Source organism: Chiloscyllium punctatum, chromosome 11, assembly GCF_047496795.1.
Source record: "Chiloscyllium punctatum isolate Juve2018m chromosome 11, sChiPun1.3, whole genome shotgun sequence".
In the NCBI taxonomy this organism is placed as follows: domain Eukaryota; kingdom Metazoa; phylum Chordata; class Chondrichthyes; order Orectolobiformes; family Hemiscylliidae; genus Chiloscyllium; species Chiloscyllium punctatum.
Genome location: NC_092749.1, coordinates 102,987,338 through 103,131,516, shown reverse-complemented (window position 1 = coordinate 103,131,516; position 144,179 = coordinate 102,987,338).

Here is a 144,179-nt window from a genome sequence, read left to right as displayed (position 1 = left end):
TTGTTGAGTCAAAGGGCCTGTTTCCACACTAATCTACATCCACTGTACTTCCATTTCTATGTTACATGGCACATAAGATTACAAGAAACTCAATTTGACTTGTTTCTTCTTAGTATTGCCTTGAAGTAATCGACTGAAATAGCAACACATCAGTGTTAACAAATGAAACCATTTTCACTGGGTTGATAAACCATCTGATCTAGTAGCAGTGTCTCACAAATCAGAACAGCCCCTGCTTTAATTAAAGGTCTGTTTGGAAAATGGCGGTGAGGTGGAGAAATTCAGTCAAGGTTTCTACCCTAATATGAAACAAATGGTTGTGGACGCTGGTGATCTGGAACTAAAACAGAACTTGCTACAGAAACTCGGCAACATCTGTGGAGAGAAAACAGAGTTAATGTTTCAGGTCTGTTTACTCAGCATCCAAATATTATAGTGTGTCTTTTTAAATTCTTTCATAGGATATGTGTGGCACAGTGGCTCAGTGGTGAGCACTGCTGCCTCACAGCACCAGGGACCCAGGTTTGATTCCATTCTTGGGAGACTGTCAGTGTGGCGTTTGCACATTCTCCCCGTGTATGCGTGGGTTTCCTCTGGATGCTCTAGTTTCCTCCCACAGTCCAAAGATATGCAGGTTCGGTGAATTGGCCATGCTAACTTGTCCATAGCTTTCAGGGATGGGTAGGGGAATGGGTCTGGGTAGGACACCCTTCAGAGGGTCGGTGTGGACTTAGCCTGTTTCCACACTGTAGGGATTCTATGATCTTAAGATCTGCATTAATTGCCCATCCCTACTCGTCCTCATGGAGGTGGTGGTAAACCAACAGACGATGTTCCTTAGTGTTGGTAGAGAGAGTTCTAGCATTTTATTCCAGCGATGGTGAAGAAATGGTGATATAATCCCAAACCAGGATGGCTTGTAACTTGCAGGAGAACCTGGAGATACTGGTGTTCTCATGGATCTGCTGGCCTGATCCTTACAGATGGTAAAGTGAAAGAGGTTGTCATTTGAGGCTTGGTAAGTTGCTGCAATGTGTTTTCTAGATAATACACCCTGCTGCCATTGTGCATCAACTAAGGTACTGTATTAGGAACCTGCTGGAACCTTACAAAGCATATCTGAGCATGAGTCAGTACTTTTGAGAGGAGTGGATTATTTTTTAATAATGTAGATAACTTGAAATTAGTAATAAATGGGCACGATTGTACCATTCAAGGGGTCAACATGTTGACCTGAAATTCCTCACGCTGCTATCTCAGAAACTAAAGGCTTTTATGAATACAGCACCTTACGCAACCTCAGAACATTGTAAATCAATTTTCATGAGTAAGTGATTTTGAGGTGTAGTCATGTTTATAATGCAGGAAATGGGGCAGCCAATTTGAAGAGGCCAGGTTCCCAAATGAGCAATGTGATAAAGGCCGGATAATATGTCTTTTTTTGTAAAGTGGTATTGGTTTTGGTGCAAACTTTGATCAGCACAGTGGGAAGAAAACATCTTTCACCTCCTTCTTTAATGACTGACCCCTAGGGAGGACAAAACCTCGGATTAATACCCAATGTAAAAGACAGCCCCTCTGTTGCTGCAGCACACCCTCAGCACTTCCTTTCAATGTTGCTCTGGACTGTTGTGCACTAGTTTCTGGTGTTAGGTCTGGACTCGTAACATTTGGATTCAAGACAACTCATTTCAAAGGAATGGTTTAATGGATGTCACCATCAAAGAAATGGTGATAGATTTAGGACAGATATCAAGGGTAGTTTCTTTACTTAGAGAGTAGTAGGGGCGTGGAACGGTCCACCTGCAACTGTGGTAGACTCGCCGACATTAAGGACATTTAAATAAGGATTGGACATACATATGGATAATAATGGAACAGTGCAGGTTAGATGGGCAACAGATCACTTTCACAGTTCGGTGCAACATCGAGGGCTGAAGGGCCTGTACTGCGCTGTAACGTTCTATGTTCGATGTACTTGCACTAAGGACACAATAGAGGTACTTTCGGACTTGAATTGTCCACTCAGTAGTGTAAGTCCAAGGTCAGAAATGTATGTATATGTTTGCTTGAATTACACCTTTGTTTCAATGTCATTGCTTTGAAAAAAAAACTGTATTTGCGCAGCAAAGGTCTTCCGCCCATAGTATAATCTGCCATGCAAATAACTTTATCTGCAAATAACAGGTGGCAGACTCTTTGTTAGGGTCATACTAACCTTCATATTTACACTGGAGAGAAGTGGGTAATTTAAAAATATAAGTAAGCCAAGTTACAATATGGAATGTTCAAAGGCACACTGTGTAAAGCAGAGTTAAATCTTAGTGCATGTGAAACAGGATATCCACATCCTGCTCCTAGGCCTGCTGTCACTGGGCTAGTTCTGAATATAAGACATGTTTCAATGGGAGAAGTTTACTCATTCAGAAGAGCTTTCAGAAATGATTAATTTCAGGGTTAGGTCAGATTGTGTGTTAATATGTTGTACTTTCATCTCTGGGACCTGGTTTATCCACTTAGTCAAGTGAGAGATGCGACAACTGTGTGACTGGATGACCATAAAATGACTCAGGGAAATCTTCATACTATTCCCGACAGCACAAAACCCTCCTTTATCCCACATACATTGGCACTAAATTGGAATTCTTACCTCACTGCATCCCGATTGTGTTCTTGGAACAGATTAATCAGATTCACTGCTCAGAGATCTGTTTGATGAGACAAGTTTATTTTTTATTCAGTTGGGGATGTGGGCATTGCTGACTGGGCCAACATTTATTGCCCATCCCTAGTTACCGTTGAGATGGTGGTGCTGAGCTGCCTTCTTGAACTGTTGCAGTCCATTTGAGTATAGGTAGACTCAAAGAGCTGTTCTGAAGGAAATTCCAGGATATTGAGTCAGAGACACAAAAGAAATGGCAATTTATTTCCAAGTCAGGATGGTGAGTGACTTGGAGAGAAATTTGCAGTTGGTGGTGGCTCCCATGTATTGACTGCCCTTATCCTTCTAGACGGACGTGGTCATGGGTTTGGAAGGTGCTGTCTAACAAGCCTTGGTGAATCTCTGCAGTGCACTATGTAGATGATACACACTGCTGTTCCTACACATTCATGGTGGAGTAAGTGAATGTTTGAAGATGTGGTGCCAATCAAATGGGCTACTTTGTGCTGAATGGTGCCAAACCTCTTGAATATTGTTGGAGCTGCACAGATCCAGAGAAGTGGAGAGTATTCCATCACACACCTGACCTGTGCCTTGTAGATGGTGACAGGCTTTGGAGCGTTAGGAGGTGAATAATGTACTTCAGGATACCTAGACTCTTACTTGATCTTGTAGCCAGTATTTATATGGCTTGTCCAGTTTATTTTCTGGTCAATGGTTAGCCCAAGATGTTAACTGTGGGAATTCAGCTATGGTTAAATCATCTGATGTCAAGGAGTGATGCTTAGGTTCCCTCTTGTCGGAGATGGTCATTGCCTGGCACTTGTGTGGTGTGCAAGTTACTTGCCATTTGTCAGTCCAAGCCTGGGTATTGTTGTGAAAACAGTGCCAAAACAGACTTAGCACAGACTCAACAATCACCTGTGCAGGAAATGGAAAACTCAAGGTTCGTTCAGTAAAGGGATGCTGCGTTGGGCCTTAGGTTGTAGTTGGGACAGAGCAGAATGAGTAGTAGCATTCCATTCAGTCTGAATTAGGTGGACTCATTGTGGGCAACAGCTGAAGAAATAGAAGAAAGCATCTATTTCCTTTCTAGCATCGAACTCCCATAACTTCACCCACACATGCACAACAAATAAAACAAATGCAGAATTCTAGATCTCCAAAGCTGTTTTTCATTGTTAAACTCTGAGCACCAACTGAAATAAATTACAAGTTATGAAAAACATCGATGAAAAAGTGAAGGATGATAAAATAAAGTGATGGATTTGTCAGGTTTCTCTTCCATCATTGTTGACCATCGATAGTTACTGACTCAGTTCAGGACTTAAGATGCCTCAAATAACTTTCTTATGAGCTGAGAGAGTGAATTTTACCTCTTAAGAGTCAAACAACCTTAAATATTGAAAAAATAACATGACTAAATCACCAAATACTGAATCATGTGATGGTTGGCTATCCAATGCTTTAACAAAAGGAACCAATTATTGCAAAGCAAAATCATGGAAACATCTTTATTAGAGTAGCTGTTAGCTTTTTAGGACTGCCCACACATTTTTTTAAATAGAATCCCCACAGTGTGGAAACAGACCATTCAGCCCAACAAATCCATACCAACCCTCTGAAGAGCATCCCACCCAGACACATCCCCCTATTGTATCCCTGTAACCCCATCGTTAATGCTCCTTACCAACACATCTCTGAACACTACGGGCATGTTGTGTGAGGTGATTTTACCCTACACTTTTCCTAGCTCCTTTATTGTTCTCTTAATTATAGAGGATAGAAACAACAAGTGCAATATTACTAAACCATGTAGACACAAGGTTCCCAGTTGAATATCTACCTTGTACTGACGTAACATTGGAATTCTACATTAATTATGGGCTACTGGTTTGGGGAAGAGAGAAAGTTAATGAAGGTTTTAGTTCTTGGCTGCCATCTGGTTGTTTTTATTGAGATGCCTGTGTATGGGGCCATTGGGTTCAAGTAAAGCCAGACCCAGATATGATGTATTTCATGATTGATTTACTGCTGAGGCTCCAGACTTTGACAATACACACTTCCCAAGACCAAATCATAGAAACATTACAGCACAGGAAAGGCCATTCAGCCCATCATGTCTGCTCCATCTGGCCAAACTAACCGCCCATTCTTATTCAATGTACCAACAGTTGGGCCTTGCAGCTGCAGGTCTCCATACAGGCTCCTTCTAAATGAACTCAGGATTAGCACCTTAAAGACCAAATCAAGCTGCCATCATCCCCTGGGTGAAAATATGGCAGACCCCTCCTGGGTCTCTGGATTAGCAGTCCAGTGGTAATACCACTTGGCCATTGCCTCCCCATCCTTCACTCTGAGAAACCCTCCATTTAGAGTTTTCCACCTCTCAGCACACCTCCTCAAAGCCACCTCCAAACACATCTCTTGAGCCACACTTTCAGTCTTTAAATTTTTGAACTCTTTAACAGGCTCAGCACCTGTCCTTAAGCTCTTCTGCAAAGCGCCTGAGGTGCATCTCTGCTCAACATTGCCATAGAAATGCAAAGTTAAAAATCACGCAACACCAGGTTATAGTCCAACAGGGTTATTTGGAAGCACTAGCTTTCGGAGCGCTGCTCCTTCATCAGGTGGTTGTGGAATATGACCATATGACTCAGAATTTATAGCAAAAGGGTTACAGTGTCATGCAGCTGTAATGATATATTGAATAAATTTGGCTTATTTTTAATATATCACTTGTTTAATTGTATCATTACAGCCCTATGACACTGAAACCCTTTGCTATAAATTCTGTGTTTTATAGTCCTGTTCCACAAAGACCTGATGAAGAGGCAGTACCTCGAAGGCTAGTGCTTCCAAGTAAACCCGTTGGACTCTAACCTGGTGTTGTGTGATTTTTAAATTTGTCCACCCCAGTCAAACAACGGCATCTCCAAATCATTGAAACACAAGGTTGTTGTTGTCCTTTTGAAAAGATAAGGAGAAACAGAATGCAGGAGGGAGCAAGATTATTTTTCTTTGTGGAGTGTCAGGTCTAACAGAAGAGAGTATAGAGGCACAGTAACCCGATTAATACTCATATCATGGGGCGGAGTGGGTCAGGTTGCCAAGGAGAGAAAGGGACGGGTTAGAATGAGATTTTCAATCAGGTGTAGTTCTTATATCCTGGTCAGGACTGATGGTGAGGGAGGGAAATCACAGGAAGTAATGCCAAGGGTAGGCTGGTACAGTCTAGAATGGTAATTTTTATTGATGGGAGAATAAGCACCTGGCATAAACCACAGCTGGCAATAATATTGATGGCTGAGAATATTAGAAAGGGCGGGGAACGGAGTAAACAAAGAATCAATTAGATCATAAGGAGAGTGACTGGAAAATGTGCCCAACACAATTGGTTAAGGGAACAGCATTATGCAGCTGGAACCATACTAAATGGCAAAATGCAATAAAGCTCCAAGGACAAATGATTGCCAGCCAAGTTCAAAAGGCTGATTGATTTAAATGAGTGCAATGAAAACTGTATTATTGTAATGCAATTATTCTAATGGTGGCATTGCTATGGCTGGTCCCCTGGGTAACTTCAAAGCGACAACAACCTGCAGTTGCAGTGCACTGAGGTGTTGACAGAAACTATTTACCATCGCACCAAAAATCCATTGTTTTCCCTGGAACATTTGCATCATAGCTCCAGTGAGATTATGACAGAACAGCCACACCTTGGGTTTGCTGCCCTGATTTCCTGGATCCCAGATTTGTCTGGGTATTTCCTGATGGTCTCATTGGGAAATGGATGCTTGGGACAAATGACGCTCTGAGTTCTTCTGGCCCTGGCCTCTCTGTAAATGGGCAGGTCGTGAGGAGTTTACTAGGCCCATTACCGTATTGTGATATTGGCTCATTGGAGGGTGCCCACTCGGGGCCTGGGCTCTAAGGATGAGCTGAGTTTTCTTTCCTTCCAAGGCATTCTGGCTGCCTTACTAACCAGGCCAAGGAACCACATCCCTCCCCTTGTTACCCACCGATCCCTAAGGCCTGCCAAACAAAGCCACATCTGAGAGCCAATCCCTGAATAGATGGGCATCCCAGTGTTGTTTCTCATGGCATGTGTGGTCTCCTGCTCTGGCAAGTCTTTCAGGAGTAATACAAAGTATTTGCTTTGGGTATAGCCAAGCATTAATACTGGATTGTTTCACACCTTCACAATGTTGCACATGCCCTACTAGACCTAAGACCAGAAGTCATAGGAGTGGAATTAGGCCATTTGGCCCATCAAGTTGGCTCCACCATTTGATCATGGCTTATATGTTTCTCCAGCCTTCGACCCGTAACCATGGATCCTCTTACTAATTAATGATCAACCTATTTCTGTCTTAAATACACTCAATGACTTGGTCTCCACGGCTTTCTGTGGCAATAAGTTCCACAGATTCACCAAACCTCTGACTGAAGAAGTTCCTCCTCATCTCAGTTCGAAAGTGTCATTCCTTCACTCTGAGGCTGTTCCCTCTCTTCCCTCTGTCTCCTTCTAGTGGAAAATCTTCTCTACATCCACATAAATTGGATCAGGCATTGGCCATTCAGCTTCTCGAGTCAGCTCTGCCATTTGATGCGATCTTAGCTCATTCGATGATCCTCAACAGCACTTTCCTCCTTTTCCCCATAACGTTAACTGACTAAACCTCTACCCATCTCAGCCTTAAATATGCTTAATGATCCACTTTCAACAGCCCTCTATGGTAAAGAATTCAACAGATTCACAACCCTCTGAGAGAAGAAATTCCTCCTCTGTTAATAAATGTGTGATGCCTTATTCTGAGATTATGCCCTCTGTTCGTAGACTCTCCCCCAACAGGAAAGAATCTTTTTGCATCTAACCTGTCTAGTCCTCAAAGAATTTGTATGCATCCATAAGGTTGCCTCTCATTCTTTATTATTCCAATGATTCAACTCAATCTATTCAATAAGACAGTCCCTCTACATGTCAGATCAGGCTAGTGAAGCTTCTCTGGACTGTCTCCAATGGCAGTACATCTTTCCCTTGGTATGGGCTCCAAAATTGTTTGCGGTTTTCTAGCTGTGGTCTTATTAGTGCCTTAAACAGTTTAGCAAAACCTACCTATCTTTATATTCCATGATCTTGCAAACACTTTCCCTATTATCATCTGAACTCAGATGTTAGGTTTTTGGGTTTCATGGATGATGACTCCAAAGTCTCTCTCTGTGTTGCAGCTTTCTGCAGTCTTTCTCCATTTAAATAATGTCCAGCTCCTCTAATCCTCTTGCCAAAATGCATAACTTCACATTTCCACACCTTATATTAAATCTGCCAAGTTTTTGTCCACTTACTTACTTAATCTGTACCTTTCCCTCTATAAATCATTTGTATCATCCTCACATCTTGCCTTCCCACCTATTTTTGTCATTCGCAAATGTGGCCAAAGGTAAGTAGGCATCGGTCACTTGCCTCAGTTTTTGACAACTAATGGAACTAATTGTGGCCCCAGCACTGATCATTATGACATACATTAGTCACAGGTTGCCAGTCTAAAACTGTCCTCTTATCCCAACTCTCCATCTTATATTAGTTAGCCAATCCTCCATCCATGCTGACCTCCAAAATCATGAGTTCTTATCTTCTTAAGTATCCTAATGTGTGCTACCTTATCAAACTTCTTCTGAAAATCCAAACATATTACATATGCTGTTGCCATTTTATCTATTCTCCTCTTCAAAGAATTGTAATAACCTTTTCAGGTAGAATTTTCCCTCTATGAAACCATAATGACTCTGTTTGACCATGTCACACGTTTCTGAATGTTCTCTTTTTACACCCTTTATAACAGACTCAACCATTTGTACAACAAAGAGACCTAGGGGTTCAGGTACATAGTTCTTTAAAGTTCTTTAAAGTTTGCATCATGTATAGATAAGACGGTTAAGAAGGCATTTAGCATGCTTGCATTCATTGCTCAGACCTTTGAATACAGGAGTTGGGATGTTATAGAGGACATGGGGCCTCTGCTGGAGTACTGTGCCCAATTCTGGTCAACCTGTTCTAGGAAAGATATTATTAAACTGGAGAGGGTTCAGAAGAGATTTATCAGGATGTTTCTGAGAATGGAGGGTGTGAGAAACCGGATAACTTTTTTCACTGGAGTGTAGAAAGTTGAGAGGTGACTTTGTAGAGGTTTATAAAATAGTGAAGAGTATAGATAAGGTGCCTTTTTCTTAGGGTGGAGAATTTCAAGTCTAGGGGGTATATTTTTAAGGTGAAAGGAGAAAGATTTTAAAAAGACATGAGAGGCAATTTTTTTTTACACAGAGAGTGGTTTGTGTGTGGAATGCACTGTCAGAGGAAGTGGGGGATGCAGCTACAGTTACAACATTTAAAAAAACTGGTTGGACAAAAGGGTCTGATTCCGTGCTGTATGACTCAATGACTCTATTTTCACAATAACAGACATTAAGCTTATTAATCACCTTCTCTTTCTAAATAAAGGTGTTTCGCTGGCAATCCTCTGGGACCTTTCCAGGATCAAAGAATTTCTGAATGTTTACCACCAACACATCTATCATCTCTGTAAATACTACCCGCAATATCTCACAATGCATTCTATCAGGTCCAAGAAACGTAATGATCTTTATCTCCTTTAGGTTCCCTTGCATTTTTTATGTAACGATAGCTGCTGTATTTTTTTCCGGTCCATTCACCATTTGAATATTTAGTAATTTTGGGATACTTATAGTGTATTCTGCAATGAAGACAGATACAATGTATTTATTTGACTCCTCTGCCATTTAGTGGTTCCCCATTTTGATGGCCCCAGTCTGATTCTCTAAGGAGCCCAACGGTCATTTTGGGTTCTCTCCTTTTTATATATTTAAAGAAGCTCTTGCCATCTGTTTTGATATTACTTGCAAGTTTACACTCAAAGTTTACTTTCTCCTTTTTTTTTATTTTTTGTTGGTTTTTAAACTTTACCAATCCCTAAGCTTACCACTAACCATTGCCACATTGTATCTTTTTTGTTTCAATCTGATACTAGCCTTAACATCCCTGGTTAACCGTGATTGGCTTATCCTCTTCCCAGTATCCTTCTTCCTCACTAAAATATGCGTTCATCATGGCCATGAACTATAATCTTAAATGTCTGCCATTGATCTTTGCTGCTAAATTCCTTCCCCAGTCCACTCCAGTCCATTCTGCTCTCATTCTTTTTTTTTAATTATAGGTAGAGTCCTCACAGCTAATATCTAGAAATGCTCAATGAATGTCACATTTGACAAATTGTCACATTTTTTTCTTTCTCTGGACCCATGGTGAGGAGTCACTGATAAAACTACACAGTGACATCAACAAGTTTCATCCCACCATCAAACTCACCATGGACTACTTTCAACTATCTGTCTCATTCTTGGACACGTGCGTCTCCATCAAGGACGGACACCTCAGCACCACACTCTACCGCAAACCCACAGACAACCTCACAACGCTACACTTCTCCAGCTTCCACCCAAAACATATTCAAACAGCCATTCCCTATGGACAAGCCCTACGCATACACCGGATCTGCTCAGATGGGGAGGAACGTGACGGACACTTGGAAGTACTCAAGGATGCCCTTACAAGAATGGGGTACGATGCTCAACTCATCGACCGCCAGTTCCGACGTGCAACAGCAAGGAACCGTAATGACCTCCTCAGGAGCCAGACACATGCTGCAACTGACAGGGTACCCTTCATTGTTCAGTACTTCCGAGGGGCTGAAAAATTACGCTATGTTCTTCGTGACCTGCAACACATTATCAATGAGGATGAGCACCTTACCAAGACCTTCCCCACACCTCCAGTACTTGCCTTTAAACAACCACCAAACCTCAAACAGATCATTGTTCGTAGCAAACTGCCCGGCTCTCAGGACAACTCCATACAACCCTGTCATGGTGGATGCTGCAAGACGTGTCAGATTGTGGACATAGATATTACTATTACGCGTGGGGACACCTCCCACCTTGTACATGGCAGGTACTCATGTGACTCAGCCAACGTTGTCTATCTTATACATTGCAGGCAAGGATGCCCGGAGACATGGTACATTGGGGAAACCGAGCAAAGGCTACGACAACGGATGAATGGGCACCGCACAACAATCAACAGGCAGGAGGGTTCCCTCCCAGTTGGGGAACACTTCAGCGGTCCAGGACATTCAGCCTCGGACCTTCGGGTGACCATCCTCCAAGGTGGGCTTTGGGACAGGCAGCAGAGGAAAGTGGCTGAGCAGAGGCTGATAGCTAAGTTCGGTACCCATAGGGAGGGCCTCAACCGGGACCTTGGGTTCATGTCACATTACAGGTGATCACCATTGCACTACACACACACACACACACACACACACACAGATATTCCTACACACACACACCACACACTCGCACATACACACGGACACAGGTACACACAGACGCGCACACAGACACCCACACACACCCTTATAGACACACACACTCCCACACATGCACCCCCTCACAGACTTAAGACACTCTGCACTCACTACACACACACACACACACTTTCTCACACTCACAACCCCCACCTCAGACAGACACACACACAGACAAAGACCCACATGCACACATATATTTTGTGTGGTGAATTTGTATTTGCAGAGTTACATTGCACTTTGCTCAAAAACTGCATACACTCATGTAGAACTCTGAGCTCAAAAACTGCATGAATTTATGTAAAACTCTGTTACCTCACTTTTTAGATTAGAATCAATCTAAACATCAGGTCATAGACAGAGAACACAGGGGGCTAACACCTTCAACATATTACTGGATTAGTGGTGCTGGAAGAGCACAGCTGTTCAGGCAGCATCCAACGAGCAGCGAAATCAACGTTTCGGGCAAAAGCCCTTCATCAGGAATAAAGGCAGTGAGCCTGAAGCGTGGAGAGATAAGCTAGAGGAGGGTGGGGGTGGGGAGAGAGTAGCATAGAGTACAATGGGTGAGTGGGGGAGGAGATGAAGGTGATAGGTCAAGGAGGAGAGGGTGGAGTGGATAGGTGGAAAAGAAGATAGGCAGGTCGGACAAGTCAAGGAGACAGTAACTGAGCTGGAAGTTTGAAACTAGGATGAGGTGGGGGAAGGGGAAATGAGGAAGCTGTTGAAGTCCACATTGATGCCCTGGGGTTGAAGTATTCCGAGGCGGAAGATGAGGCGTTCTTCCTCCAGGCGTCTGGTGGTGAGGGAGCGGCGGTGAAGGAGGCCCAGGACCTCCATGTCCTCGGCAGAGTGGGAGGGGGAGTTGAAATGTTGGGCCACGGGGCGGTTTGGTTGATTGGTGCGGGTGTCTCGGAGATGTTCCCTAAAGCGCTCTGCTAGGAGGCGCCCAGTCTCCCCAATGTAGAGGAGACCACATCGGGAGCAACGGATACAATAAATGATATTGGTGGATGTGCAGGTGATACTTTGATGGATGTGAAAGGCTCCTTTAGGGCCTTGGATAGAGGTGAGGGAGGAGGTGTGGGCACAGGTTTTACAGTTCCTGCGGTGGCAGGGGAAAGTGCCAGAATGGGAGGGTGAGTCATAGGGGGGTGTGGACCTGACCAGGTAATCACGGAGGGAACGGTCTTTGCGGAAGGCGGAAAGGGGTGGGGAGGGAAATATATCCCTGGTGGTGGGGTCTTTTTGGAGGTGGCGGAAATGTCGGTGGATGATTTGGTTGATGCGAAGGTTTGTAGGGTGGAAGGTGAGCACCAGGGGCGTTCTGTCCTTGTTACGGTTGGAGGGGTGGGGTCTGAGGGCGGAGGTGCGGGATGTGGACGAAATGCGTTGGAGGGCATTTTTAACCACGTGGGAAGGGAAATTGCGGTCTCTAAAGAAGGAGGCCATCTGGTGTGTCCTATGGTGGAACTGGTCCTCCTGGGAGCAGATACGGCGGAGGCGGAGAAATTGGGAATACGGGATGGCATTTTTGCAAGAGATAGGGTGGGAAGAGGTGTAATCCAGGTAGCTATGGGAGTCGGTGGGTTTGTAAAAAATGTCAATGTCAAGTCAGTCGTCACTAATGGAGATGGAGAGGTCCAGGAAGGGGAGCGAGGTGTCAGAGATAGTCCAGGTAAATTTAAGGTCAGGGTGGAATGTGTTGGTGAAGTTGATGAATTGCTCAACCTCCTCGCGAGAGCACGAGGTGGCGCCAATGCAGTCATCAATGTAGCGGAGGAAGAGGTGGGGAGTGGTGCCGGTGTAATTACGGAAGATCAACTGTTCTACATAGCCAACAAAGAGACAGGCATAGCTGGGGCCCATACGTGTGCCCATGGCTACGCCTTTGGTCTGGAGGAAGTGGGAGGATTCAAAGGAGAAATTGTTAAGGGTGAGGACCAGTTCGGCCAAACGAATGAGAGTGTCAGTGGAAGGGTACTGTTGGGGACATCTGGAGAGGAAAAAACGGAGGGCTTGGAGGCCCTGGTCATGGCGAATGGAGGTGTAGAGGGATTGGATATCCATGGTGAAGATGAGGCGTTGGGGGCCGGGGAAACGGAAGTCTTGGAGGAGGTGGAGGGCGTGGGTGGTGTCTCGAACGTATGTGGGGAGTTCCTGGACTAGGGGGGATAGGACAGTGTCAAGGTAGGTAGAGATGAGTTCAGTGGGGCAGGAGCATGCTGAGACAATGGGTCGGCCAGGGTGGTCAGGCTTGTGGATCTTGGGAAGGAGGTAGAAACGGGCAGTGCGGGGTTCCTGGACTATGAGGTTGGAAGCTGTGGGTGGGAGATCTCCTGAGGTGATGAGGTTCTGTTTGGTTTGGGAGATGATGGTTTGGTGATGGGGGGTGGGGTCATGGTCGAGGGAGCAGTAGGAAGAGGTGTCCTCGAGTTGGCGTTTGGCTTCAGCGGTGTAGAGGTCAGTGCGCCAGACTACCACTGCGCCCCCTTTATCCGCTGGCTTGATGGTGAGGTTGGGATTGGAGCAGAGGGATTGGAGGGCTGCGCGTTGTGAGGGTGAGAGGTTGGAGTGGGGGAGGGGGGACGACAGGTTGAGGCGGTTAATGTCCCGGCGGCAGTTGGAAATGAAGAGGTCGAGGGCAGCTAATAGGCCAGCGCGGGGTGTCCAGGTGTCTAGCTATCACCATTGTTAACAGCTAACCCGAGAATGCAATTTTAAAAAAAAAGGGTTTTGTGATTTACACATGAAAGAAGTGAAACTATCGCTGTATTCTAATAGATGAAAGGCTTAACAGACAATCAATTTTTCAATGTATAATTTCAGTTACATCACACTGCAAATTTTTGCTATAAATTCTGTGTTACGATCGAGCTCTCCACTATCACCTGATGAAGGAGCGTTGCTCCGAAAGCTAGTGTACTTCCAACTAAACCTGTTGGACTATAACCTGGTGTTGTGTGATTTTTAACATTTGATAAAACTCACAACATATAAGTAGTTGTGTTATTTCAGGTACGAAACCCTAATTCTGAGCTGCATCATTGTATATGATATATATTTTACCTCCCTCTCAGTTGATTTGGACTAAATGCCCAGAGTGCAGATACTTGAATTAATGTCTTGACATTTTCTAATCCTTAACCAAAATGTTTCCTCTTTTTCTTAGTTGCTTATGTGATTATTTCTGTCATCTTACAGTTCTTGTCCTTGATTGTGGTATATTGCAGCAGGAGTTTTTTATTTTATATTGTCAGATCATTAGTCATCTCATAGGGGACATAGTTACAGAGCTTCAATACTTGATCTCAAGGCAAGGCATCTTCTAAGGCATCAGTAAGACACCTTTCCTTTCTCTCATTCCAGCCATCTTATAGGCTTGTATCTGACATTGCTCACTTATTGCTGATTTATTTTGTTGTAAACCCTTGTCCACTGGGACACTGCCCAATGGCATTAGCAACTAATGAACAAGGGCCAGTTTCATTCCATGGAATAACATTCCAGGACATTCAGCCTCGGACCTTTGGGTGACCATCCTCCAAGGTGGACTTCGGGACAGGCAGCAGAGGAAAGTGGCCGAGCAGAGGCTGATAGCTAAGTTCGGTACCCATAGGGAGGGCCTCAACCGGGACCTTGGGTTCATGTCACATTACAGGTGATCACCATTGCACTACTTTTATGCAGCAACTTAGATTCTGAACTTAGGTCCCAGAGATGAAAGGCAAGGATCTAACCAATCATGTATCTCAATTAGTGAAGGAAATTCTCTTCATTCCCAGACTGGCTAAGATTACAATGAAGGAGTCTCCTTCTCAATTTTACCGCTTGGCTGAGGTGTGGTTAAACAAACACCAGTGTCTCTCTCTCTCTCTCTTTCTCATGCGAAGGCAGCCCTATGCTTTTGTGGCACAGTGGTAGTGTCCTTACCTCTAAGCCAGGAGACCTGAGTTCAAGACCCTCCTGCTTCAGATGTGTGAAATAACACCCTGGTCAGGTCAATTAGAAAATAGCTGGGGAAGTGAAATAGGTTGAATTTGATGAACTGTTTCCCACAACTTTTAGATTTGGTCATGACCCAACCAATGGCCTATTTTTCAGGGAAAAAGGAATGGTGACCATAACATAAAAGAACAGTATCACTAAGGGAAAACACAGTGAATGCTTGAAATAGAAAATACCAGAAATGCCCAGTAGGTCAGGAAGCATTGAGTGGCTCAGTGGTTAGCACTGCTGCCTCACAGTACAAGGAGCCCGGGTTCAACTCCAGCTTCAGCCAACTGTATACTGTATACAGAACCCATGTTCTGCATGGGCTTCCTCTGGGTGCTCTATTTTACTCCCACAGTCTAAAGATGAACAGCTCAAGTGGATTGGCTGTGCTAAATTGCTAATAGTGTCCAGGGATATGCAGTCTAGGTGGACTGGCCAAGGGAAATACAGGCATAGGGTAGGAGAGGTGAGATGCTCTTTGGAGAGTTGCCGTGGACCTGATGGGCTGAATGGCTTGCTTCCACACTGTAGGGATTCTATGATAATCAACAGCTGGTCATGCACTGGAGATGGAGGTGGGTTTGATTGAGCCATTCAGAAAGGTAGGAGCTGATTATTCAAATAGAAACAATATTCAGGCTTCTGTGCTATGATTCTATAGTCCTCTATGGCAACTTTTTAAACATTGTTGTTTTATCCATTTGTACATACCCACCCAGCGATTGATACATTAATCTCTTTACATTAGTGAATGCTCTTTAGATTTAGAAGCAGATTTTTCAATTATAAAATCATAGATTGCTTACAGAACAGAAAGAGGCCATTTGGCCCATCATGTCTGTGCTAGCTCTTTGCAAGAGCAATTCAACAAGTCCACTCCCCTCTCTTTCTACATAAACATGCAAATTGATTGCCATTCAGAGACTGATACAATTGAGAGCTATGACTGAATCTGCCTTCACCACTTGCTGCATAAAAGAAGCTTTTCTTTATGTTGCTATTGGTAAGAAACACTTTTGTTTTTGATGTGTAATAATGTATTGCTAATCGAAAATATGAATGCACTGTGTACCGTGGGATGTCAGAGCATGCAATTGGGCTGAGTCTCTGGCTGGTGAGCTAAGAAAAATATTTAGCTCTATTAATCACCACATGATGAGTTAGACATGGATTTTAGCCTTCAAATCTCTCAGATTGAACAGAGAATGGAGGCAATTTACATTTTTAGCAATTGTACACACCATTATCGGTAGCATGGTGGCTTAGTAGTTAGCGCTGCTGCCTCACTGCCCCAGGGACCTGGGTTCAATTCCATCCTTTGGTGACTGTGTTGAGTTTGCACATTCTCACCATGTCTGTGTAGGTTAGGTGGATTAGTCATGCTAAATTGCCCATAGAGTCCAGGGATGTGCAGGTTAGGTGGATTAGCCGTGGGAAATATGGGGTTATGGGGCGTGGGTCTGGATGAAATGCTCTTTGGAGATTTGGTGTGGACTTGATGGGCTGAATGGCCTCCTTCTACACTGTAGGAATTCTATGATAATCAAGAGCCTGGAATGCGTTTCTCGGAAATGAGATGGAGGCAGGTTTGACTGAGGGCTTTAAAAAGGTAGGAGCTGATTATTCAAATAGAAAGCATTTTCAGGATAATGGGAAAAAGGCAGGAGAATGGCACTAAATCATAATGCTCATGTTGCAGGCACAATAGGACCAATGGCCTCTTTCTGTGCTGTAACAGTTCTGTGAATCTGTTCTCAATTTTTGCCTGATCCAATGTTGTCCATTTTGCCAGATTGATCATGACCTCTGAGCCACTTAGGCACAGATGCCTCCTGCTGGCTGGTTACCTGGTATATTGATTGCAACCAAACTATGGGCTCAAATGATATGGTCAAGCAGTTCATGAAAGTGCAAACTGGATGTTGAAATCACCTCAAAACACATCCCCATGAAGCGAAAGTAAAACAAAGGGGAACTTGCAAGAGCACTGCATCCAATCGTTTGCTCAAGTAATTGTCGCATGGGATAGCATGACTGACAAAATGGAATGGAAAGAAAAGCAACAAATATTCCAAGGAGAAAAACTAACTTGTAAAGTCAGTGCATTCATTATTGTTGGAATCTGCGCATAAAACAGGCCTCCTACCATCTCCAAGCTAGTATTACAAGTGCCAATTTGCAGAGCATGGACAATTCAAGGGATTTATCATTGCATGATTGTTGCACATGGTCTAATCCGAGATCCTGTCTTCTCCCTGAGGTGGACATTCAAAATTCCATGGCATATTATGAAGGAAAACAGCTGGAGTTCCCCCAGTGTCCAAGCCAATGTTTAACATCAACCAACATGACTAATCAATTATAGACAATAGACAATAGACAATAGATGCAGGAGTAGGCCATTCAGCCCTTCGAGCCTGCACCGCCATTCAATATGATCATGGCTGATCATTCCCAATCAGTATCCTGTACCAGCCTTATCTCCATAACCCTTGACTCCACTATCTTTAAGAGCTCTATCCAATTCTTTCTTAAATTAATCCAGAGACTGGGCCTCCACTGCCCTCTGGGGCAGAGCATTCCACACAGCCACCACTCTCTGGGTGAAGTAGTTTCTCCTCATCTCTGTCCTAAATGGTCTACCCCGTATTTTTAAGTTGTGTCCTCTGGTTCGGCACTCCCCCATCAGCGGAAATATGTTTCCTCCTGCCAGAGTGTCCAATCCTTTCATAATCCTATACATTTCAATCAGATCCCCTCTCAGTCTTCTAAACTCAAGGGTATACAAGCCCAGTCGCTTCAGTTTTTCCGTGTAAGGCAATCCTGCCATTCCAGGAATTGACCTCGTGAACCTACGCTGCACTCCCTCAATAGCCAGAATGTCTTTCCTCAAATTTGGAGACCAGAACTGTACACAGTACTCCAAATGTGGTCTCACCAGGGCCCTGTACAGCTGCAGAAGCACCTCTTTGCTTCTATACTCAATTCCTCTTGTTATGAAGGCCAGCATGCTATTAGCCTTCTTCACGACCTGCTGTACCTGCATGCTTGCCTTCATTGACTGGTGGACAAGAACACCCAGATCTCTCTGAACAGCCCCTTTACCTAATTTGATACCATTGAGGTAGTAATCTGCCTTCCTGTTCTTGCCACCAAAGTGGATAACCAGACATTTATCCACATTAAACTGCATCTACCATGCATCTGCCCACTCACCTAACTTGTCCAGGTCACCCTGTAATCTCCTAACATCCTCATCACATTTCACCCTACCACCCAGCTTTGTAAAATTAGGGCGCACGGTATTGGAGGCAAAGTACTAGATTGGATAGAGAATTGACTATCCAATCTAGTACTTTGCCCCCAATACCGTGCGCCCTAATTTTACTCACTAACCTCTTATGTGGGACTTTATCAAAAGCTTTCTGAAAGTCCAGGTACACTACATCCACTGGATCTCCCTCATCCATCTTCCGAGTTACATCCTCAAAAAATTCAAGAAGATTAGTCAAGCATGATTTCCCCTTCATAAATCCATGCTGACTCTGTCCTATCCTGTTACTATTATCCAGATGTGCCGTAATTTCATCCTTTATAATAGACTCCAGCATCTTTCCCACCACTGAGGTCAGACTAACTGGTCTATAATTTCCTGCTTTCTCCCGCCCACCCTTCTTAAAAAGTGGCACAACATTAGCCGCCCTCCAATCCTCAGGAACTGACCCCGATTCTATTGAACTCTGGAAAATAATCACCAGCGCATCCACGATTTCCCGAGCCACCTCCTTCAGTACCCTGGGATGCAGGCCATCAGGTCCCGGAGACTTATCAACCTTCAGACCTAACAGTCTCTCCAACACCAAATCCTGGCAAATATAAATTCCCTTAAGTTCAGGTCCTTCAGCCACTGTTACCTCAGGGAGATTGCTTGTGTCTTCCCCAGTGAACACAGATCTGAAGTACCCATTTAATTCCTCTGCCATTTCTTTGTTCCCAGTAATATATTCCCCTGTTTCTGTCTTCAAGGGCCCAATTTTTGTCCTAACCATTTTTTTGCCTTGGACATACCTGAAAAAGCTTTTACTATCCTCCTTTATATTCTTGGCCAGTTTACCTTCGTACCTCATTTTTTCTCTGCGTATTTCCTTCTTACTAATCCTCTGTTGTTCTTTAAAAGCTTCCCAGTCCTCAGTTTTCCCACTTATCTTCGCTAAGTTATACTTTTTCTCTTTTAACTTTATATATTTCTTTACTTCCCTCGTCAGCCACGGCCGCCCATGTATCCTCCTGGGATCTTTCTTCCTTTTAGGAATGAACTGATCCTGCAACTTCTGCATTATACACAGAAATATCCGCCATTGTTCCTCCACGGTCTTCCCTGTTAAGGTATTGCACCATTGAACTTTGGCCAGTTGCTCCCTCATAGCTCCATATTTCCCTTTAGTCAACTGAAATATTGTCACTTCCGATTGTATCCACTCCCTCTCAAATTGCAGATTGAAGCTTATTGTATTATGGTCACTACTTCCCAATGGCTCCTTCACTTCGAGGTCACTGATCAATTCTGGTTCGTTACACAATACCAGATCCAGAATCGCCTTATCCCTGGTCGGCTCCAGCACCAGCTGCTCTAAAAATCCATCTCTGAGGCTCTCCACAAAGTCTCTTTCTTGAGGCCCGATACCATCCTGATTCTCCCAGTCTACCTGCATGTTAAAATCCCCCATAACAACTGTAGTAACATCTTTGCGACAAGCCAATTTCAGCTCCTGATTCAACTTACATCCGACATCCAGACTACTGTTTGGGGGCCTGTAGATGACTCCCATGAGGGTCTTTTTACCCTTTGTGTTTTGAAGCTCTATCCACACTGACTCTACATCCCCTGACTCTAGGTCCCCCCGCGCAAAGGACTGAATATCCTCCCTTACCAACAAGGCCACCCCACCCCCTCTGCCCGTCAGTCTGTCCTTACGATAGCACGTGTAGCCTTGAATATTCATTTCCCAGGCCCTGTCCACATGAAGCCACGTCTCAGTTATCCCCACAATATCGTATCTGCCAATTTCCAAAAGAGCCTCAAGCTCATCCACCTTGTGTCTAATGCTTCGTGCATTCATATATAGAATTTTTAATTTGTTACTGCTCTCACCCTTCCCCTCAACCCTTATTTCACTCAACTTTACAGCATGATGCCTTTTCCAGTTTTCTGCCTCCTTGATACAGTTGTCTTTCTTGACTTCTCTTGTTCTAACTACCCCTTCAATTTCCTTATTAAACATCCAGCTTGTCCCCTCCCCCCCGCTACTTAGTTTAAATGTAGCGGTGTTGCAGCAGAAAACCTGCCTGCCAGAATGCTGATCCCTGATCTATTAAGGTGCAAGCCGTCTCTCTTGTAGAATTTATGGTTACCATAAAATATACCCCAGTGATCCAAGAACTTGAAACCTTGCTTCCTGCACCAGTTCCCCAACCACACGTTCAAGTCCATTATCTCCCTGTTTCTGGCCACACTAGCCCGAGGAACTGGAAGCAAACTGGAGATAACCACCTTGGACGTCCTGCTTTTTAGCCTTCTTCCTAGTTCTGCGAAGTCTCGCTGTAGTATGTTCCTCCTCTTCTTCCCGACATCATTTGTGCCGACGTGTACCACCACCTCGGGCTCTTCACCCTCATCCATGAGGATGTCCTGCACTCTGTCCGCGATGTCTTTCACTCTAGCACCATTGCCAAAGTGCTATTTGTGGGAGTCAAAAAGTGTGGCGCTTGAAAACCACAGCAGGTCAGGCAGCATCCGAGGAGCAGGAGAGTCGATGTTTCAGGCACAAACTCTTCATCAAGGATGGGATCTTGCTGTTCTTGTGTAAATTGGAGACTGCAAAGAATTCAAGAAGATTTGTAGCTCGGGTTGTGGATGAGGTGGCTGACTTGCTCGCTGAGCTGGTAAGTTTCTCTGCAGATGTTTTGTCAACATGCTAGGTAACATCATCAGAACATCAACACTGGTGAAATGTTGATGTTCTGTCCCACTTGCTATTTGTGTGTCTGAGTTTGCTGGGGTTGGTGGTGTCATTTCTGGTTTTGTTGCTGGTTCTGTTTCTTAGTGGTTGGTATTTGGGACAATGTTTCCATCCTTGGACAAGCCAGACAGAGACATGCATGAGAGCTCCTGGAAGCCTGGCACTCAAGTTGGAACTCCATGAACAAACATGTAGAGCTGGACCCACATATACCAACACTGATGATGTTACCTAGAATGGTGGTGAAATGTCTGCAAGCAAGCTTACCAGCTCAGCGGGCAAGTCGACAACCTCATAGTGACTGCACGTCAAAAGATTTTGGCTGAAAAAGGTATTGCATGTCTTGAGACCACAAGAGGTAGCTTGCAACTTTAAGTCTTGTGTTTTACACATCATTGCAACTTGAGACATGTGACTGCCTCTGGCGCTCCCTTGTCCTGTTTTGCTTGTTCGCTCCACCACCTGCATTATAAATGGGAGGTGCAGTGTATTCATATTAACAAAAAGAAACTTTCATGTTGCAAAAGAATTGCACAATAAGTTTAAAAGGTCTGCAATGTATTCTGAATGAGTGTGAAGGCCTACACTGTAGGTAGATTGTGTGCTCAGTCCTGGTGTGGCACGGCCTTCTGTTCTGCATCAATACATATATTAGATATCACAGAATCATCAGTGAAGAAAGTGAGACTATCTGTGAGAGATTGATTTGGTCACTTATTGATTTTTTACAATACTGGTTGACCTGTCAAATTTCCTTCCATTTTCAGATGTTTGGCTAGTGATTGGGAGATAGAACAAAATTTGAAGCTGAGTGAAAAGAGATAAGGTTAGCTTCATGGATTTGAGCTAGACTTTAGATATTTGAACATATGCTCCAGGCATGCGGGAGGGAGTGCTTCACTTTCACAGAGTGCTATCTTGAAGGTATAACAACAAGCCAAGGTGCTATCTATTCTTCAGATGGACGCGACCCATAGCATTACTTGAAGGAGAGCAAGGAAACTTTCTGAGTGTCCTGGTCAACATCCATCCCTCAGTTAACACCCTCAAAACAGATAATCTAACTCAACACTGAGTGTGTATTGGCTGCAATGTCTCACTCTGTCGCAATAGCAACAAAAGTAAAACATTCTGGATTTCGGAAATAAAAATCAAAATGCAGGAATATCTTGCACACTGTGCAACAGAGTCATTCTGAAGAAACATCATCAATCTGAAACTTTAGTCTTGTTAGACTCTCCACAGGTATTGCCTGATTCTGTGAGTATTTCCAACATTTGCAGTTTTTGTTTCAAAAGGGGTTAATTGAAGAGCTTTGGGTCACCATTAGATTGTCAAGCGTGCTATATCAGGACATCAATGCAACTTCTTCCTTCATTACACAAATGTACAAATATGGTTTCCCTGCACTATAATGATCAAAATCATTATTTTAAAAGATGGCAATTGAGTCCTTCAATGATCATAGTTAACCTGCAATTAAAACTCATTCCAGATTGCATGTTTTCATGTCAAATGACACACTGATTGACTTTTCATTCAATTGTACTCAAAGCAATATCAAAATCTACTGGTCAAGTTACAACGGGAAACCATACATGCGGAGAATTGGAAATAAAAATATCAAAATGCTGGACATTTGCGACCAGTTCTGAGGAAGGATCACTGGACCAGAAACATTAACTCTGATTTCTCTTTACAGATGCTGCCAGACCTGATGAGCTTTTCCAGCAACATCTGTTTTCGTTGTCAGCATCAGTGTTTGCTATAGGATCCACACACTGCTAGGTTACCTGTTTATATGAATGCTCCTCACTTATCAGTGAAGGCACCGTAGTACCCACTCCCTTATAGAAACAGACAACTCATGGCGAGTTGGGTCACCATTCCTGAAGTGAAGGTCAAGGTTGGAAGATGCGACCTTCATAATAACCTCAGCTGGTGCAGGAATTGAACCCATACTGTTGGCATCACTCTGCAGTGTAAACCAACCATCCACCCAACTGGACTAATGAACATCCAGCCTGGATGAGTAGAGCTCTCAACACAATGAAGAAACTCAGCTCTGTGTTGGGAAGAGCAGCCCACTTGATTGGAACCTCATCGGCCAGCTTAAACTGCCTTCAATTCAACCACTGTCCAGCTCACATTCGTCTCAGTGTGTACCACCAGTAGGAAGCGCTGTAGCAGATTCCCAAGTGTCTTTGACAACACCTTCCAAACCTGTGACCTCTGCCACCTAGACGAGGCCATCAGGCCCAGAGAAATACCTCACATGCTGTCTGCCCTCCAGGCATCCCACCAGACTGCCTGAGAAAGATATCGTCATTCACTTGCTGTCATTGAGTTAAAAATCTCCAATTCCCTCCTTAACAGCATAAGTCCAAAGTGCTGGCCCTCTTGCTGGGATATTTGTACCATCGATAGTCACAGGTGAGGTGCCGAAAGACTGGAGGTTGGCAAACGTGGTGCCTCTCTTTAAGAAGGGTAGAAAGGACAAGCCTGGGAACTATAGACCAGTGAGCCTGACATTGGGCAAGTTGTTGGAGGGAATCCTAAGGGATAGGATGTACATGTATTTGGAAAGGCAAGGACTGATTAGGGATTGTCAACATGGCTTTGTGCATGGGAAATCACGTCTCACAAACTTAATTGAGTTTTTTGAAGAAGTAACAAAGAGGATTGATGAGGGCAGAGTAGCAGATGTGATCTATATGGACTTCAATAAGGTGTTTGACAAGGTTCCCCAGGGGAGATTGGTTAGCAAGGTGAGATCTCATGGAATACAGGGAGAACTAGCCATTTGGATATAGAGCTGGCTCAAAGTAGAAGACAGAGGGTGGTGGTGGAGGGTTGTTTTCCAGACTGGAGGCCTGTGACCAGTGGAGTGCCACAGGATTGCTGCTGGGTCCACTACTTTTTGTCAATTACATAAATGATTTGGATGTGAACATAGAAGGTGCAGTTAGTAAGTTTGCAGATGACACTAAAACTGGAGGTGTCGTGGACAGAGAAGGAGGTTACCTCAGATTACAACAGGATCTTGATCAGATGGGCCAATGGGCCGTAAAGTGCCAGATGGAGTTTAATTCAGATAAGTGCAAGGTTCTGCATTTTGGGAAAGCAAATCTTAGCAGGACTTATACACTTAACGGTAAGGTCCTAGGGAGTGTTGCTGAACAGAGACCTTGGAGTGCAAGTTCATAGCTCCTTGAGAGTGGAGTCGCAGGTAGATAGAATAGTGAAGAAGGCATTTGATATGCTTTTCTTTATTTGTCAGAGTATTGAGTACAGGAGTTGGGAGGTCATGTTGCGGCTGTACAGGACATTGGTTAGACCACTGTTGGAATATTGTATGCAATTCTGGTCTCCTTCCTATCGGAAAGATGTTGTGAAACCTGAAAGGGTTCAGAAAAGATTTACAAGAATCTTGCCAGGGTTAGAGGATTTGAGCTACAGGGAGAGGTTGAACAGGCTGGGGCTGTTTTCCCTGGAGCGTCAGAGGCTGAGGGATGACCTTATAGATGTTTACAAAATTATGAGGGGCATGGATAAGATAAATAGACAAAGTCTTCTCCCTGGGGTCGGGGAGTCCAGAACGAGTAAGAATAGTTTTATGGTGAGAGGGAAAAGATATAAAAGAGACCTAAGGGGCAACTTTTTCACACCCAGGGTGGTACGTGTATGGAATGAGCTGCCAGAGGAAGTAGTGGAGGCTGGTACAATTGGTTATATGAATAGGAAGGGTTTGGAGGGATATGGGCCGGGTGCTGGCAGGTGGGACTAGATTGGATTGGGATATCTGGTTGGCATGGACAGGTTGGACTGAAGGGTCTGTTTCTGTGCTGTACAGCTCTCTGACTCTATGTGCTAGTTCGGTGGATTGGTCATGCTAAATCACTCAGAGTGTCCAGGCTTGTGCAGGCTACGTGGATTAGCCATTGGAAATGTGGGGTTATGAGCAGAGGGTGGGGGGCTGGGTCTGGGTGGGATGCCCCTCAGAGGGTCAGTGTAGACCTGATGGGCCAAATGGCTTCTTTCTGCACTGTAAGGATTCTACAAAATCAGAGAGACTGCAGCAATGAAGAAGGTAGTTTCTTCCCAGTATTCTCAAAGGCATTTAAGGAGGGGCCAAAAATGTTGCCCTTGCTGGTGAAGCTCACACTTATGAACAAATGGTGAAAAGAAAGAAGATACTTCCAGAAATTTCTGCCTCCATAGCTGCTGTTTTTGCTTCTGTCTTCAGGCATCACTTTCTCTTAGTCTCTGTAACATTACTGTGAAGCCTCTTCCAAGGATGCCCACCTTGAACTTCTTGAAGAAGTTCTCCTTCTCCCTCCACAAGGATCTCAGTGTGTGTGTCTCTCTCACTGCATCCCCCAAGCCACCTCTGCCTCCCACCTGCATCCACCTATCACCTCCCCACCTACCCTTCCCCAGCCCCATTTTTGCCATTTACCATTTTTATTATTCCCCTATTATTCCCTATTTATCCCTTCTTTATCTCTCAGCCCCCTTCCCACCCCCTCCCCCATTACTGATGAAGGGCTTATGCCCAAAATGTCGACTCTCCTGCTCCTCGGATGCTGCCTGACTGGCTGTGCTTTTCCAGTGCCATACTTTTTGACTCTGACTCTCCAGCATCTGCAGTCCTTACTTGCTCCTGCTTCCACATAAAGCCAGGTAGCCTTCCCCTGGAGTTCATGTCTTCAAGTCCATTCAATACATATCAGTTAGTGTGTCATAAGTTCAACTGAACAATAATGGGCCATCATCACAATCCAGAGTGAAAGAGAGGTCGGCTTTTTCTGTTCACTTCTTCATTATGCCTCGATTTTTCCCAGTATGACAATGCCCAATTTAGCCTTTCAAGAAACATGTGTAAGCTTATTCAAATGAGACAAGCTGCAACTTCAAAGCTGAAAGGACAATCAACTTATATCTCTGAAACAAAACAAAAAGGATTCTTTGATATAAGTTGTTCAAAGCCACAATGCTAAAGTCTTAACAGTCAGACAAACCACAAGGGCATGAAATAAAATCTTAACAATACCTATTGATTCATTACTTGAAGCTATTCAGGTTCGCTGCTCATTTCGGGTTCCCCAATTGCTTTATCTGCCTTTTTTTTAACAGCAAGTCGCTTGTAAAGGCACATGACTTTTCGAATGTGTATATATATCTGATATTTGACATGCTTCCTTCAATCTGGTAGACAGTCAAAAGGTGCGTGTCCCTTAAAAAAGGGCAGGCAGGTATAGATCCCATCTCACATTGCCCAGGCTCGTGTTTTCTGCCTATCTGTCAGCTGCCTTAATCCTCGCTCAATTATCCTGCTCAATTCCAAAGGAAAGTTTGCCTCATAGTGAGTGAGTCAATCTATCTGGGGTTTAGGACAAATACAGCGATGGGGAGAATGCATGGTAGTTTTTTAAAGCTAAGGTAGATTTCTTTTAACAATAAAGGAGTTAAAGGACACAGTGAGAGGGTGGCTAAGTGGAGCTGAGTCCACAAAAAGATCAGTCATGATCTTATTGAATGGTGGAGCAGGCTCAAAGGTCCAAAAGGCCTACTCCTGCCCTCAGTTCTTATGCTTGTATGTTCTCTGTACGGTTAAATCAAGGACAAGGTAACTTTTTCGAAGTGACAGCATCGTCACAAATGTCATCCCCTTGAGTAGTCACTGCTGACAGCCATGAAAGGCTGTGGCAGGGTAGGAGGGTCTTCCTAATGTAATCCTGAAAGTTCTGAATGAAGTGGCTTTATGCAAAAACACAGGGCAAGACCCAGCGATGCTGTGTGTCCAAATAGGCACAAAGTCTATGAGCGCTGAGGAAGCAAGACAAAAGCTCTGAGATACCCCATGTGTAGGAGATGGCTGTCTGTCCCTATGCACAAATCAAACTGCCAACAGCATTCCAATGTAAGGTACTGGTGAGCTGCAACTTGAAGTATTGAAGTGGTCAACCATACTATCAGTGAATACAGGATGTGCCATGACGATATGGCAGGACTGGTGCCTTTGCCAATGCCAATCACTGCAGATGGAGGGTGCAGGCATTCACTGCCCATGAAGGTTCTATGGAATGCTGGGAAAGCAGGATGCCAGGAGAAACCACTGGCAAACTACATCTTCCAGATACAGACGCTGATTTCCAAGTCAGGAATCGACGCCATCTTGTTTCTTTCTGCTACCCAGGAAAATACCAACCTGTACAGAAGTAAGGGGAGAATAGACAATATGGAGGTACTATTGCAAGTAAATAGTCCCATTACTGTTCCCTAGCATATATTTCATCTTGTACTTTGACTTTAACTTTCCAACGTTGAGAATCACACCTTTTTCTTCTCACTCAATTACTTCAACCTTTCCGCCATTACCCATATCATTCAGAGGCTGGGAAAATTCTACCCTGTATATACTTTAGGTATTCTGATTTCCTTTTACTGAATTAAGAGTCTCTCCATTTATTTTTAATGCTTCTGGTAGAAGTATGCCCTAAAATTATTCCTGAATTAAAATTGTCATTCGTTGGACATTTTACATGACACTGAACTCACTGTTACTGAATCAATAATCGATAAACTTAGCTCCTGACTCATTCCCAACAAATAATTCCTGCAATCTTTTGCAAACTGATAATTTCAAAAGAATAGATTCAGGAAAAACAAGGCTACTTTAAATGCTTGCAAGTTTTAAAGAGGCTACTGAGGTATTGGGTGTTTAATATGTCAATGGATTAATTTAAAAAATCAACAGATACAGATTCAAATCTCATCATGGCATTTGCTGAAATTTGAAATCAATAAACATCTGCAATAACAAAAAAGCTAGGCTAATGATGATTATGGATGATTTGGAGATGCCGGTGTTGGACTGGGGTGTACAAAGTTAAAAATCACACAACACCAGGTTCTAGTCCAACAGGTTTAATTGGAAGCACACTAGCTTTTGGAGCGTCGCTCCTTCATCAGGTGGTAGTCGAGCCATTGTCATAAAAATGCATCTGGTCCATTAATATACTGTAGGGGTGGAAATCTGTCACAGACCACATGTGACACCAGACTCATAGCAATGCACTCGATTCTTAACAGCACTCTGGGAAATTTGGAATAGACAATAAATGCAGCAACACCCAAATCCCAAAACCCAATTCACATATCGATCTGCTTCAGGCATTAAAGGCTGCACCATTAGATTTCACACTGTGCTGGATCTCATCATCACCGGCCTGCTGTGAGATAACTCCCAAATTATTGGAAGTGCTCCATGTTTTTCAGATATTCACCCAATTCTTTATCAATGGAGCTGGGAGTGTGTGCTTGCAAATGGAAGACTGATTTGTTGAAGTTGAGGTGGTCTTAATCTTTGATTGGAGTTGACTGAAATTGAATTGCTCACTGTCCATTCAAGAAGTAAGCAGCTCTCCAGCAGGGAACTTGTTTCTAGTCTGACAGAGCAAAAGGTAGAAAAACAGAGTTGGGGCAATCACACAACCTTTATCATCTCCTGTACTAACCTCAATGCACTGTGTGATGGATCCATTGCGAAGATCCCAAATATCATTGAACCACAGAATCCATACAGTGTGGAAGCAGACTATTCAGCCTATCTAGGAGAAAGTGAGGACTGCAGATGCTGGAGATCAGAGCTGAAAATGTGTTGCTGGAAAAGCACAGCAGGTCAGGCAGTATCCAAGGAGCAGGAGAATCAACGTTTTGGGCAAGAGCCCTTCTTCAGGAAAGGCTGAAGAAGGGCTCATGCCCGAAACGTCGATTCTCCTGCTCCTTGGATGCTGCCTGACCTGTTGCGCCTTTCCAGCAACACATTTTCAGCTCTATTCAGCCTATCTAGCCCACGTTGACACTCAGAAGAGCACCCCACCCAGATCTACCCCATCCCTGTATTCCCCATGGCTAACTACCTAGCTTGCACACTCCTGGACACTATGGAGGTATTTCCCATAGCCAAGCCACCTAACCTGCACATCTTTGGACTGTAGGAAGAGCACCAGGAGGAAACATGAGGCAAGTGAAGTGATAACAGATTTTGGAGGACATCTATTAGCAGATGCTTCATGATTTATTGAGTCAAGACCGTTATAAAGTCGTAAAATATTATGTGGAAGGGTTGAAATTGTTTGCAACATGTTTTTTGCAGTTGGTGAACTATGAAAATCACGTTGTGCCTTTTGATGACCTAATCCCACATTGAGATTTAAGGACTAGCTGTTCAGAACAGGTGATGAGTCAGTTCAGAAGTGTTATTTCCTAGAAGGTAGGGCAGGGAGGTCACTCTGTAATTTTCACAGTCGGATTTGTCTCCTACCTTGACGATTGACAGAATCTTGAAGCCACTTAGGACTTTCTTGTCATTCCAGATCGGATAAAGATCACACAACACCAGGTAATAGTCCAACAGGTTTATGTGGAAGCACTAGCTTTCAGAGTGTTGCTCCTTCATCCTTCATCGGTTACCTGCTGTTGTGTGCTTTTTAACTTTGTCCACCCCAGTCCAACACCGGCTCCTCCGTGTCATTCCAGATCTCAGGATGAAGAAGAAGAACTGGGATATCAGTTCCTTTTCTGCACTCATTTAGAGGATGAGAATGTGACTGGTTATGGCATCATTTATAGCCCATGTCAAGAACTTTGTTGGAGTTATGTATAGACCAGACCAGGTGAGGATGGCACATTTCCTTCGCTGAGGGAGAGTAGTGAGCCAGTTGGGTCTTTCTGACAATTGCCATCAGTGGATTCTTAATTCCAAATAACCTTTATTGAATTCAAATTCCACCATTTGCCCATGACAGGATTCAAAACCGGGTCCCCAGAGCACTGTCTGAGTTTCTGGATAAACAGCTTGGCAATAATACCATGAGGCCATCTCCTCCCCTTTCCTCCATGCATTAAATATTTCAATGGAAGCTCTGTCACCTCCTTCTGCTTTGTATGATGGCTTCCATTAGCTCCCTAACTATTGGTGGACTTTTTATCTCAGCTCCGGGTGTTGTGGGGTGGAGTTGAAAACACTCTCATCCTCAATGGATTCTTGACCTTTAAAAAAAAATCTTCAAAAGGATCATTCCAAAAAATATTGACTCCTGCCCTTTCCTCAGTTAGATGGGCCAGAAATGAACTGCATGGCTGTGAAGAAACCACTGCTCTCTTTTGCATCAGTGAGATGTTGAATTCCCTTTGCCCATCTTCTGTTGTTGCATCATAGCTGCTCCCTTGTGCCACTGCCTTTGCTCTTGGTTAGCCACTTTTCTTGGCTCTGAGCTTGGGTCATTCCACCAGGCAGATAAAGTCCTCCACCTCCGATTAATCTACTCATTCATATCGCGATCATTTTCAGTGTCCTGAAGGATGAATTCTCAACCAGTGAATGAAGGAAGCATCAGTGCAGAAATAAACTTGTGTCAACAGCAAAGAAGCAAAAAGGAACTCAAAGGAAGAGAACAAAATCAACTTATTGCATCCAATGGGCAAGACTGGTGCTATTGAACTGATCCTTCCCGATCCTTCTTCCACCCTGAATATCCACATCTTGTCTGACTTTGTGTGTCTGTCTGTTGGTGAAGGGATTTAAGATTTAAGGACTTTAAATTTGAAAAGGGATAAAGGTTACATTACAGAGTTGTAAGCTGGCAATTCATGTTATCTAATTAAACACAGATTAAAGACAATTTGTTTGTAGGAAACAGTTATTTTCCTGTTAAGTCTTGAAACCCAGTGAGTTTTTTCTTTTAGCTGGAGGTCATCAGTCAGGTAAGTTGGGCACTTTGGATAGTTTGACTAAATTACACGACACAATATCAATTGAGATGTAAGAAGAAGAAAGGAACATCAGGCTTTCTGAATGCTGGAACATCTTCCTCATTAATATCTGGGAACCCATGCCAAATTGAGACAGCTGCACCACAAACTGGTGTAGCATCAGTCTGACAATGTCATTTGTGTAAAATTAAACTTAGAAAGTTGTATCTTTAAGTCAATGTCACCATCTCTGGGTATGTCCTGGACCATGGGCACTGCAGTGGTATTCAGCCCAGAGGGAGTTTTCCTTCGACATGCTCGACATTGTCTCTGAACCTCATGAAGTCTCAGCATCAGGTCAAACATGGACAAGGAAGCCTCCTGCTGATTATCAGCTACAGCTCGATTTCATCTGATGAATCAGTGCTCCTGTGTGTGGAAAACCACTTGACAGAAGTACTTGAAGGTAGCAAGGTCACATGCCTGCGTGCGCACATTTGGGTGAATGAGTGATGTTGGGAGCAGGGAAAATTTGTGTAGGAACTTCAAAGTTCATCATCTTATTAACACCCCTACTGACTGAGCCCTGAAGTTTTGTAGAGGTCAGCAGCAGATTGTTACTTGCCCTCACTCTCACGAACATACTCGTCATGGATGCATGACAATGTAGGTGGAAGTGATCAGCAGTGTCCTTCTGGAGCTGAAATCTAGTTTCTCTACTATTCTCCCTAACAGCACTAATGGGTGCACTTGTTCAACAAGGTGTCTCACCATCACCTTCTCAAAGAAATGTTGGTTTAATCAGTGACACCCACATCCTCGGAATGAATGAGAAAGTAATCAAGTCGGGTAGATTAGTGACATGGAATCTTTTGACTCAATTCCAATACTTTTGCAGGATCATAGCCCTGATGTGGTGCAGAAGGAATGATTCATTAAATGAGTTTAATGACCTCGTACCAATCTTCTGTTTTTTGCATATTGCTTATGTCTCGATAACCATCCAAAGGCCCTCTTGTGAATGCGACAATGAACCTGCCTCCAGGCACTGCATTTCATAATGTAATCACTTGCTGAGTGAAAATGTTTTACGTCACTTCACCCTTGCAGAATACTTCAAATCTATATCCTTTCCCTTTACGAATGGGGACAGTTGCTCTCTATCTACCTCCCTCCCATCAACCCTCCTATCATTTTGAAAAACCTCTATCCAATCTCCTCTCAGCCTTCATCTCTCCAACAAGGACAGTCCCCCCCCCCCCCCCATCTTCAACCTGTCCTCATAATTCAAGTTCCTCCTTCCTAGAACTTTTCTTGTAAACCTCTCGTGCCTTTGTCCAATGTGTTCACATGCCTCCTGTAATGTAGGTCCGAGAACAGTACACAATACTCCAGCTGAGGTGTAACAAGTCTCTTATCCAAATTGGACATCTGCTTCCTGCTCTTGTACACATACTAATAAAGCTGAGATTGGTGTTAACCTTTTTTTTTAAACATAGAAAAGTACAAAGAAGTTCTTAGATCTATAAAATTAGCCCTGTTTTTATTGGTTAGGACATCTTAATCAGGTGAGTCAGTGATGGTCAGACGTATTGAGAAATGGAGGACAGTGGTCCCCAGATTACCCTGTGAAGTTTGGTGATAGACTGAGATATCATGCCTGCAATGTGCTCTCAGCAAACTTTCAGGTGCGATGAGACAGGCAAAGTGAACTCAGATTGCAAGTGGACAGAACACACAATGATAAGCCAACAGGCAATTGGCATTTCATTGATAGCTGTTTCTTTCCTGACTGTAAAGTGGGGGTGGGGTGCGGTGTGATCCTGAAGATCTTGTATCCATGGGAACTGCTGCTGAAGGTCAGCTCTGATGTGCAATTTGTGACTCAAGTCTCTAAATATAGTAACGCACACAGTCTGCAAAACACAATGCAGGTAATGATCCTACATATTTCATCTACCAGGGTGTGTCCATTGCCCGAACTCTCCAACACAACTTGAATTTGAATGACACCTTTGATGTGCTAGCCTGCAGCACTTCATGGGACAGTAATCATAAATATTTGAACATAGGAACAAGAGTAGACAATCCTTGAGACTGCTCCACCATTTAATATGATCATGACTCAGCCTCCACCTCTCTTGTCCACTTCTTTTTCAACCTTTCAATCTATCTGGCACCATTATTTGACTGCAATTAGAAAGACAATCAGGGCAGGTGACTAGGTGGTCAGAAAGGGTATCTTGAAAAAAGTAAGAGGCAGAGGTTGGGACATGAAAGATAGAAAATTCCAGATCTCGGGCTTTGACACCTGAAAGCTGGGCAGTCAATTGGGGGGGTGAAGAAAGATGGGGAAGAGGGGTGGGATGGAAACCAGAAGCTTAGGTTGGAGAACCCAACTTCTCAGGAGAGGTATGTGGCTGGAGGAAGTTACAGAAATATGGAAGGGAGAGAGTCATGGGAGGATTTGAATGGACAGATGAATTATTAAAAATTGAGGCACAAGTGAGTTGCAAACCTATCTAGGTCAGTGCAAATGTCTTATGTTAAATCCCAGAGGATGGAACACAGCTGAGCTGAAATTTGAAATAGGAGATTAACACCTTCAGTAAAATTCAACAAACATCTTTTAAATAATGAATCAAGCCTGGATCCAAATATTGGACAATGTGACTAGATGGAATACTTCAGTGGTTTCAGTGCTATAAAATGTAGACAAATTCTCACCTTAATTTTAACAAGAGGGATTTAATTCCAAAAGTTCACTTGTGGTGTCATGCAAGATAATGATCAATAGATTGTGGAAGGTCTGCATTAATCTACAGAGAATCACGTACAGCGTGAAAGAAAATCTAAACAATAAAGGATACAACATGAAGAGGATAGATACAGGCTTAAAAGCTGGTGATTTATGTCTCCACAATACTGTGAATGCCTTGTGAGTGAATCAGCATTCAAATGAAAAAGGCAGATTATGATTGCGAGTGGAATTTTATTTTATTAAGTTAAAAATTGTACAACACCAGGTTATAGTCCAACAGGTTTATTTGGAAGCACTAGTTTTCATAGCGCTGCCCCTTCATCAGATAGCTGTGGAGCAGGACCATAAGACACAGAATTTATAGCTAACTATTTTATTAGTTCATGGGATGTGGGCGTTGCTGGTTTAACCAACATTTATTGCCTGTCCCGAGTTGCTCTTGAGAAGGTGCTGGTGAGCTGCCATCTTGAATGGTGCAGTCCATGTGATATAATGCTGCTTCGGAAAGGAACTCCAGGACTTTGATCCAACAACACTGAAAGAATTGCAATATCTTTCCAAGTCAGGATGGCAAATGGCTTGGAGGGAACTTGCAGGGGTGGTGTTCCCATGTATCAACCGCTCCTGTCCTTCTACATGGATATACTCCTGGGTTATGGAAGGTGCTATCTAAGGATCCTTGGTGAATTTTGACAGATGGTACACACTACTGCTACTGAGCGCCAGTGGTGAATGGAATGAATGTTTTTGGATGCAATGCCAATCAAGCAGTATGCTTTGTCCTGGATGCTCTCAAGTTTCTTGAGTGTTGTTCGAACTGCACTCATCTATCTATGTTTGTGACTGCCTGTCTGGGGGTTATTTTTACATTTGCTCCTCCGGGTCTCACTAACTGCCTGACTTGGCGCTCTCATCTCACTCAATGGTGACATTCACAGTGAGTTTGAGCTCTCTTCTTAGCCTTTAGAAAAAAAGTTAGATTGCTATCCCAGTGCAGTGCTGAGGGAGTGCTGCATTGTCAGAGGTGTTCTCCTTTAGACAAAGTTAAAAAATCACACAACAGGTTATAATCCAACAGGTTCATTTGGAAGCACTAGCTTTCAGAGTGCTGCTCCTTCAATCAGGCAGCACTCCAAAAGCTAGTGCTTCCAAATAAACCTGTTGGACTAGAACCTGGTGTTGTGTAATTTTTAGCTTTGTCCACCCCAGTCCAACACCGGCTCTGCCATATCATGGCTCCTTTAGACAAGGTATTAATTTGAGGCCCACCTGTAATATGTTCAGAGTGAAAGAGTCCACACACTCATTTGAAGCAGGGCAGAATTAAAATTGTGGTTAATATTGATCCTGGTCAACATTTATTCCTCAACCAGCATCTCTGGATAATTATCTGGCCATTATCAACATTGCTGTAAGGGTGCACTGTGTGGAAATTGACTGCCACCTTTCCTACATTACAGCAGTGATTACACCTCAATAAGTGCTTCAAGAAACACTTTGCAACTTCCCGAGGCTGGAAAAGACACTGCACGAAAGCACGTCCTTTCCTAATATGCCTCCCACACTGATGCTTAAAAGATTATACATTACAATTCAGTCCAAAGCTTCTGGGTAAATAATGAAACTGACTGAAGTAAAATGTGATGCAATAAAAATATAAGATAATGCCAAAGCAGTTGGATTGGCAGAGCGGACACTTTTGAAAGCAGCTGCTGGGAACACTCCAGCTATTCAGCACCTGCCAGTGACTCGGAACCATTCTCTCCTCAGCGTGCAATTAGCAGCTGCAAGTCAGGTGAACTGGCAACAAAGAGGTAAGTCACTCTAAAATAAATAAAAAAATAAGGTTTGACAAAAGCTTGGCCACATGTTTGTAATAGTTTCAAAAGAGCTTTCTTCTGGCAGACAGTAAAACAAGCAATAAAAGTGCCGTAAAATTTTATAGATGGGACCTCACACTATCAGATAATTCACAACATGCAGCACGCCATGTGCAGTGTGGTGCCCTCATGATCAGAGCGCCGGAATTACCAATGACGGGTTCAAATCCCCACAGTGAAATCTTGCTGCCGTTCTGTGTCATTCTGACCACCCCCCCCACCCTACTTAAGGTGCTCCTTAACACCTGCATCTTTGACTAAGCTTTTGAGTCACTGTTTCCCAGTATCTCCTAAAGTGTCTTGGCATCAAATGACATTTCTCATGAATGCTCACTGTGCATTTGCAAGAAGTTGCTGCTGAGTGGAGAGTTGGCACCAGATGTGAAAACACATGCCACCGAGGCTGCTACACGGTCATCAAAATCCAACTGGTTCACTCGTAACCCTTGAATACTTTCAAATAAAGGTGCAATATGTACTCACAGAGTCATAGAGATGTACACCATGGAAACAGACCCTTCAGTCCAACCTGTCCATGCTGACCAGATATCTCAAAGCAATCTAGTCTCACCTGCCAGCACCCAGCCCATATCCCTTCAAACCCTTCCTATTCATATATCCATCCAAATGCCTTTTAAATGTTGCAATTGTACTAGCCTCCAACACTTCCTCTGGCAGCTCATTCCATACACGTACCACACTCTGCGGGAAATTGTTGCCCCTTAGGTCTCTTGTATATCTTTCCCCTCTCACCCTAAACCTATGCTCTCTAGTTCTGGACTCCCCCGCCCCAGGGAAAAGACTTTGTCTATTTATCCCTATCCATGCCCCTCATGAGTTTATAAACCTCTATAAGGTCACCCCTCGGTCTCCGATGCTCCAGGGAAAACAGCCCCAGCCTATTCAACCTCTCCCTATAGCTCAAATCCTCTAACCCTGGCAACATCCTTGTAAATCTTTTCTGAACCTTTTCAAGTTTCACAACATCCTTCTGATAGGAAGCAGACCAGAATTGCACGCAATATTCCAACAGTGGCCTAACCAATGTCGTGTACAGCTGTAACATGACCTCCCAACTCCTGTACTCAATACTCTGACCAATAAAGGAAAGCATACCAAATGCCTTCTTCACTATCCTGTCTACTGGTGAGTCTACTTTCAAGGAGCTATGAACCTGCACTCCAAGGTCTCTTTGCTCAACAACACTCCCTTGGACCTTACTATTAATTGTATAAGTCCTGCTAAGATTTGTTTTCCCAAAAGGCAGCACCTCGCATTTCATTCAAACTAAGATGTGACTTCAGCCCTGTTCTGTATGGCTGATTCTTAATACCTTCAGGATCACTAATCAGAGAGATCGCTGCTCTACAGATGAACAAATGAACTGTTGACTCTACGAGCACATAGATCTTTTTCATTTTCATCCTTAGCTTTCCAATTGTTTTTCCATGCTTCTATCGTAAATTCTATCAGTTGTATATAATTTAATCTGCCAATGTTCTGGCAATTTTCACAAATAGCTCAAGCTAGTCTGTAAATTCTGGATGACCTTCTTCAATGACAATACCCTTCTGAGTTTGGTTTCATCAACAAATTAGACCCATTTGTGGTGGATTTCTGAATCAAAGTGACAGAGGTGATTTAGCCTGAGCATTAATACCACCAATGTCACCTCCTCAGGCACCTCAGTTGAAGGGCTGAATTATACAGAGTTCCCTGATCTCTGCCATGTGGCAGCTAAAGGCAAAATTACTCTACCAAATGTCATCAATTAATGGCCATCTGACTACTTGCAGACTCTAAATGGGCCTATAGGTTCAAGTTGCAGGAAAGTCAGAGGCTGGCAGCTCTTGGTAGTGCCAAGGGGAGTGCTGGCCACAGCAGGTACTGCAGTTGGACGAAGAGGTGGTGAAGTATGGTTTATTGGAACTTCGGAAGTATTTGGGCTGGGCCAGAAGTACGGAGGGGATGGGGGCAGGATTTGAGAGGCCATAGAAGTGGGGGAGGGCAATGTGCATCTATTACTCTTCAGGGGAACCCTCCTATGGACTTGGGGTGAAATAGCAGAAGGGTACTCTCACCCCGACCTACAAACAGCCCTTGTAGGGTCACCTGTTGAGTTGACCCTTCAGTGTGAGTCTTTTCTATCGTCTGTGAAATGCCAGCAGTGGTGGGAGAGGCCTCTTAAGTGAGTGTTAATTGTCCACCTAAAGAGCCTCAATTGGTGTGCTGGTAGATGCCATCGCTGAAGCTGGTACGATTGTAATGGTGGTGGGTGTGGGTGGTGGGCACCGAGATTAAATCGGTCTTTTTAGCCAATGAATGCCCTGGAATTGTCTTTCAGTGACCCCAGAACTGTACTGTTCAATAACCATTTAAAAACTTTGCAATAAGCCCTGCCCCATCAGAGCAGAATAGAAAGTTGACATCTAACTACTCTACAGCCTTGAATATTATAATTTTCAATTTTCACAGAATGCTAACTTTCAGCTCAAAGATTGCTGTGTTGAAGTTGTTCCTTTAACAAGGTTTGGTTGTTCTTGGATATTTTCAGAGAGGTTCCAAATGACACGGGTTCTGAAAAGTCTGAATTTAGATGGGTTTTAGGGCCAATATGTTGACAAATAACAGATATTGCCTCAGGCAGATGGCTTTCAAGTTTTAAAACAAACCCCTGTGGCTTGTTCTCACAGCTCAGTTTTTTCTTTGGTTTGGGTTTTACTGCAGCAGTGTGTGTGTAGAAAGGCTGTTGGACTCTTTCTCTCTCTCTGATGTCTCTCCTGTAAGAACTTGTTTAATTTTTCCTGTTGTGCCAAGGGGTGTTTATGGGGACTGTTGCAAGTATTTTGGAACAGCATCAGTAAGTTGAGATAGCCTGTTGGGAGTTTGGATAGGATACGTGATTCGGTATTCTGTTTTCGGTTCTGTGTTTTATTCAGTAATCTTGTAAATAATTCTGTTTTGTTTAAAACTAAGTGGTTTAACCAGCTGATTCTCTCCTGGAATACCCACTGTAGACCTGCTTAAATCAGATAGCTAGGGTCTGGGCTACCTTCTCGAAATGTTTTGAGAGGGTCTGGCCTGATCCATAACAGGTTGACAGTTCTTTGCTGGATTTGTTTTGTCATTCCAAATTGGAATTAGTGTTGTTGGACTCAAAGGCAGCGAATGGTAGGTCCTAGTGTCTTTCATTCTGGGTGATGAATTCGGTTGGTTTAAACAGTGCTTGGGACAGCAGTGGCTCTTTCAGTCACCAGGAGTTTTCTGGAGGTGGTAGAAGTGACAGTACGGATTTACAAAAGGTGGTTAAGACCAAACTGCAGGAATTCACAGGACAAGCTGGAGTTGGAGCTGCCTCCTTCCATGAGGAAAGAAGAGATCATTACAGCAATAGATCTGCTGGAAACACCATTAGACCCACTCTCTCTAGGTTCTATACATACAGCCAAAGAGGCTATCACTCTGGGACAGTGCACACATCCTAGGACAGGTGAAACAAAGAGGTGCATGAGGATTCCTGGAGGCCTGGCATTTCTAACCAGAACTCCATCAATAAACACACCGACTTAGACCCCATCTACCTTTCCCTTAAAAAAAAAACTGGAAGTGACGCCACCTACCTTAAGAAACCAAGACCTATAAATTGAGAGGTGGGACATATCACTAGCACCTCACTGGAGACTCTCACTGATGATGTTACCTAGTATGGTGACGAAACATCTGCAAACAAACCTTCACGCTCAGCGAGCTAACTTACATACTAAATGATATAGCTGATTCACCAGTAGGAGTGCTGTCTACTGTGGTTGAAAAGTCAATTGAAATTCAGGCAACTGAAATAAAGCAGGACACACATCCTGGAATCTTTCCTGACTGCGTGGTAATGAGGTCACAAAGTCACCACATGAAACAGGAGAGATAAAAAGTACAGATAAGAAAGTTGAAATGGAATTAGCAGAGACCCTGTTTGATCAGATGGTTGACACAAAGCAGGAGCAGATAGATGACAAATTTATCTTGAGCTCAGATAAATTAACTGAATTACAGCAGAAAGATGCGATTTTAAAGCAATTATATCAAAAGGCATATTCAGGAAAGGAATCCAAATGTATCCCTGTATGTTATTACCTTAAAAATGATGTCTTAATGAGGAAATGGAGACCATCACCACATTCAGGCAGGTGAGAAATAGGCAGAAGTTCATCAAATTGTATTGTCAGTGGGGTATAGAAAGGAGTTGTGGTGGACAGCACTTCAACTACCACTGTGGGGTGATTTAGGATTGAGGAAAACACAAGCTAAAATACAAAAATATTTTTACTGGCCTGGACTACACAAAGATGTAATTGAATTTTGCCAGACATGTCATACACGTCAGGTAATTGGAAAATCGCAGGTGGTAATAAAACCTGCATCTTTAATACCTATTCAAGCATTTGAGGAAACGTTTGCAAGAGTCTTAATTGATTGCATAAGTCCTCTACCTCAAACAAAAAGTGAGAATCAGTATTTGTTAACAATAATGGATGTATCAACTAGATTTCAGAGGCTGTCCCATTTTGCAATATTACAGCTAAAAAAAGATTTGAGAGGAATTGCTCAAATTTTTCACTAGATACAGGCTACCAATAGAGATGTATTGAGATCAAGGGGCAAAGTTGACATCAAATTTATTTAAGGAAGTTATGGACAGCTCAGGAATAAAACAATTCAAATCAACAGCGTACCATCCAGAGTCACAGGGAGTGCTAGAAAGGTGGCATCAGACATTAAAGAACATGTTGAGGGCTTATAGTCAAAAATATCCAGATGATTAGGATAAGGGAATTTCATTTTGCCTTTTGCAATCAGTGATGTACCAAATGAATCAACCAAATTCAGTCAATTTGAATTAGGTTTGGGGCGTGAGGTGAGAAGATTGATTAAGGAGAAATTGGTAAGTCAGAATTCAGAGATCACATGTTTGGACTCTGTGTCAAATTTTAGGGAACGATTAAATAGAGCTTAATCATTGGCTAGACAGTTGGCTAGACAGCACTTAAAAGTATCACAGCATAAAGTGAAACAGGAAGCAGACAAGAAATCAAAAATTTGCAATTTTGCTATTAGGATTAAGGTATTAGTGTTACTTCCAGTGATAGGTGGATCTTTAAAAGCAAGGTTTAGTAGACCTTATCAAGTTGAAAGGAAATGGAGTGAGGTGAACTACTTGATATGGACTCCGGACAGAAAATAATCTCGCAGAGCGTGTCATGTGCAAAAGGTATTTTGACAGGGAAGGAAAGCAAGAGGAGAATGCGTTATGAATTACAACACAGAAAGAAGAACCAAGTTCAGAGGATTCTGAATTAGACACTTCTCAAATTAAATTGGACAATGAGTAAGTTGTCAAAATTGGGGTTAATTATTGCGTTACCTTCCTGAGGAAAATCGAAATGACTTGAAAGAATTATTACCATCACATGGGGAGATATGTGGAAATAAGCTGGGAAGTACTAACCTAATTAGGTATGACGTAGATATAGGAGGTGCTGTTCCAATTAAGCAACATCTTTATAGGCATAACCCTCTAAAGTTTTAACAGGTTCAAAAGGAAATTGAACACATGTTCCAAGACGACATAATCAAAGTGAGTTACAGTGACAGGATCGCCCCCATAGTAATGGTGCCAAAGCCAGATGGTACCCAATGGTAATGTGTGGACTATTGCAAAGTCAATCCAGTTACAAAGACTGATGCATATCCGATTCGGTGGTTGGAAGACTTTGTTGAAAAGATGGGACGAACAACTTATATTTTTAAGTTGGACTTGCTCAGAGGAGGTTAAAGTGAGTACACAACACTTTTAATGTGTTTCTGATGAAGGGCTTTTGCCCGAAATGTCAATTTTCCTGTTCTCGGATGCTGCCTGACCTGCTGTGCTTTTCCAGCACCATTCTCTTGCTCAGAGGATGCTGGCAGATACCTTTGTCTGTAAGAGCAAAGGCAATTTCAGCTTTCTTAACGCCAAATGGACTGCATCAGTTTAAAGTCATGCCATTTGGCATGAAAAACACGCCAACCACATTTTAGAGACTAACCAATGCTGTCATTGCCAGATTACCCAACAGTGTCATATATGTCGATGACCTGGTGATTGCTAGTCACACATTGAAGGAACAGTTGTAACATTTATCAGGCTTGTTTGATCGACTTTGGAAGGCAGGCTTGGTGATAAAGCTGGTTAAAGGTGAAGTTGCCAAAGCCTGTTTCACCTTCCTGGGTCATGTTATTGGACATGGACAAATGGCCCCAACAGGATGCAAAAACAGGCAACTGGGGAGTTTCCCATACCAATTGAAAAAAGAGCAGCACTGCGATTCCTGGGATTGAGTGGATTTTATCAAAAATTTGTGTCAAATTTTGGCAGTGTGGTTGTTCTACTTATTGAATTGCTAAAGAAAGGCAAGAAATTTCAGTGGACAGTCAGAAGGCATTTGACAGCCTGAAAGCTGTGTTAGCACTGCCCCAGTATTCGCCACCCGTAACTATGCAAAGCCATTCAAGGTTGCGATCAATGCAAGTGATGTGGGTGTCAGTGCTGTGCTCTTGCAAGGAGACAACAAGATAGATAGAAAGACTTATCGGGTGTTTCTCCAGGAAGTTGAACATTCATCAGCAGAAATATTCGATGGTTGAGAAGGAGATTTTGAGCTTGGTGTTGGTGTTTATTTCAGTGTTTATGTTACCAGTAACGCATGAGAGGTAATCATATACATTGGTCATAAATTTCTCCACAGATTTCAATGGGTTAAGGATAAAAATGCCAGACTGTTTAGATGAAGCTTGTTACAGCCATTCAATTTGAAAATTGTGCATGCGGCAGGACGAGTAAACGTGATTGCCGACGCGTTATAGAACTCGAATGCGAAACAGAGGCGTTCGGTGGCAAGAGGACAACAGACCGAAACTGAAACGTAGTGGTGCATGTTTGCATGTATATATATATATATATATATATATAGAGTACTAATCAATTTTTAATGTGGTTTCAAAATGAAGCCATCTTTGGATATTGATGGTTCATTTTTTTCTAAGAGGGAGGTGCGTCGAAGCTGTTCCTTTAAGAAGGTTTGGCTGTCCTTAGTTTTTTTCCAGAGAGGTTGTAAATGATATAGCTAACAGATATTGCCTGAGGCAGAAGGCTTTCAAGTTTAAAAAAAACTCAGAGTGAAAAGGGAGTGGCCTGTTTTCGCAGCTCAGTTTTTCTTTTGTTTGGATTTTATTGCAGCCGCGTGTGTGTGTGTGTGTGTATGTGTGTGTGTGCATGCGCGCGCGTGTGTGTGTGTGTGGTGGTGGGGGGGGGGGGCATTGGAAAAAGGCTGCTGGACTCTCTCTCCCCCTCTGACTTGTTTCCTTTAAGAACTTGTTTGATTTTTCCTGTTGTGCCAAGCACAGTGGGGAAAGACCACTGTCTAAGGAAAGACCATTACCTCAGTTCGACTATTGTCTGAGGTCATTCTGCTGAAGTAAAACAGGGGTCTATTCAGTTATTGGACCCTCCTGTGCATCAATTACATGTAAATACAATATTACAGAAATAAGAGAGGCCTTTGTTTTGCTTGTTGAATAGAGTCAAACTCTAAAGTTTGTTTTTCTTCATGTATTACTGTGCAAAGCCAAACTGCATTTGTGACCATGTTTAAATATAAAGATATTCTGGCAAATAAGGTATAATTTTGAAATAAAAAATATTTTAGATGCTTCCACCTCACTTGCCCTCAACATTTGCTGTCCCTCCATCAGAGGATGACATGTACTCAGGGTCACCAGGTTCTACTGTAACCTTCATGTGATGTTTGGTCAACATGCAGGACCATATCCCATGATAGCATGGGATCTGGGAAACAGGTTTTACTCCTTTTCCTTCTCATCTCATCTCTGTCCACACTCAGAACATGAAGTTGTCTCCTTTCAGAGCAAGTGATAGCAAGCTCCTCTCAGTCACGAACGTCAATGCTGTACGGCTTCAACTCCTTGAAGATTTTTCTTTGTCCTCCAAGATCATGGGTGTTTTGAGGGTCGGCAACTTACCTCCGAAGAAGGTTCCCTGGCGCATGGGTGCAGCATCCGGTCCCCAGCTGCATGGGTGCAGCATCCAGTCCAAAGTTGGTTCTTGGGGAGTTTTGCCTGACCGTTCATGAAGCTGCTTTGAGCAGGACAAGAGCATTTGTTTGATTGGATTCAATGGGAAGCCTAAAAAAGAGGCAGAGCATCTCAAATGTCCTTCTGTGTGTGCCATGTTGGGGTGTCAGTGGAGTTCAGGAGTACAGAGACAAAGACAGAGACAATCACCTCTCGGTATACTTGGGTTTTTACTCTCAGACTGAGATCTTGGATGTGAAGGCTGAACTGAAAATGGTCCAAATATTTCCTTATGCAGCTTGTCATCAAATATTGTTTGATAACCCGACTGAGAATCTCCTCAAATTATTTTATTATGTTAAAGGACACTTTTATCTACTGCATACCTTTTGAGTTGGAATGTCTTATTTCGTAAATACAAGGTTAAAAATCACACAACACCAGGTTATTGTCCAACCGATTTAATTGGAAGCACTAGCTTTCGGAGCGCTGCTCCTTCATCAGGTGGTTGTCAGCGCTCCAAAAGCTAGCGCTTCCAAATAAACCTGTTGGACTACAACCTGGTGTTGTGTGATTTTTAAACTTTGTACACCCCAGTCCAACACCGGCATCTCCAAATCATAAATACAAACAGGCTTTTATTGTAATCTTGTAAAAATGACTCAATTTCTCTCTCCATGGGTGCTGCGTGATCTGCTGAATATTCCCAGCATTTTAGTGTTATACCTTACAGTTAGAAGGTGGTATACCTTTAAGAGACACGCACATGACATCACCCCATATCATAGACCTGTGGGTCTTAAAATCTCAGTCAACAACTGTGGCCACTTGAAGTGAGATATGCATGTTGGTGTTTAAAACCAGACAGCTTAGTCTTAGCCTGGATATTGAAATGCCTGTGACATTTTTGATTCGCTTATGGAATGGAGGAGGCACTGGCTGGGACAGCATTCATTGCCAGTCCTATGTTACAGGAGACAACATAAGGACTTGCCCCATCAAGAACAAATACTCTGCTGAAGGCAAAACTCCCGCGCCACAGTGACAGGTCAATTTCCAATTCCTTGCACCCATCAACTTCAGAATCCGAGTCACCATTTACACTGGTGTCATCGATTCGCTGATCAAATGTTTGACCTGGTTCAAATTTGTTTTAAATCTGTCTGGCAAATAAAAAAAATGGAGAGAAACAGGAAAGAGGCTCCAGATGTTATTGTGGATGCATCAAATTCCAGAACCGACTCGAGAGGGTGACGTTTAGAGTGTTTAACCCAGAGAGAGACCTGCGACAGGAGTGAGCTGCCTGAAAAGCAGAGCACATCTTTCAAAGCGGTGCTTTAGCAAGACGGGCGCCTTGAAAGGAATGCGTGTTTGCTCTGAAAGGCAGCCACACTCACTCAGGGTTCTTAACAAAGCAGCCGTGGGGCCACTAAATCGGAATGAGGCTGTGACCGAGTGACTGCTGCATTTTGCGTTGTCGGGTGGGTGGGGTGGGGAGGCGAGGTATCTGCAGTCTGCAGGGTTGACATATCTGCACGCTGTTAGAAAGCATATCAACGGGCTTGTTTTCTTGAAAAGAGAATGAGGCAAGTCTGTGTTTGTGCAAATGCCTGGTTCGCTTTCCAGTCCGAAATGAAGCAAGACCTTTGAACACCTTTAACTCATTGCCCAGCGTCGACATTAGTGTATCCAAATGGGGAACACTGACTGGTCTCTCCTGTCTGACACTGACACAAAGAAAGGGTCAAAGTCTTAGACAGTCTCATCAATTTTATCAGTCCTCTACATCTCTACAAATGGTAGATGGATTAAAATGCTCAAACTATAAAACCTTTTCTTAAAAAAAGATTTTGCGATTTACATCTGAAAGAACTGAAACCAACATGATTTTGAGATGCTGGTGTTGGACTGCGGTGTACAAAGTTAAAAAAAATCACAACACCAGGTCATAGTCCAACAGGTTTAATTGGAAGCACACTAGCTTTCAAAGCGCTGCTCCTTAATCAGGTGATAGCTAGGAAACAATTTTTAGGCACAGAATTTATAGCAAAAATTTAGTGTAACTGAAATTATACATTGAAAAATACCTTGATTATCTGTTGAGTCTTTCATCTGTTTGAATACCATGATAGTTTCACTTCTTTCATATGTAAATCACAAAAACCTTTTTTAAAAAAGGTTGCATTCTCAGGTTAGCTGTAACAATGGGTGTCAGCTAGACAATATGTTGAAGGTGTTTGCATCACAGCATAGACAGAGAACACATGGGGCTAAGGTTGATTCTAATCTAAAAACGGAGATAACAGAGCTTTACATGAACTCATGCAGTTTTTGAGCAGACTACAATGTAACTCTGCAAGTACAAATTCACCCCACAAAATATATGTGTGCATGTGGGTCTTTGTCTGTCTGTGCGTGTCTGTCTGGGTTGGGGGTTGTGAGTGGAAGAGAGTGTATATGTGTGTGGAGGGAGTGTAGAGTGTCTTAAGTTTGAGGGGATGCATGTGAGAGTGTATGAGAGTGTCTGGGGTGGGGGTTGTGAGTGTCTGTGAGAGAGTGTATGTGTGTGCAGGAGTGTAGAGTGGTCTAAGTCTCTGAGACGATGCCTGTGTGAGTGTGGGAGTGTGTGTGTCTGTAAGAGTGTGTGTCCGTGTGTGTGTGTGTATAGGAGTGTGCGTGTGCGCGCGCACGTGTAGTGCAATGGGGTAAACTGTAATGTGACATGACCCCAAGGTCCCGGTTGAGGCCCTCCCTATGGGTACCGAACTTAGCTATCAGCCTCTGCTCGGCCACTTTTCTCTGCTGCTTGTCCCAAAGTCCACCTTGGAGGATGGTCACCCGAAGGTCCGAGGCAGACTGTCCTGGACCGCTGAAGTGTTCCCCAACTGGGAGGGAACACTCCTGTCTGTTGATTGTTGTGCGGTGCCCATTCATCTGTTGTTGTAGCCTTTGCTCGGTTTTCCCAATGTACTATACCTCCGGGCATCCTTGCCTGCAACGTATAAGATAGACAATGTTGGCTGAGTCACATGAGTACCTGCCATGTACGTGGTGGTCATTCTAAAAGATGAGACTTAACAAACAATGCAGGTCTTTTTCTATATAGAATTTCAGTTACATCACGCTGTAAACCTTTGCTATGAACTCTGTCTTACAATCTTATACTTGACAACCACCTGATGAAGGAGCAGTGCTCTGAAAGCTAGTGCTTCCAATTAAAAACTTGTTGGACTATAACCTGGTGTTGTGTGATTTTTAACTTTGTACACCCCAGTCTAACACCAGCATCTCCAAATCTATAAATCCTGTTTGTCATAAGTAGGGGACTACCATTGCCCACTCAGTCCAGACTTGCCTTATTTCAGGGGACTTCTACACTGGGTGACAATATCAAAGTTAACCAGATAGGCTAGGAGTTCAACAATCTCAATTTGCATTTATGTAGCACCTTTGAAATGGTAAAACATCCCAAGGCACTTAATACTGAGCCACAGAGGGGATAGCTAACCCATAATCAGGGTAAAGATGTAGGTTTTAAAGAGTTTTGAGGAGGGAAGCCAGGAGGACGGTTTGAGGGAGGGAATTCCAGGTTTCAGTTCCTAGTTTGCCAACAGTGGAACAATGGAGGCTTATAAAATGGAGTAATGCTGAGATTTGAGTGTTGCAGGCTGGATGAGGTTACAGAGACAGGGAGGGGTGAGCCTCAGAACATTGTAAATTTCTGATCCACTTTTTTCAAACAATCGAGTCATTGCTTGGACTGGGAGTCACTCAGCGAACGCAGTAGAACATTGCGTCAAATGGGGTTTGAATTTGCAAATGGGGTTAACCACCTTAACCATCTGCTGATAAAGGGTATCAGGAGCTGCTACATTGATGCTGTTTCCCAGGGTGTGGTGTTAATTTATAAATAGGATATTAATCATTCCCATGAATCAAACAATCTAAGCTTAAATGCAAGGATGTGTGGCTCACATGGACTTAAAGCTGTCACAATATCCCATTGAATGATAACCTAGATTTAAATATTTAAAAAAAAGAGTAAGCCAAATGATTAATTCGGAGTGTCATTACTTCAAGAGCTCTCACAGGCTAGATCTTCTACTTTGGTTAAACTAGCAGACAGTGATGGCAGACATGATAGGCATCTCACTGTCAATATTTATTTTTTGTTTACTGTTCACCCTCTCTTTTTATTCCTTGGTCTCATTTGAAGTACTGAAGCCACAAAACACAATCCAAATATTTGAAGTTACTGAACATCAATATTTGACTATTTTCTTTTATAATCCCCTCAGAGATACTGGCATTGAATAGTAAATTTGCACAATAATTTACACTATGCTGTGAATTACATTGGTAACAAACAGTTCAATTGATTTGTCTTCTTGTTTATATATGTTTAGGTGGGATACCATTTTAATACAAGGGAAACCTCCAAGTACTGGTAATGTGAGCCTGCAAGTGTCAATTTAAACTTTCCGACAAGATTATATCACAGCCCTGTTGCGAATCTTAAAGGGATTTATCTGCACATAGACATCCAACCCATCTCTTTTCATTTCCTTGTTATACATTAAAAAAGTACTATCTTTAGTTAGAAACCACAACACCAGGTTATAGTCCAACAGGTTTAATTCGAAGCACTAGATTTCGGAGCAACGCTCCTTCATCAAGTGATTGTCGGCGCTCCCAAATCTAGTGTGCTTCCAATTAAACTTGTTGGACTATAACCTGGTGTTGTGTGATTTTTAAACTTTGTACACCCCAGTCCAACACCGGCATCTCCAAATCATATCTTTAGTTAGGAATTCTTCATAGGCTCCAGAGGCATTTGGTTAGCTCAGTTGCCGAGATGACTGGTCTCTAATGTAGAGTGATGACACCAACTGCATGGGTTCAACCCCCACACCAGCTGTGGTTACAATGAGGACCCTCCTTCTTAACCTTCCCCTCCCCCCCCCCCCCCCCACCCCTCCCCCCCCCCCCCACCCCTCCCCCCCCCCCCCCCCCCCCCCCCCTTGCCTAATGCATGGCAATCCTTGGGTTAAACTCACCACCAGCCATTATAGAGAGAGGACTATGGTAATTTAGGCTAAAGATTTTGAAGTGGGGAGGTGGGGGGGGGAAAAAAAGAGGGGTGAGAGAGAGAGAGTTCAGAGATGTGGGACAAAGATTATTATATAAAGAGTGGTAAGAGTCTGGAACGTGCTGCTAGGGGTGTTTAAAGAACGTTTAGATAAGCACATGAATATGAAAGGTATGGAGGGATATAGAAGGAAGAAGGGATTAGTTTCATTTGGTGTCAATGTTCAGCACAACATTGTGGGCCGAAGGGCCTGTTCCTGTTCTCTGGGCTTGAGAGATAAGACAGTGCCCCTAGAAAGTGGCTTATAATGTTTTGTAGGAATGGAAGAGCTAAGCCAGACCCCAACAAAATTACCAGCCAGAGCAATTAGTAAGAACATCAAGTACCACTTATTTATTTCCCAGGAAGCAATCACTTCACTGTTTCTAAGTATATCCCTCACAAAATTCTTTCGGCATCCCTTCACTAGCTACATGCACAGTCCCATTCTCACATTTAACCACACTGCTCATGTCTTTCCACTGAATCCTGGGAAAAACAAAGTGTGAACCCACCTTGAAGATGGAGATTTATACTGAATGATCTTTCTGCTAACTTCCACATCATTCAGACCACTTTGTAGCAAATGCTAAAAAAAAGTCACCTTTAAATTTTACAGCCAACTCTCCGAGCAACTGTTTGTCAACACAAAACAAAATGAGTAACATTTGAATACATTGGAATAGAGTAGAAACACATATGCACAGATTGGAGACTGACACACTCAGGGAACATGACCATAGCTAAAAATGATAGCTCCAAGAAAAATCATCTCATTCATTAAAGGATAGATGGAGTTATTTATGTTAGATTATGCTTTCATTGCAACCATTAATACTTCTGCTGCTACTAATAGGGAGCTGTTGGGATGGTGTCCTAAAGCTGCATTACAGATTTAAGTACCAACAGATGAATATTAACTATCCACCATTTTACTATTACTAGTGACCAAGTGCACAAGAGAGAAGGGTCACACAGAGTGACTAGTGTTAAATGCCCAGATTGTTGATCAAAAAACAGCCTGACAGAAAAGAAAGGCTGATCTTAAAAAGTACATTTAAAATGCTTGGCTCATGAGCAACAGGCCAATGGTTGTGATGCCTTTGGAGGAAAGGCTGGCAGTGTGTAGATGTGCAGGAGCACTGTTTCCCATAACAGACTATAACCAAAGTGACACCATATGGTTCCAGGCCACTGTTGTGTAAAGCTGTCTTAATATTGCTTACTGACGATATACGATGTAGAATAAAGAACAATACAGCACAGGAACAGCCCTTATGGAAGAAATAAAGCTTAACCTGTTTGGTCTAACTCAGAAAGCTGTCGGGAGGTTCTGCTTGAGCTACTCTTATTCATGAAGCCAGGCACCAGCTTTCAAATGTATAACTTCAGCTGTGTTGAAGATGCATCTTTCCTTAACATTTCTTAGCTCTGTTCAGTGTAAAAGATCTAACCATGCAATTTGACCAAGCAGACAGTTCTTCTTGGAAATTCCTCCTTCAAACAACAGGTGAGCAGTTGATTCACCTCATTATTTGCTGAATGCCTGGTTAAAACAAAGGACTGCAGATGCTGGAAACCAGATTCTGGATTAGTGGTGCTGGAAAAGCATAGCAGTTCAGGCAGCATCCGAGGAGCAGTAAAAATCGACGTTTCAGGCATTCAGGCTTTTGCCCGGTTGGCCATACAGAATGATGCCAACAGCACAGGTTCAATTCCCACAGCGACAGTAAGTGCCCCCTGTCCGAAAGTAGGGTGGTAATCTTCAGGTTAAAATTACCACCAATTGTCTCTTCTCTTTCTATAATGAGAGAGCAGCCCTTGGATTTGCAAGACATTGGTGAGACTAAAGCGTTGCGGTCCTAAGCCTACATAATGTTGCATTTCAGGGAGTTACTTAAATCACCACTGAACTCATTGTCTGGTCATCGATAAATAATATTTTGGGGTACAATCTGGTTCCTTAATGAGGCAGTAGAGTTAAAGATGCGTCTGTATTCTTTCATGCAATATACAGACAAAAGGAATTGGATTCCAAATATATGTTTCAGGTAGCTTATATCGTCAGTATTTTCCTAAGTCCTGTGTCTGTTTTGAACTTGGACAATATCCAAAACGAATTGAGACAAGCTGCCCACTAAAGAACATGCTTCAGTGCAAGAAAAAACTTCAACTGACATATGCATTGTTATAATCAATGATTTTCTGGTATTGAAATGTCATTGCAGATCTAGAGACTGGAGCAAATGCTCACTGCAATGCATCCCCTCTGCAATTTATAGTAGTCAAGGACAGTAGAACATTGGTGGAGAAGGTGAAGACATTTGGAGGTTGCTGAAAGGAGGTAAAGCTTTGATGAGTCAAGACTTCAGAAAGGTCTTCAACAGAGACCCAAATTAACGGAGGTTATGGCTGACTGGGAGCACGAGATACAGTCAGCTCTCTGATTAAGCGATGGTTCTGTTCTCATGCCATCCGAGTTCTAAGAAAATCGTGCAATGGCTGCATCATTTAAACTAATGGGGCCAGAATCGCATTATAGCCAACACAGGTAAGGAAAGTTCATCTTCCACAAACGACGGTCTAAATTCTTCAGTTGCATTAAAGCCAATTTGCATTGAAGAAACACGCATTTGTAGCAGAACAAACTGTACTGGGCCAGATTCAACAGTATTATCGCCATCTACCCCTGCACCATGTAGAATCTGTCCTTTGCCAATGACACTGACTCCCCGTGAGAGAAGAGGAGAAAGCTCACAAACATGTTTCGCCAAATAGTCTTGGTACATATTGTGGCAGCCCTGAACCAGTCTTGAAGCTGAATTCTCCATTAAGAATCCCGATAAATTGTTCATTTTCTATCTTTGCCTTTCCCTGCAGAAAGGCAGGAATCATGGGAGACGTAGATATGCTCTGCTGCCTGGCAGCCATCCTCATCCCAGCTATTAACATGATATCCTGATGTGGAGAAAGTGAGGACTGCAGACGCTGGAGGTCAGAGCTGAAAAATGTGTTGCTGGAAAAGCGCAGCAGGTCAGGCAGCATTCAAGGAGCAGGAGAATTGATGTTTCGGGCTTATGCTCCTTGAATGCTGCCTGACCTGCTGCGCTTTTCCAGCAACACATTTTTTCAGCTATGATATCCTGATGTCACATGCAGGAAGCTATACCTCTACTACAAAGGCTCAGCATGTTTCGGGAATGAAAGCCTTTGTGGTTCTCGTAAATGTAGGCCTCACATCTGGGGCCTGCATTAATAGAGGGCTGTAGGTCATAACACTCTGGAGCAAAATAATTCTGCAAGCAGTTGTTCCTGTCTGATTCATCTGTCCGAGTCATACAATCAGAGTTACACAGCTTTAAAACAGACGTTTCGGTCCAACTCGTTCATGCTGACCAGATATCCTCAACTAATCTAGGCACATTTTCCAGCACTTGGCCCCATATCCCTCTAAACCTTTCCTATTCATATACCCATTCAGGTGCCTTCTAAATGTTAGAATTGTACCAACCTACACCACTTCCTCTGGCAGCTCATTCCATACACACTACACCCTCAAGTCCCTTTTAAATCTTTTTCCTCTCACTTTAAACCTGTTCCATCTACTTTTGGATTCTCCAATCCTAAGAAAAAAGACCACCAACCCTATCCTTTTCTGTTATTAGCTTGAAGACTTTGATCAGATAACTCCCTAACCTTCTAAATCTTAGGAAAAAACTGATGTGCTTGAGTTAGGAGGTATAAGCTTGGAATCTTTCACTCTAAATAAATAGGAGACGGAATAAAGATTGGCTCCAGCATCACTCTTCACCAAGGTGGCTTTCTGTCATACAGTAGCAGATTGCTAAGTAGTAACACAATGTTTGAATACTCAATTTAATCTTCAGCAGCTTTACTATAACAATTTGATTAGATTACTTACAGTGTGGAAACAGGCCCTTTGGCCCAACAAGATCATACTGACCCTCCGAAGAGCAACCCACCCAGACCCATTCCTCTACATTTGCCCCTTCACCCAACACTACGGGCAATTTAGCATGGCCAATTCACCTAACCTGCACATTTTTGGACTGTGGGAGGAAATCAGAGCACACCCACGCAGACACGGGGAGGATGTGCAAACTCCACACAGTTGCCTGAGGCGGGAATTGAACCTGGGTCTCTGGCGCGGTGAGGCAGCAGTGCTAACCACTGTGCCACCCAAATCCCATCATGCCTTGCTAGGATAGCTTACCTGAACCCAGTGCACGGTGGCATTTAGAACAGGAAGTTGGAAACTGGGAAATAGTGTACAGTACCTTCATTATCTCCCGGCTCAATGACTTTTACATCTCTGTCACCAAGAATATGCAAAGTTAGAAGTCACACGATCCCAGGTTATAGTCCAACAGTTTACTTGGAAGTACAAGCTTTCAGAGTGCTTCTCCTTTGTCAGGTAGCCAGCTAGCAAGCTGACAAAGGAGCAGCGCTCCAAAAGCTAGTGCTTCCAAATAAACCCATTTGACAATAACCTGGTGTCATGTGATTTTTAAACTTTGCCCACCCCAGTCCAACATTGGCACCTCCACACCAAGAGTGGACATTAGTTTTGCAAAGTCCCGTCGGTTTGGCTGGAATACCTGAGCCTGTGATTTGTGACAATAAGCTGGTGATTTTATGGTCCCATGCCCATACAGTTCCAAATGAAGGAGATTTCTGAGTTCACCCGAATCAAGGACTTCGTTTGACCCATTGAATTTAGTGAATAAACTGAGATTGGGTCAGAGAGGTAACAGATCACAGGACTATACAACAACACTGTCGTGGTGGAAGGCTAACTTTCAAAGCTGGATAACCCAACTTGTGTTAACAAATCTACTTAAACCTTTTGATTGAAAATAAATCTTCCTAAGTAGAGGCAATTCTGAACTGTGATAGCTTCATGTAAATATCACGAATGACTCGTGCATTTACACATTGGAAGGAAATGCATTAAGGACTAAATAAATATAGTTTGGAAAATAATTTCCTGTTGCCTCCCACAACTCCATTAATGAGCGGATGGATAAAAATAGTCAAGACAGCACATCATTCCACAATATTAATTTACTTAATTGTGTTTGAGCTTCCACATTTCTCACAGCTGGGCCCTAATTTTCATGATTCATAGTGTATGTAGCCATTCAGGTAAGATGGATATGTTCACTTCGGAAGCAGAATATTTAATCAACTTGTTCAAAACGTTTCCACAGGAGCAAGTTTTGTAGCAACAGGCAGGACCGTCAGATACTTGAAGGGAACTAGCAAGTAATTCTTCCTGTCAATCCAGAAAATGTTGCCAAACATGGTTTAATTACAAGTTGAAAGCTGCTCTAGAGTTAAATGTGAACGTCACAGGTTCACTTACCTGGAGCATCACATCCTTGAGACAACGAAATTAACGCATGGACTTTCATAAACAGACTGAAATATAACCAGATCCTATCGGGAATTGCCCACAGGCATCGAAGCAGTAGTCAGGATCTGGGAAGAAAATAAATCAGAAGATAGAGAAGGCATCTAACAAAAGCACGATTACAATAAACGAGGGTCTTCAATATACAGATGGGGAAAAGGTTGGTCCTAATCTCAAAAGAAGGAATCCATGGAATGTCTACAAGATGGTTTTTCTGAGTGGCTCGCAATATATCTCACTGGGGAACAGGCAATTCTGGATTTGGTGATGTGTAATGAGGTAGATTCGATTAGGGAGTTTAAGGGGAAGGAACCCCAAGGGGACAGTGACCATAATATTAACCCTGCAGTTTGAGTGGGAGACGCTGGAATCAGATGTGATGGTATTACATTTGAGTAAAGGTAATGACAAAGACATGAGGGAGAAGCTGGCCAGAGTTGATTGGAAGGAGAGCCTCATAGAACAATAGAATATAGTGTGGAAGCAGGCCATTTGACCCATCAAGTCCATACTGACCCTCCCAAGGGCACACCACCTAAACCCACTGCCCCTTCCTATCCTTGTAACCCTGCATTTCCCATGGCTAATCCACCTAGCTTACACACCCCTGGATACTATTGGCAATTTAGCATGGCCAATCCACCTAGTCTGCACATCATTATGGGAGGAAACCAGAGCACCCAGAGGAAACTCAAGCAGACACTGGACAAATGTGCAAACTCCACACAGACAGTCGCCCGAGGCTGGAATCAAACCCGGGTCCCTGGCGCTGTGAGGCTGCAGTGCTACCCACTGAGCAGGTGCAGCAGAAATTCATCCTAAACAAGAAGAAACATATTCAGGGGAAGCTAAGGCAATCATGGTTGACAAGAGAAGTCAAGGACAGCATTAACACAAAAGAAAATGCATATCATGTGGTGAAGGTTAGTGGGAAGCCTTTAAAAACCAGCAGAGGATAACTAAAAAGCAATAACAAGGAAACAGATGAAATACAAGAGTAAGCTAGCTAGTAATATCAAAGAAGATTGCAAGAGGTTTTAGGAAAAAAAAATGGAGTTCAAGAGAGAGGCAAGAGTGGATGTTGCACAGCTGGAAAATGGGGCTAGAGAAGTAGTAATGGGGAACAAAGAAATGGCAGAGGAACTGAATAGGAACTTTATATCAGTCTTCACATTAGAAAACACCAGTAGCATACCAGAACTTCAAGAGAATCAGGAAGCACAGGTGAGTCTAGTGGCCATCACCAAGGTGGTGATACTGGGGAAGCTGAAGGGTCTGAAGGTGGATCAATCACCCAGTCCAGATGGATTGCACCCTCGAGTTCTGAAGTAGATTGTAGAGACATTGGTGGTGATCATTCAGGACTCATTGGAGTCAGGCAGGGTCCCAGTGGACCAGAAAACAGCTAATATAACATTCCAGTTTAAGGAGGGAGGGAGACAGAAGACAGGAAACTGTAGGCTAGTTAGCCTGACGTTGGTCATTGCTAAGATTTTAAAGTCCGTTATTAAGGATGAGATTGCAGAGTACTTGGAAGTGCATGGAAAAATAGGGCTGAGTCAGCATGACCTTGTTAAAGGGGTGTCACGACTGACAAACCTGATAGAATTCTGAGGAGGTAATGAGCAAGTTAGACAAAAGAGAACCAGTGGATGTGATCAATATAGATTCTCAGAGGACCTTTGACAAGGAGAAGAGCCCATGGTGTTGGGGAAAGGTGCTGGCATGGATAGAGGATTGGCTGACTCGTAGAAGGCAGAGTGTGGAGATAAAGGCATCTTTGTCAGAATGGCAGCTGGAGACTAGTGGAGTTCTGCACGGGTCTGTGTTGGAAACACACGATCCACATTACACAATGGTCTGGAGAAAGGAACTGAGGGCATTATTGACATTGTTGAGTGCAGATGACACACAGATAGGTGGAGACAGTATTGAAGTAGTGGGAGGCTTCAGATGACAGGCTAAGGGAGCAGGCAAAGAAATGCAGAAATTTAGCAAAGTGTGGATACGCACTTTGGTTGGAAGAATAGAGACATACTGTGGAATGTTTTCTAAATGGGGAAAGATTTCAGAAACCTGAAGCATAAAGGGACTTGGGAGTCACAGTTCAGGATTCTCTTTCAATTAATATGCAGGTCAGTTGGCAGTTAGGAAGGCAAATACTATGTTGCAATTCACTTTAAGGGGGCGAGAATACAAGAGCACATAGGTATTACTGAGGTTGTAAAAAGCTCTGGTCGGACTGCATTTGGAATATTACGTGCAGTTTTGGGCTCTTTATCTAAGGAAGGATGTGCTGGCATTGAAGGAGGTCCAAAGAACATTTACAAGAATGATCCCAGGTATGATGGGCTTGTCATAAAAGCGGTTGAAGACTCTAGGGGTCTTTAGATGATGGAATTTAGATGATTGAGGAGGGATCTGACTGAAACTTGGAATCCTGAGAGGCCTGAAGAGAATGGACCTACTGAAGATATTTCCATAAGTAGGAGAGACTAGGTCCTGAAAGCATTGCATCAGAGTGAAACAACAACCCTTCAGAACTGAGATGAGGAGGACTTTCTTTGACCAGAAAAAGGTGGTGTATCTGTGGAACTCATTGCTGCAGAAGGCTGTGGAGGCCAAGTCATTGAGTGTCATTAAATCAGAGGTAGAAAGGTTCCTCTTAGTGAGGGGATCAATGGCTACTGAGAGAAGGCAGGAGAATGGAATTGAGCAACAGACCAGTCACGATTGAATGGCGGAGCAGAGTTGATGGGTTAATTCTGCTCCTATGTCTTTTTATCTGATGTTTTCTTGAATGTCACAATTGAACCTGCTTTCACCACACTTCCAGGTAGGGCACTTCACACTAAGTACTCACTGTCTGAAAATGCCCTTTTCTCTCAAATCACATTTGCTTTTTTTGCAACACATTAAACTGGTGTCCCCTAGTTCTTGATCTTTTCTGGAGTGGGAACAGTTTCTTCTCATCTATTCCATCCAGACCTGTCATGACTTTGAAAACCTCAATCTCCTCTTAGTTTTCTGCTCTCCAATGAAAACAGTTTCTACTTTGCCAGAGTATCCTCACAACTGATATCTCTCATCCCTAGAAACAACATTTAACACCCTAATGCGTTTACATCCTTCCTAAAGGATGGTGTCCAGAACTGAAAGTAAAGGATGTTACCAATTCAGCTTAACGAACAAGAAAATGGACTTGCTACCAAGGAATTGACATCAGAAACTGTAAACAGTTTGAATCAGTCTTGATCCTGGATCTCAGTGTTGGAATATGGACACAGCTTGCAGGAGATTTACATTGTTTTAAACTTCCATACTTTGTGAAAAAGAGATTTTAGATGTTTAAGTCTAATGCTCAATGACTAAGTGGATCACTGAAATAAATTAAATAAAATTTTCACTTTTAGCTGAACTCTTAGCTGAACAGTTTTTTTCCCACAAAGTTAACTTTTCTTAAATCATTTACATACTGCCCAAACTGTGCAGAAAACCACAATTAAATAATTTGATGCTATATTGCACAAAATGATTCATAGTTTTGCACCTTCAAACAAGATAAACCCTACATAATACAATAAGCTTCAATCTGCAATTTGAGAGGGAGTGGGTACAATCGGAAGTGACAATATTTCAGTTGAATAAAGGGAAATATGGAGCTATGAGGGAGCAACTGGCCAAAGTTCAATGGTGCAATACCTTAACAGGGAAGACCGTGGAGGAACAATGGCAGATATTTCTGTGTATAATGCAGAAGTTGCAGGATCAGTTCATTCCTAAAAGGAAGAAAGATCCCAGGAGGAGACATGGGCGGCCGTGGCTGACGAGGGAAGTAAAGAAACATGTAAAGTTAAAAGAGAAAATAAGTGGGAAAACTGAGGACTGGGAAGCTTTTAAAGAACAACAGAGGATTAAGAAGGAAATACGCAGAGAAAAAAATGAGGTACGAAGGTAAACTGACCAAGAATATAAAGGAGGATAGTAAAAGCTTTTTTAGGTATGTCCAAGGCAAAAAAATGGTTAGGACAAAAATTGGGCCCTTGAAGACAGAAACAGGGGAATATATTACTGGGAACAAAGAAATGGCAGAGGAATTAAATGGGTACTTCAGATCTGTGTTCACTGGGGAAGACACAAGCAATCTCCCTGAGGTAACAGCGGCTGAAGGACCTGAACTTAAGGGAATTTATATTTGCCAGGATTTGGTGTTGGAGAGACTGTTAGGTCTGAAGGTTGATAAGTCTCCGGGACCTGATGGCCTGCATCCCAGGGTACTGAAGGAGGTGCTCGGGAAATCGTGGATGCGCTGGTGATTATTTTCCAGAGTTCAATAGAATCGGGGTCGGTTCCTGAGGATTGGAGGGCGGCTAATGTTGTGCCACTTTTTAAGAAGGGTGGGCGGGAGAAAGCAGGAAATTATAGACCAGTTAGTCTGACCTCAGTGGTGGGAAAGATGCTGGAGTCTATTATAAAGGATGAAATTACGGCACATCTGGACAATAGTAACAGGATAGGACAGAGTCAGCATGGATTTATGAAGGGGAAATCATGCTTGACTAATCTTCTTGAATTTTTTGAGGATGTAACTCGGAAGATGGACGAGGGAGATCCAGTGGATGTAGTGTACCTGGACTTTCAGAAAGCTTTTGATAAAGTCCCACACAAGAGGTTAGTGAGTAAAATTAGGGCGCACGGTATTGGGGGCAAAGTACTAGATTGGATAGAGAATTGGTTGGCTAATAGGAAACAAAGGGTAGTGATTAACGGCTCCATTTCGGAATGGCAGGCAGTGACCAGTGGGGTACCGCAGGGATCCGTGCTGGGACCGCAGCTTTTTACAATATATGTTAATGATATAGAAGATGGTATCAGCAATAACATTAGCAAATTTGCTGATGATACAAAGCTGGGATGGAAGGGTGAAATGTGATGAGGATGTTAGGAGATTACAGGGTGACCTGGACAAGTTAGGTGAGTGGGCAGATGCATGGCAGATGCAGTTTAATGTGGATAAATGTATGGTTATCCACTTTGGTGGCAAGAACAGGAAGGCAGATTACTACCTCAATGGTATCAAATTAGGTAAAGGGGCTGTTCAGAGAGATCTGGGTGTTCTTGTCCACCAGTCAATGAAGGCAAGCATGCAGGTACAGCAGGTCGTGAAGAAGGCTAATAGCATGCTGGCCTTCATAAAAAGAGGAATTGAGTATAGAAGCAAAGAGGTGCTTCTGAAGCTGTACAGGGCCCTGGTGAGACCACACCTGGAGTACTGTGTACAGTTCTGGTCTCCAAATTTGAGGAAAGACATTCTGGCTATTGAGGGAGTGCAGCGTTGGTTCACGAGGTCAATTCCTGGAATGGCAGGATTGCCTTACACGGAAAGACTGAAGCGACTGGGCTTGTATACCCTTGAGTTTAGAAGACTGAGAGGGGATCTGATTGAAACGTATAGGATTATGAAAGGACTGGACACTCTGGCAGGAGGAAACATATTTCCGCTGATGGGTGAGTGCCGAACCAGAGGACACAACTTAAAAATACGGGGTAGACCATTTAGGACAGAGATGAGGAGAAACTACTTCACCCAGAGAGTGGTGGCTGTGTGGAATGCTCTGCCCCAGAGGGCAGTGGAGGCCCAGTCTCTGGATTCATTTAAGAAAGAATTGGATAGAGCTCTTAAAGATAGTGGAGTCAAGGGTTATGGAGATAAGGCTGGAACAGGATACTGATTGGGAATGATCAGCCATGATCATATTGAATGGCGGTGCAGGCTCGAAGGGCTGAATGGCCTACTCCTGCATCAATTGTCTATTGTCTATATTCCTTGGTGGTCAGTATAATGGAGAAAGTGAGCACTGCAGATGCTGGAGGACAGAGTCGAGAGTTGGAGCTGGAAAAGCACAGGTCAGGCAGCATCAGAGGAGCGGGAGAGTTGATGTTTCGGGCATAAGCCCTTCTTCAGGGCCCTTTATCCTGATAAAGGGCTTATGCCCGAAACGTCGATTCTGCTGCTCCTTGGATGCTGCCTGACCTGTTGTGTTGCTCAGTGTAATGGCTGAGTCACCCTATCCCCATTGAGCAATCAAATTTGAATAAAAGTTAACCTTCTGCACTTGCAGCAGCATTTTATTTGGATGGAATGTATTGCTCCCACCTTTCCTAGAACAATCCCGTCATTTTAAATGAATGTCCATTACTTCTTTTTCCATTCCTGTCTTACCATATATGTCCAATCAAAAGGAGCAGCCATGAGACTTGTTTGAAGGTAATCTTTAGCATGACCACTAGGAGGTGCAAAGACAGGAATGGCATAGCACCATTCTCCCCTTATTTTTAAATCAGAAATGTTTACTTCTTTCAATTACCTCAATCAAAAACTGCATTAAAACTGAATTCAGATTGCCCCGAAAACCCTAGGCAAAATAAGTAAGCCCGTGTAGTTAATTTCCTAACCAGTAAATCTTAGAAATGAATTAACAAGAATTCCACACCACGGTACCACACATCCTTTTTAGCTTTGTCGGCCATGATTTTTCCTGGGTCTCCTATAACGGTAAAAATGGCGTGATGTTAAGCCAGTTTTTTGGGTTCAAGAAGGCAGCTCACCACCACCTTCTCAAGGGCAACTAGGGATAGGTAATAAATACTGGACCAGCCAGCGACACCCATATCCCACAGACAATTAAAGTCTGGTCCATTTTGTGACACTTCAAATGAAATAGGACATAAATAGTGGCTACTATGTATACATCTTAACTATAAAAGGACTGAAGTTATGAGCGTGTGGCGGAGTCATTGAGTCACAGTGATTTTCAGCTTTGTTCCAACCCCATCCATGCCAACCAGATATCCTAAATTAATCTAGCCCCATTTGCCAGTATTTGGCCCGTATCCCTTTAAACCCTTCCTATTCACGTACCCATCCAGATGCCTTTTAAATGCTGCAATTGTACCAATCTCCTTAATTTCCTCTAGCAGCTCATTCCATACATACACCACCATCTTCATGAAAAGGTTGCCCCTTTTAAATCTTTCCCCTCTCACCCTAAACCTATGCTTTCTAGTTCTAGACGCCCCCACCCCAAGGAAAATACATTGTCTATTTATCCTATTCATGCCTCTCATGATTTTATAAATCTCTGTATGATCACCCCTCAGCTTCTGATGCTCAAAGGAAAATAGCCCCAGCCTATTCAGCCTCTCCCTATAGAGCTAAATCCTCGTAAATCTTTTCTGAATCCTTTCAAAATTTCATAACCACTTCTGGTGAGGAGACAAGAATTAAACACAGTATCCAAAAGTTCTATTGTCAATGCACTCACCAATAAAGGCACACATACCAAACACCTTCTTCACTATCCTATCTGTCTACGATTCTGTGTTATTGTTATGGTAGACTCTGTATTCCTGATGAAGGGCTTTTGCCCGAAACGTTGATTTTACTGCTCCTCGGATGCTGCCTGAACTGCTGTGCTTTTCCAGCACCACTCTAATCTAGACTCTGGCATTCATAGGTGACCCATTGCTTCAGCAAGAGTCAACAGTAATTAGAGAATGTGGCTTGCTTGGAGAAGGAGATTGAGGGCAGATTTGATGATTGTGAACAAAATCTAAACATTTCTGGAAAGAGACACAAAGCTTTTTGGCTTGCTCGCATCAGAACTGACACACAAAAACCAAACTTGGAAAGTAAATTTAAACAGTTTGGGAAGAGGGTTGGTCCATGGCTGGTATGGAGTTCGAAAGGGATGTTATAACTATCAATCAACCCAGACCAGTAGATACTGATTGGTCAGAGTGTTTCCAAGGGAATGAAACAAGGACTGGCAGTCTCCCTAAGCCCATTCTGAATGAAACCTGTGCAATGCATGGACAAGTTCCTTTCACCAACATTGACACACATCTTCCTGTACTATGTATGTAGCCTCTGGCATGAGAAGTTCCGATAATCTAAAATTGATTTACAAATGTAATTCTTTAGATAAAATCATTCAGCAAATGTTGTCCAATGAGAATTCTTGATGAAGGGCTTGTGCCCGAAACATTGATTCTCTTGCCCCTCAGATGTTGCCTGACCTCTTATGCTTTTCCAGCATTCACTCTCGACCCTCAAATATTATATTCGTTTGTATGTTCATAACAGGCAGCTTGGGCTTGTAAAGCACAGAGCACTCACTGAATAATTCTGATTGCACTAAATAATTCAGTAACCTCAGTCAGAAATGTACAGCATGGAAACAGAATCTTCAGTCCAACTCATCCATGCTGATAAGATTTCCTAACCTAATCCTGTCCTATTTTCCAGCAAGTGGCCCACATCCTTTTAAATCCTTCCTATTCATGTATCCATCCAGATGTGTTTTAAAGTGTTCTAATTGTATCAGCCTCCACCACTTCCTCGGGCAGCTCATTCCATACATGCACTACCACCTGCATGAAAACGTTGCCCATTAAGTCTCTTTCAAATTTTTCCTCTCACCCTAAACCTATTCCCTCTAGTTCTGGACTCCCTCTCCCCAGGGAAAAGACTGTCTATTTTGTCTATTTACCCTATCCATGCCCCTGATTAATTAGTGTTACCTTTCCAAGTTTGGTTACTGGAGTAAAGACTGCAAGATGAAAAGCTTCATCATGTATGAAAAGCAATTAAGTGCGCAAAATTATGATGGATTGTTATCAGGTAGATAAACGAAAGCTGTTCCCATTAACTGATGCTAGAAGGGCAGCATGGAAACATACCCTTCACTCCAACATGTCCATGCCAACCAGATATCCTAAATTAATCGAGTCCTGTTTGCCAGCATTTTACCTGTATCCCTCAACCTTTCCTGTTCATATACCCATCCGGATGCTTTTTAAATATGTCATTGTACCAGCCTCCACCACTTCCTCTGGCAGCTCATTCCATACACGCACCACCCTCCGCAAGAAAAAGTTGTCCCTTTTAAATCTTTCCCTTCTAACTTTAAAACTATGCCCTTTAGTTTTGAACTTCCCTACCCTGAGGAAAAGACCTTAACTATTCACTGTATCCATGCCCCTCATGATTTTATAAATTTCAATCAGGTAGCCCCTCAGCCTCTTACAATCCAGCAAAGTAGCCCCAGTCTATAAGGCCTTTCTGTGTAGCTCAGACCCTCCAAACCGGGCAACATCTTTGTAAATCTGTTCTGAACCCTTTTAAGTTTCACAACATCTGTCCTAAAGCAGGTAGACCAGAATTGAACACCATATTCCAAAAGTGGCCTTACCCATGTCCTGTACAACCACAACATGGCCCCCCAGCCCCTATAATCAATGCTTCTTTAGTGACATTGTGTCTCTAAACTTATATTGAGTTCCTTTGCTAACCTGACCATGAACAACATCCAAGCTTTGGAAAGTGGAAATTAAGTAGTTGGCTCCGTTTTGTTAAGTCTGTGACAAAAGATCATTTGAATCAATTATTTTGGGCCGTCTGTTTTATTGACTGCAGCAAGGTTGCGATGGGAGAATTTGTCATGAGGCAGGTGAATTTCTGCAGCAGTCAAATAAAAACAAAAAAAGAGAAAAACAACTACAAGTACGAACGCAACTGGCATTGGAAAATTGTTCCCAAAAAAACCAAGCTGGAATAGGTGCAGCATTGTCCTCTCTTACTAATAGAGGTTATTACCATCAGCTGAGAAAATTAATTGCAATGGTAACCAATACCTGTAGAGTTTGCTGAGTGCACGATATTTTTTTCAATACTCTGGGAGCTACTGGTGCCAATTGAGCAACTAAATTATCCTTGTTTCTCTTGGTCACGGCTCTGGGTCTCTCTGCTCAGCTGATCCCTTCTGTGGTTACAGCTCCTTAGATTCTGGGATCAGAGACCTTCCTGGACCCTTGGAGTCAGCTGTGGGATTGCAATCAAGCAGCCAATATTGCAAGCCTCCGATTGAACAGACATGCAGACTCACTATGCTGTGAGAGCTATTGCTCATAATGACTGTTGCTGTTATGTCCAGTTTAAGTGTAGGAAACAGAGACTGCTGATGGAGGAAAACCACTTCCTGGTCTAACGAGAAGAGGCTCTTCTAGCGCACAGGCAGCACAGTGGCTCAGTGGTTAGCACTGCTGCCTCCCAGCACCAGGTAGCCAGGTTGGATTCCACCCTCGGGTGGCTATGTGGAATTTGGACATTGAGTGGGTTTGCTCAGTGCTCTGGTTTCTTCCCACAGTCCAAAAATGTGTGGGTTAGGTGGTTTGACTATGCTAAATTGCCCATAATGCCCAGGGATGTGCAGGCTAGGGGAATTAGCCAGGGTTGCAGGGATTGGGTAGGAGGGTGGTTCTGAGTAGGATGCTCTTCAGAGGCATGGTATGGATGCAATGCTCCGAATGGCCTGCTTCCACTCTGTAGGGATTCTATAATCCAGTTGGAATAGAAGTGATGTGCAGGGATATGGGAAAAGATAGGAAAAGGGTGGGAGTCCCTACCTCTGGGCTAGAAAATGTGAGTTCAAGTCCCAACTGCTCCAGAGGCAGCTCATACCACTCTGAACAGGCTGATTCACATTATTTAGAATCAGTGCAGACACAATGGGCTGAATGGCCTCCTTCTGTCTCGTAATGATTCTGTGATTCAGTTGATTACATGTTGGTAACTTGGTACAGGTTACATTGATTATAAATAGACGTTGTGACAGAGACTTTGAGAATGACCAGAAGTTAGCTCTCACTCTTTCATTCATGGGGGAGTGAAGGTATGGCAAGCTGGGCCAGCATTTATTGCCCATCCCTAATTGCCCCAGAGGGCAGTTAAGAGTCATCCAATTGCTATGGGTCAGGAATCACATGTAGGCCAGACCAGGTAAAGATGGCTGTTTCTTTCTCCAAAAGGGCTTTAGTGAGCCAGATGGGCTTTTCCAACAAATCAACAATGGACATAGTGAGACTCTTAATTCCAGTTTTTTATTGAATTCAAATTCCACCATTTCCCATAGCAGGATTCAATCCCATGTCCCCAGAGCATTACCCGAATCCCTAGCTTAACAGTACAGTGATAATACCATTGTCTCCCCCTTAAAAGATCCAAAGATGTTCTCTCTAGGAGTACATATAACATAGTCATTGTGGGTGGTGTTTATGGCTGTCATCTGTATTAACCTTTTCAGACCCACATCACTTGTCTCTGTATGCTGTTGTTTTAGCTTCACAACTCAATACACCATTAAACTGCCAATGGAAAAAAACTAGTTCCAGCAAACTCACACAGATGCCCACACAAATGTTTGCATTTTATATGAGATACTTAATATCAGAAAGGCAAAATTATAATAAACTGCAAAATGCTAGATAATGTGAAGTGTTGAAATTTTCTGGAAAAATGTCTTCAAGGAAAAGTTATATCTCTTTCTAAATTTGCAAGCCCACCCACTCAATCCATATTGCCCTGGGGTTTAGTTTTGACCTCTGCAGTTCAAGTTGTGAAATATTAGACAGGCACATTCTCCCAGGGTCTGCACAAGTTTCCTCCCACAATCCAAAGATGTGCAGGCCAGGTGAATTGGCCATGCTAAATTGCCCATAGCGTTAGGTGCATTAGTCAGGGGAAAATATAGGGTAGGGGAATGAGTCTGGGTGGGCTACTCTGGAGGGTCGGTTTGGACTTCTTGGGCCGAAAGGCCTGTTTCCAAACTGTAGGGAAGCTAATCCACCACTTCCTCTGGCAGTTCATGCCATACAGGCACCACCCTCTGTATGAAAGTGTTGCCCTTTGGATGAAGGAGAAAATGGTGGGGAAAAGGAGGAAATATTCACTCCCCCTGGCTAGGTTGTAACAGTGGTCTAACTAATTCAAGTTAGCTCAGCAGCTAGTTGGACTTAGCAAATGCTCACATACAATGGTCAAATAATCTGTTTTCTATGATGCGGATTAAGGAATAGACATTAGATACAACACAGGAGATAACTTGCTGCTCTTCTTTGAAATAATAACTTGGGATCTTTAGCATCTGAGCAGATAGTTTCTCTGGTCTAATCCTAAAGCATTTTGTATGGTATGAGCTGCCTGTACTGCATGCAAAACAAAACTTTTCACTGTACTTAGGTACATGTGACAATAATAAATCAAATCAGTTGAAACGCTGGGTACCTAAATCTAAAGGATGGCACCTCTTGTTTCACAACACTGGTGCCTCAGCCCAAGTTTGTTGCCCTCAAGATAAAATCATAAAGCCCCTATACTGTGGAAGCAGACCATTTGACCCGTTGAAGAGCAGCCCACTGAATCACCCTGCGTTTCCCATGACCAATTCACCTAACCTACCCATCTTTGGGCTGGGGGAGGAAACACTGATAGAACATGCAAACTCCACACACACACACACAGTCACCCAAGAATGGAATCAAACCCAGATCGCTGGGCACTGAGAGACAGCAGTGCTAACCACTGAGCCACTGCACAGATCTAACACAGGAGTCAAACTGGGAACCTTGGATTTCAGAGGAGAGTGGGTCACTGACTGAGATGTGAAACTGACATTTAAGCTTTGAGCCAGGTTTTCTAATAATGTTGAAGGAGTTGATAGATTTCCCTTGACCCATTCAGCTCCTGTGGCAGATGCAAACCCATGTTAAAATCAAGGCAGAGAACACAAGAGGAAACCCAGATCATTCTGAGTCACAGGTCAGCTGCTTGACAACAATTAATTTGAGAATGTTAGGCCCTGAGGATCAAAAGGTTATTTTGACCTCACATTGGTCACCTGATGGCTGATATATTGGGATAAACAATACTTCTCTTCCAGGTTTATTCTGGGGAGAGCACTCATTCTGAAGTGACAGATTAACTGAATGAGCCATTTGTTGACTGACAAGAACAATGATTAGAAAGAACCTCGTCTAAAGATGGCCTTGGACTCAGAATGGCATGAGCATTTTATTGCAGCAGTATTATTTATCAGCAGTGATGGGTTTAAATCTAAAGGTTAAATGCCCAAGCATGTTTTTTTCAAGATTCTTACACAATCACATTAAAATGAGTACCAATGATGCTACAATTTGAGCTATCCTTGTGGTATGTTGGGAATCAATTATTAGCGACATGATTTTATTTCAATTGTTTTAGCTGCAAAATTTCCAGCAGCTTATTTTGACATTTTTTTTAAAAACCAGGGGAAAACAATTGCCTTGGTTGCTATGATAGGGTTCCCAACTCCTCCAGGCATGGCCTCGTGTCTCTAAGGATTGAAAACTCATGGTCCAGGACACTGCAGTGTGTAACTCTGGAGAAAAATGTGCAACATTTAAGACAATCGATTTCTTTGTCATTTTCTTTGACCAACTTAGACCAAGACAATAAAAATATTGAAAAATGGGAAAATTGCCTGTTAGGCTGACCTTTATTAATGGAGTCTTTCCTTTCTAATTTGATGCAGACAGGCAGTGCATCACAAGTTGCATGTGTTGAACAACCAATAGCTGCCCCTGAGACAAGTCGCAGATAGACAGGATCGTGAAGATACGCTTGCCTTTATTGGTCAATGCATTGAGCATAAGAATTAGGAGGTCTGGCTGGAGTTGTATAGGACATTGGTTGGGCTGCTCTTGGAATACTGTGTTCAATTCTTGTCTCCCTGCTATAGGAATGATGTTGTGAAACTGGAAAGGGTTCAGAAAAGATTTATAAGAATGCTGCCAGGGTTGGAGATTTGAGCTATAGGTAGAGACTGAATAGGCTGGGGCTGTTTTCCTTGGAGCGTTGGAGGCTGAGGGGTGACCTTATAGGTTTATAAAATCATGAGGGGCATGGATAGGATAAATAGTCAAGTCTTTTCCCTGGAGTAGAAGAGCCCAAAACCGGAGGGTATAGATTGAAGGTGAGTGGGGAAAGATTTAAAAGGGACCCAAGGGGCATGCAGAGGGTGGGGTGTGTCTGGAATGAGTAGCCAGAGATGGTTTAGATTAGATTTCCTACAGTGTGGAAACAAGCCCACACCGACCCTCTGAAGAGCAACCCACCCAGACCCATTTCCCCTCTGACTAATGCACCTAACACTACAGACAATTTAGCATGGCCAATTCACCTGACCTGCACATCTTTGGACCGTGGGAGGAAACCTACACAGACACGGGGGGGGGGGGGGGGGGTGGGAGGAGGAGGTGGCTGGTACAATTACAACGTTATAAAGGTACCTGGGTGGGTATACAAATAGGAAGGGGTTAGAGGAATATAGGCCAAATGTTGACAAACAGGATTGGACTAATTTAAAATATCTGGTAGGCATGGATGAGTCAGACCAAAGGCTCTGTTTCTGTGCTGTCCATCTCTATGGCTCTATGTCAAGTGATCAACTCTTGAAGAATACATTCAGAGTTGACAACTCTATGCTATGATCAAAAAAAGTGAGAATCTCTTTCAGAGGATAACTCCCTGTTGATATGTCTCATGCCGCTTTAGGACATGTTTGACCACTTCATTGAAAATAACGATCAAAGGAACACTTTAAGGTGAGATCATAACCATTCCAGTCCAACACACCTGATATAGTCACCCAAAGTGGAACTAGAATGACTGGTACTTCCCTTTTCATAGCAGTTTTCACAAGGCATATCAATGACTGAGTGTCTGACTTTGCAAGACTTCAAAAGGATATTAAATTACTTGCCCGTTCTATTTGTAACCAGGAGTCATGTAGGATGGTAAAGGAATGGGCTAGGACGCAAAGAAGGCAAATTCTAATCAAACCTGGGGTTTCACATACGGCCAAGTCAGAATGCAACTTCCAACGGGCCTTTCCAATTCTATCAGCCTGAAGGAATTCAGTTCCTTTTGCCTTGACCGCATTAGGGATCCAGTTTATGTCTAGCAGTGGGTATACCTTGTCAACCAAGGCATTAGTGACATCCAAGAGATCAAAATGTAGATGCTGCCAGAGAACTCTGTGATAAGATCAGTAAAGCTGCCCAGATCCTCAAAGAAGGGGGATCCTACTGGGAAGTGGGCAACAGTGAATGGAAATAGTATCTGATGAGCAAGAGTGGTGACAGGTGTGAATTGGAGCTGGGCAGGGGGGGAGGGGGGGGTGAAAAGAATAATGTAGATGGCAGTTGGGCACGAGAGTGTTTAACATCATGGGGTTGACTTAGGTGCCTGGGAATAAGCTGCTGGCCAGTCACCCCACATTCTGGGAAAGGGTCAGTGGTAGAGTTATTGCCTCCTGTGGGTCAAGTACTGGATCAGTGAGGATCAAGGTGTAATTCATGGGAAGAGGTGCAGTGCTCAGTATCTCACATAGCAGCAGAAAGAAATCTATCAAAGCAGTGCTTCTCTTCCCTGCCTATCAGTTGTATTTCACATTTAAAAAAACATTCCAATTATTCTTCTCTCAGGATGTTTAGCCACTGTCCTGTTTGGTAGCACCATTGCCTATGTTCTTTACTCTGCGATGACCAGAACCATTCTACATGCCCATAGAAACAAAACAAAACAGTATAGTACAGAAGGAGATCTCTTGGCCCATTGGTCCTGTGCCAACTCTTTTGAAGAGCTAGCCAGTTCACCCCACTGTATAGCTCTCTCCCCATACCCTGCAATTCTTTCCCTTTCAACTATTTCCCATCCAATTTCTTTTTGAATGTGACAATTAAATCTGTTTCTACTGCTCACTGTACTCCAAGTATGATTCCACATGCTGTGAAATCATGTTAAATTTGTGTCCTCTAGCTATCGAAATGCCATTTGCTTTGTCTAAATCCTTCACGATTCTAAACATGGAGAAAGGGAGGACCGCAGATGCTGGAGATCAGAGTCAGAAAGTGTGGCACTGGAAAAGCACAGCAGGTCAGGCAGCATCGAGGAGCAGGAGATCAAACATTCCTGATGAAGAGCTTATGCTTAAAACGTCAACTATCTGGCTCCTTGGGTGCTACCTGACCAGCTGTGCTTTTCCAGCACCACACTTTTTGACTATGATTCTAAACATCTCAATCAAATCTCTACTGAGCCATCTTTGCTTAAAAAGGAGCACAATTGCAGCTTCTCCAGTCAATCCATGTAAATGTACCATTGCTGGAACCATTCTAGTTAATTGCTTTGGAACCACAATCAAAGTCTTTGTGCCCTTCCTACAATGTTGCATCCAGAATAAAGCACAATATTTAAGTTAAGGCTGAATAAATTTTTTTGAAGATTGAGAATAACCTTTGTATTCAGCCTCTATTTATAAAACCAAAAAAGGTCCCTTATGGTTTCATTAATAGCTGATAGATCATAGAATCCCAACAGTGTGGAAGCAGGCCATTCAGCCCAACTGACCCTCCGAAGAGCATTCCACCTAGACCCAACCACCCCCCACTTTAACCCCGCATTTCCCATGGCAAACCTACCTAGTCTGCATATCCCAAACTATCACTTTCATCTACCTATTCCCAGCTACCTTCCCCCCCTGCCCCAGGCCCCTCCCGTTTCTCTCTCCACCCCCTTGGCCCACAAGCCTAATTCCTGATGAAGGGCTTTAGCCTGAAACATTGATTCTCCTGCTTCTCAGATGCTACCTGGCCTGCTGTGCTTTTCCAGCACCACACAATTCTGATCTCAAATATCTGCAATCCTCACTTTCTCCCAATATTGTGAATTGTGAGGATGGATGGGGAGATGGGTCCACACATTCTACAGCAGCTAGTAAAATATAATTCACTTTATAAAATCTGGAATTGGAACTTAGTGTCTGTAAAGGTGACCACAAAACTATAATTGACAGAAAACCATTTTGTTTACTCATGTAAGGAAAGAAATCTACCATCCTTATCTCGGGCTGGATTACATGTGACTCCAGACCTACGGTAAAATAGTTGTTTCTTTACTGTTCTCTGAAACGACTGAACAAACCAAACCACTCAGTTCAAAGGCGATTAGGGATGGACAGCAAATGCTAATCTTGTCAGCGACTGACACATCCTGTAAAAGAATAAAGGGGAACAAAAGACTTCAAGAGAACACAGACTAGCTGGTGAAATGGTAACAAACGTAAGCAAATGAAATTTACTGCAGTGAATACGTGAGGTGATACAGTTTGGTTGGAAGAATGAGAGGAGGTGAAACAAAATGGAGGGTTCGATTCCTCAGTGGGCATAGGAACAGAAAGGTCCGGGAGTAAGTGAACACAAATCAGTCAAAGACAAGGTCAAGCTGAGAAAGTGGTTAAAAATGCACATACAAGCCTGTGTGCTTTATAAATAAAGCCGTAACATAGAAGAGCAAGCAGTGCTCAGGTCTCAACTTTAGCATTGTGTCCGGTTCAATGGTGGGGATTGAACTCCCATCTTTTGCCAGTGGGAATTCCTGATGTGTTTTCTTTGGAGCAGGTTCCATCAGGTTTTGTTCCCAATTTGTGCTCTCCTGAGTCTTTTACAATGGTTCTCCATCCTAGACCTTGAGGGGATTAAAAGTTAATGTATTTTCTATCTTTAGAAGTAGGTATTAAACCCCACCCCTTTCTGTAGTGAAAAGCACAGATCTTGTCTGAAGGCTAAATTTGGGTTTCCTTGTATGTACCGCATTGAAATCACATCAGGCAAAAAGCTACCTGAGCAGTGAGCATCTGTACTATTGTCCAATTTCACTCCCGGCAAGCAATGAACAAGTGGCTTGATTGCCATGTTTTCTGAATCCAGCTGCTCAGCGAGAGATTTAGAAAGCCACACTAATGCCTAGCTTCACTGTTTCACAATCTTGGGTAGCGGAGATTGACTCAACTTTGAGATTGATTCTTATCAGACAGTATTAAAAGTAAGGAAATCTTTTGTCACCAGAGGGCAGACCCAGAATGTCATAATTGCTCAGCTGGACAATACTGGCATAAATAGAACTGAAGCGTGAATTGTGGGCCAATTGGGTTTAATTCTATGTAGGTGGTGGGTAATTATTAGGGATTCACCTGAGCACATGCAAAGAGACAAAAAAAAATGTGGTTCAGATAGGAAGTCTATGTTTTTATTATTTTATCCTGAAAATAAATGTAAAACTGTCTCCAATATCATCCCTCACCAAAAAATTTCTGGAATAGAATGCGAAGCGTCCAGATGGGCATTTGAAAGAGCTATGAGCATGGCCAATGAAATAATACAAACCAAAAGGCTTTAGCATGCTCTGTGATTTCAGATTTGCATATGGCAGCTTAAAGCAGCCACAAGAAGCACAGAAGCTTTATAAACATCCAAGCCATATGAATTTGGACAATTGCACCAGAATTTGAAGACTGTAATAGCCAGGAGTGATTTGGATTTTGGGGATTAAATGGATATTGTCTGAGTTAAACTCAGCAACTTTTTCTGTCCATCCAACTAATATACCTGTACATGGTTGGTCCTCATTAGCTGCTACTACATTTCATAGAATCCCTACAGTATGGGCACAGGCTGAAAAAAAAAGCTATACAGCAGCCAGTATTCAAGTCTGCCTTTATTTATATGTGTAGAGTACATGGGCTTTGAACAGCTAGCTCCCAGCCAGCCCCTAGACTAAGGGAACCTTCTGAATCTCCATTTTAAAAATTATTTTATTAAATAGTGCAAAACACAGTTGACAATAAACAGAAAACAGCAGTTGACAAAAAGAAAATCCCACTATATGCAGGGGAAAAGGGTAGCAAAGCCAAACCACAAACCCCATCGTTCAACCAGTTTTCAGGGAGAGGAGGACAAACCTCAAATCCCATTTCTGTTCATCACAAAAGATAACAGTAACAAACACAGACAAGGCAGTGCAATCAAATCAGAAACAGTGTATAGAACACAGACCTAGTGTAGCTGTATATAAAAAAAAAATTCACCTGGCACTGTCCGCACCACGTACTGGTCAGACCGTCCTTGGCTAGCCTTCCTGCAGGACAGTCTTCAGCCTTCCTGTCTCTGCTGGCCGCCCCGCGCACTGACTGACCCTCCTGAGGCCTGTTTTCCTTCAGGCTAGACATCGACCAGCCAGCCCCCAGTAGCCCGGCATACTGACTGGACTACCCCGGACCACTTGCCAACAAGCTGGTTGTTGGCCTTCTGGTCTCTGGCAGCCTGCATATTGACTGACCTTAGTGTAATGCTGGAAAAACACAGGTCAGGCAGAATCCGAGGAGCAGGAGAATTGACATTTCAGGCAAAAGCCCTTCATTCCTGCACCACACTCTTGAATCTAATCTCCAGCATCTGCAGTCTTCATGTTCGCCTATTGACTGACCCTCCCCAGCCCACTTTCCTCTGGGACGGACGTCAGCCATCAGCTCCCGGTCACCCCGTGTACTCACCAAACCACCCCCAACCTGCTTTCCTACAGTCCGGCTGTCGGCCTTCCAGCACATGGCCGTCCCACGTACTGACTCATCCTTTCTCCTGGCCAGCGTTCCTACAGACTGGCCTTTGGCTGTCCAGCTCCCAGCCTCCCTGCGTACTGGCCGGTCCTCCTCCAGTTGGCCTTCCTCTGGGCTGCCGTCAGCCACCTGGCTCAGCCTCCCTGCGTACTGACCAGCCTGCCCCATACCAGCTTTCCTGCGGGGACATTCTCGGTTGTCTGGGTCCTCCCTCTCCACATACTGACAGGCTCTTCCCAGCCCACTTTCCTCCAGGCCGGTCATCAACCTTCCAGCCCTCAGCCAGCCCATGTACTGACCGTATGCTCTCCCCCACCACCCCCGACCAGCTTTCCTACAGGCACGCTGTCAGCTGCCTAGCCCCCAGCCATCCTGCATACTAACAGACACCCCCACCCCAACCCAGCCCAGCCCACTTTCCCCCAGGCCAGTCTTTGACCCTCCAGCTCCCGGCCATCCCACATATTAACTAGCCTACTCTGGCTTGCATTCAAACACTATTAATTACAAAATCCACATATTTTAACAAAATTCACAAAATCCTCATAATAGAGTTTCAAGTACCAAGGCAGAGTCCATGCCCAAAGGCAGCAAATACACACCCCACAGCACGCACACACACACACACACGTGTTCAGCCTCCATAGAGACCTAGCCCATCCAAAGAGAACCAGGCCCACTCTCAGGAACACAGTACATTGTAAAAGGTGCAGTTAACTCACAGGGGTTTGGTCCACTCCCAAAGGTCAGGATGCAGCAAATGCTCACCTCCCAGCACACACTGGCGTTCAGTCTTTACAGAGCCCTAATTCACCAACAAAGGGCCAGGCCTACACACAGGGCCAGTTTATCTGGAAAGGTACATTTTCTCACAAGGGCTCATTCCAAACACCAAAAAAAGTGAAAACATGTAAAAAAAAAAGAAAAAGCCCTGTGACAAAATCAGCATAGTCCTTTTCTCAAAATAAAAGAGTAACACACAGGCTGTACGCAGCCAGTGAAATAATAGTCCCCTAGAGAGGGCTGAATTACACCTGAAACACATTGACTGGGTAAATCAGGCAGTTTAGAAATCAGTCCTCAATAAAAAAGGAATACCAGTTAACAAAACTGGCTTTGTAAGCCAATCAGTTCAGGAATCAGGCTTTCCCCCAAAAACATGCAGAAACCAACTGCAGCAGTAACACACTGACTGTGGCCCAGCCAGCACAGAGTCAGTCCCTGAACTGAGGAGATTCTAAATCTTCAGTTTATTTTCTTTTCAGAGTGGACAGACACCCTGACACTCCTGTTTATTTTTTTTGTGTGTGCAGGTGTGAGACACAAGGTGTACAAATCTTTATTCAATTTCCACCACCAGGAAGAAAATCTTCAGGTTATTTTTTTTTACATGTAGAGAGTCCTCGACACTGATCATGCTTTCTCAGTGCCAAGTCTCAGAGTGAAACAGAACCTCTGACACTTGTGTTTATCTTTTTTCTTTTATTTTAAGACTCTGGTTTATTATTTTTTTTAACTACCACCCACCTAACTGTGGAGTGCTTATTTATTCCCCCACACCCATGTGGTGTGTGTGCAGGTGTGAGACACAGTGAAAGACACAAGGTGTACAAATCTTTATTCAATTTCCACCATCAGGAAGACAATCTTCAGCTTATTTTTTTTTCATGTTTAGATCTCATTTATTTTAATATATACAAAGACAGAAGCCCTCACATTACATTTAAATACAATACCATCAACAGAAAAATCAATCAGAATCAGATCCAAATTAGTTGGATTCAAAGTTTATTAGAAGTTACAGGGAATTTCTGACATGACTACCTTTCAAATATCTTCTATATTTAGGCACCAGTTCAAGAAACAAGACTTCTAAGAGTCTTTCAGGTAATGAGACCAATCTTCAGTTTATAGGTGTCAGCCAGGGCTCCTTGATTGGGCAAGATTAACAGCCCCAATTACAGATCTCATAGTCAATGAGATCCACCTGGCATCAATCACTACTTAGCCCATCCAGCCCATCAATATGCATGGTGCTGGTATTGTGTGATTGCGAGTTATTTAAAACTCTTGCAAATCAACCATTTGCACACACAGAAACTAGTGACATCTGTGCATTTCTCAGAGAGCTATAGACAAACTGGTGAATGTCCCAACAGCACACGTTACAGACTATGGTTGCTGAAGCCCTCCCCCTTGGCCAGGCAGCACAGAAGCTTTTCGCTGCATTTCATCCTAATTCTCAACAGGCAGATTAAAAACCATCAATCCCTGACATAGCTACGTTTACCATATTACTCCCGTAGGAATCCCTCATTTTTCAACAATTCCTCAATAGACTTGGAGCTACAGTAGAGCCATCACGGTCTTTGGGCCCCTCTGATCATTGAGCTGCTCCAAATGGTGGCTCAGTGGTCTGCACTGTTGCCTTACAGCGCCAGGGACCTGGGTTTGATTCTACCCTCAGGTGACTGTCTATGTGGAGTTTGCACGTCCTCCCTGTATTTGCGTGGGTTTTCTCCCATGGTTCAAAGATCTGCAGGTCAGCTGGATTAGCCATGCTAAACTGACCTATCGTGTCAGGGGTGTGCTGGCTTTGTGGATTAGCTACGGAAAATGCAGAGTGGTAGAATGGGGGCAGGGGTGCTCTTTTGCTTTGGAATCATTTTTCAAAATTGATTGGATGGTGGTAGTTCGTTGGTCTAGATAAGATAGAAGTTTGATGGTTCAAAGGGTCATTCTTGTTGTCATATTCTTAACTCATACCAAACCAGTTTAGATTTGTTGTCTGATTTCTGACCAATGAGGACCAACATGCATTCTTTTCATTCTCTTCCATCTCAATATTAAAATGTACTAATCAACATGGGTAATTGATTAGAAGCAGGACAGATCAAAAAATAACCACTTCCCCACTTTCACGTGCAAATTTTCTGCAAATGTTTTTCCACTGGCTGAAATTTGCATCAATTTCTGGGTTGAAACCACAATGGGATTTAACATGCTTGAAGGAATTTACATGATCCACGCTTGTGGATCACATGGCAGTCTCTCGGTCCGTTGGTCTTTTGGTGGTCTTTCAGCCCAGCGTGGACTTCCCAGGCAATTTCAGAGCGGTCTCCTTGTCTCAAACTGATGCCCAGCATGTTCAGGAGTCAAGGCTGGATACAGACTGGAGGCTAGGTACCAGTGTGAACTGGGTTGTACAAAGGTTTATTCGGAAGCACTAGCTTTCAGCGAGTTGCTCCTTCATCAGGTTAAAAATCACACAACATCAGGTATTAGTCCAACAGGTTTAATTGGAAGCACTAGCTTTCGGAGCGCTGCTCCTTCATCAGGTGGTTGTGGGAGCAGTGCTCAGAAAGCTAGTGCTTCCAAATAAACCTGTTGGACTAATACCTGGTGTTGTGTGATTTTTTATCTTTGTACACCCCAGTCCAACATCAGTATCTCCACATCATGAGCTGGGATGGAAGGACAGTTGTTCTGAACTGTTCTGAATATTTCTCTATTTTTCTAATTTATTCCTACAACCTGTAATGCTGGATGTTTTAAAATTTAATTTTCTAATTTTTTTTCCCCCTAAGAACTTGTACAGTAGAATCTGTACCTGCATGTGACAGTGAAGCCAATCGAATTCAATTCAGCTCACTTGTAGTGGAGGATGCAATTGATTAATTCTATGAATTTCTACTAATTAGAAATGAACCTGCTCCATAGTTTGACCTTTTGTGATGGTGGTTTAAAAGCATAAACTGATCTGAAAGTGACTTGGTTCATTAAACACTCCGATCAGCTTGGATACAAGTTAGCAGCAACTATATCTGTCAGCTGAGGTTGTATATGTTAATGAGTGTACAAAGTCATTCTGTCTATTTGGAGGTCCTTGGAAGAAGTGTGGCAGTTGTTGACTCGCTGAATTTAATATTGTTTGGTTTTTCCATCGAGGCTTCTGTCCTGATTGGAGGCTTTCATTTAGTGGCCACATTCACATCTGTGTTTGTACATGCAATCACGCTGAAGTTTTGAAGGAACTGTTTGCAGTGTTCGTCTTTCATTCACAGAGATTAACAGATAAAGAAGAGTAGGCCGAGGAAACATCCCCCCTCCTGAATTTGCTGTGTCACTAGCAAGTCACTAGAAAAGTTGGCTGGGTGGGTAGTTTCAGTAATGCCAAGAGTATGGGTCCAATTTCCGACTGAAAACAAAAAAAACTTTGGAGATCACAGTGGGTCAGGCAGCATCCACGGAGAGAGAACAGGCTTATGTTTCAAGTCGAGATGACTCTTCATCAGAGCTGGGTCCAATTCCCATCCTGCCTGAGGTTAGCACGAAGGCCTCTCTTTCTCAACCTCTCCCCTCGTCTGAGACACGGTGACCCTCAGGTTAAACGACCACCAGCCATTGATCTGTAATGAGAGAGCAGACATATGGTCTGCTAAGACTATGGCAACTTTGTCTTTTCTGTTAATTCTCATCAAAGGTCTATTGTTTTACAAAGATGATGACTGGATTAAATGATGCACATGGCGTGAGGTATTCAGTGAACATGGAGCTCTCAACTTCATACACTTTAGGGATTTATAAACTGTTCTTTTAAATAAAGAACAAAGAGGACAAAGAACAAAGAAAATTCACAGCCCAGCAAAAGGCCCTTCAGCCCTTCAAGCCTGTGCCACTCCAAATCCACTGTCTAAATCTATTGCCCAAATCCTAAGCATCTGTATCCCTCTGCTCCCCATCTACTCATGCATCTGTCCAGATGCACCTTAAATGAATCTACTATACCTGCCTCTACTACCTCTGCTGGCAATACGTTCCAGGCTCCTACCGCCCTCTGTGTAAAGTTCCTTCCAAGTGTACCCCCCTTAAACCTTTCTCCTCTCACCTTGAATGCGTGACCTCTTGTTATTGAATCCCTCACCCTGGGAAAAAGCTTTTCTCTATCCACTCTGTCTATTCCCTTTCTGATTTTGTAGACCTCAGTCAGGTCTCTCCTCAATCTCCTTTTTTTCGAATGAAAACAATCCTAACCTACTCAACCTCTCTTCATAGCTAGCACCTTCCACACCAGGCAACATCTTTTTGTATACCTTCTCTGCACCCTCTCCAAAGCGTCCATATCCTTTTGGTAATGTGGCGACCAGAACTGTATGCAGTATTCCAAATGTGGCCGAACCAAAGTCTTGAATAATTTTAACATGCCCTGCCCGTTCTTATACTCAATACCCATGGCCTTTGCATGTCATAAAAGGAGAATGACCTAAGCTACTCCAACATCATTTTCTGCGTGCTCCTATTTTCATTCTAATTTTCACATTAGGTCAAAATTTGCCTAAACTATCATTAGGCTCTTTACTGTGTGTTAACATGAAGCTATTTGTGTTTGCAGCTATTTTCGAAAAGGAAGAAGCCCATTCCAAAATTGCATAGAGTTAATCATACTTACCATTTTAGACAATGTTCCTAAAGACTAGGAATTGGGAGATCATGTTGCGGTTGTTCAAGAAGTTGGTGAGGCCACTTTTGGAGTGATTGGAACCAGGTGAATCACAGAATCCCTCCAGTGTGGAAACAGGCCCTTCGGCCCAACAAGTACACACTGGCCCTCCGAAGAGTAACCCACCCAGACCCATTCTCCAACTACTCTAAATTTATTCCAGACTAATGTACCTAACCAACACATCCCTGAACACTATGGACAACTTACCTATTCTGCACATCTTGAGAGGAAACCGGAGAATCCAGAGGAAATCCACACAGACATGGAGAGAACATGCAAACTTCACACAGACAGTCACCCAAGGTGGAAATTGAACCCAGGTCCCTAGTGTTGTGAGGCAGCAGTGCTAACCACTGAGCCACCATGCTGCTTCAAGCTCATTGACTACGATATCCTTGAATGGTGGTCTTCGGGGCCAATCAGGAAAGTTCTGGCTGACTAATATAAACAGTGGATTTAGAATCTCCTCAGTTCAGAGGACGGACTCCAAGCTGGCTAATCACAGCCAATATACTGTGTACTAGTAAATGACTTTGGTTCTGGTCTCTAATGTGAAGCAGCTGGTACAGTTTCCACTGGACGCAGTAAGATGCTTGGCCCAATCCTATTGGGGTGGAATTCATTGAGAAAGATTCACGTAGAATGGCTCAATATTTTTTGATTGGAAAATGGCTACCTCAGTGAAGTCCTAGTGAAATACCTGGGAGTATTTCAGGAAGGGCTTGGGACTAGCAAAGCCACTTTACAAGCTGACAAGGAAACAATTCTGAGGTTTTGCACACCCTGTCTGGTGTCAGAAATCAGGAGACTGGAGAGCGGAGGAATCATCAAACCCAGTGCGGTTTGCAGAAAGGACAATACCGATCATACTGATTGTGATGCCTGGTGGGTCGGTTCACCTTTGTGGGGATTTTAAGTAAAGGGTAAACTGCTTTTTGCAGCTGGATAAATACCCGATCCCTTGCATAGAGGACTTATACGCAAAGTTGACAGGGGGTGCTGTCCTTTACAAAGCTGGGCATGAGCCACACCTACCTGCAATTGTAACTAGATGAGGAGTCCCAGAAGGACATTACAATTAATAACTATAAGGGTTTATATCAATATACAAGGCTGCCATTTGGGATATCATTAGCCTGCACTCTTTTTCCAGCAGACCATGGAGAACATTTTATAAGGGCTACCCCTGGTTGCCATTTATCTGGATGACATGTTAATAAAAGGGAAGAGCAATAAAGGGCACTTGAAGTGCTTAAATATTTCTCCCAGGCAGGTGTACGCCTTAGAAGGGAAAAGTGTGTGTTCCAGGTGCCCCCAAGTTACCTACTTGGTTACAGAGTTGACAAAACTGTTGGAACAGAAAGTGAGGGTGATCAAAGGGTCCCCCAGCTCCCACGTCTGTACAGGACCTCAGGTTTTTCCTTGGGTTAGTGTACTGTTATGGAAAACTCATACATAATCTGGCCTCCACCTTGGCTATTGACAAAGGGTCAGCCTTGGAAATGGTCATGTAGCCAAGAAGTAGCCTTTAGGGAAGTGAAAAAGCAATGATCATCATCTAAAGTGTTGGCCCACTGTGATCTGAAGCGAGAGGTAGTGCTGACCTGCGATGGCTCCCCAGAGAGTATTGGGGTAGTGTTGGCTCACCAGTGACCCATTGCAGAGTAACATCCAATAGCATATGCTTCCTGGACTTTGGCTGATGCTGAACGCAAATATGCCCAGATAGAGAAGGAAGGTTTGGCGGTCATCTTTGGTGTAAGGAAGTTCCACCAATACCTTTACGGATGGGAATTTGTCATAGTAATGGATATCAAACCCCTGCTAGGGTTACTGAAGGAAGACAAGGTGGTGTCATCCATAGCTTCTGATAGAATTCAGCATTGGGCCCTTCTTCCCAGTGCATGCCAGTACAAGTTGGAACACGGTCCAGGAAGCCAAGTGGCTAATGCGGATTTTCTTGAGCCACTTCCCACTGGCGATACTCCAATGGCAATGGCTCCCCTGGAAGAATCCGTTCTAGTCCTGAACACCCTTCTAGTCACTGCGGACAATACCCGACTGTGGACATAAAATGATCCAAGCCTAGCGAAACTAAAACAGCTGGTGGTAATGGGGGAAACAGAAAGGCCATTACAAACAGGATTGAAATATTTCTGGATCCAGTGCGACCAGATGACTGTGGAGGACAGCATATCACCGTGGGGAGTGAGGGTGATACTTCCTGAGTGAAGGTCACTGCCAGGTACTGACCCCCACTAGGGTCACCCAAGCATTTCCAAGATGTAGATGCTGGCAAGAAGTTATGTCTGGTGGCCAGGGTTGGATGTCGACATTACTGCATTGGTGGGGCAGTGCCCAGAGTGCCAACAAGGACAAGAATTACAAGCAGCAGCACCCCGACATTTGTGGGAATGGTTGGGCAAACATTGGACTCAGTTACATGTCGACAATGTTGGTTCTTTCATAGTCATTGAGGATGTCCATTCAAAGTGGTTAGATGTGCTTAAAGTTTGTTCAGCAAAGTCAGGGATGATGATAGAAAAGCTGTGAGCATTGTTCATAATACACGGACTCCTGGAAGCATTGGTCACGGACAATGGGACATCATTTACCAGCAGGGAGTTTGAATATTTCCTAAAGTCCAATGGCATCCAGCTTGTAACGACAGCTCCATCCTATCTGTTATCCAATGGTCTGGCTGAAAGAGTGGTCCAACATTGCAGGTAGCCTTAAAGAGGTGGCCTATAGTGTCCATTGATATGAAACTGCCCTGGTTCCTGTTCGACTGTAGGAACAGCCCACACGCAATAATAGGGATACCTCCAGCAGAGTTGATGATGGGGTGAAGACTCTGCACCAGGTTAAACCTATACTCCTAGACCTGAGGAGGGATCAATGCAATGGCAACAGGAACATCAATTCTGGCCATAAGGCTCCTCAAAGTAAGACAGACAATTTAATTCAGGGGACAAAATCTGGTAACAGAACCATGGAAATGGCCCCTGTATGGGTATCAGGTGAGGTTGGCATGAGGTCAGTCCTGTGCTTTACAAAATTCGGGTCGGTGATATAGTCCTGAATAAACACGTGCTGAAAGCTGTTACCTCACAAATGGGGCAGGAGTAAAACATGCCTGGCCCCTCAGAACAGGAGAAAGTAAGGACTACAGATTCTGGAGAGTCAGAGTCAAGAAGTGTGGTGCTAGAAAAGCATGCCAGGTCAGGCAGCAACCGAGGAGCAGGAGAGTTGATGTTTCAGGCATAAGGCCTGTGCTTTTCCAGCACCACAATTTTTGACCCCTCAGAACAGCCAGAAGGCCCGGCCGAAACTGTGGGTTCTCCCCCTCTGTTCAGTGTCGAGGAAACCTCAGCATCTGAGATGGATGCAGCCTCCTGAGATGATCTGGACACAAGAAGCGGGCCATGGTCTGGTACGCGCTGCCTGTGACAGAGTCCGAACCTGAGGAACCGGACCTGGGGCAAAACCAGTGCAGGAAACACAACGAGAGAAAGACCAGGCCTAACAGAAGCATTACATTATTAGATTGATTACCTGCATACTTGCCCAAGAGAGATTTGGTCAACTTGTGTTTTCACATAAAATGCAATTGCTCTCTATTACCATTGTGCATTGTTCTACAGTTTCCAGAAGCAATCACTGAAACAGTTGCAACATTGACTTGGACAAAACTGTGACCCTAACACACACACACACAAATGCCAGCCAGCACAAAGGTCTTTACTATTGATTTTTGGCTGCAAATGTGCGATGACCTATTCTCAAACACTGCTTTGATCCGGCACATCTGCTCACATTTTGCAGGATTGTGAAAGGTGTTACTGCTTTTCCTAAAAATCATATCAACTAAAATCCCTTATTATTTTGGAAACTGAACTGTTTGTTTTTGCTTCTGATTAATGCATCAAGAATGACATGACAGGAAACTCTGGTTTTTGAAACGTATTTTTTTATTGTGAAGGCAATCTCTTCAGCTAGCAGTTTATGATGGAAGACCTTTCAGATTGATCCTTTAATGATGCATTATGCAAGTCAAGAGCTTCCAAGCCACGACATAGGGAGATGCTACTTCTGAACTCAGTGGAACAGAATCCCTCATAAAGGGCCCTGCCCAATTTTTCTTACATTAAATTTGTTTCATTTATGGTATGTATGCCAAACTATCTGATTTCTCAATGTTCACAATAATCCAATGCATCTGGACACAGACCCAAGAAAATGACCTGTTTAATCCTGTTATGGATAGAGTAATCAGTCATGGTAAAATCTAACAGACTACCACTTGTTCAGGGACCCAGGCCTAGTTGCCATGCCTGGAGCCTCAGCTCAGCCTGTGAGTCCTGGCTGGGAGATTCAGCCTGGGACCTGCTCCTCACTCACCGGGTGACCCCGGTCTGAAGTGGAGCCGTTTTTGCCTCACGCTGGCATTGCCGACGGGTGGCTCCTCCTTCATCATTCACTCGGCCTCGCTGCAGTGGCTCTCTGGGTCCATGCCACCATCTTGGTCGGCCATGTCCCATAAGGGCCCTCACAAATTCTACAGGTGCACCATTGAGAACATAACAGCCTGGTACAGCAACTGCTGTGCCTAGCACCGAAAGAAACGACAGAAGGTGGTGTGCACAGTCCAGACCATCATGCAAGCCAACTTTCCACCCATGGACTCCAGTTACACAACTCGCTTCTGCAGAAAGCGTGTCAACCTCATGAAAGACCTATCACACCCCAGTAACGATCTCCTACAATCTCCACCATCAGGCAGAAGATACAGAAGCTTGAACACAAGCACCAGCAGGTTCAGGAACAGCTTCTTCCCAGCCATTATTAGAGTGATGACTGGACTGCCTAGCCTCAATAAACAATGTAAGTTACGTGCCTCTGTCTAAGTCTCTCTGATCTGTACATCCTTGCTTACTATGATCTGCCTGTATTGCTCATAAACAAAGCTTTTCACTGTACTTCGGTACACGTGACAATCAAGTCAATCAATTGACATTTTTCACTTTTTACCAAGTGCCCTCCACTTCCCCACTCTCTGTGATGGAGCCAGAGACAGCTGGGGGTGGCAGAGTTCACCGAGTGGCCTCTGTGGACAGAAAGCAGAGTTAACATTTCAGGTCCAGCAACCCTTCCTCAGAACGAGTACTGCAGTGGAAAGGAAAAGGTGATGTCTCCATTGAAGACAGAACATGGTGGCGTAAGGGAGTGAAATGTTAGGTGGCATCAGAGCTCAGAGGGAGAGAAAGGAAGATAGGCAAACAAAGGGATGGATAATGTTAAGCCAGGAAAGGAGAAAACTTGATAATAGGTATCATAAGTAGATGAGAATCGGCCGACTGTGCTGAAAGGCCTAGGCCTTGTGACGATAAGGCCGAGGTTGTGGGGATGGGTAAAGAATTAGAACTTGATTTTATTGATTTGGAGATGCCGGTGTTGGACTGGGGTGTACAAATCACTCAACACCAGGTTATAGTCCAACAGGTTTAATTGGAAGCACTAGCTTTCGGAGCGACGCTCCTGCATCAGGTGGTTGTGGAGGACACAATTGTAAGACACAGAATTTATAGCAAAAGTTTACAGTGTGATGTAACTGAAATGATACATTTAAAAATACCTCGATTGTTTGTTGAGTCTTTCATCTGTTCGAATACCGTGACAGTAGGTACCATGATGAAAGCCTCAACAAACAATCGAGGTATTTTTAAATGTATCATTTCAGTTACATCACACTGTAAACTTTTGCTATAAATTCTGTGCCTTACAATTGTGTCCTCCACAACCACCTGATGAAGGAGCGTCGCTCCGAAAGCTAGTGCTTCCAATTAAACCTGTTGGACTATAACCTGGTGTTGTGTGATTTTTAACTTTGATTTTATTGTCACGTGTACTCAGGTACAGTGGTACAGGAGTGCAGTGAAAGTGGACAATGTTGCCAATCCCAACATCACCTTAGGTACAAAGGAACTAAGGCACAAACTCTTGGTTGTAAAGTAGAAAAATATGGAAATATAGTTAAAAGTTCACCGTTCAAGTCCAGTTCTGAGGAAGGGTTATGGGTCAAGGGTCATGTATCTAGGTTAACGTTGATTTCTCTTCACAGATGTTGCCAGACCTGCTGCGTTATTCCAGCAACTTTTGTTTTTGGTTAACATTAATGTCCTCCTCAGTTTAAAATAAAGAAATACAGTTAAAAGTTCAACATTGCTGTCCTTCTTCAGTGCTTAACCATGCTGAGCTTGCACTCCCCACAATGGCTTAATCTCCTCCGCACTGGGGCTCAATCTCCTCAGCACTGGGACTCAATCTCCTCCGCACTGGGGCTCAATCTCCTCCGCACTGGGACTCGATCTCCTCCGCACTGGGGCTCAATCTCCTCCGCACTGGGGCTCAATCTCCTCCGCACTGGGACTCAATCTCCTCCGCACTGGGACTCAATCTCCTCCGCACTGGGGCTCAATCTCCTCCGCACTGGGACTCAATCTCCTCCGCACTGGGGCTCAATCTCCTCTGTGCTGGGTCTCAATCTCCTCCATGTCGGGGCTCATTCTCCTCCATGTTGGGCTCAATCTCCTCCGTGTTGGGGCTCATTCTCCTCCGTGTTGGGCTTAATCTCCTCCATGTTGGATTCAATCTCTTCCACGTTGGGTTCAAGCTCCTCCATGTTGGGTTCAATTTCCTCTGTGCTGGTCCCAATTTCTTCCACGCTGGGGCCCAATCTCCTCTGCATTGGGGTTCAATGTCCTCCATGTTGGGGCTCATTCTCCTCTGCACTGGGGCTCAATCTCGTCCGCATTGGGCTCAATTTCCTCCACCTTGCACTCAATCTCCTCCATGTTGGGGCTCAATTCTTCCACATTGGGATTCAATATCCTCTGCGTTGGGCTCAATCTCCTCCGCATTGGGTCAATCTCCTCCATGTTGCGCTCAACCTCCTCCGCTTTGGGGCTCAATCTCCTCTGCATTGGGCTCAATTTCCTCTGCACTGGGCCTCAACCTCCTCCATGTTGGAGTGCAATTCCCTCCATGTTGCACTCAATCTCCTCTGCATTGGGGCTCAATCTCCTCCATGTTGGGGCTCATTCTCCTCCATGTTGGGCTCAATCTCCACCATGTTTAGGTTCAGGTACCTCTGCATTGGGGGTCATTCTCCTCTGTGTTTCACTCAATCTCCTCTGCACTGGAGTTCAATCTCCTTCACATTGGCTCAATCTCCTCCGCGTTGGGCTCAATTTCCTCTGCACTGGGCCTCAACCTCCCCCACGTTGGAGTGCAATTTCCTCCATGTTGCACTCAATCTCCTCTGTGATGGGGCTTAATCTCCTCTGCATTGGAGCTCAATCTCCTCCGCACTGGGGTTCAGTCTCCTCCATGTTGGGTCTCATTCTCCTCCGCACTGGGGTTCAATCTCCTCCGCATTGGGTTCTATCTCCTCCGTGTTGGGGCTCAATCTCCTCCACATCGAGCTCAATCTTCTTCGCATTGGGACTCAATCTCCTCTGTGTTGTGGTTCAATCTCCTCCACATTGAGCTCAATATCTTCCTCACTGTGTCTCAACCTCCTCCACATTGGAGCACAATTTCCTCCATGTTGCACTCAATCTCCTCCACATTGGGCTCAATTTCCTCTGCATTGGGGCTCAATCTCCTCTGTACTGGGGCTCAATCTCCTCCGTACTGGGGCTCAATCTCCTCTGTGCTGGGCTCAATCTCCTCCGCACTAGGGCTCAATCTCCTCCGCATTGGGGCTCAATCTCCTCTGCATTGGGGCTCAATCTCCTCTGTGCTGGGCTCAATCCTCTCCGCACTGGGGCTCAATCTCCTCTGTGCTGGGTTCAATCTCCTCCGCATTGGGGCTCAATCTCCTCTGTGCTGGGCTCAATCTCCTCCGCACTGGGGCTCAATATCCTCTGTGCTGGGCTCAATCTCCTCCGCGCTGGGGCTCAATCTCCTCCGCACTAGGGCTCAATCTCCTCCGCATTGGGGCTCAATCTCCTCTGCATTGGGGCTCAATCTCCTCCACGTTGGGGCTCAATCTCCTCTGTACTGGGCTCAATCCTCTCCGCACTGAGGCTCAATCTCCTCTGTGCTGGGTTCAATCTCCTCCGCATTGGGGCTCAATCTCCTCTGTGCTGGGCTCAATCTCCTCCGCACTAGGGCTCAATCTCCTCCGCATTGGGGCTCAATCTCCTCTGCATTGGGGCTCAATCTCCTCCACGGTTGGGGATCAACCTCCTCTGTGTTGGGCCCGATCTCCCTATGCTCACCACCATCGCAGTTATCAGTGGACCTCTCAGTTAGGAATAGGGAATAATTGAACCCAATTAGGAATGGGGAATTAGTGGCCAGTAAACCCCACATTCTGTGAATGAAAATATATACCTTAAAAGATCAATTGCTGAGCGGTTACTGGACTCAGATATTTCATAGGTCCTCATACATCACTTCACTGAAGGGCTCTATAAGTGAGTGAACCTCAGAATTAAGGAAGAATGGGAGGCCATTCAATCATGTCATAGAATCCCAACAGTATGCAAGCAAGCCATTTAGTCAACGTTGACCCTCTAAACAGTATCCCTCTCAGACCTCCTCACCCCTGCCCTGTATTTCCCATAGCTAATTCAGCTAACCTGCATATCTTCAGACTGTGGGAGGAGACCAGAGCACCCAGAGCAAACCCACACAGACATGGGGAGAACATGCAAATTCCACACAGACAGTTGCTCAAGAGTGGAATCGAACCCAGCACCCTGGCGCTGTGAGGCAGTCGTGCTAACCACTGAGCCACCATGCCACCCATGGCTGAGTTGACTGTGAACTCTACACCACTTTCTCTACTTCTCCCCGCTTCAGGTCAAACAAAAATCTCTCTCACTCAGCCATGAATACATTCATTTTTGCAGCCTACAAAACTCTCTGGAGAAGAGAATTCCACAGGAATATGACCCTAGAAGAACAGAACTGAACCCTAAATCTTGATATTAAATGGGAAACCCCTAACTTTTAAACTGTGCCCCCTAGTTCTCATCTTCCCCACAAGGGGAAGCATCCTACCATAATTCGCACTGTCAAGTCCCCTTCAGATCGTACATTTTCAGTAAGCTGTTCTCTCTCATGCTGCCTCACTGCTCCCTCACAAGCCTGCTGTTTAAAATCCTCCGGCTCGACATTTAGGAACATGTGTGTTTGTGTGTGTATGTTCGTGTGTGTGTGAGTGTGAGAGAGAGAGAGAGAAAACGAGAGAGAGAGTGTGCACACGTGCGTGTGTGTGTGAGACAGTGAGAAAGTCAGGATTTGGAGATGCCGGTGTTGGACTGAGAGTACAAAGTTAAAAAATCACACAACACCAGGTTATAGTCCAACAGGTTTATTTGGAAGCACTAGCTTTTGAAGCACGGCTTCTTCATCAGCTGGTTGTGAAGTATAAGGTTGTAGGACACAGAATTTATAACAAAAATTTACAGTGTGATGTAACTGAAATTATATACTGTATTGAAAAAGACCTGGATTGTTTGTTCAGTCTCTCATCTTTTAGAATGACCGTGTTGGTTTCAGTTCTTTCATATGTAAATCCCAGAATTTTCTTAATGTTACACTCTCAAATGAACTTTAACAATAGGTGCCTTGTCAGCCAGATAATGCATTGAAGACATGAGGTGCCCTGTGTGAGGCTGTTGCGTTTCAATGTTCAGATTGATTCTAATCTTAAAAAAAAGGGCATTTACAGAATCGTACATGGATTCATGCAGTTTTTGAGCAAAATGAAATGCAATTCTGTAACTACAAATTCACCCCACAAACTTATATGTGTGTGTGTGTGTGTGCATGAACGTGCGCATCGATGTGTTTGTGAGTGTATGTGTTCATGTGAGAGAAAGTGTGTGTGTGTATGTGTGGGTGTGATTGTGAGTGTGAGTGTGTGAAAGAGAGAGATTGTGTGTGTGTGTATGTGTGTGATTGTGTGTGCGGTTGTGAGTGTTTGTGTGTGGGGGAGTGAGTGAGAGAGAGTGTGTGTGTGTGCGTGAGTGTGTGTGTGGTTGTGAGTGTGCGAGTGTGTGTGTGTGTGGGTTTGGTTGTGAGTGAATGTATGTGCATGTGAGAGAAAATGTGTGTCTGTGTATGGGTCTGATTGCAAGTGTGTGTGTGAGTGTGGTTGTGAGTGTGTGTGAGTGAGTGAGAGAGTGTGTGTGTGTGTGTGTAGAAGCTGCAATGATACACAGGAGTCCCAACATCTTTGCAACACTTTTACATCCTGTTTTAACTTTACAAGCAGACTGCTTTTGGGGTAACATTCATGGACAGAAAGCAAGAGTTAACATTGCGGGCCAAGTGACCCTTCCTCAGAACTGATGGCACCAGATGTGCTGAGTTTCTCCAGCAATTTCTGTTTTCATTTCTGATTTACAGCATTCGTAGTTCTTTGCATTTCTGTTGCCAAGTCACATCACTCCTCTTCGAAATAATTACCACCCGAGTCCTCCAAAAATCAAAGATAAAAATGTCTAGCTACAGAATATCATTGATGTGTGAGAAGATAAGGTGCCCTGGAGTATTTCATTTTGGTAAATCAGTTGGCTTCACACCCAGTAACGCAGTAAAAGCTCTTGACTTATATCTGGTCACGTTTGAGCATTCTTTGCCCTTTACAGTATCTGCCCAGGATTTAAGGAAGCTCTTCAGCTTCTGAGTCCCTTTAAGAGACTGGAATTTAGTTTCAGTGAAGAGATTTGGAATTGGCAGTCTGATTGTTATTAGTCCTGTGTCTCCTGACGATTCAGTCAATACCAAAGCGAGCGGGGGACCTCTGCATAGCTCCTGATAATTCAAAGATCCACCAAGAAGCTCATGGCATTAAGGAATCTGGGTATTTTGTATTGATTTATGTGCTGTCATGCGGCATCTATCACTCTCATATTTGTGGTTCACAAATTCTGCTGCAAAATGTCATGGCTATTTCATCTGGTGCTGAGGAGATCGATAGTGGATTTTGCTCTATAACTGTCACTCACCCAAAGGGTAAATGATCTGCAAAAGAAAACAGAGAGCAGTCCACGAGATTGCAATCCCATTTCAATGCTGGAGCAGCAAAGAAATGAGAAGCTTATTTTTCTTTATGAAAAGACAAGCAATTGCTAAATGCGGTGCAAGTTCTCCTTCTAATTTTCTTCCTTCAGTGCCCCTTATGTGCTGCTGTAAGGATTTTATGTGCATGGTTTCTATTCTTTCATCCTCTTTGTCCGAATGACCCGGGCGGGCAGTATTTTGTTCGGACAATTGAATGTTCGGATAATCGAATGTTCGGACAACACAGTTTACCCAAGTATTGGGACCTTGAGATCTTGTTCGGATAATCCGAAATTCAGATAATCGATGTTCGGATAAACAAAGTTGTATTGTATTTCAGAGGTCAACTGTCTGAAATGACCAGTTCCTGATAGAGGCAGAGAGTGGCACATTTCAAAACGTGGGGCTGAAATTTTGACTTTTGATTTATAATGTGAGTTATAAAGAAAGTCTGCATAGGCTGAGGTCTTTTTCACTGGAGGATTGAGAAGCAACCTTACAGAAGGTTCTAAAATAATGAGCTGGAGAGATAGAGTTAATGATAGTTGTCTTTTCCCGAGGATGGGGGATTTCAAGACAAGGGGCACATTTTTAAGGCAAGAGCATAAGGCTTTAAAAAAGACATGACAGGCAAATTTCTTACACAGAGGGTGGTTCGTGTGTGCAATCAACTGCCTGAGGAAGTGGTGGGTGTGGATACAGTTGCAATGTGTAAAAGATATTTGGATGGATACATAAATTGGAAAGGTTTGGAGGGAGAGTGGCCAGGAGCAAGTAGGTGGGACTAATTTAGTTTGGGATTATGTCCGGCATGGACTGGTTGGACCGAAGGGTCTGTTTCAATCCTGTATGATCCTGTGACTAGGTACAGTGAAAAGTTTTGTTTTGTGTGTGGTTCATACCATACAAATTGCATAGGACAGAGCGAAGAATGCCATGTTACAGCTGCAGAGAGGGTGCACATAGAGTGAGCTCAACATCACAATTTAAAATTTGAGAGGTCCATTCAGAAGTCGAACAACAGGGGGCCATGTCAATTTGGGGCTGTCTCCAATTTTGGGGCTGGGCCTATTTCACAGATTGAACCCAGGTGAGCCTGAGAATGGCACTGACTTACTTTGCTGACATCAGCCATTTAACACGGTCAACAAAAACTAACATAATAGTTTTAATGAGAGAGAGACTGAGTGCACAGGTTTATTTCCTCAAATACAAAGCCATATCAATGTTAATATAACTGATGACATTCTCTCTTGACATTCTGAAAGAGTCAGGTCAGCATTTATTGCCCATCCCTAATAGCTCAGAATCAACCCAATGGCTGTCTGTCTGGAGTTATATGTAGGCCAGACTGGGTAAGGATGGCAGATTCCCCTCCCTAAACAACATTAATGAACGAGATGAGTCTTTATAATGATCTGTAATGCTGATATGGTTACAATTTGACTGACATTTTATTGAATTCAAATTTCACTATCTGCCCTTCTGGGAATTCAGCCCATGTCCATTGAACTTTAACCTGGGGTTTAGGGATTACTAGTCCAAATACATTCACGGATACAGCCCGTGAACAAGTTGAAAAAAAAATCACAATTGGAGTTTCAACTTCTTTCAGATTGTCAAGAGAGAATGTCATCAGTTTTATTGACATTGATAGTGCTTTTGGAATATTGTGTGCAGTTCTGGTCTCCTTCCTATCGGAAGGATGTTGTGAAACTTGAAAGGGTTCAGAAATGATTTACAAGGGTGTTGTCAGGGTTGGAGGGTTTGAGCTATAAGGAGAGACTGAATAGGCTGGGGCTGTTTTCACTGGAGCGTCAGAGGCTGAGGGGTGACCTTATAGAGGTTTACAAAATCATGAGGGGCATGGATAGGATAAATAGACAAAGTCATTTCCCTGGGGTAGGGGAGTCCAGACGTAGAGGGCATAGGTTTAGGGTGAGAGGGGAAAGATATAAAAGAGACCTCAGGGGCAATTTTTTCACTGCAGAGGGTGGTACGTGTATGGAATGAGCTGCTAGAGGATGAGGCGGAAGCTGGTACAATTGCAGCATTTAAAAGGCATCTGGATGGGTATGTGAATAGGAAGGGTTTGGAGGGATATGGGTTGGGTGCTGGCAGGTGGGACTAGATTGGGTTGGGATATCTGGTCAGCATGGACGGGTTGGACTGAAGGGTCTGTTTCCATACTGTACATCTCTATGATTCTATGACTCGTCCAGTGACATTACCACTATCTCACCACTTCCCCTATCAATACTGATGTTCAAAGGGGGAGCAGGTTCAAGGGCTGAATGGCCCACATCTGCTCTTTTCTTTTACATATTTACATAAAAAATACCAAAAGCCTCAGGCTTATTGGCTGAGATGAAAAGATGCAGCAAGGGAAAACCACGCTCTTCTCTGATTGCGGAACAATGTTTTAATAGTTGTGATGATTTGGAGAGTCATAGAGTCATACAAATGTACAGCATGGAAACAGGCCCTTCAGTCTAACCCGTCCATGCTGACCAGATATCCCAACCCAATCCAGTCCCACCTGCCAGCACCCGGCCCATATCCCTCCAAACCCTTCCTATTCATATACCCATCCAAATGCCTCTTAAATGTTACAATTGTACCAGCCTCCACCATTTTCTCTGGCAGCTCATTCCATACCCGTACCATCCTCTGCGTGAAAAAGTTGCCCCTAAGATCTCTTTTATATCTTTCCTCTCTCACCCTAAACCTATTGCCTCTAGTTCTGGACTCCCCGACCCCAGGGAAAAGACTTTGCCTATTTATCCTATCCATGCCCCTCATAATTTTGTAAACCTCTATAAGGTCACCCCTCAGCCTCCGACGCTCCAGGGAAACAGCCCCAGCCTGTTCAGCCTCTCCCTATAGCTCAAATCCTCCAACCCTGGCAACACCCTTGAAGGACTGAACAGAATGGGGATGCTTCAAGGTGTTAAGAGTTCAGAAATAATTTAAAACTGTATATCTGGTTGTGGCTGAGGAACAAGAAATGATAGTTTATGTCAGGCAATGCAATGAGAAAGGAATTCAATTCAAATCTGCAATGGGGTCAAATGCACCTTCTCTTAACAATAACCTCAGTGATAATATTGTTCAAAGTCAATGTTCTGAGCTTGAAGCTGATGAACTTGCCTGACTGTATTCGAAATAAATATGTACAAACAGGAAAAAGAAAAATCCATACACTGGTGGAAGGTAAACAGATGCCCCAGACGCACTAAACAAAGGGCCTTTCGCACATTTCTCTGTCGGGATTGTGGAATATGTTTGCCGAGGTGATGCCTGTGTCTAAATTCCCAGCAGAGCTGCAGGCTCCATTCTGTTTATTATTGGAGACAGAAAGCAGCAATTGCTGTGGCAAAAAGGAAACGTGGGCAGAACGCGACGATTATGAGGTTTGGGGGGATGGTATCTTTAAAATCAAGGTAAAATGAGGGGGTTATATGGCCTTTTCTGAAGTCTGCCTGACAATAAGCCTGGGTAGATTGATTGCTCCTGAACAAAGGAAAGCTTGTATTGTTTTACTGAGAATATACAAGGTTTTAAGGGTGGCACGGTGGCACAGTGGTGAGCACTGCTGCCTCACAGCGCCAGAGACCCGGGTTCAATTCCCGCCTCAGGCGACTGACTGTGTGGAGTTTGCACGTTCTCCCCGTGTCTGCGTGGGTTTCCTCCGGGTGCTCCGGTTTCCTCCCACAGTCCAAAGATGTGCAGGTCAGGTGAATTGGCCATGCTAAATTGCCCGTAGTGTTAGGTAAGGGGTAAATGTAGGGGTATGGGTGGGTTACGGGTCAGTGTGGACCTGTTGGGCCGAAGGGCCTGTTTCCACACTGTAATGTAATCTGTAAAATCTGTATTCCCACTTGGGAGACAATGGTAGCTGTGTGTGTACTCAGAGTTAAAAATCATGCAACACCAGGTTAGAGTCCAACAGGTTTATTTGGAAGCACTACCGTTTGGAGTGCTGGTGCTCCATCAGGCAGCTGTGGAGCAGGATCATAAGATACAGAATTTATAGCAAAAGATTACAGTGTCATGCAACTGATAGGATATATTGAACAAACCTGGATTGCTGTTAAGTCTTTCATCTTTTAGATTGGGTTGCAGGCAAATTCCAGAACTTCTTTCAAGTCACATTCTCGGGATAACTTAAGGTTTGCTAAAAAAAATGTGACAGCTCAGCTCAGACAATGCCTCAGATGTGAGGTTACAGTCTGTCTGTATCCCAATCTTGAGTCAGACTGGTTCTATTTCCAAAGTAGGAATGTATAAAATATTACATGGATTGACTGCCCACACTGACTGTCTGCAGATTGTGTGTTTTTTGAACAAAATAGAATGTGTCTGCAATTAGAATTCTCCAAATGCAATTTCGCCCCATAGTCTTATATGTGTGTATGCGTACATGTGAAGGGAAGAGAGACAGAGAGAGAGAATGTATGGGAGAGACTGTGAGTGTCTTCACGTGAGTGTGTGAGTGTGAGTGTGTGTGAGAATGTAGGTGAGTGTGTGTTTATGTGTGTGCTTGCTTGGTAGAGTGTGTGTGTGAATGTGATGGAGTGTAAGCCTGTGAGTGGGTGTGTATGTGTGTGTGTGTCTGAGAGATGGTGTGTGTATGAGAGAGGGCTGTGTGAGTGTGTGAGTATGTAAGAGTGTGTGCATTTGTATAGTACAGTGGGATCACCTGAAGTGTGACACAAACCCAAGGTCCTGGTTGAGGCCATCGCCATGGGTACCAAACTTGGCTATCAGCCTCTGCTTGGCCACTCTAGTTGTTGCGCATTCCAAAATCCATCTTGGAGGATGGTCACCTGAAAATTCGAGGCCGAATATCCCTGACCATTGAAGTGTTCCCTGACTGGAAGGGAACATTCCTGTCTAGCAATTGTTGCACGGTGTCCACTCATCCATAGTTGCAGCATCTGCTTGGTCTTGCCTATGTACCATACCTTGGGGCATCTTTGACTGCAGCGTATGAGATAGACAATGTTGGCCGAGTCACATGAGGCGGAAGTGAGGACTGCAGATACTGGAGACTGGAGTCGAGAGTGTGGCACTGGAAAAGCACAGCAGGTCAGGCAGCATCCAAGGAGCAGGAGAGTCGACGTTTTGGACAAAAGCCCTTCATCAGAGTTTTCCTGATGAAGGGCTTTTGCCCGAAACGTTGACTCTCCTGCTCCTCAGGTGCTGCCTGACCTGCTGTGCTTTTCCAGCGCCACACTCTCGAGTCACGTGAGTACCTGCCGTGTCCGTGGTGAAAGACAAGATGAAAAACTAAACAGCAATCTAGGCTTGTTCAATATATTGTATCAGTTGCATGACACTGTGATCGTTGGCAATAAATTCTGTCCTACAATCCTGCCCCACCGGCTACCTGATGAGGGAGCAGCACTCCAAAAGCTAATGCTTCCAAATAAACCTGTTGGATTATAACCTAGTGTTGTGTGGTTTTTAACTATGTCCACCCCAGCCCTTCCATTATAAGGTCATAAAGACTTCCCAGATATCGAAGCAGTCCATGTTCAAATGCAAAAAGATCTGGACAATAAAACAAAAACAGAGGGAGTATCACTCAACCCAAAATGTTAATTCTGATTTCTCTCCACAGCTGCTGTCAGACCTGCTGAGCTTTTCCAGCAATTTCTGCTTGTGCTTCCGATTTTCAGCATCCACAGTTCTTTCAGTTTTTTTAAAGATCTGGACAATATCCAGGCTTGGACTGAGAAGTGGCAAATAACATTCACACCACACAAATGCCAGGCAATGACCATCACCCATAAGAGACAATCTAACCAACATCATTGACATTCAGTGGTGTTAACATCACTGAATCCCCCACTATCAATATCCTGGAGGGGTTATCATCGACCAGAAACTCAACTGGACTCACTACCTAAACATAATGGCCACAAGAGCAGGTCAGAGTTGGAATACTGTGGTGAGTAACACATCTCCTGACTCCCGAAAGCCTGTCAACCATCTACAAGGCAAGTCAGGAATGTGATGGAATACTCCCCACTTGCCTGGATGAGTGTACCCCAACAACACTCAGGAAGTTGGATACCATCCAGGACAAAGCAGCCCACTTGATTTGCATCCATAAGCACCCACTCCCTCCATCACTAACACAGAAGGTCCACTGACAATTGCTTGGTTTACAGTATATTCGCGGGTCCTCAGATACTGAAACAGTTTATGTCCATATACAGCAACACTGGATGGCTTCCTTCTTTAGACACACCCAGATGGCCTCCTTCTTTAGAGACCACAATTTGCCTTCCCACATGGTTAAAGATGCCCTCCAATGTATCTCATCCACATCCCGCACCTCCGCCCTCAGACACCACCCCTCCAACTGTAACAAGGACAGAATGCCCCTGGTGCTCACCTTCCACCCTACCAACCTTCGCATAACCCAAATCATCCGCTGACATTTCCACCACCTCCAAACGGACCCCACCACCAGGGATATATTTCCCTCCCCACCCCTTTCTGCCTTCTGCAAAGACAGTTCCCTCCGTGACTACCTGGTCAGGTCCACGCCCCCCTACAACCCACCCTCCCATCTTGGCACCTTCTCCTGCCACCGCAGGGATTGCAAAACCTGTGCCCACACCTCCTCCCTCACCTCCATCCAAGGCCTAAAGGAGCCTTCCACATCCATCAAAGTTTTACCTGCACATCCACCAATATCATTTATTGTATCCGTTGCTCCCAATGCGGTCTCCTCTACATTGTGGAGACTGGACGCCTCCTAGCAGAGCGCTTTAGGGAACATCTCTGGGACACCCGCACCAATCAACCATACCGCCCTGTGGCCCAACATTTCAACTCCTCCTCACACTCTGCCGAGGACATGGAGGTCCTGGACCTCCTTCACCGCCGCTCCCTCACCACCCGACACCTGGAGGAAGAACGCCTCATCTTCTGCCTCGGAACACTTCAACTCCAGGGCATCAATGTGGACTTCACCAGTTTCCTCATTTCCCCTTCCCCCACCTTACCCTAGTTCCAAACTTCCAGCTCAGCACTGTCCCCTTGGCTTGTCCTACCTGCCTATCTTCTTTTCCACCTATCCACTTCACCGTCTCCTCCCTGACCTATCACCTTCATCACCTCCCCCAATGACCTATTGTACTCTATGCTACTTTCTCCCCACCCCCACCCTCCTCTCATTTATCTCTCCACCCTTCAGGCACTCTGCCTGTATTCCTGATGAAGGGCTTTTGCCCGAAACGTCGATTTTACTGCTCCTCAGATGCTGCCTGAACTGCTGTGCTTTTCCAGCACCAATAAACCAGAATCTGGATAATATCCAGGCTGGGGCTGATAAATGGCAAGCAACAATCTTGGCACCAAAGTGCCAAACTTATCAATACTATGGCTACAAGAGTAGGTCAAGGGCTTGGAAATCTGCAGTGAGTGACTCATTTCCTGACTCCCTATTGCTTCTCATTATCTGCCTGGCAAAATCAGGATTGCAGTGGAATACACTCCAAATGTCTGAATGAATGCAGCTCTAACCATAGAATCATAGAATTTAACAATGCAGAAGGAGGCCATTTGACCCATCGTGTCTGTACAGAGCTACCCAGCTAGTTCCACTCTCCAGTCCTACCTCCATAGCCCTCTAACTTCTTCATTTTCAATCGTACTTACGATTCTCAGCACCATCAAGAACAAAGCAGCCTGCTTGATTGACATTCCATCCACTATCTTCAATGTTCGCTCCTTAACTGCTACAATGTTTCAGTAGCGAAGCACATACAATCTACAGGTTGCACTGCAGTAACATATCAAGACTGCTTTGACAGCTTGCTTTCTACCATCTGGAAGGACAAGGGCAGCAGATACATGGGAACGCTGCCAACTGCAAGTTCTCCTCCAAGCCAATCACCATCCTGACTTGAACCTGTATCACTGCTTTTTCACTGTCACAGTGGCAAAATCCTGGAAGTCCCTTCCGAACTGCACGGTGGAGGTGTCTACTCTATGTGGATTGCTGTGGTTCAAGAAACCAGTTCACCAACAGCTTCTTAAGGGCAATTCAGGATGGTCAACAAACACTGGATTAACTAGTAATACCCGCATCCTGTGGATGAATAATTCAAAAGAAAGTGGTGATTCCAACATTAGATAGTTCGCAATCCTGCCGAGATACAAGGTCCATGTGATTTAAAAACTGAAAATGTTCTGAGGAAGAGTCACTCAGCCTGAAATGTTAACTCTGATTTCTCTGCGCAGGTGTTGCCAGACCTGCAGAGCTTTTCCAGCAATGTCTATTTTTGCCCATGTAATTTACATTGCTCTAGGGAATGATGCAGGGGAGGGTATTGGAAAGGTTATAGGCTCTCCTAGGATATCAATGACACATGGGCAGCATGGTGGCTCAGTGGTTCGCACTGCTGCCTCACAGCGCCAGGGTCTCAGGTTTCATTCCTGCCTCGGGCGACTGTTTGTGTGGAGATTTCACATTCTCCCCATGTCTGCGTGCGTTTCCTCCAGATGCTCCAGTTTCCTCTCACAGTCCAAAGATGTGCAGGTTGGGTGAATTTGCCATGCTAAATTGTCCATAATGTTCAGGGATGTCAAGGTTAGGTTCATTAGTCAGAGAAAATGTAGGGGAATTGGTCTAGGTGGGTTACTCTTCAGGGGGTTAGGCCAAATGGCCTGTTTGCACACTGTAGGGATTCTATTCTATTCTATCACACATGGTGTTGTCTTGGATCTGGGACAGAGAGAGCAGCAGCTAGAAACTGAAAGATTGATATGGTTCACCAGCCAGAAATATTGATGGAAGTTCACAATAGGATTGAAAAGACAAAATCTACGGGGAACTACAGAAAGGCTGGAAGTGTTACCTTGTTTGGATTAGAGAGAGAATCTCTGGGGAAATAAAAATCTCAGCGGGAAGAATAATTGTAACATTGCAAATTACTATACTGAGAGAAAAGAACAGGGATATAGAATCATTTGAATCAATTTTAGGCAAAATTAATGATTAGTGTAAAGTAAGCAGTGTAAAGTATACCTGCAAAGTGTGTCTTTTCAACTGAGTGAAGAATAGTACAGGCACAATCCTCTCTAAAGTATGAAATTCTGATGAAGAGTCATCTAGACTCGAAATGTTAGCTTGCTCTCTTTCCATGGATGCTGTCTGACCCGCTGTGACCTCCAGCATTGATTATTTTCAGTACAGATTCCAGTATCTGCAGTAATTTTCTCCTAAGGTATGAAGTATAATTTGTCTTTAAAGATTGCATTCAGCTAATAGTGTTTTTAATCATTTGTTTAAAATCACATGACACCAGGTTATAGTCCAACAGGTTTATTTGGAAGTACTAGCTTTTGGAGCACTGCTCCTTCATCAGGCAGCTAATGGAGTAGGGATCATAGTTCAGAATTTATAGCAAAAGATCATAGTGTCATAGACTGATGCAATATATTGAACAAACCTAGATTGCTGTTAAGTCTTTCATCTTTTAGAATGGGTTGCAGGTTTTGATTCATTAATATGTAAATCCAGAACTTCTTTCAAGTCACATTCCCAAGATAACAAGGTTTTTATTGAGAAATGGTGACATCTCAGCTCAGATAATGCATTAAAGGTGAGTCTGTACATATTCCAATCTTGACTCAGGCTGGTTCTATTTCCAAAGTAGGAATTTATAAAAAGTCACATGGGTTATAAAAAATATTGACTGCCAGCAGATTGTGTGCTTTTAGAACAAAACAGAATGTATCTGCAAATAAATGTGAATTCACCCCATAGACTTATATATGTTTGTGTGTGTGTGTGTGTGTGCATGTGAGGAGGAGACAGAGATTGATGTCGTGTGATTTTTAACTTTGTCTATCCCAGTCCATTACTGGCATCTCCACATCGTGTTTTTCATTTGTAGCAGTAAATGTCTTAAAACGTAAAAACCTTGATTCCATTATTTAGCTATTTACTGGAAGTTTGAATTTTTAAAACCAAGTTATTCATCTCTAACCATAATGTACTAAATTGCATAGATTAAGAGGTACTGAGCTCGAATTCCTATGGCTGCATTTCTCATCATTTCATATTATTTCATGAAAGACATGAATGCCTAAGAGAAATTAAAGAATTTTTTAAAAGTTCTGGAATTGATAGCCATTCATGGCCTCAGTCTTCTTTCTCTTTTCCCTGCTCCAGTTGTACACACTTGCAAGTTCTCCAATTCTAGCCTCTATCACACCCTCATTTCTGTTACCCCCTCAATGGTTGCCATGTCTTCAGCTGTGTAGGACCTAAGTTCCACAAATCTCTTTTTAAATCTCCAGTATTGTTTCTCTCTCTCTCTTTCTCCTCAAGCTACTCCTGCAGACCTACATCATTGACCAAGCTTTGGTCATCTGTTGTGATATCTATTCGTGTGGCTTGGTATGAAATTTCTGCTAAATAATGTTCCTGCAATATGCTTTGGAGCTGTTGGCACAAGATGTTGGTTTCCAAAATCATTGCTCTGGGTAACTCAAAGAATCTTAGCATAAATTCCAGAAAAGTGTGGTGCACACATTAACTGTGCCTTGTATTCATCTGAAGATACATTGGCAATGTCCTGTCCAATCAGAGTTAACTTGCTTGGCTGGATTTTAATCCATTAATTGAGACAGTCAACATTTCCTGTTGCCTTTCCATGCCAACCATCGTCCAATTGATCAGCACATTCTTCTCATGTTGAATCAATTGTTCTTTCTTTTCTAAAGTTAGTTTTCTTGCATTTCAATCCTGATGAGTGCAAGACAAAAGCTGCAACTTCACATCATCTGTCAGCAATGTTTAAGAGATGTACAGCATGGAAAAAGACCCAACTCATCCATGCCAACCAGATATCCTAAATTAATCTAGTTCCATTTGCCAGCACTTGGCCCATATCCCTATAAACCCTTCCTATTCATATACCCTATCAGATGCCTTTTAAATGTTGTTATTGTGCCAGCCTCCACCACTTCCTCTGGGAGCTGATTCCATACACACTCCACCCTCTGTGTGAAAAGGTTGCCCCTTAGGTCCCTTTTAAATGTTTTCCCTCTCATTATAAACCTCTGCCCTCTAGTTTTGGACTTATCTACTCTGAGGAAAAAGCCTGGGCTACTTACACTATCCATGAGTTTATAAACCTCTATAAGGTCACCCCTCATCCTTCGATGCTCCAGGAGATACAGCCCCAGGCTATTGCTGTTGTTGGAGGGAAGGGAGGGGTGAGGGCAGAAATGCAGGGGATGGATTGAAGGACCCTGTCCACCGTAGGGGGATCCTTATTTGAGAAAAGAAGGGGACATTTTGAAAGCCCCACTGAGGAAGGTGTCATTGTCAGAACAAATACGAAGGAGATGGAGAAACTGGATGGAATTCTTACTGGAAGCGGGATGTATAGTTAAGAGCACTGTGGGAGTTAGCAAACGGAACTAGATTAATTTGGGATACCTGGTTGGCATGGATGAGTTGGGTGTGTTTCCGTGCTGTACATCTCTTAAACATTGCTGAACGATGATGTGAAGTTGCAGCTTTTGTCTTGCACTCATCGGGACTGAAATGTGAGGAAATCAACTTTAGAAAAGAAAGAATGATTGCTTCAACATGAGAAGAATGTGCTGATCAATTGGACCGTGGCTGGCATGGTGAGTTTATATCAGTGGCCAGACTATTCCCAGAAGTTATCCATTATCTTCTTGTTTACCTACCCCATCCTTATCTCCACCTGGCCACTTGCATCTCTTCTTCCCCAGTCTGTCCCATTTCAGCTTCAGCACAAATACCAGGTGTTCCTAGCTACTAACAGTGCTGACTGAACAGTAACCAGGTTCTGCTTTTTTTCCTGCTGATGCTGCCAGACCTACTGAGTTTCTCCAGCAATTTCTATTTTCAGATCTCCAGCATCCACAGTTTTTTTAAAATATTTGTTTAATAAGTAAATGGGACTTTTGGCAATAATGTAAAACAGGACATTTTGATTTCTGTGAGTGTTACGCATCTTTCCTAACATTAATTTCGATTTGAATAAATGAGAACTATTATCAGGAGTGACATACAATAGAAAGAATCCATATTAGTCATTTCAAACTTACACCCAAAATCAAAATTACAAATACATTTTTTTGGTGATGTTTACAGACTAACCAAAACTAAACAAGGTTCCTCACTTGATTTGAATTTAAAACAAGGACAAGTGAGTCATTAATTGATACCCTGAAAGAAACGTTGGCAGCCTGTGCCCTCTCTAAACAAATATCGCTTCTCCATTATTTAGCCTCCTTAATCTTGGAAGCGGGGAACATAATTGTGTATAGTACACAGAGTTAGATGAAAGTACATACAGTCACAGAAATTGATCCATTGAGAATGGTTTTACATGTGCACTTCTGACAGATGGCTTCAGCCTTCAGCAGAATGAGATGCCTTGGACATGATGCATTGGGTCCGATAGTTAGCATTTTATGCAGTTCTGGGTGGGTAGGAGAGCAAATCAACAAAACAGTTCCACAATGTATTACAATGCATGCAAATTGCAGAACATTTTTGGCCACAGTGTTTAAAATAAAACGCATAGGAATGGAAATTATAGTCAATTTTGAGTCAATTATTCAGGTGATGAGCACCATTACAGAGGGGTGATTAAAAACTGACAAAGATAGCACGCATCATTCTCACCATTTTCCCAGATCCTTCTGCAAACATAATCAGGAGGAAAAATGTCAAACATGGATGTTTTTCTTTGTTTTTATACATGAGCTTGCTTAAGAGTTTATTATATTTGACTATTGGGCTCTCAGTAAACTTTCTGATTATAATAAGGAGCGATTTTGCAAACAGTAAAGTTACACTATTGACTCCCCCGAACTCCAGCATATTTGCACTGCAAGTGGTGCACACTTGTTCAGTGAGATTAACAAACATTGTTGGAAATGCTGTGGCTGGAGCTCCCACAGTTGTTTATAAAACCTTTACAACTCATCAGAAGCCCAGGAACACACTGGCACCATTCAATTATCAGCACTTTTGAAGAGCTTTAGCAAAACATCTGACGTGCGTGTAAATAGACAAATTTCAAAACTGCTTTTGTTTGGCTTACGAAGGTAATGTTTCCTTTTGGTCAAATTTGTTCTGGGAACCTAATCATGCTCTGATAAAGCCAACTGCAAATACTGGAAAGATCCACATCCCCATGCCAACGTTTGCACAGTCTGACCGAGGGTACATATCTTGCATTAACTTTTGGGTCGAGCCATTCAAAGTCTGCTCAGGTCCTCCACATGCCTCAGCTCTCAGCCAGGTCAGGAAAATACAAACCAGTACAAGAAAGAAGGACAAGTATGGATCTAGCCTGGAAGCTATCCCAATGTAAAATTGGGCCAAATCTCAGAAGAGCTGAAAATGTGTTGCTGGAAAAGTGCAGCAGATCAGGCAGCATTCAAGGAACAGGAGAATCGACGTTTCGGGCATCAGCCCTTCTTCTTTCCTCATTCCTGAAGAAGGGCTGATGCCCGAAACGTCGATTCTCCTGCTCCTTGGATGCTGCCTGACCTGCTGCGCTTTTCCAGCAACACATTTTCAGCTCTGATCTCCAGCATCTACAGCCCTCACTTTCTCCCCAAATCTCAGAAGAGACATCTCCAAATTAACTTTGGTGGATTCATTCTTCAAACTAGACCGACGTTTTAAACATATTATGTATAAGTTGTGAGAATGCATGGAGTCATTTGCTCATCCACCCTTAATGTCTTTCTTCCCTCAAGGTCTTGTCTCCATTATTCTTCACTCAATAGGTCAAAGGGAAAGAAAATAAAATTACAGCACTGCAATGGGCTCTTTGGCCCTCCAACAGGCCTTGAGCATTAATAGTCTTTGTGGGCAACCCTTTGCAGTTGTTGAAGACACCCCAATCCATCTCAATCCTGTCAGCAACCAACATGCACATACCAATATCATCAGCACAGGTCAAAAGATTGAGAACGGAAACCCCAATTGGATTCACCCTCTGCTGTGAGTGCAGCAATATTGGTCAAAGTTTCATCGTTGGGAATTTCTAGACCCTCAATGACATAATAATACCTTTATAAGAGCAATATCCTTAATGCACTTTATCCATTACAAACAGTCATACTACACTGAATAAGGTCACATTGTACAATATGCATTCTATATTTTTAAAAATTGATTTGAAACAAAATCCCAACCAGTTTGCTGATAAGCTGCTGAAAGAATTTTATTTTTAATTGATTTGTGGGATATGGACATTTCATTGCCTGTCCCTAGTTGCCCTTGAGAATGTGGTGGTGAGCTGCCTTCTTGAACTGCTGCAGTCCGCCTACTGTGGGTTGACCAACAATGCCCTTAGAGCGGGAATTCCAGGATTTTGACCCTGCAACAGTAAAGGAACAGTGATATATTTCCAAGTCAGGATGGTGAGTGGCTTGGAGGGAAACTTGAAGATGACGGCATCCCCTTGTATCTGCTGCCCTTGTCCTTCCAGAAAGAAGTGGTCATGGGTTTGGAAAATGCGGTCGGAGGATCTTTGGTGAACTTCTGCAGTTCATCCTGTCGATAGTACACACTGCTGCTCCAGACCGTTAGTGGCGGAGGGAGTGGATGCTTGCAGATGTGGTGCCAATATGCTTGAGAATTCCTTGGATAATTGAGGTGGAATTAGGACACCTTCAAAACATTTGAAAACATGAACGAACCCAGTGCGATTGCTATTTCCACAAGGATCTCTCACTCGTGTTGCCTAACATTAGTGGGATCAAGGTAGAAACTTTGGAGGAATGGCATAACCAGCCACAATCCATGTTTTCCAAGGCTGTGCAACACCAGCTAAAACCTGCTGAGAAGCTGCAGTCTGATCTGCAGCGATAAAAGAAATGGCAACTACATGAGTATTATTTATACAGAGAGAAAAAAACACAGAAAGCTGCAACACAAAGGGACTTGAGGGCACTTGCATATGAGACACAGAAAGCTAGCACACAGATGGTGCTGGTAATCAGGAAGGCTAATGGAATGTTGGCCTTTATTTCAAGAGGGTTGGAGTGTAAGAGTAGGGAAGTCTTACTGCAATTGTACAAGGTGCTGGTGAGACCATATTTGGAGTACCATGAGCAGTTTTGGTCCCCTTACTGAAGGAGAGATATCATTCCATTGGAGAAAGATCCGAGGAGGTTCACTTGGTTGATCCTTGGTATGGAGGGATTGTCTTATAAGCAATGGCTTAACAGGTTGTGACTTTACTCACTGGAGTTTAAAAGAGGGAGAGGTGATCTCTTGAAACATTTAAGATTCTTCCGGAAGATAATTGCGAGGTGTTGCATTTTGGAAAAGCAAGTCAGAGCAGGACTTATACACTTAATGATAAGGTTCTGGGGAGTGTTGCTGAATAAAGAGACTGTGGAGTGCAGGTTCATAGCTCTTCGAAAGTAGAGTCGCAGGTAGATAGGATATTGAAGAAGGCGTTTGGCATGCTTTCCTTTATTGGTCAGAGCATTGAGTATAGGAATTGGGAGGTCATGTTGTGGCTGTACAGGAATCGGTTAGGCCACTTTTAGAATATTGCATGCAATTCTGGTCTCCTTCCTATTGGAAGGATGTTGCGAAACTCAAAAGCGTTCAGAAAAGATTTACAAGGATGTTACCAGGGTTGGAGGTTTTGAGCTATTGTGAGAGGTTGAATAGGCTGGGGCTGTTTTCCCTGGAGTGTCAGAGGCTGAGTGGTGACCTTATAGAGGCTTATATAATCATGAGGGGTATGGAGTATGGATAAGATATATAGACAAGGTATTTTACCTCGGGTGGGTGAGTCCAGAACTAGAGGGCGTAGATTTAGGGTGAGAGCAGAACAATATAAAAGGGACCGAAGGGGCAACTTTTTCACACAGAGAGTGGTGCATGTATGGAACGAGCTGCCACAGCAAGTGGTGGAGGCTGGGACAATTACAGCATTTAAAAGCATCTGGATGAGTATATGAACAGGAAGGGTTTAGAAGGATATGGGCCAAGTGCTGGCAAATGGGACGAGACTATGTTAGGATATCTGGTCGGCATGGATGAGTTGGACCAAAGGGTCTGTATCCATGGTGTACATCTCTATGACCCTATGACTTGATGGAGTAAATGCTGAGAGGATGTTTCCCCTCATGGGAGAGTCTAGGACCAGAGGGCATAGGGGTCAGAATAAAGGGGTGCCTATTTAAGACAGACGAGGTGGAATTTCTTTTCACAGAAATTTGAGAGTCTTTGGAACCCCTTGCCACAAAAAGCAGTGGGGCAGAGTCCTTGCGTATATTTACAGCTGAGATAGCTAGATTCTTGATCAGGAGGGGAATCAAGGGTAATAGGGAAATGCAGGAGTGAAGACAGAGAGAATGTTGGATTGTAATGAATGTTCCTGTTTCCTCTGGTCTGATGGTCTTACTGTCATCTTCTGCAGCGGAGATATTTCATCGCGGCAAGTTGCTGAAGGTATCCAGTTTTGACAATGATACTTGCTATATGCACTGTGGCATCTCTGCTGAATTCCTCACACTGTGAAATAAATGATCTGTCACTCATATTTGCCAGCAGATGCAAATAACAGGGAATTTCCTGACCAGGTCTGAATGAAACAAGAATTTCACTAGACTGTAACCCGGTCTAAGCAATCCTCAAGATCGAGGTATTTCACTATACTCTGCAGTCTTTTAAGCTCAATCTTCCAATCTGGCAACAATTACCAAGACTTCATAAGAGCTGGTACCAAAGGGAAAGGATTTCCTATCCTGCATGACCACTCTGACTACAGATGGAGAGTCATGACTACTGGAATTGTGCCAGAAAAGTTTCCTTTCTGCACTTTCAATATGGGATTTGTATAAGTTTCCTGTTTTAGTTTAATTTTTAGGTATCTTCCTCATCAATCCATTCAGAAATGTTATTGCACACTTTTGTTGCAGGATGGGATTTGAACCAGGGCCTTCTAGGTCAGAGGTAGGGACAGTACCACAGCACCAGTAGAGCCCTATGGTTTGCTTTTTATTATCTGATTGGCCCAGATGGATTTGTTGAAAAATGTGGTACTGGAAAAGCACAGCAGGTCAGGCAGCATCTGAGGAACAGGAGAGTCAACGTTTCGGGCATAGATTCTCCATCATGGATTTGTGTTGGATTAATCGACAGAGGTTAATGTTAATTCACATCCTGCATGATTAGAATGGTATTTAATTCACTTTGTATTCATCTCAGCTCCTCACTTCTTCCTTGGAAGTTAACCTGTTAAAAGTGATTTCGTTCTCATTCTTGGTATTTCTCAATCCAAATGTCAAACTTGATCATCGTATGGTCTCTCTTTCCCCACAGCTTCCAACTTTGTTGAGATACTTGGATCTGTTGTGGAGGACATTCGCAAATTAAGATGCAGACTGATTCCCATGGACTTCCTAACATTCTGAAATATCACAATTACTTACTTGGCCTCTGGCTATTTGGATATTTTCAACACATATTTCATTGGCGCAAGTTCTCCATTCAAATATTCTTTCTGTTTTTAAATAATCTTTACTATAACTTCATAAATCAAACTCATACTTCACCTGTTCTGTCCTGGCAGTATCAAGGGAAACTACAGCATTTGTGTGGCGACCTCAGGATGTCTTAATGTGAGCTATAACCAATGAACGACTTCTGAAGGACGATTTGTTGCCACGTTGGAAACACATCACTGATTTGTGCATGGTAAGACCGCACCAATGGCAGGACTATAATCAGTTTTTTTTTTGAAAGTTTTTGGCTGAATTTTGGGGAAACATTATTCACAGAATCAGTGAATTGAAAATTGTTATGATGCAGAAAGACTCTATTTGGCCCGTCGTATTTGCTCTGGCTCTCTGAGCATTTTGACCCTGTGCCAAACTCCTGCCTTTTACCCATAAGCGTGCATGCTATTTCTATTTGATTAATCATCCAAATGCCTCTTGAATATCACAATTGAACATGCCGTCCTGAAGAAGGGTTATACCCAAAATGTTGACTTCTTTACCTCCTGATGCTGCCTGGCTTGCTGTGATCTTCCGGCCTCCTGCTTGTCTACATTGGATTCCACCATCTTCAAATTCTTTGTCTACACTGCACTTCTGGACAATGCCCTCCAAGCTCAGACCACTCGCTGTGTGTAAAGGCTTTTTCTTACCTCACATTTGCATCGTTTGCAAAACGCTCTCAAGCTGCATTTTTAGATTCTTGATCCTTGTACGAATGGGAACAGTTTCTCACTATCTACACTATCCAGACACCTCATAACATTGAAAACTTCCATTTTATCTCCATCCGAACTTCTCCAATTTATTCTCATAATTGAAGGTTTTCATCCCTGGAACCATTCTCATAAGCATCTCCAGTCAATTCATATCCTTCCCAGACTTTGTTGCCTAGGATTGTACACAAACTCTAGCTGAGGTTTAACTGATTGATTGACTTAATGTCATGTGTACCAAAGTACAGTGAAAAGCTTTGTTTATGAGCAATACAGGCAGACCACAGTAAGCAAGGATACATAGATCACAGGGTGAAAAAATACTTGGACAGGGGCATACAGGTTACACCACACAGAGTGTGCGCTTGGCAAGATCAACATTAACAAGACTAGCATTGTTTGAAGTTAGAGAATTGAATTATTAGTCTACCAATGGCAGGGAAGAACTCTGCTAGTACGTGTGTTCAAGCTTCTGTATCTTCTGCCTGACGGAAGAGGTTGAAGGAGAGCATTACCAGGGTGTGATGGATCTTTGATGATATTAGCAGCCTTCCCATGGCAACAGGCTGTGTAAATGGAGTCCATGGATGTGAGGTTGGCTTCTGTGATGGTCTGGGCTGTGCACACCACTTTCTGTAGTTTCTTCCAGTCCTGGACAGAGCAGTTGACATACCAGGCCAATATGCATCTGGACAGTATGCTTTCAATGGTGCATCTGTAAAGGTTGGTGAGGGTCCTTCGGGACATGCCAAATTTCCTGAGCTGCCTGAGGAAGAAGAGGCATTGTTGTGCCTCTTTGACCATTGCATCTACGGGGGAAGTCCAGGACAGGTTGTCGGTTATCGTCACTCCGAGGAACTTGATGCTCTCCGCCCTCTCAGCCTCAGTTCGACTTATGTAGTTGGGGGTATGTTCTCCTCCTTTCTTTCCGAACTCAATGATCAGTTCTTTGATTTTGCTGATGTTGAGAGGTTGTTCTCATTGCACCATGTCACCAAGCCCTCTACCTACCGTCTGCATTTTGACTTGCCTTTATTAGATAGTCGTCCTACTACACTGGTTTCATCAGTAAACTTGTAAATGACGTGCATTTGGAATTTGGCAATGCAGTCATGGGTGTACAGGCGGTACAGTAGGGGTCTGAGGAGGCTCAAATGTTGAGTGTTATTGTGGAGGAGGTGCAGTTACCTATCTCCACTGATTTTGGTCTCTGGGTCGGGAAGCTGATGATCCAGTTGCACAGGATGGAGCTGAGATCAACGTCACTAAGTTTTTAGGTGAACCTGCAGGGGATAATAGTGTTGAAGGCAGAGATGTAGTCGATGAGCAGGAGTCTGACATAGGTGTCCTTGTTGTCCGGATGTTCCAGGAATGAGTGCAGGGCTAGGGATACGGCATCTGCTGTGGACCTGTTACGTCGGTCGGCAAATTGTAACTGGTGACCAACCAACATAAATTCCCTGCTATTGTACTCTGAGATCTTATTAACAAAGCCTAGAATACTGTATCCTTTAGTAACAGCTCGCTTGACATGGCTTGCCGACATTAATGCATTAATTACTGTTTTTTTGGATTTGTGCCATGGGGTGTCTTGTGTTCACCAGACAGGATGGACAGAGTTTCACATAGAGTCATACAGCACGCAAACAGACCCTTTGGTCCAACCAGTCCATACAGAATCTAAAAAGACACACTCACAACTGATCACTATGTGATTTCTCACTTCTGACGAGGCATAAATCTAAGACGAAAGCCTTCCCATTACTGTGAGAGAAATTAAAAAAGCAATTTTAAAAATTGACTTTAGAGATATAATCTTATGACCTTTCAAAAATCTAATGGCTATTGCTAGGTCATTAGACCACACGAGGCAGCTAAACATTGGAATCGACTGCGTGAGGCGTATTTGAAGGCTGGCTCAGGGCAGTGGGCTTGTTCCCAGGGTAGGAGGCCAAATAACAAGGCACACAGCATTGCACGGACAGAAGCCCTGGAAGCAGAGGTTGGTGCTTTCTGGGGCAGGGGTAGGTGTCTAAAAATGGAGGCAACCACGGAAACCTGGTCATTATTAGAGAGAAAACAGAAGGCCTACAATGTGTCCTGTCACCAGTGCAGAGGGGCAATACCTCCAGAGGGAGAGCTCTGGATGAGGCTGTAACCTTTGCACTTCAAGGGCAGGGAGTGGTGAAAGGAGATTCTAGAGGTTCTCAAGCTGCTGCCAGTCTCCTGACTCAAAGGAGGGGAGACAGTCCTCTGTCAGACTGATCTCTGTGCTTGTAGTCATTTGACCCCTTTTGTCCCTTAATTGGCTTGATGAGCTATTCCCTGTCATGCAATGGGTAACTCTACTGGTAGTTTAATAGCCCTGTTCTAACATGATCGCTTAAAGGCAAAAAACATCTTGTCTTAAAACCTATACTGAGGGACGCTGTCAGATCTTCTAACCTGCTTCATAACGACTCTGCCTTGTCTCTTCGTCCATCTGTGTAGAAGTCTGATGCTGTGTCTGGACAGTCACAGGGAAAACAAACAAATGTGAAATGACCTTGGTGTACCTTGGCCTTTACCTCTATTCCGGCTCTGTGCCTTTTGCAATCTACCTCAGGATCCACTCTCAACTAACTGACTGTGATTAGGAAACTGTTAGGAATGCATTTGTCAGCAACAAACACTGGAAAGAACATGGGGGAGATTAAAAGTCTGAAAATGAGACAGAGGAAAAGACAAGTGAGTTTAAAGACTTGACAAGAACACTACACATAGTGAAACAAACAACTCACATCCTGAAAGTGAGGTCGAAGCATTGTTACCAGGCAACATTTACCTTGCTTTGACTGATGGGGGGGGGGGCAAAAATTTAAGGGCTTTGAAAACATTTTGCATGTCAATGATGAAAAACACACAAGATACAACAAGGTGGCATTTGCTTTAGAAATTGACTCAAAATAGGCGAATGGGCACAAGTGTGATGGGGAGGGAGGGGTGTTACCATTTTGCTGTCGGCCATGGAGCTTTTATGCAAGACCTTCAGCTTTGACACTTAGTGCCCTTGAGAATGTGGTGGTGAGCTGCCTTCTTGAACCGCTGCAGTCCACCTGCTGTAGGTAGACCCACAATGCCAATAGGGAGGGAATTCCAGGATTTGACTCAGCATCACTGAAGTAATGGCAAAACATTTTCAAGTCAGGATGGTGAGTGATTTGGAGGAGAACTTGGGACTGGTAATGTTCCCAGGCATCTGCTGCTCTTGTCCTTCTGAGTGGAAATGGTCAGATGTTTGGAAGATGCTGCCAAAGCAGTCTTGGTTAATTCCTGCAGTGCATCTCTTAGGTAATACATATTGCAGCTGCTGAGCGTCAATGGCTGAGTCACTGAGTGTTTGTGGATGTGGTGCCAGACTGCTTTGTCCTGGATGGCGTCAAGTTTCTCGAGTGTTGTTGGAGTTAAACTCATTCATGCAAGTGGGGAGTATTCCATGGGGGAATCTAGAAGGAGGGCAAGATTAAAATAATAAGGAGTATCACATTAATGTTGGAAATCCTTTCTGAGGGTCATCAACTTCTGGAATTCTCTTTCCCATAGAGCAGTGGAGATCACTCAAGAGTCAGTTATTCAGAAACAGGGTGAATGGTTATGGTGTGGTGGGAGTTAAGGATTGGATCAGCCACAATCATAACGAATGATGGAGTCGGCTCGATGGGCCAAATGGCCTATTCCTGCTCCTTACGATCTTGTAGATTTTTGTCTTGTTTGTCCACCATACTGGTATTGAAAATGCAATCAGCATTGGTGTACATACCCAGCATAACCTGAGTCTTCCTCCAACTAGTCTCAGCTTAATGCTCACAATAGAAACTATAACATAAACAACAAATTGTGATAAATAAATTGAAAAAGGTATATGGATAATAAATTGAAGAACAAGCAAAATAAAGGCCAACAAATAGCTGACAGAGTTGTGGTGAGAATTAATTATATTTATCAATCCATAAAGAAAATAGATGAATGACCACCCTGAGTTTAAAGAACTGAATGATTCCCCTGTCTGTATGTCTGTGATTGCACTGCTGATGGACAAGGTCAGCACCTCTTCCATTGTAGCTCACACAGATCTATAAACTAGTTAGCCCCAAAAAGTCACATAAGATCAAGTTGAGAAATTGAAATATTTGTTGGTTACACGTTTTGCTGTGACTTGTCTTTTCCTGTAAGCAGTTACTGTTATTGGGTAATCATTGAATGAAGTGATTCACTGGCGTAGTCACAGCACAGAATTTTGAAAATACAATCTCTCTGTCTCAACTATTAAGAGTGGGGCGAATGTGACAGACAACAGTGATATTCACTCGAGGTTGGAACACGTGCCACACACTGTACTCGAAGAGCTTCTGTATGCCTCCAACATGTACACCCGCACCATATTGATGACACTGGTCTAATAATCAATTGCTCATAAGGGGTTGATTAACCTTTTTGGATAAGCCTACTTATACAGTCATAGAGATGTACAGCACAGAAACAGACCCTTCGGTCCAACTCATCCATGCCAACCAGATATCCCAACCCAATCTAGTTCCACCTGCCAGCACCCAACCCATATCCCTCCAAACCCTTCATATACCATCCAGATGCCTTTTAAATGTTGCTCTCTCTCTCTCCTTCACTGACCTCACCATGTGCTTCCTTTGTCTGTTCTTCTCCCTTTTAAAAGTGCTGTTGTTTTGACTTTCTTTTCTCCAAAGTTTCAAAACAATGCAACAGCATATGAAACAGTAATTGCTGCTCCTGGTGTTCATGGAAATCACCTCCAGCACCTAAAATACCTCAAAAAAGGAGCAGCTGTTACAGCCGGACATTTTTCCCGTCCTCCATCTTGGACTTCCCAAAACAGAGAAAAAAAATTATAAATTATGAAGCAGACATTACATCACAACAATAGAGATTTAAGGTAAGGGGCAGCAAGTGGGGGAAAACTTGTTCACCCAGAGAATGATGGGCATCTGGAACTGACAGCCAGTGATAGTAGTAAAGACAAACAAAACTGCAGATGCTGGAATCGAAGGTAGACAAGCAGGAGGCTGGGAGAACACAGCAAGCCAGGCAGCATCATGGGGTAGAGAAGTTGACATTTCAGGTGTAACCCTCCTTCAGGACTTAAAGGTGGTAGAAGCAGACATCTTCATAACATTTGAGAAGTATTCAGATGCACACTTGCGATGCCAAGGCAGACAAGGCTATGGGCCAAGTGCTGGAAAATGGGATTAGTAAAGTTCATTGAATCACCACAGTGTGGAAGCAAGCCATTCAGCACATTGAGTCTACCCTGACCCTCTGAAGAGCATCCCACCTACACCCACTCCCCTATCCCTACTGCTTTAGCTCCGCATTTCCCATGGCTAATCCACCTAGTCTGCATATCCCTGGACACTATGGACAATTTAGCATGGCCAATCCACCCTAACTTCCAGTGGCTTGTGTTCCATGTTATTCCAGTCATTTGGTTTGTCTCCAGCACCACCTTTTGTAGTTTTATTTTTTGTAATTATCTCTCTGCCTCATTTAGTTGTATTATAGGTCACTCCTTTTTCAGCTGTTGACACTTTACTCATACTGTCTCACACTCTTGGTCACCTGCAGGGACTTATTATTTGCATCTCCACTCACACCAGTTGTATGATCTTTTGATGTCACTGCCCATAAATTCTGTGTGCGACCCTCCACACCCCCCACATTGAACAGACTATGCTCCGAAAGCTTGTGATTTCAAATAAATCTTTTGGACTAGTGTTGTGTGATTTCCGACTTCATCTTTGGAGTGTGGGAGGAAATTGCAGCACCCAGAGGGGGCCCACACAGACACAAGGAGAACATGCAACTCCACACAGCCCAAGGGTGGAATTGAACCTGGGTCGCTGACACTGTGAGGCAGCAACACCAGCCATTAAGCCACCGCTTTTTGGACTAAGTCAGAAGTGATGGGCTGAAGGGCACTTCACTGTGCTGTATGATTCTCTGACTCTATGACTGCCTGATGACTGATTTCTGTGTGTGCAGCTTACTAACCCATGGAGGACTCTCCAGTGGACGGCATCCAAACATTATAAGAACGTGACACGTGGAGTCCTTAAAGGCAGGCTCTGTAGAAAGCAGGTTGCACATACAACCACCTGAACAATACTCAGTATTGAAATTAAAAATCACACAACACCAGGTTGGTAGCCACTGGATGAAGGAACAGCACCCCGAAAGCTAGTGTTTGCAAATAAATCTGTTGGACTATAACCTGGTGTTGTGTGATTTTTAACTTTGTCCACTCCAGTCCAACACCGGCACCTCCACATCAATATTGAAATAACAGTTCTGCTAATGGGATCCTCTGTAATATTGGTTTGCCTTGGCACCTGGCTATTTAATGGCTCTCAGACATCAAGGACCCTGAAAGAATGTTTGTTAAAGGGCTCATTCCCGCCTTCCCTCCAAGTTAATTATTGCTTTGTCTTCTCCAACATGTCTTTACTCTTTGGCAACTGCACAGCAGAATTCTGACTGAAGGGAACAACAATGCAACGGTGTGGAAACGCTATTGTCTACTCCAGTCATGGATGATCTGGCAGCTCTACCTGCCTGGACAAATAGAGGAAGCAGTTGGGAAGACAGGAATGAGGATTGGGAGCAGCCGAAAGAGGGCAACACGATACTGGAGACAACAGCCACAGTAGGCAAACAGGGAGTAATTCTTTATCAGAGAAATCATCGAATCCCTACTGTGTGGAAACAGGCCATTCAGCCCAACAAGACCACACTGAACCCTCCATAGAGAAACCCACACAGACCCACTCCCCTGACTAATGCACCTAACCTACAGCTCTCTGAACGCTATGAGCAATTTAGCCTGGCCGATTCACCTAACCTGCACATCTTTGGACCCTGGGAGGAAACCCACACAGACACGGGAGAATGTGGAAACTCCACACAGTCACCCGAGACTGGAATCAAACCCTGTGAGGCAGCAGTGCTGACCACTGAGCCACCATGCAGCCTCAGTAAATTCTAATCATTTACTGGCTGTATTTCTGAGCTGGGGAAGCTTGGGCAGCAAGGTGACTCAGTGGGTAGCACTACTGCTCACAACACCAGAGACTCAGGTTTGATTCCAGCCTCAGGTGACTGTGTGCAAGTTGCACATTTTCTCTGTGAATGTGTGGGTTTCCTCCCATTGTCAAAAGCTGTGCAGGTTAGGGTGGATTGGCCATGCTAAATTGCCCATAATGTCCAGGGAAATGCAGGTGGGACGGAGTGTTCCTGCATCGGATGCCCTTTAGAGGGTTGGTGCGGATTTGATCTGCTGAATGTCCTGATCCCACACTGTAGGGATGGTATGACTGATACAGCTCTCAGCACTGAGGGCATGTGAAGAAGGAATGCATGGAAAGGACTGTGCTCAGTTACTAATTCATCAGAATTGTTGTCACTGTGACGCGTGTGATAATTGAATTTCTACACCACTGTGAATGAAGTCACATGAAACGAAGGGATGGGATTGAATACACTTCTGGCACAGAATCAATGCATTTTTCTTGTGAAAATACACCAGCAGCTTGATTTGTTTGACAGTCATTACTCTAAAACACTTGTGTGAAATTTTAGCACACCAAAGGTGTTATATAAATTCATGCTTTTGTTGTTCCTTGGGTCCAGGCACATATTGGCAGCCAGCAGCATCCAATACTTTGCGTTCAAGTGCTTAACGTTTGACGATGTGTATCTGCCAATTATGCGTACATTTGATCACTTCAAAAAAGAAGCTAAACTGAGGTGAGCTACTGTGAGCAAGTGAGTGCACACGTTTTAAGACATTGAACAAAATTCCTGTCCCACACATATCAGCTTCGCATATCTCTCAACACAAAACACAACAGTTAGCAACAGAGTGAGCCACTTCTGTTTGGTGCTGGAGGCCTTTTGAAAAGGCCTAAAATATTCAACAAAATATCACCGACATCCCTCCATACGTGTACTGAAGTAAAAGTTCTTTGTGTGTTTGTCTCTGTCTCTCTCTCACTCCCACACACACTTCTATGTCTCACTTCTCTTCTCTTCGTAGACAAACAAATTCAAGGTTTGAATACTTAACTTGGTACATCGATACCTGTTGTGCAATGAAAAGACTACTGCGAATAGTCTCTTCCTGTCATGCGGCTTTTATAGTGACCCGGACAACTATTTCAACTGGTTGGCAGCCGGTTACCTCCAGAAGTCCACAACTGACAGAAAGTTCATAGGTTTGAGGACATTTTTAAAAAAAATTATCTGTGTCACTTTCCAAATGTTCAAGTGGCACGGAATTTTACACATTGCACAACTGTGGTAAGAAGCCACACTCAGAAGGGTGAAACCTTTTCCAACTGACCTTATGGAGATAATGGCACAGTGTAGTGTCCCTACCTCTGAGCCAGAATGCCCAGGTTCAAGTCCCACCTTCTCCAGAGGTATGTAATAACATCTCTGAGCAGGTTGGTGAGGAAAATATCGAAAAAAAATGACAGGTTTCTTTTACCCGAAGGTGGTGGATTTCAAGACGAGGGGCATATTTTTAAGGTGAGAGGAGAAAGATTTAAAAAGACACGAGAGGCAATTTTTTTACGGTTTGTATGTAGAATGAACATCCCGAGGAAGTGATGGATGCGGGTGCTGTTATAACATTCAAAAGACATTTAAATAGGTATGTGAATCGGAAAGTTTAAAATCACAACACCAGGTTATAGGCCAACAAGGCTTATTGGGAAGCACTATCTTTTGGAGCACCTTCATCAGGTGGTTGTGGAGAATAACCTTATTTGGAGCAGCGCTCCGAAATTTAGTGCTTCCCAATAAACCTGTTGGACTATAACCTGGTGTTGTGCAATTTTTAACCTTGTACACCCTAATCCAACACCGACACCTCCAAGCCATGAATAGAAAAGGAAATGGGTGAAGGAGCAGGCAAGTGGGACTAGGTGAAGTTTGGAATGTCTGGTCAGCAAGGACTGGTTGGACCGAAGGGTCTCTTTCCGTGCTGTATGACTCTATAACTTAGAAAGTGGAAGAGGTGCTCAGCTCTAGCTGTGAAAATTCAATTCAGTCAAAACAAATAAAAAGGCAAAACCTGCTGACGATTCATACATCATGGCCCCAGCTATCATTCAGGATCACAGCCATGAACGTCTCCCTCGCCATACCACAATTCAATTCAACACGATAAGAGACTCCTCTTATTATTCATAAATTAATAATCATTTGATTGAGTTGCAGTGCTCTGAAAGCCAGTGCTACCAAATAAACCTGTTGGACTATAACCTGGTGTAGTGTGATTTTTCACTAACCAAATTAACAAGTCCACTTAAGGTAAACACAACTGGGGTGATGCCTCTGATCCATTGCCATGCTCTCTGCCAGGACACAATGGGGACTCCTGCAGGGTCCAATTCTGATCCTTTTTGCCAGCATGCAGGCTTTCCTCTCCTTCCCCTCCCTTGAAAGATAAACCCTGCTCTCTGCATACAAAAGCACAGCAGGACTAGGCAAAGACAATGAACTGGAGCCCAATTGTCAAGCAAAGGCAAGTAATTGAGAGACAAAGGCTTCCATTTACTCATTTTGCACCTCCACAACTTTCAATGCAGGATCGAATTCAGTGTCTGAATTAATCCCTGAAGCTTGAGTAAACTTGTTTTGTATGTTAAGCAGGAGCTGTCAAGTGTCTCGCATTTAGAATTAGATTTACTCAAAAAAAGTGACCTGTTTAATTGCATCTTTGTCAAGAAAGCAAACACAGTTATTTAAGGTTGATTTTCCAAAAACTTACCTCTGGTGCAGGGTCTTACCCTCACTGAGTGCACATTTTGGGATGTCCTGAATGCTCACCGTGACACTTACTTTGCCCTCTTGTGTTGCCACTGACTTCTGATGTGGCCCGGTCCTTGCAGTCATAAATCTTAGGCCCAACACAAGCCTCTGATTAAAATTAACATGACAAATTGTTTTATGCTTTGTATCGATAACTGATCGATTTACATCTATAAAGACAAATAAACCTAAAAATAGATTTCTAACAACAAAATTTGAAACAGAAAATTTTCAATGAAATGGATTAAACAAAATGGAATTAAAGATAAATAGTTTTAACTTTGAATTATTTTATCCTTCTTCCTTGCCAGTTTACATATCTCCAATTCTTTACGTTTGACTTCCTGTTGGGGTGCAGTTCCGTAGCAACCAAGTCTCCTCAGCATCTAAGGGGATCCGGGGTTATGGGGGGAGAGTGGGAGAATGGGATTGAGAAATGTATAAGTCTTATATGTCCTGAAAACAATAACTGCTGGACATCACAGTGGGTCGGACAACATCCATGAAGAATGAGCAAGCTAAAGTTTCGAGTCTCGATGACTCTTCATCAGAGCTTCAGCTCATCCTCGTCCCTTTTTATTTACCTCATAGAGTCATAGGGTTATATAGCATGAAAGCGGATCCTTCGGTCAAACTAATCCGAGCTGACCGGACATCCACATCAGAGCTAATCCCATTTGCCAGCATTTGGCCCATATCCCTCTAATCCCTCCCTATTCATGTACAAATCCAAATGCCTTTTAAATGTTGCATTTGTACACGTCTCCACCACCTTCCCTGATCGCTGATTCCACAGACACACCACCCTCTGTGTGGGAAAGTTGCCCGTCAGGTCCCTTTTAATATTTTCTCCTCTCACCTTAAACCTATGTCCTCTAGTTTAGGACTCCCCTATCCTGAGAAAAAGAAACCTTAGCTATTGACCCCTCACGATTTTGTAAACCTCTATAAAGGTCACCCTTCAGCCTCTGATGCTCCAGGGAAAAAAAGCCCTAGCCTATTCTGCCTCTACCTGTAGCTTAAACGCTCCTTGCAAATCATCTCTGTACCCTTTCCAGTTTAACGACGTCTTTCCAATAACAGGGAGACCAGAACTGTATTCAGTATCCTAAAAGTGGCCTAACCAAAGACTAGGACAGCCGTAACATGACTTCCCAACTCTTGTACTCAATGCACTGACCAATGAAAACAAGGATGCCAAACACCTTCTTCATCACCCTGTCTCCCTGTGACTCCACTTTTAAGGAACAGTGAACCTGCACCAGGGGTCCACTCCTTCGGCCACACTCTCAACGACCTTACCATGAAGTTTATAAGTCTTGCCCCGATTTGCCTTTCCAAAATGCAGCACATCACATTTATCTAAATTAAACTCCGTCTGCCTATCCTCGGCCCACCTGATCAGATCCCTTCTGCACTCGGAGGTAACCTTCTTCGCTGTCCACTACCCCACCAATTTTGATGTCATCTGCAAAGTACTAACCACACCTCCTGTAATCAAATCCAAATCATTTCTCTCAACAATAACAAAGTAATATTTATATCACACTGGGAACACAATGAAATGCCACAAAGTAGTTCAGCTGAAGGCACAACTTGTTTATTCATTCACAGGATCTGGGCATCGCTGGCTAGGGGAGCAATTATTGCCTTTGCCTATTTGCTAAGAGCCAATCACATGGTTTTGGGTCTGGAGTCACATGTCAGCCAGACCAGGTCAGGATGGCAGGTTCCTTCCCTAAAGGGCATTAGTGAAACAGATAGGTTTTTATAGCAATTGGCAATACTTACAATTAGGCTAGCTTTTAGTTCTAGTGAACTGGATGGGTTTTCCTGACAATTGTTTCATGGTCATCATTCGACTCGTCATTCCACATTTGTATTGAATTCAACCTTGACCAGCAGGATATGAATCTGGATCCCCAGAACATTACCTGGGTCTCTGGATTAATAATACCATTTAGCCAACATTTCCCATTGAATGAAAACAGGTATTATTTGGGAGGAGATCAGATATCATCAAAGGCACTGGGGCGGCAGGGTGGTGGTGGGGGGGGGTGGTGGGGGGGGGGGTGGTAGTTTCAGAGATGGAGGGGTATGAAAACAAGGAGGAGAATTTCAAACTCAATATGTTACTTGATTGTAAGTCAATGTCTGCCAGAGAGTTTGTTGAGGCATGGGGTCACTTGCCTGGACAGCACTGGGCACTTGTATTTGGGCACATCAGTACCCTACACACAACAATGTTTCCCATCACCTTTAATGTGTAGGAAATAATAGGGGCAACCTGTTTTATGGTGGTTGGCAAAATGTCTCCCTCTTGTCATTAATTTGATGTAACTTATTCCATGTTAACCACTAATTTGAGGTTGGATTATACAATAGACAGGGTTACAGAGATTTTGAGAAGTCCCAGATCTTACCCCTCACTCCTTTGAGATCCTCGACTGTTTTGCCTACAAGTTCATATAACATCATCATTCTGGGTGGTTACTATGGCATTACTCCATGTTAACCTTTTCAGACCCATATACAATAACCCCCCCCCCCATTATTAATGTTATATTTGCATATGCAATTGCATATACCACAACCCCACTATTAGTCACTGACTTTACAAATTCAGGAGATCCGTAGGTTTCATAGTTCTCCTGCAACACGTTCTCTTCAGATTGGAAGGCTGGTAATTACTGGGTGGTTGACTTTGCTTCTCTTCCTGACAGTATGAGGTTTGCAGATTCCCTGAAACTGGAGGACATTGAATCACATGGATTTCTTTCTTGAAGAATGGCATCCCCGCTGAAATAGCTTTGTGATATCCTGAATCTCCACAACAGGCCGTTTCTTCCTTAGAGTATCTTGAACTGTTGGGTGTTGGTGGTCCTTTCTCATTGTTGGCTTCCTTGGAGCTTTTTGCATCAGTCCGTGTCCACAAACGTTTATTCTCAATCTGCCTGTAGGTGTGTTCTCAAGTAATGTTTACTTCAACATGTTCGTTGGTTTAGACTCTCCACTTCATCCTCAGTAATCACATTATTGGTGAAATCAAACTGCTCACTACCTCGGTTCTGTTCTCGCCTTAACATTAAGATTTTATCCACTTGTGGGATGTGGGTGTCGATGAGTGGCCTGCGCCTATTGCTCATTCCTTAGTTGCCCTTGAGAAGGTGAAGGGGTGAGCAGCCCTCTTGAACCACTGCAGTGCATGTATTGTATTTGGACTCACAATGCCCTTAGGGAGGGAATTCCAAAATTTTGACCAAGCAGAGTATAGATCTCCAACACAGTTTCTGGGGATTGACCCTTGGAAGATAAAGGAGTTATGTGATCTACTTGGACTTGTCCCTTTCAAGTCATGTCAGCATGGAACAGCAGACTTGAATCTCTCATGGATATTTGTTTGCCCAGCTGTGTTGCACTCCACATTACACCAATTACAGTTTTGTAAATTGGCTTTAATATTGCTTAACTTCTTCAGAACACTGAGGTTATGATGTGCTTTCTCACTCAAGAGTGAGTGTATATATAAAGTACATATAGGATTTCTATTATTTTGGTGTTTTCTATCTTTCAGAGTCAGTTGTAGCATTGGTTTAGTCCTAAATGCTATGCCTCCTGGAGCATGTAGTTGTACCGTTGACAGCTACATGGCTTAACAATGGCACACTGTCTCATTATATAGTAATACCTGCTCCAGAGTCTAACTTGAAATTTGAGAGATGACTTTGACAGAAATATCATCTTGCCAAAGTGCATGGTCTGGATGATCTATTTGGCACATTAAAAGTGTTGAGATTGCAGTGCTAGAAAAGCACAGCTGGTCAGGCAGCATCCGAGGAGCAAGAGAATCGACGATTCGGGCATAAGCCCTTCATCAGGAACACATTAAAAGTGCTGTTGACTGTTCTACACCATTATGAATGAATGAATGACTTTTATGAATGAATGATTTTTATGAATGAATGATTTTTATGAATGACTTTTTTTGTCATCTGTATTTTAGTGAGAACAACAGTAAAATACAGTGAAAGCTTTTCCATTGTTGCCACAATCCAGCTCCATTTTGAATAGTTTTAAGACTAAGAAAAAAAGTAGAAAGATGTAGCTTAATGACAGTCCATCATTAACCTCTTTGTAGCCATTTGATTTCTTCTAAAGTTATGCCTCACTTCTGCACATTTTCTGAAAGTGACCTATTGTGTGATAGACCAAAGCACTTAAAGGCTATGCACTGCCTGTGCCTGTGAACTTTCCTTGTACCACAGCACTGGCAAGATCTTTCACAATCTAAAATCTGGTTTCTCATCGCTGTCATTTTGAAAAGAGGGCACCTTTTTTGTGTATTTTGATTGGAGGCTGAAATGGGAAAAGGTCTGCTTTCAAAGCTCAAGGTGTATTGAAACACTCACTGCACTTCTAAACAGAAAGTTACTTGACACTCATTGGAAGTGATGTTTATACTTCTGTTTGTCCACCCAGTGGGGGAAGGTTATGACACAAAAGCTAGAGCAGAGAGAGATGTATATGAAGGGGGATTTATCTGGTGACAAGTAGCTGATTGGTCTGTGGCATGATGACCAGTTCTCATTGACAAAGGCCTTCTGCCTACCAACAACTCTGTGATTGGCTCTCAAGTAGATGAACAGCCTGCGACCGTACATGATTAGTCAGAAGCCATCCGACCTCTGCAATAGAATGGGCTATCCTTTCTCTACAATAGAGAAAAGTTCAAGTCTAATGAAAGCCAACTTGTATCCCTCAACAGTTATCATAATCTGCAGCTCTGAAGCAGTTGGGACTAATATCTAATATTATAATCAATAGTATCTAATATTATAATCAATAATATCTAAGCCACCTGGCTCAGAGATAGGAACACTACCATTGTGCGACATGACATTTAAGTCCCTCAGGGTTGTGTTCCAGGTCCAATCATCTTCAGCTGCTTCATTGATGAACTTCCCTCCATCATAACCTCAGAAGTTGGAATGTTCGCCGATGATTGCACAATGTTCCGCATCATTCATAACTCCTCAGATATTGAAGCAGTCCATATCCAAATGCATCAAGACTTGGGCAATATTCAGGTTTATAAAGTGACAAAAAACAGAAATGCCCAGTAATGACTGTCTCCAGTAAGAGACAATCCACCTATCGCCCTCTGGCATTCAACAGCGCTAGTGTCACTGAATCCACCACTATTAGCATCCTGGGGGTTACAATCCCAACTGACAGTTGCCTTCCAGTCACTCCCACACCCCACACACAAATTAAAAAACAACATGCTCTCATCCCTGTTCCCCTCAGTTCTTACTTCTCCCAGGCTCATCATTCTTTGTCAGATTGTACAAGATTCAATTCTTTTGGAAAAACATAGCAGATCCTCTTTCTAAAGCGGCTCCTGTCAGCACAACACCTTTGTGCAAACTGAAACTAAAATAAACACCTTCTCTCCAGAGATAAATTCTGAAAAGGCAGAAGCAGCAGCAGCTCACTGACCTCACAGAAGGGGAGACAAAGCAATCGCCATCTTTCCTTCTCAGTGCAGCACATTCCAAATAAACAGAGATCCACCTTCCTGCTCGACACGTCCACACAAGCAAAGAGTGCCAATCCAGCCAGATTCACAAACACAAAACGAACATTCTGTTTCAAAGTAAGGCAGTTCGGGTGAGCTTCTCTTATCAACCAGGTGCGAAAGAGGTGCAATGTTGGGAAAATATTTTCTCAGTTACTTGCTTACAACAACAACAATTAAATAAAAACTGAAAGAGCTGTGAATGCTGTAAATCAGAAACAAAAACAGAAATTGTTGGAAGACTCTTCTGAGGAAGGGTCCCTCAACCTGAAAGTTAACTCTGATTTCTCTGCAGATGCTGCCAGAAATGCTGAGTTTTTCCAGCAATTTCTGTTTCTGTAACAACAATTAAATGTTGCTTTTATACAGCATTTTTGACAGGGTGAAGTTTACTGAGGCATTATCAAACAAGGTTTGACACTAAATTGACATATAAGAGGTTAGACCTGTAATGCTCTTGAGACACAGTTTGCACAGGAAGTGATGCAATGTCACATGATTTTATTCTCTTGCAGCCTTGTGGCAAGATAATGCTAGAGTGAGGTGCTTTTCCAATAAAGTAAATGTCTTCTTTACCTCTGCAGCTTTTATAAATATTGTTTAGCAACACAGCAAGACCAAAAATATTAGAGTATGGAAATATTACAAGAAGCCAGATTTTGAGGAGCATAGGAGTGTTGAAGGAAGAGATGGAGTTTGGGAGCAGAGTTGGTGTACCTTCATTTTTAGATTAGATTCAATTCCCTACAGTGTGGAAACAGGCCTTTCAGCCCATCAAGTCCACACCGACCCTCCTCCAGACTTGTTTCCCTCTGACATTTGTATGATTGCTGTTCATGATCCAACCTGGTAACAATGACCCACACTTAGGGCTAAGAGGTTTTTTCTCTCTCTGTCAGTTTGAGCTTACTGAAATTAGGAAGGAAATGTCTCCGTTTGAAATTTTAAAAAACTTTCATGGAGACTGTTTGTTTGTCATAAGTACTGCGCACCAGACTGAAAGCTGTCCAAACCTGAACAACACATTATATTTGTTTAGCATTTTAAATGTCATCAAATATCCCAAAGCAGTTCACAGGAGCACTGGAGGTAGAAGCACCCAATGGTAGTGGAGGGGGTCATTTTGACAGAGAGGGTAGGGACATTGTCGGTAATTTAAATTGGGAAGCGTTCCTACAGGCAGCTGAATTTGAATCATGCCATTTCATAATTGCAAGCTTTAAACACACTAGTTGCCATCTGTCGCTTCCTCTGAAATACTGGCTAAGAATTGGGAATGTGGATCTGTGAGGTGAGCTTCTGGCTACATCAGGGGTTGGAGAGGGGGTGTGTAAAACTACAGTTGGTTCTGCTATAATGCCCATTTCTTCAATGTGAGTTGGCTATAATGCGAATAATTAATTTGGACCATTATTTGTAGAAGGAGGATGTTCCTTAACTCTATTGGTAATAATGTGATTCCAGTTTTATTGGTTTAAATGGTTGCTGCTATAATGCTATTTTCTTATAACGTGGGATTGCATTATATCAGAACAGACTGCATAACAGAATGTCTCCAAGGGTGAATTTCTGTTGAAAAGCTTTTATTTATTTAAGTTATGAGAGGTTAATGTAATCACAGTGCATAAAGCTGGTGGTTAAATGCAGAACAGGATGGCAACATAGAATCATACAGTCATACAGCACAGATACAGACCCTTAGGTCCAACCAGTCCATAATGACCACAATCCCAAACTAATCTAGTCCCACCTGGCAGCACCTGATCCATATTCCTCTAATCCTTTCTAATTCATGTACTTAACAAAATGTCTTTTAAATGTTGTACTGTACTCGCATCCACCACTTCCTCTGAAAGTTCATTCCACACATAAACCACTCTCTGTATGAAAGAACTGCTCCAACGTCTTTTTAAAATCTGTCTGCTCTCACCTTAACAATATGCCCCCTAGTCTTGAAGTCCCCATCCGAGGGAAAAGACACCTAATCTACCTCATTATTGTATAAACCTCTATAAGGTCACCTCTCAACCTCCTACGCTCTGGTGAAAAAAGTCCCAGCCTATCCAGCGTCTCCTTATAACTCAAGCCCTCAGTTCCCAGCAACATCCTGGTAAATCTCTTCTGAACCCTCTACAGTTTAACAATATTCTTCCTATAACAGGGTGACCAAAAATGACACAGTACTCCAGAAGAGGCCTCACCAACATCTTGTCCAACCTCAACATAACATCTTGGAGAATGAACCCAGGAAGGACTTTTACACAAAAAGGGAAGTGAAAATTTGCAACTCTTTCCTCAAAAGAGAACAATGGATGTTTGGTCAATTGAAATTTGAGACAAGTATCAAACAGTCTGAAGCACGAGTGAATAAGAGAGTGAAAGTAATCTTTACAGCAGCAACATTACGCAATCATTGTAGCCTTGATTTTCCCACACATGCTTGCCAGTAATGAGATTTTTTGTTGAAAGTAACATACTGTAAAGTTATAGTTTCTAGTGGGACCCCTTATCCTGTAAATCTACTGTATCCTCTGAAATCCACAAATCTGTGAATTATTAGAGGTGACTTGTCCTTTTAATTCTCCTGATTGCTTGCTACATTCAGATATAAGTAAATACAATTCATAAATACAACCGTAATTTCTAAGATTCTTATATTCTTACTTTCTTCAGAATAATTCTATCTTATTATAGAATTATACAGTACAGAAGAAGTCCTTTGACCCATCAAGTCGATACTACCAAAGCAATATTAAATCTGCAAGAGTTCCACATTCCAGCACTAGGCCTTGAATGTGATGACACATCACATGCTCTTCCAAATACTTTTTAAATGTTGTGAGGTTACCTGCTTCAAACACCTTGTCAGACTGCGCATTCCAGACCCAAACTTTTCTCAAATCCCCTCTAAATCTGTGCTTCAACTTAAAATTCTGAGCCCTTCTTATTCACCTGTTGACTAAAGGGGAGCAGCAGTTTTCTATCCTCAGTACCTGTGTCCCTCACAATATTATACACCTCAATCAGGTCTGCTCTCAGCCTCCTCTGCTCCAAAGAAAACAAATGGTCTGGTCAATTGATCTCCTTGATATTGTCCGAACGTCATTCACATTAACGTATCTCCATTTTGGTTCCACATACAGTCAGTTCTATGATGCACTGGTTGCATTCTTGTGCGACCCCACACTATAGAAAAATCGCACTTTAGAAACAGAGCTTGAAGTGTTGGCGCTGTAGTTGCATTGCAGACAACACATCTTTTAATAGTACGTGCTTTAGAAACAGCGTCCCCCAATTCGTCAATCACATTACAGCGAATTTGCATTGACAAAACAGGCGTTACAGTGGAATGACTTGTAAATCTATTTTCATGAAATGGATAAATTCATGAGGGAAATTATTTTAAGGATTTTGGAGAAAGGACAAGGGAGTGGGATTACTAAACTAGTGGTACTGAAAAGCCAGCACAACAGAATGGACTTTCCATGCTGTTTCATTCCATAATTTGACACATAAAAATAAGTCACAATCTAACTGAATGGTTCAAGGCACTCAATCCCCAAATCATTTTGACAGTTGAGTATGGGTAACACTTGGCTTTACACAAACAAATTTTTAATGCACAGGAAAGTCACTCGAGTGAGATTAACGATCGGATTTTCACAAAGCTTTTTGTCCATTGCACTTCTTGAGAGGAGAGATGATGACAACAGGCAGGATGTAAAATTCAGTGTAACTGTGGTATTGTGAATGACTTTGCCCCTGTGCTCCCATGGTATTGAGAGTGACTTTGTCCCTATGCTCCCATAGTATTGTGAATGACTTTGCCCTTGTGCTCCCATGGTATTGAGAATGACTTTGTCCCTGTGCTCCCATGGTATTGAGAGTGACTTTGCCCCTGTGCTCCCATGGTATTGAGAATGACTTTGCCCCTGTGCTCCCATGGTATTGAGAGTGACTTTGTCCCTGTGCTCCCATGGTATTGTGAATGACTTTGCCCCTGTGCTCCCATGGTATTGAGAGTGACTTTGCCCCTGTGCTCCCATGGTATTGAGAGTGACTTTGTCCCTGTGCTCCCATGGTATTGAGAGTGACTTTACCCCTGTGCTCCCATGGTATTGAGAATGACTTTGCCCCTGTGCTCCCATGGTATTGAGAGTGACTTTGTCCCTGTGCTCCCATGGTATTGAGAATGACTTTGCCCCTGTGCTCCCATGGTATTGAGAGTGACTTTGTCCCTGTGCTCCCATGGTATTGAGAGTGACTTTGTCAGCTGAGAAAGAAATCCATGCACAGATTGAAAGCCCATTCTGGAGTGAGCTCAGCACCTGATCTGTGTCAGCATTGTACTACAGGAATGCTGCACTATTGGAGGTACCAGGTCTCCTGGTTCAGAGGTAGGGACATTACCACTGCACCACAAGAGCCTTTTACATCTCCACTTCTAACCTTATGATGGAAAGAAAGTCATCGGTGAAGTAGCTAAAGATGATTGGGCCTAGGATACTGCACCGAGGAACTCCTGCAGAGATGTCCTGAAGCTGAGATGAATGACCTCCAACAGCAACAATCATCTTCTTTTTCTCTAAAGAAGATAACTCAAACCTATCTAGCCTCTCTTCATAACTAAGAAGCTTCATTCCAGGTAATATGCTTGTGAATCTCCTCTGCACCCCCTCCCCTGCAATTACATCCTTACTAAAATGCTGTGGTTGGGATGGGATGCAGATCAATTGGGTTGCTTTATCCTGGTTGGTGCCTTGAGTGTTGTTGGGGCTGTACTCATCCAAGCAAGTGGAAAGTAGTCTATCACACTCCTGACTTGTGCCTGGTAGATAGTGGACAAACATTGAGGAGACATTGAGGTCCGATTTGAGGATGTGATAGGTGGATGCAAAAAAATGCCAAGGTACCATTCAAAAAGAGCAGCAGGTTTTCCTGGTGAGTAAGCCAACATTTGTTGCTCAACAAATCTTCCTTCTTTCCTTGCCTTGTTTGAATTCTCCGTTGTTACATAGGATTATGAAATGCTGGTTGATCGTTCCTTCATATGAATTATCATTGTGGATTTGGCAGGTGGGTTTTGCAGTTCGACACCCCTATTCATTGGTAGGATCTGGTCATTGCTGTCAGACTGCCATGTATTGACCACATCTAATTGACTTTGAGAAGGTCATGGTGAACTGCCTTGTTCAATCACTACCTTGTGTGCAGAGCTGTCTGGAAGTTCCAAGATCATGGCTCATGGACATTGAAGGAAGGCTGAGATACTTCCATGTCTGAGTGGTGCATGAGAACTTGTGAGTGGTGGTGTTCCCGTGTCATTGCTGCCCTTGTCTTTTTAAATGATAGAGATCATAGATTTGTAATGCTCTATCTAAGGAGCATTGGGCTATTTTATCCTGGATGGTGTTAGGTTTGAGTGTTGTTCTGCCTTGTAGATGCAGGACAGACTTTGGGGAGTCTGGACGTGAGTTGCTCCCTGCAGTATTCTGCGACTTTGACCCTCTCTTGTAGCCACTGTATTTCTATGGCTGGACTTGCCCAGTTTCAGGTCAATTAACACCTTCAGGATGTTAATAGTGAGGGAGTCAGTAATGGTAACGCCATTGAATGTCAGAGGATGGTGGTTAGGTTGCCTCATATTGGATTCTGGATTAGTGGTGCTGGAAAAGCACAGCAGTTCAGGCAGCATCCAAGGAGAAGTAAAATCGACGCTTCAGGCAAAAGCCCTTCATCAGGAATAAAGGCAGAGAGCCTGAAGGGTGGAGAGATAAGCTAGAGGAGGGTAGGGGTGAGGAGAAAGTAGCATAGAGTACAATAGGTGAGTGGGGGAGGGAATGAAGGTAATAGGTTGAGGGCGGGGGGAGGGTGGAATGGATAGGTGGAAAAGAAGATAAGCAGGTAGGACAAGTCATGGGGACAGTGCTGAGCTGAAAGTTTGGAACTGGGGTGAGGTGGTGGAAGGGGAAATGAGGAAACTGTTGAAGTCCACATTGATGCCCTGGGGTTGAAGTGTTCCGAGGCGGAAGATGAGGCGTTCTTCCTCCAGGCGTCTGGTGGTGAGGGAACGGCGGTGAAGGAGGCCCAGGACCTCCATGTCCTCGGCAGAGTGGGAGGAGGAGTTGAAATGTTGGGCCAGAGGGCGGTGTGGTTGATTGGTGTGGGTGTCCCAGAGATGTTCCCTAAAGTGCTCTGCTAGGAGGCGTCCAGTCTCCCCTATGTAGAGGAGACCACATCGGGAGCAACAGATACAATAAATGATATTGGTGGATGTGCAGGTAAAACTTTGATGGATGTGGAAGGCTCCTTTGGATGGAGGTGAGGGAGGAGGTGTGGGCGCAGGTTTTGTAGTTCCTGTGATGGCAGGGGAAGGTGCCAGGATGGGAGGGTGGGTTGTAGGGGGACGTGGACCTGACCAGGTATTCATGGAGGGAATGGTCTTTGCGGAAGGCGGAAAGGGGTGGGGAGGGAAATATATCCCTGGTGGTGGGGTCTTTTTGGAGGTGGCGGAAATGTCGGCGGATGATTTGGTTTATGCGAAGGTTGGTAGGGTGGAAGGTGAGCACCAGGGGCGTTCTGTCCTTGTTATGGTTGGTGGGGTGAGGTCTAAATGCGGAGGTGCGGGATGTGGACGAGATGCATTGGAGGGCATCTTTAACCACTTCGGAAGGGAAATTGCGGTCTCTAAAGAAGGAGGCCATCTGGTGTGTTCTGTGGTGGAACTGGTCCTCCTGGGAGCAGATCCGGCGGAGGCGGAGGAATTGGGAATACAGGATGGCATTTTTGCAAGAGGTAGGGTGGGAAGAGGTGTAATCCAGATAGCGGTGGGAGTTGGTGGGTTTGTAAAAAATGTCAGTGTCAAGTCAGTCGTCATTGATGGAGATGGAGAGGTCCAGGAAGGGGAGGGAGGTGTCAGAGAGGGTCCAGGTAAATTTAAGGTCAGGATGGAATGTGTTGGTGAAGTTAATGAATTGCTCAACCTCCTCACGAGAGCACGAGGTGGCACCAATGCAGTCATCAATGTAGCGGAGGAAGAGGTAGGGAGTGGTGGTGGTGTAATTACGGAAGATCGACTGTTCTACGTAGCCAACATGAGACAGGTATAGCTTGGGCCCATGCGTGTGCCCATGGCTACCCCTTTTGTCTGGAGGAAGTGGGAGGATTCGAAGGAGAAATTGTTCAGGGTGAGGACCAGTTCGGCCAAACGAATGAGAGTGTCGGTGGAAGGGTACTGTTGGGGACGTCGGGAGAGGGAAAAACGGAGGGCTTGGAGGCCCTGGTCATGGCGGACGGAGGAGTAGAGGGATTGGATATCCATGGTGACGATGAGGCATTGGGGGTCGGGGAAACGGAAGTCTTGGGGAAGGTGGAAGGCGTGGGTGGTGTCTCGAACGTATGTGGGAAGTTCCTGGACTCGGGGGGATAGGACAGTGTCGAGGTAGGTAGAGATGAGTTCAGTGGGGCAGTAGCATGCTGAGACAATGGGTCGGCCAGGGTGGTCAGGCTTGTGGATCTTGGGAAGGAGGTAGAACCAGGTAGTGTGGGGTTCCCGGACTATGAGGTTGGAAGCTGTGGATGGGAGATCTCCTGAGGTGATGAGGTTCTGTATGATCTGGGAGATGGTGGTTTGGTGATGGGGGGTGGGGTCATGGTCGAGGGGGCGGTAGGAAGAGGTGTCCTTGAGTTGGCGTTTTGCTTCAGCGGTGTAGAGGTCAGTGCGCCAGACTACCACTGCACCCCCTTTATCTGCTGGCTTGATGGTGAGGTTGGGATTGGAGGGCTGCGTGTTGTGAGGGTGAGAGGTTGGAGTGGGGTAGACAGGTTGAGGTGGCTAATGTCCCAGTGGCAGTTGGAAATGAAGAGGTCGAGGGCAAGTAATCGGCCAGCGCGGGGTGTCCAGGTGGATGCAGTGTGTTGGAGGTGGGCGAAGGGGTCCTCGGAAGGTGGGCGGGAGTCCTGATTGTGAAAGTAAGCTCGGAGGCGGAGGCGGCGGAAGAAGTGTTCGACGTCACAGCGTGTATTAAATTCATTGATGATTGGGCGGAGGGGGATGAAGGTGAGTCATTGTGTGTCATAAATTATACTTGCCACTTTTTAACCATAGCCTGGACATTATCTTGACCTTCTTGAGTTTAAGCATTGACTGCTTCATCGTCTGAGGTGTCACAAATGATGTTGGAAAATTTTGCAATCATCAGCGAACTACCCACATCTAGATATTTTCTCCCTGTTCATAGACACTGTTACACACCACTGGAGCAAGTGGGACTTGAATCCAGGTTTCCTGGTTCAGAGGTAGGGACATTACCACTGCAGCACAAGAGCCTTTTACATCTCCACTTATGATGGAAAGAAAGTCATTGATAAAGTAGCTAAAGATGATTGGGCCTAGGACACTGCCCCAAGGAACTCCTGCAGAGATGTCCCGGAGCTGAGATGAATGAACTCCAACAACTAGAATCATCTTCTTTTTCTTTAAAGAAGACAACTCAAACCTATCCAGCCTCCCTCCATAACTAAAATGCTTCATACCAGGTAATATGCTGGTGAATCTCCTCTGCGTCCCCTCCCTTGCAATTACATCCTTCTTAAAATGCGGTCACCAGAACTGCGCACAGTACTCCACCTGAGGCCTAACCAATATTCTGTACTGCTCCAACATAACCTCCCTGCTCTTATAATCTATGCCACGGTTGATAAAATTAAAAATCACACAACACCGGGTTATAGTCCAAAAGGTTTATTTGGAAGCACGAGCTTTTGGAGGTTAAGATCAATGTCACAGAATTTATCCTCCACGATCACCTGATGAAGGAGTCGTGCTCTGAAAGATAGTGTTTCCAAATAAACCTGTTGGACTATAACCTGGTGTTGCGTGATTTTTAACTTTGTACACCCCAGTCCAATATCGGCACCTTCAAGTCATGGTTGATAAAGGTTGATACATGTGTCCTATATGCCTTCTTAACCATGCTATTAACCTGTCCTTGCACCTTTAGTGATCTGTGAACAAGTACCCCATGGTCCCTCTCTTCATCTGAGCTTCCTAATGTCTTTTCATTTATTCAGTGCCCCCCTTGTCTTGTTACTTCTTCCACAGTGCATCACCTCACATTTTTCAATGTTAAATTCCATCTGTACAAGTCTGCCCATTTGACCAACCTGTCTACATTCTCCTGTAGCTTAAGACATTAATGCTTACTGTCAACCACCTAACCAATCTTCATATCATCTGCAAATTTACTTATCACCTCCCCCCACCCCAACATTCTATCAGAAAGAATAACAGATCCAACACTGATCCCAATGGTATGCCATTGGACACTGGTCTCCTGTTACTCAAACAGCCTTCCACCACCACCCTCTGTTCTTATGCCAGGGTAACTTGGCAAGATGGATCCCAAAGTCAATTTTGGATCCATCTTGCCAAGTTACCCTGGATCCCATGTACTTTTACTATCTTTATCAGTTTCCCACATTTTCTCACTTGTCAAATCCATATAATCTACATCAACTGCATTTCACATGTCCACAGGCATTATCACTTGCTTGAAATATTCAATCAAGTGTTGGGCATGACCTTCCTCTGACAAAGCCATGCTGACTACCTGTAATCCTCTCATGCAGGGAAGAATTCTCTCCTTATTATGGTGTTGGAAGATTTCCCAACTGCTGGAATTTTGTTATAATTGTTTATATAACATTTTAACTTGGGGTTGCATGTTTGAATTCATTGCTTTGGGATGGGAGTGGATCCAAATTCATTAATGTTTGCTATTCTTTAATCAATTCTAAATATTAAATCTGCAAAGAATGACTTTCATGTAGGTGGTATTGAATTACGATGTAGTGAAAGTAAATTAATGATCATAAAGCATATATGCTTTATTAAGGCCCTGTTGGCAGATGGTACCTGTTTATATTTTAACTGAGGACTGCACCATCTATTGTCTATGCTTCATATTAACTGCTGGCTTTCCTTTGAAGAGAAGGTTGTTCAAACATTATTTAGATTCGCAAAATCTTGCAGATTTTCTCGTTACACAACTTTTCAAATAGAGGAATGGACCTGTGCCAAACATCGGTCACGGGTTTGGCACATGCTGAATTTTCTAGCACGGTTAAGTGATTTTGACACAAATGATAAATCATTCAGGTGGCACCGAAGCCACTGCAACTGATCTTTGCGCCGAAAGCTAGGGAGGGGGAGATTAAAGACATTGTGGCCATTCTTGATTTGTTTCCAATGACGTGGGAGTGTGTGATTACTGAAAGAAAATAGGATTTGGACCTCAATTCTGAAGCCTCCTCTGATCTCTTGGCTGGCTGCTTGCGCTGTCTCAGTTGCAATGAAGAATCTCATTTGCTTCAATAACTGAGGGGTGACTGTGTCCTGGTGTGAGGGGCAGAGTGGAGTGCTAATTTCCAGACTGGCCTGGGAAAATGCTTCAGAATGGGGATAAGGAATGTGTGATAAGATACATGCATGTTGTTCCATTTCCCTGTAGCCAATGTGAGGCACAGTGACAGCAAAAAGTATGCTAACTCTGCATCTTGCATATATATGTGCATAGAAGTAAGAGATAGGCAATCTTCAAAACCACCAGATGTCATAGAAACGCACAATTGAAGGTGCTCTTTCAGCTATATTCCCTTGAGATAGGGAAGATTATTCTTCATGCTGGAAATGGAATGGAATGGCCAGAGCGAGGAATCCATCCTTCCTTGCCTTGACTCTGCCTATACTTCCCACTGCTTTGTACATCATCAAAGACCTCTATCCCCCCACCACCCCCATTCCACTTATACTCTCTTCCACCCTCTTCCATTGGGCAGATGACACAAACGTTTGAAAACACTTACCAACAGATTCAAGAACAGCTTCTTCCGCACTTTTACCAGACTAATGAACACACCTCTCATATATTTGAGTTGACTGGGCATGGTGGCTCAGTGGTTAACACTGCTGCCTCACAGCACCAGGGACCCGGGTTCGATTTCCACCTTAGGTGACGGTCTGTGTGGAGTTTGCACATTCTCCCCGTGTTTGCATGGGCTTTCTCCGGATGCCTCAGTTTCCTCCCACAATCAAAGATGTGCAGATCAGGTGAATTGGCCATGCTAAATTGCCCGTAGTGTTAGGTGCATTAGTCAGGGGTAAATATAGAGTAAGGTAGGGGAATGGGTTAGGTTGGGTGGGTTTTGGAGGGTCGGTGTGGACTTGTTGGGCCAAAGGATCTGTTTCCATACTGTAGGGAATCTAATCAAATTTTTCTCTGCACCTTCTTTCAAAACTATATTCTGCATTCTATTCTATTACCCTGATGTAATTATGTAAAAAGGCATAAGTCACATGACACCAGGTTATAGTCCAAAAGGTTTATTTGAAATCACAAGCTTTCAGAGAGCTGCTCCTTTGTCAGGTTCAGTGAAGGCTGGTAGAATTGCAACATTTAAAAGGCATCTGGATGGGTACATGAATATTCCATTAGCTATAAAAGCCAATGAAGTATCATGCACAGTTTTGGTCCCCTTATTTGAGGAAAGGTTTAGTGACATTGGAGGCAATTTACAGGAGGTTCACGAGATTGATCCCAGAGATGAGGGGTTTCTCATAGGAAGAGAGATTGAACAGTTTAGGCCTAAACTCTCTAGAATATAGAAGAATGAGGGGAGATCACATTGAGGTATTTAAGATGATAAAAGGTATGGATAAAATAGACATGGAGTGGATACTTCCTCTTGTGGGGCATTCTGGGATGATAGATCATAGTCTTAGGGTAAGGGGTAACAAATGTAAAACAGAGTGGAGGAGAAACTGCTTCTCCCAAAGGGTTGTGAATCTGTGGAGTTGGCTACCTCAAAGTGCGGAGGATGCTGGGACAGTGGGTAAATTTAAGGAGGAGTTCGACAGATTTTTTTTTGGTAATGGGTGGAAGGATAATGGGGAGAAGGCAGGAAATATCAGCCATGATCAAATGGCGGAGCAGACTCGATTGGCCGAATGGTCTAATTCTGCTCCTATATCTTATGAGCTTATTAATACAAAGGGCACAGAGGGATATGGACCAAATGCTGGCAAATGGGACCAGATTAATTTAGTATATGTGATCAGGGGCCTGTTTCCAGGCTGCACATGCTCTCTGACTCTATGACCTGACAAAGCAGCAGCGCTCCGAAAGCTTGAGATGTCAAATAAACCTGTTAGACTACAAACTGGTGTCATTTGACTCCTAACTTTGTCCACCTCAGTCCAACATCGGCACTTCCACATCGAAATTATGTAAGTTATAAATTGTGTGGATAGCATACAAAACTTTTCACTGTATCTCGGTAAATGTGACAATAATAAATCAAATATTTTCAATTCTGTAATTATTAAACCTAACTGTGTATAATTTGGATTAACAAACTTTCAGGTTTGAGGTACTAAGAAACTGGATTGAGTAGGTCCCCAGCCCCTTCTCTCACAGAAACAGCAAGAGAGAGATCTGTTTTACATTAGAATCATGTACCTACATGTCCCTAAAAATAATGAGTGTTTGCTTTACAGCTTCCCAAGGCATGTAGGCTTCTACTTTTTCTTTCTTCAAATGATCATCCTCTCATAAACACAGCACTGCTTGCCAACTGCAACCCAACACATTATTCCACACAAATGCAGCAAAAGCACAAGGGATTTCGTCTCTCCTGCAATAATTGCAGAGTTATGAATAACCTTTCTGAATTCATTTTAAGAAATCTCACTAGTGGGAGCAGTAACCTGCGATCGAACATTTTTTTTTGCAATTACTCCTGATCTGTGGCAATATATTTCAAAATCAAATAGCACATAAACTCCCAATTAATCGAAAGAAATGTATCAAATGTACTTTTTTTTACTCAATATACCCATTTTATTTCCTTCTCTAAACATCTCTGCCTCTCTTCCTGACTTCTTTTCTTAAAATCTGCCTCTTTAGTCATGACCTTATGTGGCTTGCAGTCAAATTTTGCTTTACCACACTGATTTGAAGAGTCTGGGGACAGGTTAATATGTTAAAAGTTCCTAGTTGTTCTTGCTAATGAAAAGTGACAATTTGTTTTCTAATGATCTGCTTTTGTTTCCATAAATCAATGGGTCATTGTGAGAAAAAGCTCCATATCGCTCACCAGAAACTTCAAAATTTCACCCCAGAGCTCTGTCTTCATCTTTTCCAAACAATCCTTTGCCTCGAGGAGAAAGTGGGGACTGCAGAGGTGGGAGATCAGAGTCAAGAGTGTGGTGCTGGAAAAGCACAGCAGGTCAGGCAGGATCCGAGGAGCAGGAGAATCAACGTTTCGGGCAAGAGCCCTTCATCAGGAATGAGGCTTGTGGGGCTGAGAGATAAATGGGGTGGGGGTGGGTGGGGGTGGGGGTTGGGGTTGGGGAGGTAGCTGGGAAAGCGATTGGTGGATGAAGGTGAGGGAGAAGGTGATAGGTTGGAGGGGGCAGTGATGGACGGGTTTGGAGGGTGGTGCCAAGTTGAAGGATTGGGACTGGGATAATGGGGGGGGGAGGAAGCTGTTGAAATCCACATTGATCCCGTGTGGTTGCAGGGTCCCAAGGCGTGAATATGAGGTGTTCTTCCTCCAGACTTTGGGTGGTAATGGTTTGGCAGTGGAGGAGGCCCAGGACCTGCATGTCCTTGATGGAGTGGGAGGGGGAGTTGAAGTATTCAGCCATGGGGCAAAGGGGTTGGTGGGTGTCGGTGTCCTAGAGATGTTTTCTGAAACAATCCGCAAGAGGGTGTCCTGGATTTCGACAATAAATGTGGATTTCAACTGCTTGCTCATTTTGCCTTCCCCCCACTTTATCCCAGTCCCAAGCCTCAAACTCGGCCCCGCCCTCCAGACCTGTCCATCACTGTCCCCTCTGACCTATCACCTTCTCCCTCACCTTCATCCACCTATCACTTTCCTAGCTACCTCCCCCCAACCCACCCACCCCCCCCATTTATCTCTCAGCCCCTACACCAATAAACCTCAATCCCTTGCCTCTTCCTTCCAAAAAATGACTACATAAATGAAACTTTTCTCGTTTATCATACACTGAAAAATGGGGAGCATTTATCATTGGAGTGTTTTAAAACTGTTGGTGCTTTAATTTAAAATATTCATTCAATGATTTTCACTTCCTACTGGTAATGTTTTATTTACTGCAACCCAACCATTTGGTCTATTAATATGGGGCCAAAATTTAACTCTGGAGTTGGAATTTCAAGGCTAGTGTCTAGATTATATCATAAAAACAGTGCTGGAAAAGCTCAGCGGGGGTTGGTAAGATCTGTAGAGAGTGAAGCTGAGATAATTCTGAAAAGCCAGATTGGACTCAAAACCTTATATCTACTCTTCTCTCTACAGATATATCCAAAATTGTTGTGTTACTTGCTGCTTTTCTTAAGTTCAGATCTTCACATTTTTTTGCTTTTGTGACAGTCTGCATAAAACAGCTGATAGTGAGGCTGCTGCCTAATTTATAACTCTCTCAAATTTATTTCCAGTTAAGGTATTTCTATTCAAGTCAAGATCCACCTTCAGTCCTTAGAGATATAAGATCAACGCTTGTGCACACCACATACTGCTATCTCCCTTTATAATTAAACGGATACGTTTACAACCAAAGATAGTTCTTTAATTTCACCGCTGCTCTCATTGTTTCATAGTCACAGGAGAAAGAAGTAACAGATTAGAGATCTGGAGATATAATGTGGAAAATTCAGCTGAGCAACATGAATAAATTCAGAAAGTGTTCAACATGAATTTCTAGAGAGCTTTAGATAAACCCCAGGAATTGGAATTGAAGGAGATTTGTGCTTATACTTCATATCAGAGTTTTAACAGTTTGCCTAAAATGATTATTTTCAAAAAGTATAAAAAGGATGGTGGGAAAGAGTTCATGCTCCACATACACACAATTAGATTGATTGATGAATCAAAATCCTGCAGTTGTTGCAGTACACATTTCAGAGAAGCAGGTACGGTAAGCAAAAGTAATCGAGTATGAAAACGTGATGCTTATCACTGTAATAGGATTGTTCCTTCCAGCGTTATAAGAAGTCTCTCAATTGCAAAAGCCAAATGTTACACAGAATTTTTATTTGCAACTCTGTTGCAGTTTTGCATCCTGGAAGTCTATGCATTGAATGACTGAATGCCTAGATATGAGCAAATTTGCAAAATCTGGTCGGCATGGACAAGTTGGACCGAAGGTCTGTTTCCGCACTGCACATCTCGATGATTCTATGTCTGAAAATATGTAAGGTTTAAATTCCTGTTGGTCTTTAAGTGGTCTTTTAATCGTGACCTCTGAATCAAACCCAATCTTGGTTTGGTGATATGGTGCTCAATACACATGCTGTAGGGTGGCACGGTGGCTCAGTGGTTAGCACTACTGCCTCACAGCACTGGAGACCTGGGTTCAATTCCACCCTTGGGCAGCTGTCTGTGTGGAGCTTGAATATTCTCCCCATATCTGTGTGGGTTTTCTCTAGGTGCTATGGATTCCTCCTATAGTCCAAACGTGTGCAGGTTAGGTGGATCGGACATGCTATAGTGTCCAAAAATGTGCAGGCTAGATGGGTCATGTTTGGGAAATGCAAGGTTACAGCAATAGGGTAGTGGGTTGGGTCTGGATGGGATGCTCGTTGGAGGATCGATTTGGATGGGCAGCATGGCCTGCTTTCATGCTGGAGGGGTTCTATGACACTTGCATGTGGCTAGGGCTGATGCTATTAATAATACGTACCACAGACAGAGATTTCTGATTCAAATCCCATATGGAGAGGTCAGCGATGCCAGTCGGAATGTACAGGATTGTGAATGCAACCCTATGACAAACAGCAGCACTGCTGATGTCTGATTACTTACAGTGTGGAAACAGGCCCTTCGGCCCAACAAGTCCACACCAACCCACCGAAGCGCACCCACCCATACCCATTCCCCTACATCTAACAATACGGACAATTTAGCGTGGCCAATTCACCTAACCTGCACATTTTTGGACTGTGGGAGGAAACCGGAGCACCTGGAGGAAACCCACGCAGACACGGGGAGAATGTGCAAACTCCACACAGTCAGTCGCCTGAGGCGGGAATTGAACCCGGGTCTCTGGCGCTGTGAGGCAGCAGTGCTAACCACTGTGCCACCGTGTCTGGTCTGGCAAACTTTCAGAAGGATACCCAACTCTGGCCCAAACAGAATCCGCTGATTTGCTTGTCTGTTTACAGAACGAAACCTTTGCAGCTCACGTTTGGTGGAACCTCCCAGCGACTGAGTTGCTCTATTCTGTGCAAATTACCAACAGTCCCTGATGAATGATGCAGCAAGGGTGTGTCAAATTAACAAAAGATTGGATGATCTGTTTATGCTGGAACAAGATGAATGCAGCCTTACTGTATTCATAGAAGGTGGACAGTGTTAGTACAGGAGTGTGGAACACTTGGTGCTTTGGGGCTTGGTTCAGCACCAAACACTCACAGGGTCAACACATAAACAAAGAGAGTCCCAGCTATTCCAAACTCAGCAGCATCTTTTAAAATGTGCTATTTACAAGTATTTTTTTCAATATCAGCCTTTCTCTGGGCTTTAATTGGTGATTAGTCAAAGGCAATGATTTTGGGCCTGATACCCATGTGCAATTTTGCAAGATTTCAGAAAGGGCTTTACATTCAAAAAACAGGCAATACTTAACAATTCACTTCATGGGTTGGTTTCCAGGCAACCAATGTTTGGAGGGGCATGTCGAATGCAGTGCAACACCATCCACAATCTGCGGCTAAGCACTTAGTCATACAGCTGTGAAACAGACCCTTCGGTCTAACCCATCCGTGCCAATCGGATATCCCAATCTGACCTGTTCCCATTTGCCATCCTTTGGCCCATATCCCTCTAAACCCTTCCTATTCATATAACAATCCAGGTACCTTTTAAATGTTGTAATTGTACCAACCTCCACCATTTCTACTGGCGCCTCATTCCATATACGCAACATCCGCTGCATTGAAAAGATACCCCTCAGGTCCTTCTTAAATCTTTCCCCTCTCATCTTAAGCTTAAGCTCTCAAGTTTTGGATTTCCCCACCCTGGGAAGGGGCCCTTGGCTATTGGCTTTTGCCTGAAATGTCAGTTCTCTTGCTCCTCAGATGCTGCCTGACCTGCTATGCTTTTCAAGCATCACTCTAATCTTGATTTTAATCTCCAGCATCTGCAGTACCCACTTTCATGTTGGCTATTCACCCTATCCATGCCCCTCATAATTTTATAAACCTCTCTAAGGTCACCCCTCATTCTCTGATGCTCCAGGAAAAAGTGCCCCAGCCTGATTTGATTTGATTTATTGTCACATCACAGAGTCATGGAAACAGGCGCTTCGGTCCAACCCGTCCATGCCGACCAGATATCCCAACCCAATCCAGTCCCACCTGCCAGCACCCAGCCCATATCCCTCCAAGCTCTTCCTATTCATATACCCATCCAAATGCCTCTCAAATGTTACAATTGTACCAGCCTCCACCACTTCCTCTGGCAGCTCATTCCATACACATACTACCCTCTGCGTGAAAAAGTTGCCCCTTAGGTCTCTTTTATATCTTTCCCCTCTCACCCTAAACCTATGCCCTCTAGTTCTGGACTCCCTGACCCCAGGGAAAAGACTTTGCCTATTTATCCTATCCATGCCCCTCATAATTTTGTAAACCTCTATAAGGTCACCCCTCAGCCTCCAATGCTCCAGGGAAAACAGCCCCAGCCTGTTCAGCCTCTCCCTGTAGCTCAGATTCTCCAACCCTGGCAACATCTTTGTAAATCCTTTCAGAACATTTTCAAGTTTCACAACATCTTTCCAATAGGAAGGAGACCAGAATTGCATGCAATATTCCAACAGTGGCCTAACCAATGTCCTGTACAGCCGCAACATGACCTCCAAACTCCTGTACTCAGTACTCTGACCAATAAAGGAAAGCATACTAAACGCCTTCTTCACTATCCTATCCACCTGTGACTCCACTTTCAAGGAGCTATGAACCTGCACTCCAAGGCCTCTTTGTTCAGCAACACTCCCTAGGACCTTGCCATTAAGTGTATACGTCCTGCTAAGATTTGCTTTCTCAAAATGCAGCACCTCGCATTAATCTGAATTAAACTCCATCTGCCACTTCTCAGCCCATTGGCCCATCTGGTCAAGATCCTGTTGTAATCTGAGGTAACCCTCTTTGCTGATTCAGTATGTGGATGTACCGACTGGAGAAGGTACAAAACTTGATCTACTCTTGATCACCTCCAATTTTGGTGTCATCTGCAAACTTACTGACAGTACCTCTTATGCTCGCATCCAAATCATTTATGTAAATGACAAAACATAGAGGGCCCAGCACCGATCCTTGTGGCACTCCACTGGTCACAGGCCTCCAGTCTGAAAAACAACCCTCCACCACCATCCTCTGTCTTCTACCTTTGAGCCAGTTCTGTATCCAAATGGCCAGTTCTCCCTGTATTCCATGAGATCTAACCTTGTTAATCAGTCTCCCATGGGGAACCTTGTCGAACGCCTTCCTGAAGTCCATATAGATCACATCTACTGCTCTGCCCTCATCAATCTTCTTTGTTACTTCATCAAAAAACTCAATCAAGTTTGTGAGACATGATTTCCCATGCACAAAGCCATGTTGGCTATCCCGAATCAGTCCTTGCATTTCCAAATACATGTACATCCTGTCTCTCAGGATTCCCTCCAACAACTTGCCCACCACTGAGGTCAGGCTCACTGGTCTATAGTTCCCTGGCTTGTCCTTACCACCCTTCTTAAACAGTGCTACCATGTTTCCCAACCTCCAATCTTCTGGCACCTCACCTGTGACTATCAATGATACAAATATCTCAGCAAGAGGCCCAGCAATCACTTCTCTAGCTTCCCACAGAGTTCTCGGGTACACCTGATCAGGTCCTGGGGATTTATCCACCTTTAACTGTTTCAAGACATCCAGCACTTCCTCCTCTGTAATCTGGACATTTTGCAGTTGTCACCATCTATTTCCCTACAGTCTATATCTTCCATATCCTTTTCCACAGTAAATACTGATGCAAAATACTCGTTTAGTATCTCCCCCATTTTCTGTGGCTCCACACAAAGGTCGCCTTGCTGATCTTTGAGGGGCCCTATTCTCTCCCTAGTTACCCTTTTGTCCTTAATGTATTTGTAAAAACTCTTTGGATTCTCCTTAATTCTATTTGCCAACGCTATCTCATGTTCCCTTTTTGCCCTCCTGATTTCCCTCTTAAGTATACTCCTACTGCCTTTATACTCTTCTAAGGATTCACTCGATCTATCCTGTCTATACCTGACATATGCTTCCTTCTTTTTCTGAACCAAACCCTCAATTTCTTTAGTCATCCAGCATTCCCTATAGTTACCAGCCTTCCCTTTCACCCTGACAGGAATATACTTTCTCTGGATTCTTGTTATCTCATTTCTGAAGGCTTCCCATTTTCCAGCCGTCCCTTTACCTGCGGACATCTGCCTCCAATCAGCTTTTGAAAGTTCTTGCCTAATACCGTCAAAATTGGCCTTTCTCCAATTTAGGACTTCAACTTTTAGATCTGGTCTATCCTTTTCCATCACTATTTTAAAACGAATAGAATTATGGTCACTGGCCCCAAAGTGCTCCCCCACTGACACCTCAGTCACCTGCCCTGCCTTATTTCCCAAGAGTAGATCAAGTTTTGTACCTTCTCCAGTCGGTACATCCACATACTGAATCAGAAAATTGTCTTGTACACACTTAAGAAATTCATCTCCATCTAAACCTTTAACACTATGGCAGTCCCAGTTGATGTTTGGAAACTTAAAATCCCCTACCATAACCACCCTAACATTTTTACAGATAGCTGAGATCTCCTTACATGTTTGTTTCTCAATTTCCTTCTGACTATTGGGGGGTCTATAATACAATCCCAATAAGGTGATCATCCCTTTCTTATTTCTCAGTTCCACCCAAATAACTTCCCTGGATGTATTTCTGGGAATATCCTCCCTCAGCACAGCTGTAATGCTATCCCTTATCAAAAATGCCACTCCCCCTCCACTTTTGCCTCCCTTTCTATCTTTCCTGTCGCATTTGTATCCTGGAACATTCAGCTGCCAGTCCTGCCCATCCTTGAGCCATGTTTCCGTAACTGCTATGATATCCCAGTCCCATGTTCCTAACCATGCCCTGAGTTCATCTGCCTTCCCTGTTAGGCCCCTTGCATTGAAATAAATGCAGTTTAATTTATTAGTCCTACCTTGTCCCTGCCTGCCCTGACTGTTTGA